At 52.1% G+C, this 143327-nt stretch overlaps 4 protein-coding genes across 4 annotated transcripts in view; 2 read left to right on the forward strand and 2 right to left on the reverse strand.

Moving 5' to 3' along the window:
- The first annotated feature begins 19626 nt into the window (after window positions 1-19626).
- shot (dystonin-like protein short stop) lies at window positions 19627-79002 on the forward strand. The gene is given in 30 exon segments (XM_029112823.1): window positions 19627-19756; window positions 29986-30047; window positions 33079-33246; window positions 33372-33464; window positions 42798-42964; window positions 43300-43860; window positions 44030-44287; window positions 44460-44664; window positions 44829-46435; window positions 46564-46893; window positions 47445-47601; window positions 47957-48040; window positions 48905-49131; window positions 51420-58616; window positions 58701-59853; window positions 61564-61710; window positions 61892-62116; window positions 62316-63782; window positions 63962-64256; window positions 65630-65790; window positions 65945-66281; window positions 66378-69239; window positions 69587-73630; window positions 73633-74433; window positions 74715-74827; window positions 75633-75746; window positions 75844-75961; window positions 77002-77153; window positions 78529-78655; window positions 78812-79002. Coding segments are annotated over 28 exon segments (23253 nt in total). The 5' UTR covers window positions 19627-19756; window positions 29986-30047; window positions 33079-33186.
- Window positions 79003-132664: 53662 nt separating this feature from the next.
- LOC100903959 (orphan steroid hormone receptor 2-like) lies at window positions 132665-135491 on the forward strand. Its single transcript, XM_003748214.1, has 7 exons — window positions 132665-132820; window positions 133077-133458; window positions 133684-133872; window positions 134110-134228; window positions 134437-134666; window positions 134815-135162; window positions 135311-135491. Exons 1-7 carry the CDS (start codon window positions 132665-132667, stop codon window positions 135489-135491), a joined length of 1605 nt encoding a protein of 534 aa, XP_003748262.1.
- A 2247-nt stretch (window positions 135492-137738) lies between these two features.
- On the reverse strand, window positions 137739-140392 carry Prx6a (Peroxiredoxin 6a). Its single transcript, XM_003748181.2, has 4 exons — window positions 140179-140392; window positions 138503-138659; window positions 138197-138414; window positions 137739-138040 (listed from the first exon to the last, which is right to left on the reverse strand). The coding sequence occupies exons 1-4, from the start codon at window positions 140268-140270 to the stop codon at window positions 137842-137844; spliced, it is 666 nt and encodes a 221-aa protein (XP_003748229.1). The 5' UTR covers window positions 140271-140392; the 3' UTR covers window positions 137739-137841.
- A 2810-nt stretch (window positions 140393-143202) lies between these two features.
- The window catches only part of LOC100904106 (ubiquitin carboxyl-terminal hydrolase MINDY-2), a 2915-nt gene continuing 2790 nt past the window's right edge, over window positions 143203-143327 (reverse strand). Inside the window, exons 6-7 of the mRNA XM_003748215.2 lie at window positions 143307-143327; window positions 143203-143211 (exon numbers count right to left, since the gene is read on the reverse strand). The exon at window positions 143307-143327 is cut by the window's right edge and continues 348 nt beyond it. Of these exons, the coding sequence (XP_003748263.1) occupies window positions 143203-143211; window positions 143307-143327 (30 nt within the window). The remainder of the gene's footprint in view (window positions 143212-143306) is intronic.

The raw sequence follows: 143327 nt of genomic DNA on the forward strand, positions 1-143327 counted from the left end.
AACATCGTGAGAAAGAGTCCGGTGACCTCCTCGCGTCCGGAATCCTTATTTGATTACAAGGGGAAACGGGGGTGGCTGACTGACTGTCGACTGGCCTGCCAGCCAGCCTGGCTCAATGTGCTCAGCCCTGAATGTGGCCAAGATGTGCTGCCGCTGCTACCGCCGCTGCAGCTTGTGTCGCGCAGTCAGGTGGTCGTCGAATGGCAGGAGCACACAAGGTGCAAGAGGCTAGACTGGAGCACGGGCCGATCGCGTGTTCGCCTCCGCTTCGAAGAAAGCACAGGTGTCATGAGTTTCTGTCTGTCTATTTTTTCGTTCATCGGCACGTCCAGCATCTCGCACACCTCGCCCGTGACCGCTCACAAATATGCGTACGCCAGCGGGCATTGTTCGCTCTTGCTGTATGAGAGAAAGTTTATCTTGAGAAAACATTGGCTCGTGAGGAACAGGTTGTTTGAGAACCGAAACTCCAGATTGAGGATACTCGGGGATCTTCTAAGATTTCACAGTGGATTCCCATCCAGAACAGAAGGCACGCGAGAGGTCTCACCTCGGATCCATCGGCAATGACGAGCTTGGTTTTCGATGACGCGGGACGCGCCTGGTATGTCGTTCCAGACGCAAGACATCTCGGGGCCGTCCCGAAAAAGGATGGGAAAATTTAGGAATTGGGGATGAACATGAAGGCAGAAAGTCGGCCCGAGGGGAATAATTGTACTGGATATCCCTCAGTCGACTCGAGGATCTGAGCGGCCCTCTGACCGGGATGCTTGAACGGGATGACTATGCGTAATATCAGAATAAGCAGAGAGAGTCGGCAGTCTGACGATGTAAGTATGCTCACCAATAGAATCGGGAAGATCCTGAGACTTGGTTTTCGCTTCTCGCAGAATCAGAGTCGCAAGCTATAGCAAGGATAGGCAGAGCTCTGTATTCGAGACGCTCTTCTACGATCTCTGCAAGAGGATGAAAATCATTGCTGGGGCTTCCCCCGTTCCTTACGTCATCTATCTATTGAATAAGGTCCGTCATAGCCCTGGTTGTCCCCTCGGTGGAGAACCTCGCAAGAATCTTCAATTTCGACACAAGGGGCTCCTTTGAGCTGAGCTGGTCGAATCCGTGCTTGACGGCTCACGCAGAGGCCGATTCCTCCCCAGCGTACTCTAAATCAATCGGAACCGCGCGACGAAGACCAGAATTGAACCTACCGAGCCGGTGATAAGAAACGGATTTTCTCTACTGATAAGAAACGGAAGATTCGACAGCGAGAGGGGGGCATGCGATTACCCTCGAGGTGTGCTGACAGTGCTCTTCGGGGAAGGACTCTCGCGCTAGATTCAAGCGGGAAACTCGAAGGTCTAGCTTCGAACAGTCGCATGTGTTTCATTTCGAAGTGCAAAACTAGCTCCATGTAGAGTTCAGGAGCCATAAAATTGGACGGAAGTTGACCGAATGTCACCCTACTCGACCACTGGTAGAAATCTTCGAACAAAAGTATCTGAAAATTAGTCTCAAGGACTTTCATGGATTGTACATGCTCATGTGGTCACTTTTTTCGAAAGTTGTAAATCCCTCCTCGTATCTCGATCGGAAAGTCCGCGAGCTCTGATCATCCCTCAAAGCCTCAACGTTCTGTCGGAAGTCGAGAACATCGATTCCGATATCGAGTCCGATGCCTTGCTTTCCGAATTGATCTATCTTCGTGCGTTATGCATTGCGATTTTATATGCGAGGTTTTCGAGCCCATGCCGAGCGAAATGTCCCGTTCCCACGGCTGCGGGGGTCGAGAGACCTGCAATTTTTTGCTATTTCGACTCCCCTACTTACCACCACCATCATGGTGCACCACCTAGAGGCGTCCTTGTACTTACAGCGACGATTGTAAAGCCCAAACGAAATTAGACCGCCCTAGGAACGAGTCATTTCTAATCAAATTTTCTCTCGGATTCGACAGCCGTCGAAATTGAATTACAGCACGTGCACAGCCGGATCTCAAACGAGCTGACGCACAAGAGTGGGCCGATGATCGAACCCGTGGTCGAGTTGTCGGGCCAGTGGTAAAGAAATGTGCAAATTTCAAATGGAGTCAACAGACGTTCTCTCGAAAGTTCTCGAAACGATCTGTGGTCACCAGCGTTCGAGAGCTCGCATTCCGCTTTCTATCGAGTCTAACCAGTTGTTTTTCCTTTCCGCCTTGCAGGTAAGTTTCTCGAACAGCATCCAGATGCTCAGGGTTAGTAAACTGCCTTGACATGGAGTTCAGGGCAGTTCAACTACCTTCATTCAGGTGGAGCAGGTTAGTTTAGAGAACGCGACCTAGTTACACAAAGAACTATCACTAGCACCGTGCTTGAATCGGAGCAAGCAGTCGGCTGCGCTCAGCATACTTCTGTCATTGCCATAAGGTGTCCTGGCTCGCTCCGCGTCCGACGACCTCTTCGTTTTCAGCATCTTAACCTAAATTGTGACCGGGTCATGCAAGCTTCCACACATTACACCTGGCAGCGCTCTGTAGGCCGCAGCCGATGTTGTTGTCGTCGTCGTCCGGGTTCCATTCTTTGAGGGCATTTAACCTGGCTGGTGAGAGGCTCGTGGGGGTCGCCAGCCAGCCGCTGAGCGCTTGCGCCTGACCTCACCTGGCGTCTCCAGAAAGGTCCTGCGCGCCGCAGAAGGCTTTGAACGCCCTCTTCCTCTCACTCAATCGGATTCGGAGCGGGAGCTCAGAGAAGAGACTTGACTTGAAAGTGAAACGACTCGAGCCTTAGCCCTCCCAGTTGCACCTGTGATTGTACAGCCGTTTTCGAGCGCCACCTGAGTATGATCAACTGCAGTAGAGACGGAATTTTGCAATTCCACAATTTACAACACCGAGAGCTAATCTGGAATCCGAAGTATTTCTCGGGTACCAAAGCCCCGAATCGACGTGACTAGGTATGAGGGAGGGAGAGGGGGATCAGCTCTTCGTGAATGTGCGAGAGGACACGTGCGAGGTAAATTAGCAGCGACATGCCGACGACAGAGCTCCGTCACTCGTTTCGGACACAGATGTGGGACGACGAATCTGTTCGAGTGAGCGCTCTGGAGGGACGGTCGAGAACTCGGAGAAACTCAAATACGACACAAGAAGAAACTTGCCAGTCCTACTGCAGCGTTTCCAATTCGGTCGCGGAAGCAATTCTCAGAAATGTTCACACCGGATGAACCTGCCCGTTGGTGACAATTGAAACCTACAATGGACCGGCTAGACACGGCACCAAACTACGAAGTGAGAGAAAAAAGAAACACACACAGCGCAACAAAAAATCTCCAAGCGAGCGAGAGAGCGAGCGATGGATTCAGAGCCCATCGTATGTTTTCAATTGTGCGGCTATTTCGGGGAATCCCTTCGACGATGCACTTGCGCTAAATACTGCGGCTGCCGCCGCAGCCAGCAGTGCATCGTACCTCGAAAGATCCTTTATTTTAGACTTTTTCCTTCCTGAGGGGTTCCGCCGGACGCACCAAAGAGGAGGTCTGTTGTTATGGACGATGAAGCAATCTGTCGCCTGTTCTTAGAACACCCAACGCTTGGAGAGATCCGGACTAGTAGCTTGTCGATGGATCATCCCATCGACGGTCAGTGAGCTAGCCAGCCAGCCTAGCCGTCCGTCCGTCGGTTCGTCCATCCGTCCGATCGTCAGGGCTCTTGACCTCGTCGTCGAACAAAGATCGCTGCTTTGCATAATTCCTGCTCCAGTGAGCTATTTGTTAGTCTACTTTATACTGGGGGACCTGCGACCAGGACCGATGATAGATGTCTACCTGAGCGTTTTCGTCGTCGTCGTCGTGAAACGGTCATCGCTTTCAACATGCGTGTCCCATCGGAACCCAGAGCACGGGTCCTGAGCCCACTGAGACCCGGCTCTTCTTCTTGTTTTAAGCTAAGCTCTTGGCTACGGACCGAGTCCGTGCCTGGGTCAAAACTCTGCTGTTGTCTTCGCGAGCTCTCGAGGATCGCTCTTTTCCACCAAGAGTCGACCATGTACCTAGAGACTGAGGATCGGGGAGTCGAAGTCAAACTTCTCTCTGGCTGCGATTTCGATTCAGGACAACGTCGGTTAGGGACGTTTCTTTCTCGGGGACTCTGCGAGATATACATAGTTGCGCTCTGGTTAGGTGATCGCGCAGATGTAAAATCGCGTCCGTTGATGACCAGAACAGACGTGAATGTAGTTCGCTGAGGAGATTTTACGAGTTCGAACACTTTTCGAAGAGAAATACTTCGAGTACCCTCATCGAGTGAGTGTAGTCGCGCCCACCTTAAAACTCCTACACAAATATCAACAGCCACGCTGTTTTGGACTTTCGACCTCAGTCAGCCAGCACGAGTCTGAAGACATTCGCCGGAGTCGTCGTCGTCGTCCGAGTCCCTCTTCTAGTGAGTGACACGAAAACCTCGTAAAATTTTTGTATCTCAAAGCAACGGTTTGCATCATGCTCCTACGAGTCTTCCGCTGGTCTCGTCCGGAACGATGCAACATATGGTCGAGCCTGAAGTCCACCGGCATGGCTCTCACAAAAAAAAGAACTTCACTCTCCGCCAGGCAGACCGGCTAGATGTTTTGCTCCGGTTCGGTCGCCGGCTCGCTCATTCGTTCCCTTGCTTGCTCGCTCGCTCACTCGCTCAGTCAGTCAGTAGTTGCATGCAAGAACAGATTGGGTAACTTGGAAGGCCAGAAGTTTGACCCCTTGAATTCCGGTTGGATTTAACGGAGTTAACCGGATGACAGATGTAGTGGGAGTACGAGCTTGTAATTGCCTTCTCATCACTCGAGGACTAGCCTATGATCGATGATGAAGATGACTCGTCGTGCAACAGATTGAAGCCTTTTTTTGCTCATTGCATTGATGCTTGTGTGGGCGAGCGTGCCAGCCTGCACCCATTCATCGTTGACGAGAGTGGTTATATCCCGGCCAAGATAGAGCGAGCGGGGGATGGGGTCGACATGCTTGCCGTGTAACGCAGTCAACTTTATCGAGATGCACGACAGGAGTGGGTCGTCGCCGACTGACTCGCTGACTGAGCGATATCTTCGCCATACCTGGTCGACGGCTTCGGATGCAACGAGTGGCTGAGACGAGCCGAACGGATAGCGCTCCATTCAATCAGAGAGGAAGTGGCTACTAAAATCTGTCATGTACTTTTTTCTACATGGCAGCGACGTTGATGATGTTATCATCATCGACGAATGAAGATCCCATTCAGGTTCGAGCAAGGCTCCGCTCCGAGATAGATGAGCCGCAGCGAGGACTGACGGGCCTGCGTCTGAGGTGATTCTCGGAGCAAGGTACGGATGAATAGCAGGAGCATGCAGATGGAATGAGCAAGGATATCTTTTGATTGAAATTTGAAAATCAAACCCAGCTCTCACTCGGAGCAGGATGTCGTCCTCCATAGTGCTGTAACAGACTGCCGCCTCGTCGGTTATGGCAAGTCAGCCGAATACGAACGACCATGTATGTATCTGAATAAAGGCTTGTCCGTAACGGTTCCCCCCTGTTCGTTGTTATATTTGCCTCTTGTCGAAATCAATGTTCCCTCTGACTCAGTCAGCGCGGTACCGTGGCTTCACGAAGAAACGCGGAAATCTGATGTAAGATCGATCGGTTCCTTGGCTGACTGGCTGGCTGGTCGGTTGATCGTCTCCGTGCATGAAGAGACCATATGTCTCATGAGGCTCATGTAATCCATTCCCGGCTTCATGGGGCTTCTATCTGAAGCCCAGTTAGTAGAAGCTCGGAGCAAAGCGAGCAGATGCAAAAGCGGACCAAGTCGGCAAGTCTCCTTCAGAGTTTTTTTTTTAATTATGCCTCATCATGATGGAGTACTACATTGAAAGTCCACGATCTGGGACCACCCTTTTGCTCATCATCAGGTACATTGATCGTTAGTTGTGAGCCTAACTGTCCGCCGTCGTTTGCCAGCCAGTCTGATCAAGGGTTCAATTATTCGATTTTTGTGTGAATGGCAAGCTGCCACTCGGGCTTTTTGTCCGCGCCGTGTTTTCTTGTTTACCGAGTATTTGTTCATCATGCGTGAGCCTCGAGAGGTTTAACCATCTTCGGTTCCGCTGAACTCTAAAAACAAACCCACAACGATAATAATTCGAGCCTGGTGCATTTCGAGCGTTGGAACGTTCAACGAACGCTCGTTCCTTTTTGAAAACTGAATCAGATCTGGCGAAGCGTTCCCGCATAGCCTGAGACTGTGGAACTTCTTCGATCCGAGCTCCTGGCTCCGTTCCTCTACAGCGATCGTGTAACGCCTAGGTGGCTGACTGAGTTACAGATGAATGGTTTCAGCAGTCATGCAGCAGCTCGGTCGAACGTCGGATGGACGTCTGACGGTCGGCAGGACGGACAGACGGACGCACAGTTAGGCAGCCAGCCTGGCAGTCAGTCAGTCGGACCTACACGTCGTTAATGAATTTTCGAGGGCACGACGTCTCAAACGCCTGCTCTGGATTCAGTTTTTCGACCGTTGGTGATGCGCTCAAACTGAACTTGATATGTCCGCGAACATCTGCCCGTTCGGATCTTCATCGCGTGAAGTCCGCAGTGATGGTTAAGGCGACGGGCGGTGACGGGCAGGCCGACATACACCGAGCAAAGCTCGATCGGCGCGAATATTCTTCTTACACAACAACAACAGATGGTTTCGGGTTGAACCGGTTAAGGTGGTTATTTATGGGCCACGGAAAATCATCGACACCCTCCCCGATCGATGAAGGCAGCTCCGACTCTGGCTCTGATCGGCGGCGGCCGCCGCGACGGCGGGCTCACACAGTCGGTCGGTCGCTCCATCACTCGGTGCACAGCTCTCCGCTACAACCGAGAGCGTTTACGAGTCTTATGTCACTTCCTCGTAACCCTACCTATTCACGGAGTTCGCTCGGCGGGCTGGCTCATCGACTGGCCGGTCTGTCGGATTCCCACCTTCCCGGAGAGCACCTTCACTAACTCTTTTCCGCACGGCTCACCCTCGGAGGAACGGATTCCCAAGTTTATTGCCCTTCTCCCTGAGAGAAAGAGTTTTTTTTTCTGCTCTCTTCCGTAGGCCGAGCCGTTAGACTCATGTCAGGAGTGACATTTCTTCAATGCAATAATCCGCCTTAATCTCACAGTACAAGAAGCCAAGTGAAAGGTTGTAAATAATGTCGTTTCGCTTTTCCGTTCGACAAATAACTATGTTCACATGGAGCTCGATCGCTCGCCCGTTCGGTGTATCATCCGATCGTTCGATTTGCCGACCTGCATGCGGCCGCGACAAAATGCTCGTCGTGTGTGTACACTCACAGCCCGGTCATGTGTTTGATGAGGGCGGCGCGGCGCAAGGCGGTCACCGTCTCGGTAACAGTCCCGATCAGTGGGAATCTGTTGTCAATTACAGCTCCTGCTGAGAGTGAGCATAACGGACAAGCATATCGTCTTAGAAGTGGCGTCCGAGAGCGGAAGGAAAAAATAACATCTAGGTATGTACATGACAAGTCGGGTGTGGGTGTGAAAATCTCAGCCATGAATGAATGAGGCTTGATCAATGAAGTCTCGGCGACTTCCTCCCCTACGGACCGAAACAGCCTGACCAGCGAGCAAATCGAGCTGCCTCTGGCGGGTGGGTGGTTGACCGCTGCCGCCGCGGCTGACGACGGCGACTTCGTCTAAGCTGACCATCTGATCGGAAGGAACTTGTGGTCATCCTCCGGAAAGAACCGTTAGCTGAGGTTCCGGTTTTGAGGCCGGTCCTCCGCCCCCGCTCGTCTCGCGCCCGGGGATTGCCGATCGTGGTTGACAGTGAGTGCCGGAGCGAGCTTCGCTTTGCTCCGAGTTCGTCTTGAGAGCTCTGCCCGAGACCTGCCCGATCGGAGACCCTCCGAGATGAAGACCAGAAAGAATTGTCGTCGTGATCGGCACGCGTGCCGACCTTGACTGACCGAAGGAGGAAGAGAGCGATCGATCGACCGACCAACCGAGCAGCCGAGTGACTGACTCGTGAGCGACGGCTTCACGCTGCTCATGATCTATTAGGTGGACATTAGGTAACGGAATTATCTCATGCAAATGCAACACCCAGAAGTGACCATATGGAAGGGGTGATTTTGAAGATTTATTTCCAAGCCTTTCGCTCGCCTACCATTGGGGGGAGAATACGACAACGCTATTTGTCGTCTGTCGGAGGCGCGAACGCTGCTGTCGTTTGTGCATAGACCGCGATCGCTGCTGCTTTCGGAATAGGTTGGGTGTGAGCAGCTGAAAGGTGATAGCTTCGATCAGTGTCGCAGTCATCGTCTTCGTCGTCGGAAGCCACTCATCTCAGGGGTCCCGGACTTGTAGATGAGGAGGAGAAGGACGACGACGGAGGTGCGGAGGAGGGGTTAAGGGGGTCATTTGGTCATCTGCTGGTCGATAGATCAGATTGGAAGGCTGACGGGCAGGCGCGAGCGTGTCTCGAAGCGCTAAGTGTGTGTGTTTTACGGCTGACATGAAGAATGGCTTCACGACGCGTGAGCCGGAATAAGTTCATGAGGAATAATACTCTCCAGCCCGCTAGGAATGCACGGCAGTGTCTGAAATTCGTATCGAGGGAGACGATCATGAATCATGATCCGCACTGAGTCTATGCAATATTTCTATGTCGGACTCGGCCCTCGGGACGGAACGATGGTTCCGGTATATTGAAGAAATATAGAAATGAGACCCCGAATCGTCTGACGGGGAATCACTTGCTAGCTTTTGCACCTCCATTGCATAACCAGCTGCATAGATTTGAGCGTTGTTGAAACGGAAGATTCGTGACCTGGATTCTGTCGGGTGCTCCCGAGCTCCTCTACTCGGTTCTGAGTCGTCATGTCCGAGAGCATGTCGATCAGTTCTCATGGCGCGAGTGGATATCGACTCTTTTGGCATTGTTCGGGAAAGTGATCTCGGAAGCGAGAATCCATCTGTGAGTGTGTGAAACTGTCCGGCAGCACCTCGCTGACCTCTTTCCTACGGTGTTAGTTTTTTCGGAGGTTATGTCGATCTCACCGCCGCCTACAATCGTGAGCGGCCAGTTCCGAACACCAGCTGTCCATCGACTTAATTAAGATCACCGTCAAGATACCTGCTGAGCTGGTGCTCGTGGTGTGAGGGCGCGGTTTCCTGGCTCAGAGTAAAGATGAGTAGCAGCGTTCCTCCCTCGAAAGACAAATGCAAACGTAGCGGAGTCCGGCCGCCACCGGAGGCGATGAAAAAATATTCGACACATATGTATACTGCATCAATGAGGCACCGTGGGCTGGGTCGACACGTCTCCACTCTACGCCGAGGATGCACAACGGCGCTCAGGACGTTCTCGATCTCTTTCGACAAAGGGAACGGAGGGAACAACTTCCCCGTTAGGGAAGAGGTGAAGACGGCGCTTCGCCGGTGCTTCTCGTGCCACAGAGATTCTCAAGTCTATCAGTCAGGATCAGGGGCTACTCAACGCAAGTAGGTCTGATGTGTAGGGTCTCGAACAAAGATTCTCCTGAACCGACAAAATTCAGGAGAATCATTCCAAAAGTATCGTACCGTCGTATCTCGGAGCTTCAGAGCTGCAGAACCCGGATCGAATGTTGATCTGGGAAGGTATGGGTATTCGGTTGGATGTTTTAAATGGGAGCGCAATTTGTCGACACCACCCCCACAATTGGTATTCTCGAATTGTCAGCCTGGTTGTTGTTGACGCAGCAATCGGCTCGTCGGTTGGTGGAGCCGCGCGAATTTCAGCTAAAAAAATTGTCGAAATCGATAGAAAAAGCTCTAAAATCATTAGTCACTCAATGTTTTCAGTCGTTAGGTAAGAATTTGTCGTTGACGACTCCCCCACAATAGTCGGGCGCTTCCTGGTTGCCGACTGGTTGACCTAAATCTCTACCGACTCAGTCGGTGTGGTTGATATAAGAGGGTGGTGGTGGCGGTGGGTGGTGGAGGAGGAGGAATACGAGGAGGTAGACGGCTACGAGGGGTTCTTCAAGCCCCAGCTGGCTAGAACCGGCTGACTAGGTAACCCAGAGAAGGACCTATTGCATAAGAGTTTCCGGTTTTCGCATCTGATGCCACTCGACCATGTAATCTTCTCCAGGTTTTAAAATCTCCCCCGCGCGCGCGCGCACGACGACTCCCTTCCTCAACTTGACCTGACTTCTTCAGAAACAGAAGGATTTTTTTTTGTATTTCACCTCCGGCCTGCTTCCGATGATGACGCAGCGCTCAGGATCTGGACCGGATCAAGGAATAGCCTCCTTATAGAATCACATGATCGAGGCATCATTTCGCCAGTTTTCGACACATCGGGACGGAAACTCAGGATCGCCGAGTATGGAGAACGAGTTCTCGCCAGCGGCATGCTCGGAAAAATGTGGGAACCTCAGCGAAATAGCAGCTGGTGCAAACGGGTGCATACAGTTGGATCGGTAGAAACCGCCCGGACTTCCGAAACTGTCCGGTGCGGCTCGTGACCCACTTGCAAAAGTGGGTTACACCGGCCCGGATCCTTTCACTGTGTGAACCAGGCACCATGTTATTGTTAGGACCCCATCCTCCGGCATCGGGGGTTCCGGCTCCATTGTCTCCTGTCGCTTGTCTCATCGCTCGATGGATCGCCTCGATTGCACAACTTCCGCAACAGTGCATCGCCGCCGGTTCTCCTCTCGCGGACTCGGTGTCGCAGCAATGTCAATGTCGACCCCGTTCCATAAGCGGATTGGACTCGAGGATCTCACCGAATCCTGGGAGACGGCTGCGGAGCAGCGGCGTTTCCGAACGAATCCAAATCCCAGCGATTTCGGTTCCCATAGAAAGCACATACACGCCCTGAAAATTAAAAAGTGATCAGAGCATGCCCCTGACCAGTCGATCTCATCATCGATCGTCGTTTAGACTTGGGAGTTTCCGCACAAGACGAAGCGACCTGGCTTCTTGGTCTCGTTCGTGAGACTCGGCCCGTGATGCGCGGCCGTTGGGAAGATCATCGCCTTCTGTCAGATGCATCCTTTGCTTCACGGATGCTTTTAAGGCGAGCGCCGAGGTCGACTCTCGAGTCTCACGAAAGTGAATCCAAATGATAGCGAGATCGTTCAACGAACAGCGTCCATGTTCACCCGGCGGCAGGCAGAATCCCGGAATATCTTGAGCATACCAAAAGAGGCAAGGCTGGCTATCACCCGGAAGGCAAACGATCGTATCGGATTTCAGAGACTCTCAATCTGAGCTGGGCTCTGGCGCCTGAGTAAATACTTGGTTGTCGCGTTCTCGAATTATTTGCGTTCTGGGTGATCTCCGAAGCCGAGGAGAATCGCGTTCCCTAAATATCGGGAATCGACTCCCCATCCAACAAACGGGAGATGCGGATATTCGATTATTCCGAGCACAGGCGGATGAATGGATAGGCCCTCGCTTCCTTAGAGGAGAAGTAGGAAACCGCTTGAGAATGGGAAGGAATATTGTTGGTACGTGGTCAACATATCGAGTGGTTGTCGAGAAGGCGACAGAGGAAACAACACTTCCATGCCAAGGATGACGTTGAGAGTTCGATGGTCTCTCCAGAATTTCCAGAGATGCCGGAGCCTCCCAAAATAAGGAGGGACTATTTACTCATGACGTTTCTCGAACTCAAACACGTCTGACCCAGATTAGGGTGTCTGGAGTGGATTTTTGCGGCTCGTCTATGCCTTTCCGGCTCCACCCAAACTTGACGTGTGGGATCTTAGCTCCAAAGTGGCTCTTGATAGTGACTCGTGAGTTATCCGGTCGACAAAATCAGTGACTTGTGAGTTCGATGACGTGACTAGGGAGACGAGCCACGTTCTCACGTCAGGATCGACGGTTTTTTCCGGTCCTCGAACATCATCGATTCGAGAGACGGAACAGTAGGTCGGGGACGAGACCCGAGCATCGACAGCGTCGGCGGAGACACGCGAGATTATCGTCTTTCGTCGGAATGGAATATATATGTATATTCCTGAAACAGTCCTGCTCGAGGCTCCAGCCCCGTCCCTTCGTCTTCTCATCCGCTCTTTCACGGAGGTCGCCGAGTCGTAGCTTTGAAATCCCAGTTCTTCACGCGATCCAAATATTTTTTCCGAGAGGCTTGGGAAGAGTTCCCGCGACCTTCTGAATGAAAACTGTCGCTCTGCATCGATCGCACCGTAGCTTCCGCGACCCTATAAATTTCGACCCTTTTTTAGAGCATTTCCTCTTTCTGAGCCTAGGCTTGTTGTCGCTGACAAGTCGGTGGCTTTATGGCGAAATAAATTCCAGCGGCTGACAGAATTAGCTAACCAGGAACTCTTTAGGATCAGCGTACAAGCTCCGGTGAGGTTTCTCCGCTTTGAAATTTACTGGCGGCTTGCATGTCACATAAATTGAGCGTTCTTTCTCCGGTTTTCTCTCTCTCCTTCTATCGCTGCGTCTCTCGCTCGCGAGCTCGAGCTGGTTGTCTGCTTCTGGGTCCAAACCGCAGCAGAGTTTAAGTCGGAGCCATCAAGGCTATCCGAACGGCTCCACAACCCGTAAGGTAAACATCGTGACAGTGTTAAACAAACATATAACTCGGCGGCATATGGCGGAGGATTCGACGGGGAGTGATCGCACAAGGCATTCATCTCTTCTTCTTGCAACAGCATATCTGGCGATTGCCTCGCTAAAGACCATCATCCTACGACAAATCGAGGCTAGCCAAGAATAACGGATACGACTCGCCACGAGAAAAAACAAATCAGATTGGAATTCCTTTCACGGGTCCAGAGTCGTGTCCGGCCTGATAGGCCACAAATCAAGTTTCCGCGGATATGATTCCTCGATCCGGATCAATCCATTGGCTGTAGGCTTCTCATGCACCGGGACCGAGCTCCGGATTGCAAGTCCCGAAGTAGGAGCGAGGGCTCTCGTAGACCCCATGCGTTCCGCGCTCTTCGATCTCGGGATACGATAGGCGAGGACGAGAAGTGTTCCAGCAGGAACTGACTCGGAAGTTTCGAGAAGCGTCTGCGCATTCCTGAAATCATGGGAGAATCCTCGACGCGCCAGGATTCTACCGCTGGATACAATCACTGAGGTCGCAAAGTCGCGCCGGTAGTCCTCTCTATTTCATCGAGGAACCGAAATGTGCAGGACAGTTTTTCGTCGTTTGACGGCAGCAATCTGGCGTCTCCGACAGAAGTTCGGTTCTGTTCGTCGTACATGCACACTCTTTTATGCATTGTTATCACTCGACCGCCGCCGTAGTTGTCAATGTGGTCTCGCTCAGGCCTCTTCTGAGTTCGGATTGAGAAGCGTTGAAAGCACGTCGGCTTTGTGCGGAGTCGTTTTTGTTAACAAACGGTAGCCGATGCAGTAGGCGTTGGCACTTGCTGCATGGTTTTCTGCTCGTACGTCTGTCAGTCCGTTGGACTGCCTGTCCGTGTCTTCGTTCGTTCGACCGCCCGCTCGACCGGCGACTGACGGCTCGACTGGCTGCAGGCCGTTTCTCGCGCCGGCTTCGCCTATCGGTCGTGACTTCTCTCCTCAGTTCCGATGGTGAGGTGCCGATTGAGCACTGGGAGCCATGAAATGTGATCGTGCACAGGGCAATTAGCCTCAGCACTCAGTCAGATGCTGAGCCCCTCGACAAACACGGCTCCACATGACTTAGCGCTCGTTAAACCCCCGGACCACGTACCTATGTCTCCACCAAGCATGATCATGATTTCTTTCGCCGGTGATCCTGTACTAACCTTGATGAGATTTTCGGCGGACCTATATCGTCGGTGTATCAGCGCTGCTCCTTGAAACTCGACCAAAGTTTCGATTCTCATCGAGAGAGCTTCTTTCAATTGGCCTAATGAAAAGAACACGTTCTCGAACATTATTATCTTCCATCAGAAACAATTACGGACGATTTTGGAATGGGAGCATCTTGAGCTGAATCTACAGACACAAGAGAAGGACGAGACCGGTCGAGTACTTCGAGCGGGCACTTGGATTTCGATGGATGCAGTAAGGTTCGAATTGTGCCATGTGAGCGATCATGTCGGCTTCCTGATGTAGAATTATGGCGTGTCACGTTGAGCGTGCCTTCTCATAAGCCTGTCTGCGATACAATGCACTCTGTTTGCCTACATTGTCAATCAAACGCGTATATGCGTAGCAAAGCGTGAAAGCATTCCTGTCGTTGTTGTCGCCGGCATCGTAAAGTAATCAAACACTCTGGACGGTCTCATTTATTCATAGTCGACAGCTATTCAGGGAAGCCGGATTTTTCGCGTCGTCATTGATATAATGGTCATGATTGTGATCCGGTCGAATCCTGCCTACTCATGCCGAGTTCCAGGTCTCCCAGAGCAGAAGAGCCTCTTTCCTTGTCGGTGCTTTCTTCTCGTCTGGATCCTTCTCTCATGGATAAGTTTTAGTGGAGGAGTCCGATAGACAAGTTTACAACAGACAGTAAGAGGCAGAGCGGCAAGTAAGTTGACCAACTGGGTAAAAAGTCTTGCTCGGCTGAAATTTCAGTCCGTATCTTTTCTGTGAGTCACTCGGCTGGCACGCAACATTAGATGCTCTCAGCTCAGAAAATCTGCTCCGACGCTCAGCCGCACCTTTTTCAACTGCAGTCGCCATTCCCATTGTTGCCTCGCTGAATGGCGATTGAACCATGTGGCTTATCTTACTACATATACGGTCCCCGTGAATTATTGCGACGACACGAGGCACGCTCCGGAGTGCCAAACGCGGGCGTCTCTCAAGAACACCGTGATTATCGAAACAGATACGGAACGATACCGAGCGACGCGACTCTCCCATCAAATGAAGACTTCTCACCAATGGGGAAAACCACGGTCGGTCATCAGACTTACCGTCGAGACTTCGATGGAATCTTTCCCACGAGAGAAGAACTCGCGAAAAGTTTACAGTTCTGTCGATAATGGAGGTGATATTTTGCGATTCGCTGACGTCATTGGAACAAATTTGTTCGAATTAAACATACCAGCATAATAAAAAATACGATACCGCAAGCGAACAACGGCAGCGGCATGAGCAATAATCATCATCAGTAGAGAAATAAATTTGTTGTCGGTGAAGAGTCGTGTGGAACTAATCAAACACCGTCGGTGGCCACGGTGAGCACCATTTCCGAAACGATGGTGTGCTTCGCCTTTGGCTTCTTCTGGTAGGAGGGAAGACCACTCACACTCTTATGATTGACTTGGAACCGATATTCGGTTGTCGTGGGAATACCACCTGTGTTCGCGATCCGGAATGCGTGAAGAGAACTCTGGAAGAGATCCCTTATCCGGGAAACTGAACCGCAGAGCGCAGAAAGTTGTCTCGCGCGCATGGGACTGAGCCGTGGACCGAGGGTAGCGGAGCACGATCTGTTCTAGCGGATAAGACGGATTTCAAAGCATAGAGAATAATTGCAATAATAATATAATAATTATAATAATAATAATAATAATAATAATAATAATAATAATAATAATAATAATAATAATAAATTGCGGCCTCGCAGGTTCAGAGTTATTGCTCGTGTGCATAAACACGCTTTACACGATAAGGCTTTTCGAAATTAATATTCACAATGGTAATAATAATCATAATAATAGACTAGATCCGGATCCTCAAGAAACCGGAGCGCTTCATATACACACACTGGAAGTATGGCTCCATATATGTATCAATGCGGAGTCTTCTATATCTCGTGATTATTCGAAGCCGACCTAGAGCACGGATTCTGGTCGCGAGTTCAACGGACCCGATCGTATCATATACGAGTTCCGACACCCCAGCTTGCGGTTTTTAGAGTTCCTGTCCACCTTCCGGACGCGTCTCGTAACCCGTTCTAACGAGTGGAGTTCCGTTAAGTCGTCAGTATCCGCTAAATGAACTCCTAACCCTTCTCGAGTTCAGCGACCTAGCCCGAGATACCCATAGACGTCCACAAGTTAGACACGCAGCCTTAGGCAGCCAATGGAGCGGGCCAGATGCGTCTAATCTCTTGATGTCTCCGTTGTAGTAGGTGTGTGTTGTAGGTCGACTATCTTAAAAGTGGATACAAACTCGAATAGGTGGGCGGGCTACAGTATTCGGGTTTGAATCTTTTCTTCTTCTAAAAGCCTACCACCCGAATGAAGTTCGTCGACGTCACAATACGAGCATTCATGGAGAAAGTTCCTCTGTCTTTGCTAGAAGCCTCTCTCGAAGTTTCGGCTCATACCGACGACCTACGGACAGAGGATTCAGACAGCCGCGGCAGCTGAAGTCTCGAGATGAGGCTCGATGAAGTCTCGGTAGTGCGCGCGTGCCGCACCCTTCGCTTATCAAGAAGAGCTCGGCGATAATCAATCATGTTAACCAGTTTGCGTGTTTGATGTGAGCGGTGTGTTTGAGCCAGCTGTGTTAGAGTAAACCCTTTTTGACATGCTCGTCGTCGTCCTGGTGAAGATGATGAGAAGAACTTCATCAGTGTCACTGGGTGAAAGTCAGAAGTCCCACCGCCGGATGGAGGCGCCTGCCTGCTGACCGAGAGAGACATTGACCTCAAGCAACGGGACCGGACTCGTTCTTCATCGCCAACGCGAACCGCTCTCGCTCGATCGGACGACCTCGATCCTCCTGCAGAACCTCCAGCTAGTCATGCATTGTGACTTCGTGTGCGAGGGCGGTCTCTGGGTCTCTAGGTAGAGGTTTTTCGGACAGTGGATCACTCGGATGTCTGATGAGTCCCTCCGGAACCTCGTCGAGGACGCCGTCGTCGTGCTGGACGCGTGTTTCTCATGACAGGTCAACGCTCGCGAAAAGTTTTGAATCCGAACACCCAAACGTTCGTGTCATCTCACTCTCACTGACCGTTGCCTCGGAAGCCGAGATCGCCCAGGCTCTCCCACGGAACTCGTCAAAAACTCGTGGGAGATTCAAATCGATTCGGTTTTTTTGGACCTATTTTTTTTTACGAAATTGTTTCCGATTTGTGGCGGTGAGAATTGACCCCGGGTCAGCAGGTTGACTCCGCCGAACCGAACTGGCACAGGATATTGCATACATTTTCGAGTACAGGCCACTCGCATGCTCTGAATGAAAACGAAAGAAGGAGGGACTATACCCGAACTCCCACGAGAGGACCACTCCTCGACGGTCGGGAGTCCCTTGTTTCTCTGACTGACCGTCACGATCTTCTTCATGCGACCGTGAATTTAGCGAAACTCTTTCAATTCCTCAGCGCATCCCGCCGACTGACAGCTTCGAACGTGAAGCCTTCAGGCACGACACCTCAGTGACCGCGACAAACGCTAAAGTGAAGAGCGTGTCTCCGTGAACGTCGCGTTCGTCAACGTCGTTTTGAGATGCCATGATTATGACGAGAAACTTTCTTCTGGGCGCTGAGCAACATCGACGGGGGCTCGAGGCTCTTCCCACAGAGAAAAGATTGAACTTTTTTTTGCTGAAAAATTCTCATCGGTGAGGAATGTGCCCGCAGCCGCTGCCGAGATGTCACGCTAGCTGTTTTCTTTCCTGTCCAAAATCGTGATGATACAGTCCAAGAATATCCTGGATCCCACAGTCCCATCGCTATCGAAAGCCGGAGCCGATGACCCGACCTCGTCGATCGGAAGTCGCCAAACTGGACTGAACTCTCGCTTTCACAAGCCCGAGCTGCGCTTCAGAGGGAGTTTTTGTGATTCGTACTGGGATTGAGAAAACACCGGATCGTGAAAACAACTCAGCAAGACTCCGTGCTGCGCTCCGTTGGAATGCAAATGCGTTTCATGATCATTCCGGCTGACGGGGCAGCTTCCGTTCGAATAAAATCGGAGAAGAAGCAAATTCACAAAGCTCGTCGGAAAGTGTCAGAGAGCCCTGCGTACGATCTTTCTTTGAGGTGGAGACCGGAAAGAAATTCCTCCTTGGAGGAACGCGGGCTCCGGAGATCGCCTGAAAATCGAATCTCCGAGTCATAGTTTTTACGCTCTCGGGCTAGGGACAGTGGATCTCACGAGGTGTTGGCGGTAGTCGCCCTCAGTTGCATTAACGAGGAGCATGTACAATACGATTCGAATGGTAAAGATGATAGCCGCACGGATCTTGTACCGAAGAACGTTGAAGGGTCCACCGACCTTGAACTCGGGTGCGTTCCGCTGATTTTGATGCAATTTCCTCGTCGACTCCATCTTGAAGACGACCGTCACACTGAAATGAATCAAACGTCTCTTCAATTATTATGCGCTCGAAGCTTCATTCTTCGTGCGGGTTCCGTCACTTACACGCTGTACGATTAAGTGATCGCGGGGATTCATTTGGTTTCGTGAGGATGGACTGATCGACGCGATGGTCAAGACACGAGTAGATGTAAATGCCGACAAATTTTCGCAAACGCAATTCGAGGAATTTGCAAAATGTTGAACTGATCGACGAGCTATGCAGTCCTCGCGATTCGAGAGTCCGATTCATGCGCGAGCCCTGGGGAAAGTCGATTCCTCGGAGCACCGCGGACTGCCTGAAAGTATTCGCGGGAAAAATCACTTATTGGAAAGGGACTCCTCAGAAATACCGAGTTTTGGCGAATCGTGGAATTCCTTGTTGGATCGTGGGACTCCCCGGTTGATCGATCGTTCTCGATTAAGCTCTCGACAATTCTACGGGAAACCGAGCCGGTGAGCCAGTGCCGTTCTGTTTGAACAGGGCGCGGTACAGTGGACTTTTCCACGTTTCACGTCGGAGGGCGCCACAAGGGCTTGCAGAAGCAGCAGTGCGGCAGAACGTTGACGTCCGGTGTCTGCGGCGTCGACGGCAGCTCGACGTAAACCTTCTTTCCGTCCGGCGTCGTCTGCATTGGTACAAAGCCACTAGGAGTGAGAAGAGGCTGTTTTGGTTCTTGTGGTGGCTCCACTGCTGCATCTAGGTGACAAGACAGTCTCCTCAGACCGGGTGCGAACCGGTAGGCTGAGGAAATGCGAGCCTCGAACTGTCTCCATCGTCGATCGAAACACTAGTTGACGTCGTGTGGACGTCGTCGTACGCTCGACTGAATACGAGCATTACATCGGCCCGTTAAGGTAGAACTGGTGTAGGAGGCTCAACCCACTCGACGACGACCGACGGCAAGAGAAAGGGGAAAAGTTGTGAGGGATCCTGAAACTTGCGAGGCTCATGAAGATTCCGTATTCCGAACACTTGTTCTGTCCCTTGTTGTTGTTAACACTGCCACCGTAGCAAATCGTTGCTGTCACTGTTTACTGTTATTGTTGATCGATCCATTTTTCTATCAATCCCTCCATCAGTCAGTCAGACAGTCTGTCGGACCGTCTGACGACCGACTCTCCATTCTCGAATTCGGTTCTCTCAAAGAATAATTCATTATCGACCTGCGGGTGCAGCAACCCTCGCAACCCCCTCCCCCTGCCAAAATCTCTTGCAAGTGAGCTCTTCGGTGTGCCTCCCGCGACGTCCGAAACGGCCGGGAACTGTGCGTGGAGAGACAACAAACTGTGACAACCCCCGTATCTGACGTGTGTTCATCGAGTGTCTCTGTCGACGTCGCCGCTGCCAGTGGTCTTCCTCCGAGGCGGCCCGCGGGGCTAGAACATCAGGATGTATCGTTTCGAAGAGTACAAACAAGGTGGACGATACACTGTAGTACAAGAGACCACGTCCGCTTCGACAATTGATGAAACGAACGGTCCAAAACTACAACAGTACGAAAACTCGCTCAACAAATTCAAAGGTAGGAACATAGTCGAGCTCTGAGTTCGATTTCTCTCGGACTGAGCTCCATGGCTCGTTGGGTCCACCGCGTGCTTTCCGTAGCTCTCTCACAATTCCGTACATGATCTGGGCGCTCTTTGAGCTGTCGAGCGATTCTTCAAGCCATCCGCTTGATTGAATAGTTGTCGAGTTTCCAGCCGGGAGCTCCTTTCGGTCCCGTTACCGATCATGAGACTCTTTCGCCTTTTCAAAACGTCAAAGCACGCTCTGACTGTCGGACTGACTGCTGCCTAAACAGCTGGAGCTGTCGTCGGGAGCCGCTATGCGCACAAGTCGCATTGTAAAATCCCAAACTAGTGAAAGCCCTATCTCAGCCTTTAGCGTTTGCTCTCTGCCGCGAGACTGCATCGGCCAATAGTCACCTGAGGAAGACTACCTTCCGGCGAAGACTGACCGTGTCATATCGATGCATGCCGCCGGATTGAGAGAATTCGAAAAGGACACTGAGACTCTCGGGTGGGTCGAGATGCTTCTCTAGCCGTTACGGCAAGAGCATTTTTCTGTCGGGCTCTCATCTGGCGCCTCCAAGGGGCGTGCGTGCTTTACAGCCGCGAACAGGTTGAGATTTGTGGCGCGACCAGTATTCACGCGGGTATCATAGAAGCACTTTGTCTCGTTCTCGTTTTTGTTCTATTTGTTTTCCGTCTTGGACGCTTTTCCGCTTAGGATATCCCACTTGGCTCCCCGCAGCTGCGTCGAGCATGGCAGCGGGATCCAGCACCGGGGAATTCCTCAGAAATCTCACGGATCGGAGGAAAATCTCTCGATTGTCGGAACACTCAAATGTTCGAACTCAGCCAGAGCTACTACGACGGATTTGACGACGTGACAGCTCTTAGACATTGGTTCACTCAGTGTGAGATTTTGGCTCCATTAGCTCAGCAGGGCCCTTTCAAGTTTCCTCAACTGAGCGGATAGCTAAGCGATCGGCTCGGCAAGCGAGAGCGGGATCGGTTAACTCTTTCGTCGACCTTCTGCCACGACCGCTACTTTCTTTCTCGAATTATTATCGAGCATTCGGAGGGCGACGCATGCTGCATACATTGATGTACAATGCTGTCGTCACTTAAGCGGAGTTGAGTAGCAGGCTCGTAGATGAGCATTGAATTTGGATTCTTCATCTCTCACGGAATGTTGATTGAATTCTCGCTCGATTCCCTATGTCGATTGATGAGTACGCTCATCGAGGAGCGGCTCGGAACGATATGAGTTTACAAGACGATTATTCTGGATAAGCTTGTTCTATCACGAAGGTTCAGATCGATAATTTGCATCTTAAGCGATCCGCGCGTCATCTCAACTTGAAACGGTGCATGACCGACGTCTTCAAGACAAACAGAATTTGCATAAGAACCGTTACAACGGTCACCGTTGACTACTTTCACGGGAACAATTCGTAGGGACCCGTTGAGACCGGCGACTCCGTAATGACGAAGATCTGAGGGACCGGACGGGGAATTCGGAAATTTCCGCTGTTTCGACCAGAGATCCATGGAGCACCAGGAGAAGGCGGTACGACCAGACTCGATGGCCTCATTGAAGAAATTCGATCGTTCCGGATGATCATCCCCGTAGTCTACGGATTCGGCTCCACTGCATGACCTATCGAATTACATGAACGGTTTCCAGAGATGGATACGAATCCGGAAAAACAGTGGAGCCCCACCATTCATGGTCTCTCGGAGCGGAATGGAGTGACCGTCCGGTGATCTCGTGAAGGCTAGTTTGTACCCTGTCTGTAAGCACCGAATAGTCATATTGACGTAAGCCGAGCGAACAAATGAGTCGCTGACTGCCGAACACGCAAGTATTATTATAGATGTGTTCATTGTTGTCGTCGCGGCGGAATATTTATCCCGGGACTTCTACATATAAGGTCGTATCCATTTTGGAAAGTCCCTTTGGCGTATCAACCAAAGAAAAAGCGACGAAATCCAGCGCGGAATTCGAGGACGAATTCCGGATCCACCACAGGATCTAGAAACCACGGCGCTGTTCGACCAGCGCGGCATATCCATAGAGCTCGATCCGGTTGCGCACCGTTGAGCCCGATGGTATTTTCCGTCGCCATCATTATAGCTGTTGTTGCTCTTGTCGACGGCAGCTCTATCGCCGAGTCGTCCATCTGTTGATTCCTCGGTTGATTCGTCGGTTGTAGTACTACCATTGATGCCAGCTGCGTGGGAGAGCCCGTTACCAAATTGGAAATTCACACAGAACACTGTCGGCGTTCGGTGAAAGCAGTTTCTGTCCCGAATTCCTTCATCTCCTGTTCTGGAATTTTCCTTCTCTGGAATGACTCTGCGCATCGATAAAATTATGTCGGCAACAGCCCAGGCTTCGATATCGCTCTTCGCCTAAAGCATGGCGTGTCACGTGCCGCTATGTGATTCCGCTGGATCCGTCGAGCAGAGATGGCAAAACAGGGAGGTACGGAATCCGTGTGTATCTGGATGTTCCGGCGTGTGATTCTATGAATGGAGATCGGATGCTCTTGGTACCGCAGTTGGAAAGGTTCAACGAAAACCCGGCCGAACGGAGCGGATCAGAGGCGTCGTTTCTGCCCTGGTTTGGTCACGCAGAGAGTCATGCTTTCGCGCTAACAATGAGTGCCGCCGAAGGTTATCGAAACTATCGTTTTCGTCAACCAAACAGCAGCCGTCATCGGCCCGTCCGTCGGAAATTCGCTGTATAGAGAGGGAGAATCCGACTTGCGGACTAGGTTCCCGCTCTCTCATCAACGTGCCGAATTCGGTTGCGTCTCTGCACGATCGTGAGCGACTTCTCCGGAGCTCATGGCTTCCATTGACGTCGCGTCGCTGTCGTCGCAAATGACGTCTACACCGTACCCGTAGACCCAGTCGTAGTAGTTTCATGCAGTAGCTACGGGAAGCGATTATCAACTTTCCCGAGAGTGGCAAGCCTCTGGCGGGAAAAATTCAAAACAATCCATTACGGCTGATTCATCGACGCTCGCCAGCACTGGCTCACTCACTCGCTCGCTCAATGGCTCGCTTGGGTTTCGCTTTCGTCGGTGGCGAGAGGTCCGCCGTTGCCACATTACACGTTAACAATTATTGGTATCTCAGACTTCCCACACGTTCGAATCGTACTTCTTCACTCAAGGTTACCGCAACGCCCGACTGAAACACTCTTCACTTTGCTTCTTTTTCGTTAATTACGTCTCAGAATTTGGTCATCCCCGTTCCTCTGAAGCGCTGAGAGAATAATCGCCGAGTCTCGATTGAGTGATACGGCGATCAATTTTTTGCGCATCTCGATGCTCGCCCATTCCCCATGAGAACAGGGTCCTACCTCCATGGCGAGGAACAGAGAATTTCACTACCTCTGGGCCTTCCGCGCGATGTCCCTGCTCACACCCGAGGCAGAGCCAGCCGGGTTTTACCTTATATCATATCATCATATGATTTTGTCAATTCTCTCGCGGCGGCTGGCGCGGCGGCAGAATCACTGAGTCTGACAATTCTGGGGTTGCAACGGTTCTATTCCGTGTGTCGCGTGGCATTAGGACCAGGAAGCCGCATTTACAATTCTGCTACGAATGCCTAAAATGCGTTGGGATAGACCCGCTCCGTACGAAATCTAGCATGGTCACATCGTCACATGGCTGGCTGACTGGCGGGATGGTTGGCTTGCGGGCCCGCAATGGCTGCGTATGTCCATCAATCTGACGTAGGCTTTCGATTTGGACCGAGCATGTAGGAAGTCCGCAAGGTCACGTGAAGTCAACGTGCACTTGAAGCCGAGAGTGACACTTCGCTCGTTACCGTGTCCCTGTCGGCGGGCTCGAATCGACTCAATCAAGTTCTCGACAATTATGGATTAGCATGCCGATAACGAGCGTCTGATAATGCCGTCGGGGATAAGAGACAATGGGTATTGGAAGTGAACTGATATTCCGGATAGCGAACACTGTCGCGGTCACGTAATGCGAAACTTCTTGTTCGGAGGAGTGCTCGGCAGCTCCTGAGCGACGACGTTGTGACGGGTGTCTCACGCTTGGATCAAACACACGAGAGAAATCCTAATTGGAGCGCGCATTATTCGAAGTCATGGCGTGCCGAAGACAGCTGTTTTATTTTCCGTTGAGAGAGAACAGAAGAGCAGAAAAAAATCCAGCTCATGCTGACGTCGTCATCGTCGCTCACACTGAGTGTCTACGGGGCGACAAGGTCGGCAAATCGTTGGCGATGCGGCGTATGCGGCGAAACGGGTCCTCAACGATTTCTTGCTTTGGTCCGGACGGAAAAGCTCTGGTGGGTCGTCCAGTGGATTTCGAGAGACACGGAAAAACTGCCCGGAAAGCCGAGATCTCTGATCTTCGTATACGTTAGTTTCAATCAGACCGGATCCCCTATTATATAGGTTAGATCTCATCTACCTCACACCCGCTCTCGCGAATTTTATAAGAATTCGAGCGGTCGAGTGTCCCGAAGCGGCTCATTGGGGAAACGGGGTAGGTTGGGGAGGGTGGGGGGGGAGATTTTAGAGCTCTTCCTCGCGGTTCATGAAGTGACCAGAGGCATAGGGTGAAACCTCAAGCATGGAGACAGAGGCCAGCTAATTCCCGGCTCTGATGAGATCGTAAAGTATCGAAAGTTCGCGACCGCGTCGGATGTGTACGGTTTTGTAGGGCTGTAAAATTGTAGAGCACGGCACTTCATCGAAGAGCTCTCTCGGTGCGAAAAAGAAGCGGTCATCTCTTGTTGCGTGCCATAAACACGTTATTCAAAGTCAGATTCGGTGCATGGGTCCAGCGACGGATCCATGCACCTCCAGTCACCTTCTCGAAGGGTGACTGGCCGAAACCCGGTCAACCTCCAGGGTGCTCGTCGAGCGCCATATTGTTCAACATACGGACCCTTCAAGGCCGCGAGTCCGCCAGCCTAGGCTCACCCGAGAAGTATTGCGACAAATTGATGATGAAACCTACTGGATGGACATCATCTCCGCCCAATAGCGTTGCTCAGTGACCGGCAAAACGAGGCACGACATCGCTCGGATGCAAACGAGGAGAAAAAAACCGTTTCAAAATATCAAAACACTCAAATTTATCACAGACAGCCACAAATGGTCGTGAATGAAATGAAGACGATCAGTATTTCGACGAAAAAAAAACAGAAATGTTACCGCGGAGAGGCTTCTCAATTCTGAATGAGGACATCCGCATGGAGCTCGCCGGGCCAGGGAGCTCGGTTTCTTTCTACCTCCCGGTCGATGGTTAGACGAAGTGCTGTTCAAATATCGATGCTCGTTCTGCTTTCCCCCCACAATCACCCGAAACTATTTTGAGTTATTCTGACGGACAGTTGCTCGCTTCCGTTTTATTTTCAACTTCGTTTTCCGCCTGTATCGTCGGCTGACGGGCTCCCTCGGAAAGCTCCGGTCAAGGAGCCCGTTCAAGTGCCGTCGCCCAGGATGGAGCGGGTCTGTCGAAGATGCTGAAAAAAGAATCACTTCAGACGACACCCCAGACTTGTTCCGGCAACGTATCTCCATTCTTCCTTGAACAACGATCGGCCAGATCGAATGTCAGATGCCGTTGTAGCTCAAAGAAAAAGAGGAGCTCCGTCGAAAATTCATGATGGAAAATTACGGACGATCCCCCGTCGATAATCGAGTCGGAAGGGAGTCGTAGAGCTTCGCACTCTCATAAACAATAAGTGGTCAAAACATCTTAAGTTGGGAGTGCTCTTCCCCGGTACGACTTATCGACTCAATGGAGATCTCGTATGATTGGACCGATGAACGCACTGATAGTGAGCTGGGTTCTAGTCATCACCGCCGTTGATCCCGCGCTCGTCTTTCTCTCTGAAGTCACAGCGGATCGAGCGCTGGTCCTCAAGGGACTCATCGGAGCGTGTGATTTCATAAAACTCCACATCTGCCCAGCGGTCAGCGATGCACTAATTTCGCTTCCGGTCGAGGAAGAAACAAAAAATAAGGGAAGAAACCCGCAATCTGTCATCAGTATCGTCGCTAGAGGAATCCAGGCGGCGAAACCCAAGCAGCGCCAATCTCAGAGGACATCGACGAACTCGTCTCCCGCGAAGAGTAGGTACCAGAAGAGTACTGAGTGAGTCGGATTCCGTTGAATGAGTCCTCGCGGAGCGCTGAACTCGAACGCCCGTCTCTGCAACGTAATTCCCGCGGATCATGCGTCAGGAATTTCTGGCAACTGCCTCTCGGTCGTGATGCACTCCATTCATGGTTCGCCGCGATCGACACGGGTTTTTGTCGGAACCGGAACATCCGAGAATCCGCGCTTCCGTTCAAAGGGCGGAGATTTTTCGAGAGCAGGTTTCCAAGGAAAGATTTTTTCGTCCCGAGAGGTTCACCGGCCGCACGCGAACAACAGGAGAACTTTCGCTGGCCCGTGTCGACACCGTCGTTGAGTACCTGAGTACCTGAATCCCTCCGGTTAGGAGCACGTGAATCATAGGGTGGACGTTATTGGCCGAATGACTCCTTCAAGAGAGCGAGAATGGAGAATTCGCGCTTAGACACTATGTAAACACTGAGTGAGACACAGCAACGGCGGACATCACAAGGCCATGGATCACTTCTATTTTTGGTCGTCCCAGCGAGCACGTGATCGCCGTACGGCTAGTATACGGAGCCGTTCTTGTATTCATTTTTCTCGAAAGTTACACATCGGAGGACGATTTCATGGTCGCTCTCAGGGGTTTCGTGCAAACTAATTGCGAATGTGATTTCCGAATTCGATTTCCGAAAAAATGAGGATTAGGAAGCCGCGAAATCAGTGGTTGGTTCTGATCGTGCGAGCATCGTGTGGGATGCTTCATCTGCGACGTCGGCGGTCAGGAATGACCAACCTCGTCGCACCGACGATATCGACTCGTCTAAACGCCGAAACAATGGGTACAGAGTCAAGACTCGCTTCTTGAAAAAGCACTTGACGTCGGTGACGAGCGACGTGATGACCAGAAAGCGAATCCATCCTACGAAAATCGTTCGCTACCTTGCCCGTTTCATTTTGGAACGTTTCGCTTCGACCATTCGGAAAGCGAAATGGGACTCACGAAGGGGACCGATGTATACTCACCGTTGAGCGGAATAAACAGTCCCCGACGCAGCGAAGAGCGCAATGGACTCATCTATCTTTCTGACAATTAAAAGCCAGTCAGTTGGACCTTTTATTTCGTCTCACCGCTTGATTGAGTAGAGCTTTGATGAATGAATTGTGAACGCCTTCGAAAGTTCGCTCGGTTTTCGTGAGTCATGCCCCAGCCTACATTGACATAGGAGAAAACATCGACGGTGCCTCAAATCGGGAGGAGCACCGATGGACGATTTCTTGACGACTTCAGGAGGTATTCGACGAATAAATTCCATGAATCAGAGAATCCGAATTAGACGGCGAGGGATTGAGTCAAAAATCGGTCTTGCGACGGAAAGCGAGATCACCATCGACTCTCAGCCGTCATGAATTAGAATCTGGCTCGAGATATTTGATCTCTCAGGGGGAATATGAGAATGTTCAATGCTACGATTTGTATCGAAGTTGTCTCCATTGAGTCACACGAATCGACCGCAAGCGGAAACCAGCAAACCACAGTCTCTTTTCCGTCTCGTGCCGTCTCCGATCGATGTGTCCATCCATCTCACATCATAGTTAGCGAGTCGCACATGCCGAATGAGCCAGGATCTGTTTCATATCGCAGACGAATCTTTTCAGACAATATCGAATTCATAACAATGGTTACGCAAGCGACATATTCCGCCTGAGCGAGCGACGCGGGTTGGCTTGAGCCGCTAGTCTCTGCCGAGCGTGAACTTCCGTCGCGCTGCTCCTGCGTTGGATTAGCTGACAACAGATGAATCCGCAGAAAAAGCTCTACTTATTCTGGAGCGACGGGGAATCAGTGAAAAAGCGATGCCTAGACGCTAAACGGAAGGAGGAACCGCGCACATTGCGGGGTGTGGTCTTTCGCGGTGACTTCGTTGAGCGCGAGAAACCTCACGGACGTAGACAGAGACCTCTTGCTACGCAGCTAGGAGGGAATTCATTTTCTCAACACATTCGCGGAGTCAGGCGAAAGAGGTATCGATGAATTTACGGGCAACGAATGCCGTAGAATATTCGGGGAGAATAGCAGAGTGCATTTTTACGAGACGTTGCTGTTTGTCCAGGGTCGACTACGATCGCGACACCGGCCCGGCCGGCGCCGTGCGTCGCTGAGCCGAACAGAAGGTGTTGAAGTGAAGCAAGGCATCGGTCCGACTTTAGAGCGCGATCCGATTCAGACCTGGAGTTGCAGCGAGTGGACGCACAATGAAGCTGGAAGTCGACGTCTCGACGTCGCGTCGTCGTTGCAGTGGCCACAAGGAGCGCTCAGAATCTTCTAATCGCCGTGGTCAACCGGTAGCGAAGATTTTGGCCACGAATGCGTCTTCTTCCTCGTGCGCTTCTCTTTGAATGTACTACGGAGCTTCTGGTGCTGGCTAGGACCGTCTCTGTTTTCTCCTCGTCGGTCGTAGTCTTGCCGCTCTTTCACGTCGACGTCAGTACAGGCACTTGAATTAACGCCGCCGTGAACCGGCTACCTAGGTGAGGGACTGCCTCACGAATCAAGTGGCCAAGGTTGAGAGCACTGTTCTGGCCGCTGCTCGAATGCGCAACAGCTACCGAAGCCAGATTTGGAAAATTCGCCGTCCGTAGGCATCTGATTCGGGCAAACGTCATGTCTTGTCCGGTCCGCGCGGATTTCCGGATTTGACCCCAGTGCTTCGACCAGTTCGTCGTCATCCTCACTATGTGTGCATAGACCTCCCGTACTACGTACTCACTGCATCGGGGTTCCACACGGACGCGATTCCGGTCACTTCAGAGACCCGCAGGTTCCCCGAAAAACGAGCCAGAGGGTGACGACGTTCTTCTCGGAAAGAGCACCTTGCAAGTGAATGTCGAAAGACGCGACTGCGGTCAGGTGTCGAATTCGAAACCAGTCCAGTTCGAAAGTGGTGTTGGACTCGTCTTATCGTCGTCTCTCCATCTCCAGCGTCCAGTGTGTCGATCGGAAGGGAGCCGCGAGTAGTGCATTGCAGTAGCCGCGGCAGATGTAAACACGTTTTGTCGACCGACCGTAAAGGCTGCGGTTTCCGCCGCCCGCGACTGACGAATTGTACAGTTAGTGTAGAATATGCCGCCGCACCTAAGATGGCTTTATGGCACAACTCCATCGCTCGATGCGCGATCTACTCCATGGTTCTGCTCAGGAACGGGCTCCGTGAGGACACGTCGATCCAGGCCGAGATGCGGGAAAAAGTTTTCCGCCAGTCGATCGATCCCCTCATCAACGAAACGTGCTACTACCGCTGGAACGTGTTGTTGGAGTTGGATCTCATTTTGTTTCTGTGCGCTCTCTTGTTCGTCGCAGTGGCGTTCAAACTGTGCCGGAGGCTTTCGAAACGCTCAACGCGGAGAAAACGTCTCGCCATCGTCGCTCCGCAACGGGCTCCGGCGGAATTGTCCGCTAGTGTGGAAACCGCAACGGAAGAGATCGCACCGGCAATCCTTCCACTCGGCGCGGTCGTGGAAGACTCTCCCTCGAAAACGGCGAGGACCCGAAAACCGCGAAGGCCGAGTTCCGCTCCGGTCGCTGTGAATCCTCCGGACAGTTCCGAAGTCGCGGTTCAGGAAGGAGACGGAGAGTGGCATACCGTGGGCCGCCGAAAGAGAAACAAATCGAAGAAGCTCGTGCCTCAATACGAGGTCGGAGCTTCGGGGATCCCAATCTGCGGCAACGGCTACGGCAATCACTCGGAGGTCGGATCGTCTTCCAACGCCGGATCATCTCCCCGTGCGGATCGATTGATTGATTCCGGAGCCGAGCAGCTCGAGCAAAATCAATCAGACTTGCGAAGTTCGTTCTCCTCCTCACATGGCTGAGACAGATCCAAATTTTCTTGCTCCTAGTACTCCAGCTCATGAGCATCTAGGTCTTGATTAGGCTGAGTAGGCAATAGCGTAGACTAGTCATAGGAAGACGAGCAACGTGACTCAAGAACTAGGTGCTCTCGGCACTCCCGAGCCGTCACTGAGCTATGACGAGCGCCTCCTGTCGCAAGCAGCATCGAATACCGCTCGCGGAAAGCTCCGACTGACTACAGCATCCCTCTGATCCTACACTCTTTCATTTGCAGATGAGCGAGACGCTATCCAGAAGAAAACCTTCACCAAGTGGGTCAACAAGCATCTTGTCAAGGTGAGCTGGGGGAATCCTCGTCGTGGTGGTCTCCGTCAACTTTCTCGATTAGAGTCTGGAACTCTCTCATCTGTGAATGCATTCTACGCTTATTGGAGTCCATCGGTGGATCCATCCTGATGTGGCATAAGCTCGACCGACCTGACCACATCATGCGCAACACAATGACGAAACCCGACTTCTGGTTTCGTCTAGCCTACTAGGTTTCGAAATGGTGAATTCGATAGTTGGAGCGTGGTGGAGTTGCCGTGCTTGACTGCAGCGAGTCCGTTATCTCATCAATTGCCTCCATCGAGACAGTATGGAACAGTTTGATCCGTTCTTTTCTCTCCCGAAACGGTTCGAACATTGCTCGAAGCAGATGCTCAGCCCTCTGAGTTGGGAACAACCTCTCAATCCCCGGATGGGAGGAACGTCCGACTCATTTTGGGTTTATCCAGAGCTAAAGGCAGGAGCGGTTGCCCCTATGATGCTGATCTGACCTTTTTGCAAACTTGAACGAATTACGTTGTCGTCATCAATTCCAGGCTGAAAGGATGAGTTTCATGTCTGACTCGGCTGTCGAGGCCGATAAAGATGGGGGAATCACAGGTCAATCAGCATTTTCTTCAAAATTATAGGCCATGTGCGGGACAAATGCTCGTGGAGGGGGTAGCTCAAATCACTCTCCGGGAACCGTCCAAGCTATTCTTCAGTCACTCCCTGTCAACGAATTGGTTACCGTAGTTCTGAGACGGAGAGCCCGACTATTAGCCATTGTCTCGGTTTTAAGAGCTGTCATAAACATCGGATCGAATACTTTTCGCTCCAGACGATCTATGGATCCAATCCTCTCACTTTCGACAGCTTCATGCTCCGGAAGGCTGCGTGAAGACTGACGAATCGAACCATGTTACTATTCAGATAGTATTGTTCCCACCGAGCTTCGGAGTCAGCCTTCTTGAAAAATCAGGCAGCTCGAGGGACAATGACTCGTAAACTGAAATTCCTCGCATTTTCTCGGCTTTTTCAATCACGACTCTCGACCGTACGTATCCATGATGGATACGCGGCGGTTTCTGGGAAAATCCGGTTCTGGAAGTCATTCCCATCGCCGGAGAGGGGAATTCTTATTCAATGAAGCGACAGAGTCCTGAGAGTTTGCGTCTGTGGAGTTTTGGTGGGGACATCCCCTTTCGATCCAGCTCATGAACGGGGCACTTGCCAATGGCAGGTTTTAGGTGCTCCTTAGGTAGCTCGACCTATTTCGGACTTAGCGACTAGCTCCAGGCCTAGTGTATGATAGGAAATTGGAGTATTGGAGCTCAGGGAAGGGATATCATTAGAATTAACGCTCTCCTTCCCTAACGCATGCAGCATCTCAAAGTGGCCCTGCAGGTGGGTAGCTGGCGGTCGAGTTTTCCAATGCTATAGCTTGCTCAATGTACCAGACGATAAGTTGTGGTGGTACTGACGGAGTCGCCCAGGCTGATTCGTTCGATCCTCGCTCAGCAAGAAATAATCCTCGAGTACGAGTCCTCCTCAACTACCTTGAAATTCAGATCTCGTCATTTCATCGGAATTGTTCTTTGGCTGACTGATTTGCACGAATCGTGGCGCCGAACTCTATACGGGTCGGAGGCAGAAAAGTTCTTCGGTGTCTCCCGAGGTGAAGTCGACGCGGATATCTGGGCGAACCGTGAGCTTACCGATACCAGCAGACAGGCGGTATCTAACGGTGACGCAAAAATATTTCTTGTATTTCAATCTCTCACGGAATTCCATCAGGCCTACACTTGTCTTCACGTGTGTAGTGATGTTTGCTGCTCACCCACCGTAAGTTTCGGAGGTTTAGAGTTCATCGCGTGGTTCTGTCCTGGATTATGTTTCCCTTCAATCAGCTACTTCGTTGAATTCAAATCATGGATAATACTCTGTAAACCTATTTGTACAGAATTGTACTGAATTCATTTCGTCGAACCTTTCTGTTGAATTCTCGAAGAAGTCGACCAGATAAGCTCTTGATTTCTCGTTCAAGGAGTTCTAGTCAGGGTTCTTTCCTTTAGACTGCGTCAGGGCTTCAATTTTTGCTTTATTTCGCTGAATATACGGATGAGAGTGGAAGTCGTTCTGCATGCGAACTCGTGTGAAGATGGGCTGCAGAGCGAGTGTCGGCGGGTGAGAGTTGATATCGAGGCAGAAAGCGCATGTAGGGCGCATAATACGCGCCGATCTACTCGACGGCAGAAATCGAATCGAAAGATTCCGACATTGCCGTCCAACGAGTCGATCGTGTAAACATGCGCACGTAGGGAAACTGATCTCTGCCCAGTGTTTTCGATCCTCCGAGACGAATACCTGGATCGAATCTATTACAACCATGTCAATTTTCTCATCCATGCCGATGCCAGACATTACGTCGACGCAAGGAAGCGGACTCCGTAAGTTGTTCCCTCATTCAAAAGGTGTCGACGAATCGCACTCATCTGCTGCGCAACTTCACGCCAAATGAAATGTTCAGTAGAGGACGCAGCACGCTTAAGAAGCGTTCCTCACGTCGATCGGGCCTGAAGCGAAGCTCCCTAACAGTCATACCGGACGATCTTGGTGTCGTCCTTGACGAACAACGACAAGAGGTAGACCTATGACGCTACCGGATTTTCTTGAGTTTGAAAGCACCGCTTGGCTCTGGCGCACTGGATTCCGTAGTCATGAAGAGGAGATCCGTTCATATACTTGTCCGAGACGTTTATCGATCTCTCCGAAAAATCCCTGAGAATCTACGGATTTGATTCCGGCACCGACAGAAATCGCACCATTCGAGCCACAGTGTTGGATAATCACCGACACGAACTCACGTCTGTGATTCGAAAAACGTTCCGAGACCATGAAAACTGGAGGTCCGATCAGGAATGAGCTCGAAAAGGCACTCGAAGCTCTTTTGAAGAGCGTAGCTTGAACTTGAGGCACTCGCGACGCTCCTCACGACGAAGCATTTTGGCAGTAGGATCGAAGCTTGAATAGATTCGAACACTTCTCATTCAATTCACAGGCGGGTCGTCGGGTGGACGATCTTTTCGAAGACCTCAAGGATGGCCACAGCCTGCTATCTCTCTTGGAAGTACTTTCCGGAGAATTCCTCTCGAGGGAAAAGGGTCGTATGCGGTTTCATCAGTTGCAGAATGTCGAGTCGGTGCTGAACTTCCTGCGTTCGAAAAATGTAAGTGACGCCACAGTTCGACTCGACCCATTTCTGGATGGGCCGCCCGAAATTTTATATGCCCCGCTAGTCCTGGGCTCAACAAAAGTCTCACGGTTTTCTCTTTTTTGACTCCGATTCTCTAGGTGAAGACAGTCAACATTCGACCGGAGGACATCGTCGATGGTAACCCAAAACTCACACTCGGACTGATCTGGACGATCATCCTGCATTTCCAGGTGAGTTTACCCCTCCAGGTGTCCCCAGCATCCAGGTGGTTCCTCCACGATCAGCATGCGAAAACCGGCCCGTGCCGTGGTTGTCGCAGAGACGTGAATAAGGAATCATTCCCTGTGCCGTTCACGGAACTATTCGAAGGTTGGCGCTCGGGGTACAGTACGCTTGTCGGCAGACAGAGGGCGCTACCGGGTACTTCGGTGATGGCATGTCATATTTGTTCTAACGGGCCTATGCGGTCCCAGAGCCTGCTGTCTGTGCCCTGTGTCAGTCACATATGCCGACGGCTCTGCGGGAGCTCGCTGTCAATGTTGACGCGGCAAACCGTGTTGAAATGTATTGTTGAAGCCCGCCAACTCAGGAATTTCGCAATTGACAAATTCACTGTTACAACTGGAGTTATCTGTTTGTTTCGGAAGTCGAACGAGCGCAGAAGTCCGACGAACACTGTGCCCGTCCGTCTCTCAAAGTCGGAAACTCATGTCGCCTGAATCGGTGGTCTCGTTTGGAAATCGAGAAGAGCTATCGGGCGGAATTCCTTTCCGGCGTCCGTAAGCGCGGAAATTCGCCCACCGGCGGCTTTTGTCTCTGGCATACTGAGACTTGGCCATGCAGAAGTGGGATGTCGCCGCTGCCGTAGACCGACGCAACACTGTCCACTGGTTTCTTGTCTACGGTGTTTGTCGTGGGAGCGGAACTCCATCGACATGTGGACGATGCCGTTCCATGTCGTCAATCTTCTTGGTTAAGCGCCGGCACCGAGCCGTTTCGTGAATCCGAACCTCTCCCAATATCGATGCAGCACCGGTGACCTCCGACCGACTCTGGGGTCCGCTCGCGGATGTTCCGCGCGTGGGACTTCGTCCTCCCAAGGAGCCCATTCGGGAGCATCCGGGGGACTTTGATCTTCTGTGATCTTTTACTCCACTTCATTCAATCTACAACAAGCAAAATACTCCGCGGCGAAGCACTCCCTCGTTCTGTCGCTGCCTTCAATGCCGGAGTTGACGCAGCGAAGAGGCGGCCGGCGGCTTGAATATGCATGAGAACTAGAAAAGTTTGCCGACAGGATGCACTAGAATACTCGCGACGAGCATCCCCAGTCCCGATTTCATACATTCGTGAATGCTTGGCGGAGAAGGGTGAGGGCTGAGTCAGCCTAACGCAAGACGACTGAATGGAGACTTTGCGCTCCCGAGCTCGGAACGTCGAAGAGTTCTCCCCGAATCCGTTCTCGCGAGCGAAGTATGGAGGATCGAGGCTATTCATTCCCCGCAACATAGGAAGTTGGTTCAAACAACCAAGGAGAGCTCGATTACCCCACCAAGAGAAACTCATTCCGGAGGCTCGATGAAGGAGAAGGCCGCAGCGATCTCTCGTCTGATCGTTGGCACCAGGTTTCGAATTGACCTCCCTGCGGTACCGGCGAGCGAGGTCTTCCACGTTCTCTATTTGTATTTGGGATATAATGGCAATCACTAAGGGAGCATGAATCGAGGAGCGGAATCGACGAAGAATGTAACAGCTCCGATCATACAGCCGTACATCGGGTATCCGAGAGGAGAAGATATATCTCGTTCCGAGAAAAACAAGTGAATTTCTCCGTCCCAGACAGCAAAATCCGTAGCCAATCGCAAATCACGCGTCCAAGATACGTTCCGGCTTCGGCAGCATGTAATTCGTCGCTGTTTCTCACTCGTCTTCGTTGTAATAAGCTCAACTTTTTCAATTTTACGCTTTAACGGGCTCCGAGTTGTCAGTAGATACGCGAGTATACGCTTTCTGAGTAGCGATACCTTCATTTGTTGGAATTGTCTTGCGCGTGTTTCCGGATTGATCGATTCGCAGGGGGGTCGTAGGTAGTCACACCGGACCGACCGCCGTCCCTCCTTCGGCGAGCCAGCCAGCCAGCTAGCGAGCGGGACCGAATATACGTTCACGCTTAATTGATTGAGCATTCCTGATGGGGACGACGAAGAGAAAACAAAAACTTCGGATCGAGGGTCGTCGATTGTTGTTCTTCGGTTGGTGTCCGAACGGGTGGCTGCTGTCTTCACCTGATCGTAAGCTAGTGCACTGTTTCACGCTGGTAAGGTTCAGGCCAGGCGAGGGTTGGTCACGAACCTCGTCCTCACGAAGACCTACGCCCAACCAGCCGTTACTACAGATGTCTGAACCTCAAACGGATAGATACGTGCCGCGATGCCACATCTCAACAGCCGCCATCATATCCGCTGGTGTTGTATGATGTGCTACTGCTGCCGAAAAGCGAGCTCGTAGGCCGCGTACACTGGCTCGGACTAGGATGGGAAATGGCTCAAGCAAAGTCCGCTGCCTCAACTCGCGATGCCTCGAAGGTGGAGGAGCTCTTCGGAGTCCCTGTCTGGACGATTGTAGACCGAAGTGTGCCGATGCAGTGAGCTCGTGTTCTTGTATACCATCGAGAAGGGTTTGTGTTCTTAATTCTTTCGTTTCTCCTCGACGCAACGTCTCCCCGCCGAAAAACCTCAAGTCGACTTGCGGGGTATTCCTCCTACTAATAATTGAATACGTTCCTCCGGAGCGGACGCCCCCTACCGGGGAGAATCTGGAGAAAATCATTCCTCGTCGCTCCTTCTGAGATAGGATTCTGGCAAGAGAGGGACATGTCTCGCATCATGTAGAGAGTGATCTGCGGATTACGCCTGGCAAGATCTGTGGTGAAGTCCGAATCAGTCCTTTTCTGAACTCGATGAGCATCGCGCAACGCATTCCAAGGTCCCGGAGGCTCTTTCCACTATTTAGTTCCTCCGACCCGTCGACCGTTTCCGAAGCTGTCGGATCGAGCATGATTGAGCGATGGGTTCGCCGGCACACAATAATTTGCATAAAATGAATTCTGAAAAATCACTGATTCGATGCGCTTGGGCTCGACTTCGCATTTGTCATTCCTCGAGCCGAGTGAATCTGAACTCAGTGAGGTTTTTCGATTTCTCGAAACTCGATATCGCTCTTCCGGAGCCCTGAGATTCCCGGAAGGATTGTGACAGATTGTGTTTGAAATATTGCCCTCCGTACCCTCTAGATACTCCTCTGAAGCACTCTCCATTCTCCGCTTCTATCGGGTTTGTGATCAAATTCTGTCATAGTGATGGCGCCCGAATTTCCGACTCGAGAAAGCCCGAAAGCACCATTCGTATTTTGGCTTCTGACTGAATACGGCAACAATCTGCCGTCGACACCGTAGTAGAACAACAACAACGTGAGACTTTTTTGGAAGTGAAAGCCTATCCCACTCGTTGGGACAGTTCACGTAGGCGTCCTTCGATGCGTATTGCTTATTTGGCTCTATATACAACAACGAACTTCTTCGGTACGGTCACACAAATCATTTTTGAGCGCGTTTGAAGTCACGTTACGAGATCCTGTCGATTTCATTCATTCATGCTTCCGAATACTGAAACCGACGGTTCGAGCGCGCCCATTTTTCTTGTTGTTCAACGTTCCCGCGGAAGCGACCGTAAGAGTGCGCGATGTCGACGGCCGGAACAAGTGTCAATCCCGCCGGATTTGTCGCTTCGGTAGCTGCTGTGCTGACAATTCAATCGACATTCATTCATTCATTTGTTCCATCGAAAGTGACCAAAGTATATTTTTTTGCTATCCCGCCGGCGCGGCGACGAAATTGGCCTTTCGCTTGGATTCCACAAGCATCAGTACGAAAACGCTTTGATAGGGCGTGACAATGCGATTCTCGCATTCTTTCGCATTTTCTGGAGACCTCACTTCTCCCACGCGAGTTGTCTGTCATTGACTAAATCGGAAGTGCGTCCGAAAATGCAGACAGAAAACTCCTCGGCGGCAGCAGCGATGTCTGAAAAAGAAATAGATTATGTAAATTCACCGTGACGGAGCCTGAATGGGGGCAGATACAAATCGGGACATCCTTCAATAATTTTAAAAGATGCGATCCTCATGAGTTCACGCAGGCTCTCGTCATTTGTCACAAGTAAAAACTCCGCGCGGAGCTACAATTCCTTGGATGTCGACGAGAAATTAAATTATTCATCGGTGTTCCGAGGAATAACGGAGGCATTATGGATTTCCGAACCCTCGAGTATGAGAAAGCTCTTGAGACGGTCTGTCATCAGAGCTCCTGAAATTGAACGAAGGGAGACTTGAACATCCCGGACGCTGAGCATGCATGACTCCGATTGAATCGGTCGACAAGTAGTCTGGTAGTCTGCGAGCCGGAGACGCGAAGGAAGTTCCAAGGATTCTCGATCGACATGGATCGACAAGGATTCCGGTCGGAGTTCGAGGTCCTAGAGAAGTCCCCGGACCTTGGGTCAGGAGCATCGAGATCGTACTGTCTCGCGAGTTTCTCCGAAAGGGAACAAGGCGCAAGTTCGCACGCGATATTCCGACGCATTCGAATCTCATGTTTGTTGAAGCTTGTCTTGCAAATGAACGCCGACTGGACTTTCTGTTGCAAGTGGTTGTACCTGTACCAAATTTGGAGTTCGTCTCCATCCCACTCTGACGAACACGGCGACGACGACAACAACGACCGTGGCGGCGGGCGGGCGACCGGCAGACCGGCCGGTCGGTTCTTGGGTATGCCATCGGTGGATTCGTCGGTGGCGGTGCCGCCGCCGCGGCGTCGGTGCTGCGGTTGCTGCTGGTTATGAGGGTGAGGATCAGGATTTCCTTTCCCAACGCCAACGTCGCTTTTACCAAACTGATTGAGGCAGCCAGCGATGTAGTGCGCCCGACAACTGTTGTATATACTTCACTGGACGGGATCAGCCGGTTAACCAACCCCCCGTCTCGTAGTGTTTTTTTCCCCGTCGCTTCCTTTTTGTTTTTGTTGTGCCCCGAGTGAGATTCATTCCGTTACTGTTGGGATAAAGTGTCGCTCAAGGATCGCCGGTTTTCGCGCGAACAGAAACCAGTGCAGTGCCAAACAGTGACCCTGTGCCAAACTCGCATTTCCGCCTGCGCGGATCCGTCGGTCGCGGAGGATGTACTCCTTCGTGAAGGGAGGTTCTCGACTCTACGTGAAGGGTCGACGCGAGGACGATGAGGAAGAGGAAAGACCGTCGTCCTCTTCGAGGCAGCTGATGGTGCGCGACGAGCCCCGTCAGCAGATGGCCTCGGCCTCGCAAGAGTCTCGAGAGTCGTTCCGGACGCAGCAGATGCGCTCCGGTATCAAGACCGTTCATACGTCACGTGTCGTTCGCAAAACGACCACTGTCACTGCCGGGGAAGAACAGACTACAGCTGTTGCGGAACACCGATCCGAGCTCCGAGCCATTCGCTCCTCGGACTCCGACATCAAACGGCAGAGGGTAAGCGATTGCGGGAGTGAAAAACGTTTTATCGCAAGCCAGCGTTCGATGGAAAAAATCATAATCTCGTTCTCGCGGCCGCCGCCGTTAAACGAGAAACGGAGAAAAAAAACAGCTGATCGTTGTTGAATCTAAACATCAGTGCAGCGAGCGGGCAGCACCTGTCGTCCGAAGGAAGCCGCTCACAGCGGGCTCATGGATCACCCTCGGAAGGGGTCTCAATACTAAGAAAGAGAAATGGCGGGCTGATAATTATTCAATACGAGAAGTCTTGCTTCTGGAAATTTCAATAACAACAAATCGGGTTGGATGCGGGAACGCTTGCGTAGCCTTTGCTCGGTCATTGTAGAACGGTTCCTTCACGGTACCGTATCAACGGGGGATCCCTGTGGAAAGCTCTCTGTGTGGGAAACGGTTCGGATTCGAGCACTGAATTTCGAACCACCGTTGGGATTTTCCCTAGAATATCAATTCCATCGTTCGCGACGGTTGGCAGAAGACGATTTCTGACAGTGTGCTCAAGAGGCGTCGCGTCGTAAGCAGAAAACGGAGAAAAATAAACACTTGACAGGCGGGAAAATCGCGCTGGTAGCTGCGCGTTCGTAGGTTTAGGGTCTCCTGCATCCAGCGATGTATGTATTCGAGCGTTTCGACCCGCTTCGTCATCTCCACATTGTGAGCCCGACGTGCCGATGACGAATGTGAGCTTTTGGCTCAATCCGTTGCGATGCTCGGGGGACTCTATCAGCCGAGTCTCCGGTTCCAAGAAACGGAGCTCACGGATGGAAATCGGGGATGAATGATTTCGGAACAATGTTTATCGAATGAGTTGAGGTCTCTCCCTTCCCGTGCGCGGTACGCTCAGACTCTCATGCTATGGTCGAGCCTGACGCTCAGGGTCCGAGTCGACCCAGTCCCATGCGGCGACATTTACTCTTTGTGCTCCGCAAAACGCGTTCCAAGGCCGAATACGAGTCGTCGTAGCTTCGACAGGCGGCGTCGATGAGTGCGAAGCTCGGCGTTCTCTTTCTCTCATCAATGGAGTCGAAGGAATGGGTCCTGATCGAAGTCGGAACCGACACGACGGCCTTGTCAGCGGCGAAGTCCCTTCTTGAGTCCTAATTATCGTAATGATCCCTACCACCGGACGCTCGCCGATCCCTGAGAATAGTTAGCAGTGTAAAACAAAGCCGTTGCGTTACCAAGGCCACCCTAGACAAACGACCAGAAAGTCCATTTTGCCACTCACAATCCGATGACGTTCAGAACATCAGAAGAAGCGACTATACGCTGTTTTTACGAGGGAGCGGCTGCGGCGAATGTTGTGGTGGTTGACCCCTGAAAGTGCTCCGTTAGCGCACGATCCGTACCGAAGTCTTCAATGGGACTGATCTTCGAATGTATCTACCGATATCGTCTGTCTGATCGATGCTGAAGCCCATGCGAAATGGTCGGAGTACACGGCTCGGCAGTTCCGATTTTGCCGGGAAAACGCTGGAAATTTTGCGCCTGCTCGGAAGAAAACTGAAAATGGGAAGGAATGAGATTCTGATCCCAATATCACAGTACCAACGAATGAGCAGCAACACTGCAGAGGCAAGCGATGCCAAGCGAGCAGGTAGTAGTCGATCGATCTTCTTGCAGCGGACTTCGTGGGTGTCAGCTCCTCGGTTTGATTCTTTTATTAACGCTGATACGACGTCTCATTTTCGGGACGCCTCCCCCCTTTCGATCATGGAATTCATGTCGAATTTTCCTCGCATTCCTGAAACTGCACGAAGACGCGCAGCTTAATTCGGACGAATTTCGAAGAGCGAGAGGACAAAAAGTCAGAACTCGGGAAAAATCACTATTCGGATCTGTCGCGCGGGAGGAGGAGAAGTAACGTTGGCTGAATTGATTCTTTTTTTGGATCGATCCGACAATTGCTCCTGTCGTCGCGACTCTCATTTCCTCAGTCAAAGAGGACCGCGCGGCCGGAGCGCCGTCGCGCGGGAGCCGAGCTCGGCGGGGGAAGTGTCGCCTGATTGTTTTTCGTCTAGCTGAGGGATTCACTTATGCCAAGGGGATATTGAGGCGATAAATATTTGCGCGAGCGATGCGTTGAGTTGCACAGCGGCGAGGAGGGCCTCCAGGGAGTCGTGCCGAGGCATAAGTCTCGTGTTTCCATAAGGGATCATTGCCGCATCCTAGTCCGAATTCCTGAGCCCTGAAAGTATGTCAATGACAGAATGCGAATCCAACCTAGCTCTACTCTACGCCTGACAAGACACAAGGCTGTTGGGTACCCAATGAACGAAGCAATCGGCGACAATCTAACAGCTCCCCAACGTCGGAGCGATGAGCACCCTATCTGTCGACCTCAGGAACCATTGGCGTTGAGCGGCAGTGCCGTCGTCAACCCTTCATTGATGAGTCGGGATAAGGACCACCAACTGATGGGAAACGAATCCTCCCCTAATCGGAGCAGCTGAAGCAAACTACTCCGGTCCGGGTGGAAAATCTGGATGAGTAGGCATCTGATCACGCCTGGCCTAATTGATCCCGGTCGCAGCTGTTGCTCCGCGGTGGAAACGTTTCCGCGGTGTCATTCGAACGCGCCATTGTTTCGCTTGTTTGTTCATTTATGCTCGGGCATGCTGCCCATGATGGTCCGTCATCGATTTCAAAGTCGATTTCGGCCACTATTGAATCACCGACGGGGCAAGCTCTCACTGACGGTCCACCGCCGCCGCCGACGTCGCCGCCGCCGGCACTGAAGCTTCGCCTGAACATAGTCTAGCAACCTTGCGTCTGTGCACCTGTCTCTCTTCCCTGTCTATCGCCGCCAATGGAGCGGCTACTACTGTTGCCGCTGCCGCGGATGCGATTCTTAACGCGGTTCTTGATCATCAGTGATTCGCTCAGCTAGCCAGCGAACGAGCCTGCCTGCCTACCTACCGTAGTCGATGACTAACCATTGTAAAATGCCGTCGTCGACGGCAACCTGGGCGCTGCTGGCATCGCCCATCGACAGGAGGAGCGGCAGTGCCACCGAAATCCGCGGCGACAACGCCGATGAGGCTTCGAGCATGCGTTACTCTCCAAAGCGCCGTTTCTCCGCATCCGAAGCGCCGATTTGGTCAGCTGCTAGCACGGAGGAAATAATCCTCTCGAACTTTCGTGAAGTCGATATATGTACGTCGGTACAGCATAGATATGAAATGGCGGACGTAAGTGTGATTTGCACAGCCGAACGTGTTAGGCCGATTCACGAATTGGCAAGGTTGGTCAAGCGAGAAAGAGTAAGACAACAATACGCCTCGGCGAGCAGGTGCGATAGTGAAGAAGATTCATCGACCGAAGTTTTCTATTGACTTTTCTATCGGGTCAAAACGGAGCCGAAGGTTGACTCAGCGCATTTAGGACTCTCCGCGTGCGAAGGGTGATCGAACGAAGGAGCCCGGCAAGAAACTCCTATCGCCGACTGATAGGAGTTTCGAGTAACGCATCATCTCGACTCGTTTCGAGGAGAATCGGAAAATTCGGGGAAAAACGAAAATTAGTCCTGGCTTTCGAATGTCGAGTCCGGCCTTTCGGTCGGGAGGTCTCCATCACCGGGGAGAAGAGGTAGAGAAAAGAATAATGAAGAGGAATCGACCAAAACTTCCAACCCGAAATACGAACAAGCAAGTCACGAGCCGTTGGTCCATTGGTCGGAATGACCTTTTAGTTAACCCGTGACGTAACAAGTTTTTTAATTGAGATTTATTGTAATCAAATTCGTATGAACACACACACGCATACATGCGATTTCTAATCGTTGTGGTGACTATCATGATGGTGGTGTGCTTACGTTTGGCCCAGCCCGAAGCGATTAGCGGAAAAACCGGGGAGCGATGGAACAAACTAAAAGTGAACCGAGGGAAAAATTCACAGAATCTCGTCCACGGGACTGGGCGCGGAAGACCGAGCATGCGTTGACGCGATAACCTCCAAAAATGACTCCGAGTTCCTCTTCCACAGATTTCCGACATAACTTTCAACCAGAACAATGAGGTACTAACGAGCCGCGAGGCTCTCCTTCGATGGGCTCAACGGACGACCCAGGGATACCCAGGCGTCAAAGTTCGGGACTTCACGTCTTCCTGGAGAGACGGTCTCGCCTTCAACGCCATCATCCACAGAAATCGGTGAGTTGATTCCACTGCCTAGCAGAAGATTTCCGTGTGCTTCGTTCGCGGACAGGAAACGCGTCGGTAGTTCGACGTGCTTCGGCCGCAAACGACCTTGGTAAGGTCGGTCTAATTGAATCGTGCTCCAGAATCCGCCTTGCATTTTCCGTAACATCGTAGGCGTTCGGAGTCACGCGCATGCGACGCGAATATTCAGGAGCTCAGGCGTCGGCCGGTCGTAATGAAAAACGAATGGAGACATCTCTCTAATTAACACATTACGCGCATGTTTCTTCGATTCCCAAGGCGGGCGCATGAAGCCAATGAATTTCATTTTAATTCCCTCTCCTCAGTCCCGACCTCATCGATTGGCACTCCCTGTCCCGACACGAAGTACGTGAAAACCTGGAGAACGTATTCAACGTGTCCGAACGGGAGCTCGGTGTCACTCGTCTACTGGACCCCGAGGATGTCGATACGCCTCATCCCGACGAGAAATCTCTCATCACCTACCTGTCATCGCTGTACAACGTTTTCCCCGAGCCGGCTACGCGCAATCCTTTCGAAGACGAGAAGCAACGTGTCATCGACGAGTATCGTGATCTCTCGTCGTCGCTGCTATTGTGGCTGAAGCAGAACGTTCCCCGTCTCCAGAACCGAAGCTTCCCCGACCGGATCGAAGAGGTTAAGCAATTGTACCAAGACAATGCCACCTTCAGATCCATTGAGATCCCACCCCGTCTCAGCGAGAAACAACGCCTGCAGAGCCTTTGGAAAGATATGCAGAAGATGATGCGCGAGAATCGCGTACAGATGGATGACCAGCTCCGTTATGATTACCTGGACACCCAGTGGAAGAAAATGCTTCACGCCCACGAGGACCGTGATCGCGCACTACAGGATGAAATCACCAGGTGAGTGAGTCACACAAAAGCCGTTAGCGCACATGGCCGAGTCATTGAACCAACGGACGGACGGCGGGTCGGGGAAAAAACACAGCCCAGATCTTCTCGAACAGCGATGGCTGCGTCTCGTGGGTCCCATCTCTTTATTGGTCTTCGGAACAGATTTTCTCCCCTCCAGACTCGAGAAACTCGAACGGCTCGCCGAAAAGGTCCAGCGTGAAGTTCGAACCACTGATGGGAAATTGGACGATATCGAGGCCAGAATCAGGGAAGTCGAAAAAGATCTTCCTCGACTCCGGCCCGAAGAAGCGAAGAGAACGTGCGAGGTTTTCGAACGAGACCTCAGAAGGATCGAAGAAACCATTCGCATGCTCTTCAAAGACGTCCAGGTGCTCATGGACGGCAGATACTACCGTTCAAGAGAACTGCACAGGCTGTAAGTGACGCAAGTTTTCTCGCCCTTGGCGCCCACCATAAGCTCGAAATTTTAATCGAATGTCTTCGCTGAACAATTGTGACCGAGCCTCGGGTCGATGGAGTCAAACGATACGAGTCCCTATCTTTTTGTAAGTCTCGCTTAGCCGGTATGTGATTGATTTCGTTCCCAGGGTTCAAAACCTGCAACAGAAATGGGACAACGTACGAATCTCATACGAACGACGTCTCATCGATGCTCTCAACAATCGACAGTACAAGGTCGAAGAGAAGAAGGTCGTCAAGGAACGACAAGTGTTCTCCGAAGCTCGACTCTTGGAAACTAACGATGCTTTCAAGTTCCTACAACAATGCATCGAGTGGGTCAAGGAGAAATTGGTGAGTCTCGCACACGGTGTCAGGGAACTCAGTCATTCATTCATGAACACACACTGGCGACGGGTGGGAGGATTCTCGCGGGCTCGAGCTCCCCACGCGCCCGAACATCACAATGCGGGAGCGATTTCTGTGCGAATAACGTGCGTTCTATTTTTCTTGCGCAGAAATATCTCGAGGAGGCCGAATACGGAAACGACCTCCCCTCAATCCAATCGCTCGTCTCCGAGCACAGGACCGAACAGAAGCTCATCGACCAGTTCCAGAAGAACATCGATACGTGCGTCTCGCGCAAGAAGCACTTCCAGGGCCAAGAGCTCGATTTCTATTCGAGATTGCTGGCTCAGCTCGAGCGAGGCTACTCCGACGTCGTCGTGCAATCGAACAAACGCATGTCCGATCTCGACACGTTGCTCGAGTTCGTGAAACGAGTTCACGAGGAGATGATGTGGCTCAACGAACGCGAAGATATCGAAATCAGTCGGGATTGGGCCGCGGCCAACATCAATCTCGTTGAGGTCGAAGCTCACCAGACATCGCTCTGCCACCAGATGGAAGGCCGCGAGTCGCAGTTCAACTCGGTCCTCGACCAGGGTAACAGTCTGATCCGTCAACGCCATCCGGCTCATAAGACCATCGATCATTTCCTTTCGGCGATGCACTCGAGCTGGAGCTGGATGGTTGAGCTGATCCACGCGCTCCAAATCCATTTGCGTCACACCCAGGACCACCAGCGCTTCTTCCGCGAGGCCAAGGAGTGCGAGCAGTGGATGCAGACGATCGAGGAGCGTCTGAACTCGACGTTCTCGCGAACGGTGTTCTCAATCGACGAGGGCGAGCGTCTTCTGAAGCAAATGAACGACATGCGAGAGGACGTTTCGCGTTATTCGTCGATTGTCAACTCTCTGATCGATCGCTCGAAGGACATTTATCCTCTCAAGCAACGACGCCAGCCCCTTCCGAGACCTCTGCGCGTCAACGCCGTCTGCAACTACAACCAAGGCAACATGCAGATCTACAAGAACGAGCAGTGCTGGCTGCACGACAACAGTCAGAGACAGAGGTGGAAGATCATCAACCAGAAAGGCGCCGAAGGTCTCGTGCCCGGCGTCGTTTTCGCCATTCCGCCGCCGAACCCCGAGGCGATCGACCTCGCAGAGAGTCTCAAGCGCAAGTACGAGGCGCTCATCAAACTCTGGACGAAGAAGCAACACAAACTCCGTCTGAACATGATCTTCGCCACAATCAACATCGTCAAGGGCTGGGACCTGAAGACGTTCAAGGCGATGGAACCCTCGCAGAGGGAAAGCATCATTAGGGCGCTCAACGACGATGCCGATAAACTCCTCGCCGAGGGAGACAAGAACGATCCTGACATGAAACGTCTGCGAGATGAAATCAAGTACATCAACAAACTCTATCAGGATCTTCTGCGTCAGCTCAAAGAAGAAGAGGCCGAGAACTCGCCGAACTCACCGGCGAGGCGCTTCCAGGAGACGTCGAACAACCTCGACCAGGTTCTCCGGGAAAAGGAGCGAATCCTCACCCAGCGACTCAATGATCCGATCCCGCGCGACCTCGACGCCCTGGACGAGCTTCACTCCCAGCACAAGGACTTCGAACGCGACCTCGGCAGCTACGAGGGAATGATCGCCGAAATGAAGGTCGCCTTCAAGCAGATGACCAAGAAAACTCCCACTCACCAGGACAAACACGACCGTATCGTCGCGCTCTGGGACAAACTCTGGACTCTCTGCAGGGCCTACGCCGAAAGGTGAGCATTCAATGATAAATCTTCGTCTCTCCCCCTCCCCTCTCCAGCCCCTCCCGGGGGGCGCTGGGAATGAGCGTTTCCGAACCGGGCGAAAACGGATTTCCAGAGATTCTCTTCTCACCCCACAGGTTCAAGGCCGTAGAGCTCGCCATTACCTCTCTGAAGGAAGCGACTCAAGCCGTGTCCAACGTTGAGATCTCTCTGGCTTCTTACGAAAACCTGCCTCAGGATGAAGAAGCTCTCAGAAAGATTCACGAGGATTTGCTCGCCATCCAACTTGAAATGCAACAACAGCAGCCCCTCTTCGACCAATTGGTCACCAACGTGACCCTCGCGAAGAAAGTCACCGAAAAATCTCGGCAGAACGTCTACACGCACCCCGATCTGCGGAAACTCGACGACGATACCAAGAGGGTGTTGAAACGCTGGAGCGACGCGTTGAATCAGATCGCTGAGAGGTGAGCTTCCCCCCTCTACCCTTCATTTCCAAAAGCGAACGCTGGGAGGTCCTGTCCTCAATTTCTGCGGCCCGTCCTGCAGAATACGGCCGTTCCGCACAGCGGAAGCTAGGGTCGACGGAGAACGCAGGAATGCACAATTTAGATCTCCTTTGGTCGTATTCTCTGGAACTCGCAGCAGGCCAAGAGCCCATACCGCACCGTCGTTCCAACTCCCCCTTCTGTCTCACGTCGGAGGAGGACGGGGGGGGTCCAAAATCGTTGGCCCCAGATCTGCATGGTCGGGTGCCTTAGAGATCCGGCGCTTGCACAGGTCCATCACATGTCAGTCTCTCTTTGTATACGTGTTCCGGACGTATATCTTCCATTCCGTCCATGAATCGCGAGACCGCAATATGCTGCTGCCGAATCGAAATGAACGACGCGGGTCGTGACGAATATTTTGCTGAGTCTCTTAGGGCGGATCCACGAGTGAACACTGGCTAGACCACTGGCGAGTGTTTTTGAAATATTCTGTCCGTAGGTTCTAATTTCCTTGCTTCAATTTACAGGCTTCGTAGCTGCGAAGCTGCCTCAGAGATGCTGAGGGCCTACAGGAATAAGATGGATGACGAGAAGCAATGGGCAAACCAAATGACAATTAAGGTGAACACCATCAAAGAAGTGAAAAGCTCTCGCGACGCGGAGCGCGAGTATCAGCTAGCCTTGGTGAGCTCGCTCTGTCTTTCTGTTCTAAGATGATACGTCAATTTCAAATTTCTGACCCGTTCGAAATTTGAGGTTTAACAAGCAAGGAAGAGGGTGTAGGCATATTCCTATCTTAGAACATTTCGTCGAAGAATATTCAGCGAAAACACACAATCGGAAGATGGAGTCGCAGCTCAGAATTATCGAGCTATTTTTTTCCACCCCTAATGATTCAATTTACCATCCGATTTTTTTTCATCGCGTATTCATACAGCCTACGATCGATTAACCCGTGTACTACCTGAGGAAAAATCGTGGCAGAAGCTGCGATCCTACGGAGTGCCGAAAAAACCAAACCAACTGCTTTCCTTTCTAGTCGCTATTTACAACCCTCACGGAAAGGAAGCCTATCCTTGAGGATCTTAACCTCGTGGGCGGCCGCTACATTCGTGAGGCGAAGGTGTGTCATTCTTTTTCCGACGATCCTCTCTACTCGCGTTCTTCAGGACGACTCCTCGAGGACTCTTGGTATATCTCCTCCACCCGCACCGTTCCCACCCCTTTCGTTGTACCACCATCCCTACTGTCCCCACTCCCACCAATCCCTCGACCCTGCACGAATCATTAGAAAAAAATCGATGATCCCCATAGCCTAAACGTACCCTACTCTCTCCAAATTTCTCCGTCATACCCCGATTCCCTTTCTCACCTGAAATCTTCGAGATCTAAAGTCCAATTCCCCTGATGTAGCCTAAACCTCACGAATTCTGCATGCGTATCCTAACCTGTATCACTGCTTCATAGTAACTCAAGCGCGGCAGTTTCTTCTCGGAGCCGGTAAATTCGTCCCAAGACAGAGGAGTCGTTGGCCGAAAAACGGCGCCCACTCAGAAGTCTGACAAAGTCGTTGTAGACTTCATGTAGTAGTTGTTGTTGTTGTTGGTGTCGTTATCGTCGACGTCGTTGTTGTGGTGTTCATTCTGTATGTGGACGTAGTTCGGCGAATATGTTAATTTGAGCTCCTTTTTGGGTAGCATAGTTTAGCCATCATCGACTCAAACGGCATGATCACTGCATGTTTCTGCACCGAAACACCGATTGCACCGGTCGACCAGAACTGTCGACCCCTAGTTTCCGTCGTTCCTTCATTCCCCACCCCATAAACCCACGCACGAATCCTGCACGCTGCAAGCCACAGGAGACCGAGAGAGTCGTCGAGGAGCCCCGGGAGCGTTCCCTTCAACATCTGTGTCCATGATGGTGATGATGAGATCACTTCGATTCGTACTGACGTGTTCCCCGTTCCATGAATTGCTGCGCACAGATCTACGATCTCAGAAACAAAAACTACCGGGAAAGTCTTGAGGACGCCCATCCTAGTCTAGATGCTAGTCTCAAACAAAGAAGAGGATTGCCAGGAGCGAACGGAGCCGACGTGGTCGAGACAGAGCTCGACCAAGCCAACGCTGAGTACCGACAAACCGGAGAAAAATTGAGTTCGCTTCTGCATAGCATGCAGAAGTACTTCACCAGTGAGGAAAGGCACAAGGTGTGTGGGTTAAGATCGCGTAACGTTCAGGTTCATGTAGCTCAGATGTTTCCGATATTTCACGTGGGTCACGTACCTCTCAACATAGGATCGACGTAGGCTCCTATCAATTGTGCAATATGATTCGATTATGATTAGTATCGGTTAGATCGAGGTCGGGTCGAACCGACGTCCTGCCTCAGGGGACTCATTGCTCGTAGATAGCGTCGATCCTCCAGCCCGTATCACTGACCGACAAGCAGAAGAAAACGAACAGACAAAGGTTAGGGAGTGTCCGTACCGCTCGGCACAAGGCGGCCTGACCTATTGTCCGCAAAAGGATAGACGTCTGACGGAACGGCGGAATGAGTAAGCCAGCAATCCTTCATGAGGGCCGCCAACGCGGGCAAATATTCGCTTGTATATTCTCCTCGGTCTGTCTGTTATTCGTTCGCTCGCTCGTTCCTTCGTCGGAACGCTCGGCCTGCCGACTGTTCCGTATAAGGAGCCGGATTTCATTTTTTTCGACTCCCAGCGACTTTCCTCCGCGGAGCCTTCAGGAGGTGACGTACACGCGATCAGCGGTGGATGGACGGCGGAGACGTTTTCGCGTATGCTTGACGTTCGCTGTGACTTGCTCGGCCGTAAAGCATTGCTGTCGCACTTGATCGGAGTAGGCGTTGCAACAGAAGATTTCGTCTGGGCTGTCGTTCGACTCCCTGAGCTCCTTTTACGGAACTCTATTCGGAGAATCGAAAACAAACAACCAGAACCAACACGGGAGGTTTTTTCTTGCGACCAACAGTTCAAATTAGGAATTTCGTTTCCTCGATTTCCTCCCGGATCACGCTCCTCTTTTGCGTCCGCCAACCTCCTCGCTGTGTTTTTTCCCTTGGAAAGCGCATTAGAGATTAGGCCGGTTCGGCGCGGCCGGTAAGAAAAAATGAAAAACGACCGATAAGCCATATGATGAATTTTAACAGTGGGCGCCCAGGCTCCAATGATTTGAAAAGAGGCCCTTTTGGGGAGAAACTGTACACTTGGACACGGCACGTACCGTACGGCGTTTTGGCAGATGGATTTCGATACGGTCATGGCATCAGTGTCGGCAGCGACGGCGGCAAACTCCACCGGATGAGCGACGGACGAAAAGAAGTCGCCCCGGTGGACGGTCGACGATGTGAAATTAGTTTCTCCAGCGCGCGAACTCCTCCCACGCCTGAGATGTCTCTTGTTTTCTTTTCACTCGGGGTGGATTTTCACTGGACTTCTTTACTTTTGCCGTTTCGAGCACCCGTACCATGAAACGTCACGAAACCCTTTCCGGGACTCCAGCAATATGTTTCATCTTCAACCACCATCATCTTGATGGCAGACGAATTTAAATTCTCCGTCATCACAGGCCGGCCGGCCGTCGCCTCGCGTCGTAGTCGCTCTTGTTCTCGCCGTGGTAGTCGGCGCCGCATCGCTGTGGTCGGCGATCGTGAACGCCATGCAAGGCACGTAGTCGCCGCCAATAGGGCATCATCAGCGGGAGTGGCAGCAGTAGTGGTCAATGAAATCGCGAGCACACTTCAGACATCGCATTCTGTGTATTCTACATGTTCTCGTTCTCTGTGAACTTTGGTTTTTCTCCCCGGCTTGACATCAGAGGGCGCCGCAATCGGGTAGGCCCACGCAATTTAAGTCCGTCTGTGCGGCCACGGAGCGATATAGCCTACCAGAGATGGAGTTAGTTCCCTTACCACTCACAACAGACAGTGCTGCTGCTGCTTCCCATGATGCTTGTGGCTGGTTGTTCCTCGTCGCGTTGCAGTGGACGATAGAGGCGACTTCCACAAAACGAGCAAGTCCGCCGCGTTATTAACCGCGCGGCCCTGCCTACGTCGTGACTACCGCCGTAGAGTAGTCTCGCTGTTGTTACATTGACTCAACGAAAGGATCAGTCAGATACCCACGGAACGATCCGAGGGACGCACGGGCGGACGAACGAGCAAGCGAGCGATCAGAAAAAAAAATAAACAAACCAATGAGCGGACGAGTTTTCATAAAGTGTCAGTGTGTTTGCGGTCTCTCATGATGAGTGTGCTGTGTCGTCATCAGTGATACCATCATCGACGTCGTCGGATGATCGGGAGGAGCAGCGGGATCATCTGCTGGATATACCCAAGTGCCAAACGGAAGATTATCGTCGTCGAAGAAGTGATCTTCTTCTGAAGTGTCGTGTTGTGAACCTAGTAGAAACTGTGATCCCTATGTAGAGAGATTCTAATCTTTTGTTCAATCGCGATGTACAGCAGAAATCCGAGAGAGACTCCGAACAACTACTGAGAGGTACCCCCGACGTACCACCGGTTCCTAGCATTGTGACCTATCAGCAGCTCCAACAACAAAAGTGGCAATCGCCCCAGGAGCCCACGGCTCCGGTTCCGTCGTCGTCCTCAGCGACGACGACGACGACAACCTCTGCCTCTGAAAAGTCGACGTCGCCTTCCGAAATGGAATTGGGAGACTCGACCCTAAGAGGGTCGTCACTGACGATTACCGAAGTCAAGTCGACGAAGCTCATTAAAACTCACGAAGACAATCCCAACGCGGACTTCCTCGCTAGGACCGCCCTCAAGGACACTCGCAGTGACCAGAGGGTTCCTCTTTGCGTGGCGTTGCGTTGCGGGATCATCGATGCCAAATCAGGTAAATTCGTTGACACCAAAACCGGCAAACTGCTGAGCGCAGAAGACGCTCTCGCAAGCGGTCTGGTGAATCAGCAGTACCTGGACGTGTTGCAAGCGCCTTGCGGTCTCGTCGATACGAAGACGCGGCAGGAGCTCACGTTGTTCGATGCGATTCGTTTCAATTTCTACGATCCGCATAAACAGACTCTACTCGACTCGAAGGGCAATCCGATCTCGGTTCAGAAAGCCGTCCAGAGCGGCCTTCTCCGCGATCCAGAATTGATGGTTAAGAAATTGAAGCTCATCCGGGTGACACGACTCAGCATCACGGAAGCGTTCGACGCCGGTCTATTAAACCCCAAGGACAGTCGGGTAACAGACCCGATGACTGGCGAAAGCTACAGCATCGATGAGGCGTTCGATAGGAAACTGATCGAGCCGAAACGAGAGAACGACGAAGGCTTGACGCTAACGTACGCCCTCGATCGAGGCATGGTCGACGACAAGGGACGTCTCACGGACAACTGTTCCGGCGGTGTGTACGACCTCAACGAGGCGTTGACCCGCGGCGTTCTGTGCTCGGAGACGCGCGAGGTCGTCAACAAAAAGTCCGGGAAAGTTGTCAGTGTACCAACCGCTATTCGGGAAGGCGTCATCAACGTCCGTAATGGCCAGTACGTCGACGAGCAGACCCGAGAACGGCTCTCGCTCGGCGGAGCGCGGAAACGCGGTCTCATTTCGCCGTCACTGACGTTGAAGGACGCCGAGTCCCAGGACCTCCTGGACGAGTCCGGGACCATTCTGAACCCCTATTCGAACAAGAGGATCAGTCTGCTCGAAGCGGTCTCCCTCGGTTTGTTGGACGCTAACATCAAATGCATTCTCCATCCGATCAGTCAGGAAGCGATGTCGTTGAGCGAAGCCATGCACCAGGGCATCATAACCCCCGACGGGAAATTTGTAAACCCGCGAACTCACGAAACCATGAGCATTGTCGAAGCCGTTCACCGAGGCCTGATCTCGTCGGTGAGCCAGAAGATGATCTTCGAGGTCGAGGGTTTCCAGGACACCAAGACCGGGGACAACATCAGTTTCAATCAGGCTGTTCACCAGGGTATCATCAACTTGAAGAACAGGACCTTCAAGGACACCAAAACCAATCGGACGATGCCGCTCCGAGAAGCTCTGAATAAAAAGCTCATCCTCGATCAAGTTTACGAAATGCTCACGAAACCGATCGGTCTCAAGGACGACAACGGACAGGAAATCACCCTGCTCGAAGCCGTTTTCACCCGTCGCGTAGACCACAAAACCGGTCAGCTGCGTCATCCCAAGACCTTGATGCCGATCTCGTTGCGGGACGGTGTCAAGGAGGGCATCATAAGCCCTGAGGGCGCCGCTCTCCTCCGAGGTCTGCTCCGGATAACGGTCAGCACGGCGACCGTGACGAAAACGATCACGCGTTACGTCACCGTTCAGTCGAAGGCCGGATCCGCCGAAGTCGGAATCTCGTTCCAGGAAGCCGTTCGGAAGGGACTGATCAACGAAAACAACGCGACGTTCAAGCACCCGAAGAGCGGCAAAGTCGTCAGTCTCGAAGAGGCCATCAACGACGGACTTCTGGTTCTCTCCGCCGAAGGCACTCGCGACCTCAAGGCTGTCCAGGCCATTCTCAACACCAAGACCAAAACGCGGGTGGTGACGACGGAACGCGAGATGAGAGAAGTGATTGAGAAATCGAGGTCGAGGAGTAGCTCACCGACAAAGCCTCAGCACCAGCTGAAGGCGGAGTCCAAAATCGAAGTCAGCCCTTCGGGGAGCTCAGTCAGAACTAGTCTTGGCGGGACCGGTACGTCCAAAGAGATGTCGTACGAGTGTTTCTATGAGGAAAGTCGGGTTGGGACCACCGACAGCCAGAGCAAGCAAGCGAGGGACGATGAAGCCGTTTCGAGGAAGATTTCCGTCAAGGTCGACACCAAGGATTCGAAGACCGACGGGAAGTCATCTCCGGAGAAGAGGTCCCCCAGCCCTTCGAAGCCGGGCAGTCCCGAGCACAAGAAGAGCAAGCGAACCGAGAGCGAAACCTCAAAGAAGGTCGAGACAGTCAAGTCGGAGTTCCGGTCGAGTCACACCCGGGAGAGTTCTTCATCGACGTCATCGGTGAAGTCGTCTCCGACATCGAGATCGGGAAGTCCTCTGAAAACGACCGAAACTCAAAAAACTGTGATTACGTCCTCGAGCGTTTCTTCGCCCACCCCTGCCAAACCGAAAACGAAAGAAACGCCCTCCTCCGTCCAGGGATCCCGTGAATCGAGCCCCTCCAAGTCGGGCACCAGCATCTCCACGCGCGCGGAGTCCAATCGAGAGCGGGAGTCCAAGACGCGGAGCACCAGTCCCTCGAAGAAGGCCGCGAGCTCGGCGAGCTCTCGACCGACGAGTCTTCCGGACACGACGTCGACCATCGTCTGCGACATTCCATCGAAGGGTTGGAATTTGAAGGAAGTTCTCCATCGAGACATGCTCGACGCTGGCAGCGGTCTTCTGACCCTGCCCGGCACGGACCGGATGGTCACCCTCGAGGAAACCGTCAAGCTCCAGCTCATCAATCCCGATTCGGCTCAGGTGACCGACACCCGCACCGGGAAGACCTACAACCTGCTCGAGGCTTTCCAGAGAGGTCTTCTGGACTCCACGGGCTCCACGAAGACGATGGTGAATAACGTCTCGTTAAAGGAAGCCTTGGATTCGGAAATCATCAGACTGCTCGAGCCGGCCGTGCCCGAAAGCGAACCCAGAAAACAACTTCATATCGCCCGACCTGTTCACGAGGAGCTGGGCAGAGCTTTGGAGACGCTGAAACCATTCACGACACCCACGCCTCTCACTATCGTGAGGCATCCCGAAACCGGCCTGGACATCGATCTGGGAACAGCTGTCGAAGCGGGCGTCGTATCGACGAGCGACGTTGTGATCAGTGATCTTCGCTCGGGCCAGAGCTTCACTCTTGAACAAGCCGCTAAACAAGGGATCGTCGACGAAGATAGTCTCGTGTTCACCGATCAGCAGACTCAGAAGAAAATGGGTCTGTCCGACGCTATCAAGCTCGGGCTTATCGCGGTTTCGGCTCCCGCGGCTCTGGGTGTCGAAGCGATTAAGGACATCTCCCAGTTGAAAAAAGCACGCGATGAGAGATTACAACAGACCGTCACTTGCACCGAGCCGGTGCGCGCCACCACCGAAACAACGAAAATCGTTCGGAAGGCCGAGCTCGTCATCCGGGACGCGCAGTCCGGACGAGAGATCCCGGTGGACGAAGCCCTGCAGATGGGCATCATCGATTCGGGACTCGCGAAGGAGCTGCGGGACTCGGCCAAAACCACCGAGCACACGGTCCACACCACGACCACCGTCCTGGTGACGGACCCGAAAACCGGACAGGCCATGACGCTCGCAGACGCGCTCGAGAAAGGCGTTCTCACCAAAGACGCCGTCGAGAAACTCCAACGGGGTAACGTCTCCGGGGTTCTGACCTCAGTCCAGACAGCGTTCGTGGGTGAGGACAAGGGCGCGACGGTTTCGTATCAGGAGTTCATGACGCGACCGATGTCGGAATTGACGAAAACCGCCGGCGAAACAAAACTCACCATCAAGCCGTCCGAGGCTCTGTCGAAGTCCATCACGCGCACCGAGGAGTCGATAACGATCGGTCGACCACCCGTTCTCCTGCAGCGAATTCGACGGATTCTCTATCCGGCCAACGTGGCGTTCCAACGCGGCTACATCGATGCGGCCACGAGGGACGTGCTCGAGGAGGTCGTTCAGAAGAAAGATCAACTCGGACCGATGAGCCTATCAGAAGCTATTCGCAAAGGACTCGTCCAGGACTCCGAGATCACGGATCCTCTGAGCGGTCAGAAGTTCCGGCTGTCAGAGTGTACGGAGAAGAAAATCGTCGACGACCGCTCCGGTCTGCTGGCGATTCCCGTGGGAAGACCGCTGGCGCTGGGAGAAGCCCTTCAACAGGGGGTTATCGACACGAACAAAGACGAGATAGTCCACCCCGAAACTGGAGCCAACCTTAGTCTTCAGGAGGGAATACTCTGTGATATAGTCGACTATAACTCAGCTGTGTTGCATCCGGATGACTCGAGCAAACAGCTGTCGATCGACGAGGCCATCTCTCAAGGCGTTCTTGACAAGGTCACCGGTGAGTTTTCCGGCGCGGGAGGTAACCTACCACTCCACAAGGGTGCCGAGAAGTTCGTTCCGACCATACTGAGCGAGAAGACCACGCCGAGCACCGCGAAGAAAATGCCGAAGTTGGCGTTGACGTTCCCGGTGGCGCTGGAGCGCGGTCTGATCGATACTCGGAAAAAGGAATTCACGCATCCGGCCACCGGCTCGAAGATGTCGGTCAAGGAAGCCATTAGGAAAGGTCTCCTGCTCGATCAACAGATCGCTGTAGCTGAAGATAGCTTCGATGTCGTGCAGGCGCTCGACAGCCAACTCATCGACTCGACGATGCTGAGCGTGAAACATCCGAAAACCGGCTCGACGACCCCGGTGCGAGACGCGATGGAGTCGGGCTCGTTGCAGCTGAAGCCCGTGCCCGCGAAACCGCTCATGGAATCCTCAAGCAAGGTGACGTCATCGAAAATCACGGCTAAGGTGACGACGATCAAGAAAACACTTTCCATCTCGCCCGGTTACGAAATGGCGTCGAAAGATAGCGTGCGCGAACGAGCTACCGGTAGAGTCCACCCACTCGATGAGGCCATCGCGCTCGGATTCGTCAAGGTGGAGGCGGAAAGTAAGGACACCAAGCAGACCCTCTCCGATGCGGTAGCGTGCGGCGCCGTGGATTTGGAGAAGGGTGTGTTCACTGACCAACTGACCGGACAGTCCATGCCACTGCGCGAAGCCCTGGCCAAAGAAGTGCTCGTTCTGGATCGACAGCCGAAAGGCAGCACGAAATACGGTCTCCCGGATCTTTTCGAGTACTACGATCAGGAGTCGAAACAATTCCAACTGCCCAACGAACCCCGCCCGCTTAGTCTCGAAGAAGTCACCCGACGAGGCCTTCTGGACGCAACCGCCGTCGTGTACCTGCCGGAGAGCGGGTCGAAGGTCTCCGTCGGAGAGTTCGTCGAGGACCCTGAAAACTTCAAGCTGCTGGAAAAAGGAAAACTGAACGTTGCCGGACGGACAATCGACGTGCAACAGGCGCTCAAGAAGGGTCTCCTGGCCACGGTTGCGGCACCCGCGGTGGCCGCGTACGAGATCGCTCGAAGCACTTCGTCGGCCATCCGAAAAGGAATACCAACAGAACGGAGCCCATCGCCAACTAAGGCATCCACCCACATGTCGAAGCGGGAAGAATCATCGGCTTCGAGCAAGAGTGTCATTTCCAGCAAGTCATCCCGTTCCGCGAGCCCAGAAAAACGAGCGCTCTCCGCGCATGAAGTGACCGAAGTGACAACCGTCGTGAAGAGCGGTTCTCCGAAACACCAGATAATCGAAGTCACCCGAACCGTGGGTCCAACGAGTCGCGTACCGCCCAAGGAGGGACAGGGTTCTCCAGTATCGAGGGCAACCGTTTCGACAACGGTCACGAGCCCCAAGAGAGCGGCGAAGTCGACGGTTCACGAAGTTTCCGAGGAGGAGGTGACCTTCCGGAAAGATCCGACGCCTCCAGCGGAAATGACGAAAACCCCGCGGACTCCGAGTCCTCCGAAGTCAACGAGGGAAAGGGTCGCTACGGTTCCCGCGCAGGAACGCTCTCCGAGTCCGAAGAAAACAGGTGATGTGAAGGTTACATCCTCAACGACTTCTTCCTCGTCCTCATCTGAAGTTCAGAAATCTTCGGCTTCGACAGCGGTAGAAAGCGGCAGTGTCATGCGCTCAAGATCATCGTCACCGGTGAAGAAAGAGTTCAGCTCAAGGACGGTGGAGATCTCCCACGAATCGTATAGCTCAGTTTTGCCATCGAAATCTGAAACTTCCAAGAAATCCTCATCGTCTTCGGTGAGCAGCTCATCGCGTAGCGAACAGAAATCCACGAGCAGATCGAGCTCGCCGAAGAAGTCCTTTGCCGAAGTGCGCGAACAGAAGTCGGAAGTGGTCGGTGAGACTTCGGTGAAATCATCTGAGGAGGTTCAGAGCAGCTCATCTTATTCGGAGGTCAGCTCCTCGCGGAGCCGGTCGTCTTCGCCTTCGAAACGAGTCACTTACGAGGAGCACGTCACAGAAATCGAAACGACGATTCCTTCCGTGCCCAAGACCTCTTCGGAGTCCAAGACCCAACGAAAATCTAGTTCTTCGTCTTCGGTTTCGCCTCTGAGGAAGCAATCTTCGGAGAGGAAGAGCGAGGCCACGTCCGATGTGTCGAGTCGATCGTCTTCGAGAGTGGTCAGCGAGGAACGCTTTTCAGAAGTCGTTTCCCAACGCTCGACTTCGCCATCGAAACGAGCGCCGGAGCAGAAGCCCTCACCTACGAGGCAGGTCGAGCTTGAAGAACGCACGGAAACGAAGACGAGATCCCCCTCCCCCACCAAGAGGGTTGTCAAGTCGCAAGTCTCCGAAACGAGAACTTCAGAGATCACTGGATCGCGCTCGCCGCCGGAAGAGCAGGCAACAGAAATACGTTCGAAAGAAACCTTCTCGGCCACGAGCAGTCGATCGGCTTCGCCTCTGAAGCGAACGGCGGAAGAGAAAGTTGAGACGGTCACGTCGAAGACGTCCCCTTCTAGGAAATCGGTCGATCGCGAGAGCGTTTTCGAGAGGCTCAGCAAGAGCTCTGAGAAACAAGCCCCCGCCACCAAGAAGCTCCACTCGCCGGAGAGCGAGCGAATCGAGGAACGGAAGACGGAAACGATCGAGAGACTCAGCAGCCCATCGAGGTCTTCGGCCGCCGCCAGAGTCGTCGAAAGCTCAAAGTCCTCGTTCTCGGAGTCCAAGACGTCTTCCAGCCGGTCCGAGTCGCCTTCAAAGCGAGTCGTCGAGGAGAAATCGTTCGAGTCGGTTCTTGAAACGAAACAACGTTCTCCGTCGCCTTCGAAACGGTCCACTGAGCGATCTTCGTCCTACGCGAGGAGTTCCGCTCAGGAGACGTCGAGCTCGACTTACGTATCAGAAGTGCGTCAATCGTCATCATCGAGCTCCAAAACCAGCAGCCGGTCGGTTTCGCCGTCGAAAGCAATCAGCGAGATAACGAGCAGCACGGTCGAGACTTCGTCGAGAACTTCGTCTCCTTCGAGGACGAAGGTGAAGGTCAAGGAGAGCTCTCGGCAAAGTTCGCCTCTGAGGCAGGTGGCGCTTGCCAGCGCGAGTGAACTCGACAGTCCCGAATGGCAGAATGTCAGGGAATCCTCGAGCTTTACCGACACCGAAGTCGTTGTCAAGCAGATGTTCACCGAATACGAAAAACATTTCGAAGGAGAAATGGTCGTCGGTTCGAAAACGAGCGTTGATAAGATCATCGCCAGCGATGTGCTGGCCGCCAAGCACTTCATGGTGCACATCCCCTCGACGGGCGTCACGATGAAACTGGAGGACGCTCTAATGCTCAACAAGGTCTCAAGCAAGAGCAAAATTCTGGTACGCTCTCTCAACGAACTGGTGCTCATCGAAGAGGACGAGGAGTCCGCGGACAACGCGTACCGGTCCGCCCTGATGGAGCAGGAAAGTCGGCTGGAGTCCTCTTCGAAACTCAAACGCGAATTCTACGATTCCCATAAGCATATTTTCGTGAAAGCAGGCGGCAGCCAGCAGATTAATTTCGAACAGTTCGTCGAAACGTCCAATCTCAACAACATCCGCGTGAAAGACATGAAGTCGAACGAGTTTGTGAGTCTTCGCGAGGCTTTCGACAGAGGTATAATCGATCGAGCTACCGGTGAGTTTTTCGATCACTCATCCGGAGCGTCGATGTCGTTTTTCGATGCGGCAGATCTGTCGTTCGTCACATGGTCCACCGCTAGCAGCGAACAGCGTTCGAGTACGCAGGGGGTAACCTCGGAATTCCAGTCTCTCTCAGAAGCCATCCGAGGGTTGTCGTTTGACCAGGAAAAGGTAAACAGCTGGGCGAGCGAACCAGACGAATGGTGTGCAGCTTGGAATGTAGTAACACCAAACACAACCTACCTAAAGCTACGGCGCCTTCCGTCTCGATCAGCTGCCAGCTGGAGCAGCTGCACCTAAAGCGAATAGTTGAAACACTGAATCGAGCGAGCAAGCGAAAATGCAACCCATCATGCAAAAGCAGCCATTCAGTGTGCAATCTGAGAAAAGCTAGAGAAGCTAGAGATGTCACCATCCATGTCATGGCAGTCGTTGTAATTGTTGGTAATGTTCTAGTTGTCAATGTCGTTTCTAGACCACGAAGTAGTCAATGTTTAGTTGTGAGCACCGCCAGGCACCACTGTGAGACAATTTCCCGGAAGAGGATTCCGAGCCTCGCCACTTGAGCTTCGAGCCTGAAACATAACTCTCGCTTCTGCTTGTACATATTTTTTGAACGCTCATCTTTTTTCGATTGTCTAGAGCCGCTGCCGCAATAGCATCATCTCTTGCAGGCGTAGATTCTCTCTAACGTAGGTGCAGAAATGCTGCGAATTCTCAACCGCTGTACCACCTGAATTTTTTGAGTCGTGCGTTGCACGATCAGCCCCGACGCGAACCAATGAAAAATCAGGGTTAGGAAGCTCGAGGCTCAGGAGCACTCAAAAATCTTCAGATTCCTATCGACTTTGACAGTTCTCTCAGACGGGGCGAAATCATGAAATGCGATTCAGACCAGAGAACCTGGGACGTGGACTTCGATGTTTTACTCCAGCAATCAGAAGATCACCGATCTTCGTCATTGTCATCCCGTTTCCTTTAACGAATCACGTCGATTTGTGAGTCATTTACCTTGCAAGACGAAAGAACGGGAGCCAGAAAGCAGACTTCTCGCTCGTCGCGTTCGCAAACATGGAAGTTCCACCGTGGGACGCGTTGCGGCCATTACTCATGCCGTCATTCTGTACAGTCCGCGAGTCCCATTCTGCTTTTGGGATTTCGTCCGCTTTGTTTTCGCCTCGATGGATTCGCTTCGGAATCATTTCTGTGGTTTTCTTCGCCTCTCTCCCTTCCCTGGTCGAGTCGTTTGTCAATTTTTGCCAATCGTATTGGTTCGGGTCGGGGTTTGGAATCCGTTGCTTGCTTGAGGTGAAATCGCCTTGAGAAGAAACAACTAATCTTTCGTCGAAGGAGTCGAACGACCTCGTCTCGGTCACCTAACCAGAGACCTTGTAGAATTAGTTTCACTCACAATTAGCTGCTACGAGACAAATACCGACCAGTATCGGTAACTACCCTAAAACCAAACGTATGAATACGATCCACAGAGATCAGAAAACTCCTCAACTCCGTTCAAAAACGAGAGAGCATAAAGTTCACTTTAAATTTTATCTATTGATCTAAAGTTGACTAATGAGTTCTTGAATCCCGCTACGAGAGTGAGTCTGCAGTTCCATTAACAAGTTTCGTTCGAAGAAAATTTTCTATCGAGAACATCGCACGACAAACAAACGAACTCACATCGAGAATGCGAATCGAACTCTTTGCCCTTCCGAGTCTAAAGTGAACTGCGATGCGAAAGTTTCTCCCGATAGGTCGCGACCATCTCTCGACAAAGAGTAGTTGTGACCTCAAACCGTCCGTGGGAATGCTGTGTGGGAATGCTAAAGGTCCCAATCGATATGCGATCAATCCGCTAACTTCACTCTCGACTGTGTTTAGGCTGCCATGCAAGAGAGGTACCGTGTCGCAGACGAGTCACTCACCAACCTCGCTTCGTGGCTTAGCGAAGTTGAGACCAGAATCGCGAGCCTCGGAGCGCTCCACGAAGAGGTCAACCGACTCTCGCACCAACAGGCAGTAGCCAAGGTGAGTCAAGTCGAGGACTTCCGGGACCGAGTAAATCAGAACTCAGCATTACCAGTCTGGGTTTCCCGGGACCCGGAATCCCGAACTCGTATCTGGATTTTTCGTTTTGTGTTCTCTTGTACCGACTCTTTCGTTTTCTTGAACTCCTGATCTAACCGAGTCGGGTTTCTCTGGAATTCAGACTGTCAAGGAAGAGCTCGAAATCAATCGCAAGGTCGTCAACCAGACCTTGGATCAGGTCCGTCAGATTTCGAAGGAGGGCTCCGACATGCTGTCTAGCTCGGAGATTTCCAACCTCCAGCGATCGGCTGAGACGGTGAAATCCCGCTACGACAGCTGCAACATCAACGCCGATAAACTCCTGCGCAGGATCGACACCGCGCTAGAGGAGCTCCAGAAATTCTCGGTGAGTCCGCGTTACACTACAAGGGTTGTCAACGGGAACGGGAACGAAAGTCATACCTTGCGGCACGACATTGCCCGTGACCAGTAGCTACCGGAGTCTCGAGTTGAGACCCAGGGTGCAGAAGTAGCTTCAGGAACAAAAGAACTGTTTTTGAGAAGAAAGTCTTTTTTTGCTAAACCTCTGTTTCTGCTCATCGCAGAGCGAGACGAGGACCTTTGTCGAGTGGCTGAAATCCGCACAACGTACTCTCCTCGAATTCGAGAAATACTTGGCGAACGTGAGCAATCTCAAGGACAACATGGACCAGTTCAAGCAGTTCTCCACCGACGTGATATCTCATCAGGCCGATCTGCGTTTCCTCACGATGGCTGCCCAGAAGTTTATGGACGAGTCCAAAACTTATCTGCGGCAGCTGAACGAGATCCGTACCGCGCATCCCGACCGTCTGGGTCACATCGAGGCGCACGAGAGCGAAGTCAAGAGCCAGGTGAACGAAATCACCAGCGAATACCAGACCCTGCTGAACCGGGTCAACAAGCTCAGCGAGCAACTCGGCGGTCTCGGCGAACGTAAACGGAACTACCGCGAAGCCGTGGAGAAGGCTACGGTGTGGCTCAACGATGCCCAGAAACAAGCCAAGAAGCTACTCGAGGAGCCGACAGGCGCCGAACCTCGTCAGATTCAGGATCAGTTGGACCGTGTCAGAGCTTTCAACATGGACATCATCCAACAAGGCCGATTGATCGACAACGCCCGTCACGCCGGTGAAGCCCTCATCGACATGCTCCCCGCCGGATCTAGCGAGAAAGTACAGATCCAGGACACGATCAAGAACCTCCAGGACGTCTACCAGCAGATGGTCACTCTGATCAGCGACAAAACCAACGAGCTGCAGATGGCGCTCGTGCACTCGCAGGACATCGAAGACGGCCTCAATCGTCTCCTCAAGTGGATGGACGACGTCGAGTCTCAGATCAAGATCCAGTCCCGACCTGCATCTCTAATCCGAGAACGACTCGACGAGCAGATCCACGAGCACCGCGTGCTCACGCAGGAGATCGAGAGCCAACGGTCCGTACTCGAGGCCATGACCAAAACCGCTCAGCAGGCGAGACTCGCGAAGAAGGTTGAGCAGAAATTGCGCGATATGCACTCTCGCTACGAGAAAGTGCTCGACAAACTCCGCAAGAATGGTCAAGTTCTTGACGAAGTCTCTCACCAGCTGGATCAATTCAACAGCCAATGCGGACGCTTCGAGGACTGGCTCTCGCAGCTGGTCGACGCCATCGAAGAGGCCGGAGCCGCGCGTTCTGCTGAAGAGGTTCAAGCCCGACTGGAGGATGTCATTCGAAGGAAGAATCAGAAGAAGGGAGATTTCGAGGATGTCATGAGGGCCGGAAGGGAACTCACCGGTCGACGAGACGTCACCGATACCTCGATCATAAAGGATCGCCTCCGTCAACTCGAGCAGCTTTGGAAGGAGATGGACATTCGTCTCACCGAGCAGGAGAGAGCCAACCGCCAGAGGATGGAACAACTCAACGCCTACGAAACACTTCGAGTCAAAGTGTTCGAGTGGCTTGCCTCGATGGAAGCCAAAATCGACCGACTCGAGCCAGTTTCGCTCGACAAGGACGCCATCAGGAGACAGGCTATGGAGATCAAGGTGGGCCGATTTTTTCTTTCCCTTCCTCTCTCTCTTCTCAGAACCAGGCATTGAATTCGTAGCCGGAGCTTCGTGAGTCCGGAGCTCTCTTTTCTGGGCGACTGTTTCCGGACGTCAATCCGGTCGGATATCTCAGTTCTCGGAAACATTCGAAATCGATTTTTTCCTCTTGTCCGCAGCCTTTGGTCAAGGAACACGCTGACTACAGACCAACGATCGATAAGGTGAATGAGTTGGGCCGAATCTACGAATCGCTCATCTCCGAAGAGAGGGCCGGTAGCCGAATGTCGCTAAAGAGCAGCCCCACAAGGAGTGAGTACAACAACGGGGGTCACCAGAATGGCCACAGCAATGGCCATCACGGTCCCCAGAGTGACGCTACTTCGGACGATACTGTCGACGCTGCCTCGATCGCGCTAACAAACCCCAAGCACTCCGCTAAGCAAGCAGTGCACGCCAGTTTAAACAAAGCAGGTAGACTAGATTAATTGCTATGCCTTCTACTACTCAATCGACCTTGCGTTATATGTATATAAAATTATATTCAATTTAAAAGTTGATCCATCGAAAACATCATCATCATCATCATGGTGATAATCGCGATATTCGAATCGATGCCGATGTTCATGAGACTAGCTCCGGCGCTCATCGAGACTCGGTTCGCCTTGAAATCCTCGTAGAAATCGTATAAATCCTCTCATAGAATACTCGCTGAGTCTCAGAACACGCCTAAGACCTGGAAAAAATCATCCTGGATCGAGAGTCAGGACTAGGCTCGGGATGATTTGAAGTTCGACGCACGATGACAGGCTCTAATATTTCCCTCGTCGAATCTCCACTCATTTGTGGTCGACGGCGAGCACCGATGTCCTTAGCATAGATTTCTAGTAGTCGTTTCCGTTTCTGTGACTTCTCTCACCTCATTGGCACTTCCATCGAGCATTCCTCTCGGCTCTCTCAAGCTTATCCCCTCGAGATCTCATCTCCCTCAGTCGACTCGGGGGCTAGGTCTTGTCGCGCGTTCCGAAATTCTATCGCAGATTTTTCTTCAGCTTGAGCGCCCCCGTACGATACTGAGTTTTTTCCCTAACGTGCGCCACGCGAGCCGAGTCGAAGACGGATGCCGTCGAAGTGCCAAATGTCTTTTTTGTTCATCGTTGCGTTTGGCTGACAAGGAAGTGTGTCAATAACTTTAAAGATGAGCTTGCCTTACTAAGATTCTAATCAAACGTACTCTTTCTCTCTCTCCTCTTTTCCCTAAACCCGCTCACTAGAAACTGCAATGCCTGAGGTGCGAAGTCCCTTAGCGGAAACTAGCGGTTCTACAAGCGGATTTAGCAGTCGACAAAGTTCTGTTGATCAGTTCGCGTCAATCGAACTCGGTGAGTCTTGCCTGGCTTTTCGATCGGAACTCGTTCGATTCGGTGTTGTTTGTCTTGGGCTGTGTCTTTTTTCTGTCTGTTGGGTCAAAATCGGAGCTTCTTTGTGGCCTGTCCGGAAGGTCCGAGGTTACAGGCCCGATGTGGTCTTTATTGGGCTTCGCTGGCCCCAACGTGTTTCGATGAAGGGTTCGACATCATCACAAAAGTTTAGGGGTCCAGGATTTGAAGCAACCCTCTAAATATTCGAAATTGGAGAATTTTCCGACAGTCGCCGACTCTGTCCGGTCGCCGAAACGATCGGGTTGATGAGGAACAACGAGAGATGGACGCTCATCCTCTCGGCTCGTAATCGCTCTCCGCACTAAAGCTTCAACTGTGCAAAGCATTTCACAAAAAAAAATCGAAATCCTGCTTGAGAAGAATGATAGCTAACATGAGTCTCTTTCCACCTGCTCGTACCTTCAGATGTCAGTCCAGTTCAACAGCAACTCAGCGAGATCAACCATCGCTACCAGATCATCGGAGTGAAACTCTCTGACAGGCAGAGAGACCTCGATGGCCTCGCCGATGAAGTGAAGCGACATCACGACACCATCAAGTCGTTGTTGACTTTCGTTCAGACCAAGGTGAGCCTCGATTCACCTAGCTTCCTGACCATCTGCGAGAAATTCCGGGAGTATACGCAATCAAACAAAATCGACCGTCCGAGTGGGGGATGTCAAACGGAAAACGCATTCGGAATTATGAAGAGAAGCTCACCCTTTCGTATTCGCCTCTCAGGAACGCCAAATGCCGAAGGAGGTCTCACCTGCTTCTAAAGAGCTCGCCGACAAACAATACGCATCCCTGAAAGAGATCCAAGCCGATCTCGCCGACCGTCAGAACGAAATGGACAGGGTCAAGATCGAAGTCACCGACTTGCTCCGCAGGAAACCGAATGCCATCGGAGCCGACAGCCTCCAACAATCCCTTCAGGAGCTCGTTCAGAAATGGTCGGCTCTTCAGGCTCTCATCCGAGACCAGATGTCTCTTCTGAACGATTTCAGAGACTTCCAAGACACGCACAGACTGCTCGACAACTGGCTCAGCCAGAAGGACAAGATGTTCCAAGTGCTCGGTACGTCAGCTTTCGACAAGCGACCGATAAATTCATTAATTTCGTTCGCTCAGTCGCGTATTCTGAAAACGTCCCGAATCACGGAATTCCTTTCAGGTCCTATCGCTCACGAGCCGCGCATGATCACGGCCCAGATGCAGCAAGTCCACGTCATGCGAGATGAATTCACCTCCCAGGAACCTCTCCTGCGCAGGATGAACCAGTCGGGCAATGAGATCTGCTCGAAACTCGGACCTTCCAATCCTGCTGCAAGAAAGGTCAAGGACGGCATGGAAGACATCCGCAAACGATGGGACGAACTGCTCGGTCGTCTCCAGGATCGCGAACGGAACTTGGACGCCGCGACCGGTGCCACGCAAGAGTTCCACAACGCCATCAACAAGCTCCAGGACGCTCTCCAGAACATCAGCGACAATTTCGACCGATTGGCCGACGACGCCGACATCCAGGAACAGCTGAGGCGGTTAACGGGTCTCGAGGACGACCTGGAACGCCAGAGACCTCTGTTGGCCGAAGTCGAAAGCATGTGCGACCATCTCTGCGACATTCTCAGCGATCCGGCCTCGAAGAGCGAGATCAAGAGCAAGTACGCGGCGGCCGACCGTCTGTACAACAACCTCAACAGGAAGATGAGCAACCGTCGTGCCGAGCTGGAGAATTCTCTGAAAGAGGACCGGGACTTCCTGCAGACCGTCAAGGACGTCCAGGACTGGTTCGACGAGATCGACCACAAACTCTCGTCCGATTTCAGAATCTCAGCCGACGAGCACATTCTGCGCCAGCAGATCGAGCGCTACGAGCCGGTTTACCGCGAAGTTCTCGACAAGGAACACGAGGTGCACATTCTCCTTTCCAAGGGTAACGAGATCATCCAGAAAATGGGCAGGAACAAACCCGAAGCCCAACAGGTTCGGGCCAAGATGGACAGCATGAAAAAGAGCTGGGAGAAGATCAAGCGTGAGTGCACAGAACGTCACACACGTCTCCAGACCGCCATGGAAAACTGCAAGCGATTCTATTCGGCTCTCAACAAGTTCGGACCGTGGCTCCAGGGCACCGAGGCCAGGTTCAACGAGCTCAAGGCCCCGTCCTATCTGAAATCCGAGCTTGATAAGCAAATGCGCGAGATCCAGACTTTCAAAAACGAAATGTCCAGGCACGCTATCGACTTCGATAACGTCCGTTCGACCGGGGACAGTTTCCTCGCGTGTACCGATGTCGACAAGGAGAAGGTTCGTGAGGAGCTCGACAACCTCCAACGTCGCTGGGAGATCCTCAGCCAGGCCATCATGAACCGAGCTCAGGATCTCGACGAGATCGCCGCTCGCATCGGCGAATTCAACGACAAGGCCCGCGACGTCGCTCACACCCTGCAGAGAATGGAGGATCGCGCCGCGTCCCACGACGACGGAGCGAGGGACGCTCGCACCCTCGAGAAGATAAAGGCTTTGCTCCGCGAAGCCCACGAATTCCACAAGGATCTTGACCGTCTACGTGCATACGGTGATTCCCTGGTGAACGCTGCGCCCATCGGGTGCGACACGCGCCCGATCTCTGACGCCATGGACGAGCTGGAGCGCCGACACCGAGAGCTGACCAACAAGCTCGAGGACAAGTGCCACGAACTCGACGCGGCCGCTGGAGTTCTTGCGCAGTTCAACAACAGGCTCAAGAGCATCCAGACGAACTTCGGTCATCTCGAGGACGAGTACAACGAGTTCGCGCCGATCGGTCGCGATCTCCGCACGCTCAACGTTCAGAAGTCAGAGATCAGGTCGTTCAAAGACAAACTGCACAGAGCCGCCGAAGAACTCGAACAAGCGGAACGCGAAGCCCGCGAAATCGTCGCCCAGGGATACACCCAAGACGCAAAGGGTCTAAGAACCCAGTTGGACAATCTCAGGAAACAGCTGCTTCGTCTGACGGAAAAGGCCAACAAGCGCGAGGCCGGCATCGATGCCATGATCGAGAAACTGCAGAAGTTCTACGACGATCTGGGAGACGTTTCGCGCAGCCTCAACGAGGCGGCGACCGAAGAACGAAACTTCCGACCCGTGGCTGCCGATGTCGAGACGATCCGTCAACAGCAGGAGGAGTTCAAACACTTCCGCCGAAATTTCGTCGAACCTCTGGGTAAAGCAATCGAGGAAATGAACCGACAGGGCCAGGGTCTGATCCAGTCCGCGCCGGCCGGAGTCAACACCGCTCAGCTCGAGAACGACATCGAGAAGCTCAACAGCGAATGGAATCAACTCAAGGAGAAGGTCAACGAGAGAGAAAGAACTCTGGACGCTGCTCTCCTGCATTCCGGGAAGTTCCAGGAAGCGCTCGCCAGTGTCGAAAAATGGCTCCAGGAGACCGAGGAGATGGTCGCCAATCAGAAGCCGCCGTCGGCCGATTACAAGGTCGTCAAGGCTCAGCTTCAGGAGCAGAAATTCCTCATTCGACTCATTCAGGACCGACAGAGCAACATCGTCTCGCTCATGCGCATGGGTGAGGACGTCATGAAGAACGTTGCGCCGGCTGAGCGTGCGAATATCCAACACACGCTAGAGGATATTCGAGAACGTTACGATAAACTCCAGTCCGGTGCGAAACAAAGAATGGACGATTTGGAGAGGGCCCTTCCCGTGGCCAAGGCGTTCCAGGACAAGATGGCGCCTCTGGTCGACTGGCTCGATCACGCCGAGAAGAAGTTGTCCGCCATGCAGACCATCCCGACGGACGCCAACCGCGCGGCCCAGAGAGCACAGGACCATAAGAACTTGCACCGGGACATTCTCGATCACAAGAGAGACTTCGAAGAGCTCACGGAGATTGCCCAAACCCTCATGGGTCTGGTCGGAGACGAAGAAGCCCAGACGGTGGTGGACAGTCTCCGAGAACTCACGGATCGTTACGCACGACTCGTCGAGGAATCCGAAAGGCTGGAGGACATGCTCCAGAACGTCAAGGAAGGTGAGCGTGCTTTCTTTCTCGTTTTTCCATTTTCATACAATTACCTGAAATACATTGTCGTTATGATTGAGATGATTAAGATTTATTCAATCGATTTCCAATGCTTGATCATGGCATTTCCAGTACTTTTTATGAACTATCTATCATCTATTGCTCATCCGTATTTTCTTTTAAATTCCTTTTCATCATTCAATTTAGGTATTCCCTTCGATGTGCATCGACTCCGTTTGCTCATCGTCAAAATTATTTTCGCTCGATTCCCGTTCAGATTCTCGGGGTTTGAACGTGGGGTGGGCGGCTCTGACGGACTCAGAAGTAATTTCCCTCTCTCGTTCTCTCCTCTCCAGGTATCAAAGTGTTCTCGGAGAACTACGAAGATCTGCTCACGTGGATGAGCGAGATGGAACGTCGACTCCAACGCTACCAGATTCTGAGCGTCTATCCGGAGAAGCTGCAGCAGCAACTCGAAGAGCTTACTGAGCTTGGTGAGGATATCGCCGACCACCAACGGCAAGTCGATGAAGTCGTTTCGGCCGGCCAGAGTCTGATGCGATACGCCACCGGGGACGACGCCTTCAACTTGAAGGATCGTCTCGACAACCTCCAGGCGCGCTACAACGATCTGGCCAGCAAGGCCGCCGAGCGAGTCCGTCAAGCTCAGGAGGCTCTGCCGCTCGCGCAGAACTTCCATCAGAACCACGAGAAGGTTTCCGGCTGGATCGACGAGGCCGATGCCGTTCTGAAGTCGATCGAGAACGCCGGCCTTAACGCCCAAGAGACCGCCATCCACCGTCTCGAGCAGGACATTCCCCAAGTGCGAAACATTCTCGAGGTGGTCAACCACCTCGGACCGCAGCTGTGCCAACTCTCGCCCGGCGAGGGAGCGAACGCCATCGAATCGATGATGACTCGGCTCAACCGACGATTCGACGCCATCTGCGAGCAGATCCAACGCAAGGCCGAACGTATCGAGCTGTCGAAACAACGGAACAGCGAAGTGATCGGCGATCTCGACGAGCTCAACGACTGGTTCCGAGATCTCGAGAAGCAGCTCCAGCACGCGGAACCGATCGTCCCCGACAGGGATGCGCTCCGAGCGATGCTCAAGGAGCACAAGGTCATCTGCGAGGAGGTCAGCAGCCAGAAAGGTCGCGTGAGGGATCTTCTGGCGGCCGCCAAAAAGGTCATGCGCGAATCGACGGGCGAAGACCAATCCCTGATCCGAGACAAGGCCGAGAACCTCAAGGACATCTCAAACCGCGTCTCGCAGCTCTGCGCCGACCGCCTCAGCGCACTGGAGCAGGCCCTGCCGCTCGCCGAGCACTTCTTCGACACCCACGAGGAACTGGTGCAATGGCTCGAGGTGATGGAGACCGAGGCGGAGTTGCTCGGAGCTCCCGCCCTCAACCCGGCCCAGATCAAGAAGCAGCAGGACAAGAACAAGGCGCTGCTCCAATCGATGAACGACCACAAGCCCCTTCTGGACAAGCTGAACAAGACCGGCGCGGCCCTCATCAAACTCGTGCCGATGGAGGAAGGCCGCACGGTGCAGTACATCATGAACCAGGACAACCAGCGCTACAACGACCTCCGCAACCTGCTCAAAACTCAACAGCAGGCCCTTGAAGAAGCGATGCAATCGACGGCCCAGTTCGCCGACAAACTCGATGGCATGTTGAACGCACTCGCGAACACTGCCGACCAGTTGAACAACGCTGAACCGATTTCCGCCCACGTCGAGAAGATCCAGGAGCAGATTTCCGACAACAACGCCATCGTCGACGACCTCGAAAAGAAATCCTCCGCTCTCGACGCGGTGCGCAAGGCGGCCAAGGACGTAATCTCGAAGGCCGACGGGGACGAGCCCGCAGTTCGCGACATCAAAAAGAAACTCTCCAAGCTCAACGATCTCTGGGACGAGATCCAGGGACTGGCGAGCAAGCGCGGCCGTTCGCTGAACGACGCGCTCGCGGCGGCTGAACGCTTCTGGGACGAGCTGAACGCCGTCATGCGAGCCCTGAAAGAACTGCAGGACAACATCAACGCCCAAGAGCCGCCGGGAGTCGAGCCCAGCGCTATTCAACAGCAGCAGGACGTGCTCCAGGAAATCCGCGAGGAAATGGACAACACCAAGCCCGAAGTGGATCAATGCAAGCAGGCCGGCACCGACCTGATGAGGTTATGCGGCGAGCCAGATAAGCCCGAAGTGAAGAAACACATCGAAGACCTAGACCAAGCCTGGCAGAACGTGATGACCCTCTACGCGAAACGTGAACAGAGTCTCGCGGACGCACTTTCGAAAGCGATGGGTTTCCACAACACCCTCCAAGATTTGCTCGAGTTCCTCGACTCGGCCGAGGACAGATTCAGCAAATTGGGTCCGATCGCTTCTGAAATCGGCACTGTAAAGCACCAAATTGCCGATCTCAAGGACTTCAAGGCCATTGTGGATCCGCACATGGTCCAGGTGGAGGCCCTGAATCGGCAAGCCAAAGAACTCACCGAACGCACCACACCCGACCAGGCTCGGCCTATACGTGAGGCCCTCAAAGAGATCAACAAACGATGGGCCGCTCTCAACAAAGGCATAGTGGATCGCCAGAAAGAGCTCGAGAACGCTCTTCTAAGGCTGGGACAATTCCAGCACGCCCTAAACGAGCTTCTCACATGGATCAGCAAGACCGACCGACAGCTGGACGACGTAAAAATCGTCGTCGGAGACCCTCAGGTCATCGAGGTCGAGCTGGCCAAGCACAAGGTGCTCATGAACGACATCCAGGCCCACCAGTCGACCGTCGACTCGATCAACAAGGCGGGCCACCAGCTCATCGAGCTGGACCGCAGCAGCCGGGACGCCGGCGAAACGCAATCGAAACTCGCCAACCTCAACGCTAGGTGGCAGTCGCTTCAGGATAAAGCCAACGATAAGCAGAGGCAGTTGGAGGCCGCTTTACGCGAAGCACAGCTGTTTAGCCAGGAGATCCAGGATCTCCTCATGTGGTTGAGCGACGTCGATCAGCAGCTGGCCTCATCGAAACCGGTGGGCGGGCTGCCCGAGACCGCGCGCGAACAACTCAACCGATTCATGGAGCTCTACAACGAAATCGACGGCAACCGACACAAGGTCGAGAACACGCTGTCGCAAGGACAGGATTTCATCCGTCGGTCGGACGGCTCCGCCACCAACTTGCAGCATAGCCTGAAAACGCTGAAATCTAGATGGGACTCCGTGCTCCAGAAAGCCAACGACAGAAAGATCAAATTGGAGATCGCTCTCAGAGAAGCGACCGAGTTCCACGAGGCGCTCCAACAGTTTGTCGACTGGCTCACCGACAGCGAGAAGTACCTCAGCAATCTGAAGCCCGTTTCGCGGCTCTTGCCTAGCGTACTGGAACAGATCGAGGAACACAAGAACTTCCAGAAGGACGTTTCGGCCCACCGCGAGGTGATGCTCAACCTCGACAAGAAGGGCACCCATCTGAAATACTTCAGCCAGAAGCAGGACGTCATCCTCATCAAGAACCTTCTGGTCAGCGTTCAACACCGCTGGGAACGCGTCGTGTCGAAGGCGGCCGAGCGCACGCGCGCTCTCGATCACGGCTACAAAGAGGCCAAGGAGTTCCACGACTCCTACGAGGCCCTCGACAAGTGGCTTGGCGAGGCCGAGCAGACGATCGAGGACCTCGCAAACGTCGGGAACGACCCGGAGAGAATCAAGCGAACGCTTTCCAAACACAAAGAATTCCAACGCGCTCTCGCCGGAAAGCAGGCCACCTACGACGCCACAATGCGATCGGGCCGACTCCTCAAGGACAAGGCCCCGAAGCAGGACGTTCCCACCCTCCAGAAAATGCTCGACGACCTCAAGGAGAAATGGAACCGCGTCTGCGCCAAGGCCGTCGACAAACAGCGCAAGCTCGAAGAGGCTCTTCTGTTCTCCGGACAGTTCAAGGACGCCGTTCAAGCGCTCATCGACTGGCTGGACAAATCCGTTCCGACTCTCGACCCGAACGAGAAGGTCCACGGCGACCTCGACACGGTCAACAATCTCATCGAGCAGCACAAGCAGTTCCAGGCTGATCTCAAGAATCGACAAGCCAACCTCGAATCGGTTCGAAAGACCTCACGGGAATTGCTCCGAACTGCATCGGCTGAAGACGCTGCCAACATCCGCCACCAGATGTCCGACCTCGAGTCGAAATGGGAGAACGTCATGGGACTCTCGAACCAGAAACAACGTCGCCTCGACGACGCCTTACGTCAGGCGGAGCAGCTGCACAAGTCCGTGCACATGCTTCTGGAATGGCTTAGCGACGCAGAGATGAAGCTCCGCTTCGCCGGACCCCTGCCGGACGACGAAGCCACCTGCAGGCAACAGATAGCTGAACACCAGCGCTCATGAAGGAGATGGAGCAGCAGGAGCACAACAAGGAGAAAACGATCGCGCTCGCGCACGAGATTCTCCAGAAGTGCCATCCAGATGCCGTCAGCGTCATCCGTCACTGGATTACGATCATCCAATCACGTTGGGACGAGGTATCGCAGTGGGCTCGGCAACGCCTACAGAAGCTCGAGGACCATCTTCGCGGTCTGCGTGATATCCTCGACCTTCTGGATGAACTCATGAGATGGCTATTGGGAGCCGAAGCGACCCTCACAGCGCTCGAAGCTCAACCGTTGCCGGACGATATCCCGACGACCGAGCAGCTCATCGACGATCACAAGATCTTCATGGACGACATGTCCCGAAAACAACCGGACGTCGACAGAATCGCCAAGGCTTTCACCACCAAGACGACTCCGCAGACCGCCGCCGCCAAGACGGCCGCCGGCAGGAGCTCGCGAAGTGGACCTGCAGGACGCTCGGGAACTCCCGGAAGAGCCGGAACTCCCACGAAAGGAGCTCCCGATGCTCCCGGGACGATCACCAACCCCCGTGCCCGTGAGCTCATGGACAAATGGCAATCCGTTTGGCTGATGGCTCTCGAAAGACAGAAGCGTTTGCAGGATCACCTGAAGTATCTGAGAGAACTCGAAGGTATCAGGAACTTCGACTTTGACGAATGGAGACGCAGGTTCCTCGGTTGGCTCAATTCCAAGAAGATGCGCGCCATGGACGCCTTCAGGAAGATTGACAGGGATAATGACGGCAAGGTCACCAAGCAAGACTTTATCGATGGCATTATCGACTCAAGTGAGTTCTGTCTTCCACATGTTCATCTCGCGACGATCACCTCATCGATCTCACTCCGGCATTTCCTTCTCTCTCTTGGTCGCGCTCTCTCTCCTCTTCTCGCTCTCCCCTCCTCTCTCACTCCACATTTCTACCCCGTGCCTCTCTCCAACTGCCCCTTCCCCTCCCCCCGTTCCTCGTTTTCCCCCCGATCGCTCATGTCTCCGTGGAGCGGAATTTTCCCTTGCTGCCGATACACCGAAATCCATTGATGGATAATCTGAGGTGTCGTCTGTTTCCAGGATTCCCCACCACTCGGCTGGAGATGGAGCGCGTGGCCGACATTTTCGACAGGAACGGCGACGGTTACGTAGATCACAAAGAGTACATCGACACACTCAGACCGGACCGTGATGTAAGTACTCGTTGCGTAGTTCTGGGACGGTCTTATTTCCTCCTCCGAAGCAGCTCCGACAAGTCCAACCGATTCCTAATTTTATGGTTTTCGATAAGCGACAAACACAAGGATGTTCAAGGTGTATGGTCGGTTCCTGGTTGTGGTGTCTAACAGTGTTTTTATTTGGTTAAGATTTGTGCGGTGCATGGTCCTCGAACGGTAAGTGAGAGAAACTCGGACCACCTTTGCACCTGCCAAACGCGAAGCACTCCTAAGCACAATCCTTTTTCTCCTCCTCTCCTACACTGTTGTTTGCTCTCTCTCTCCATGTCTCCTGGTTGCGGAGGTACAGCGCTCGATTGAGCTCCTTCCCATTTTCACCCGAGAATGCAAATTCACTCCATCGACTCGACTACTGCACGTCGAGCCCTCCCTCCCTCCACCCGTGTATCGAGAGCGAAAATAAATACAAATCCTCGGGGTTCACGGGGAGGGAAGGCTCCCTTTACGCCAACGAGGATCTCCCCTCAACTTGGGATCTATTATAGAGAGTATTATTAATGAAATGCTCTCGGGACTTCGTCTGGAAGTTACTGACGCGCGGGAAATTCTGAGGCACGATATCTTACACTGGCGGGAGACTTCCGTCTTCTACGTGATATCTCGAGGACTCCTCGAGGCTTCATATGATCTACCTCTTTTCTCGTGTGTTCGTCCAACCCTAAATCATTATTTTCGTTGCCTAAAGAAATGACTGGAACCCCGGTCGAAGACCCAGTTTCCCTTTTCTAACGAACCATTCGTCTCTCCTTCTCTCCTCTAGAACCGACCACTTACGGAAGCCGAAAAGATTCAGGACGAAGTCCAACGTCAAGTGGCCAAATGTACCTGCGTCCACCGCTTCAAAGTCTTCCAAGTTGGAGAAGGCAAATACAGAGTGAGTATCCGAGACCGTCGGTGGGCGCCTCTTCCTGGTATCTGCCGATGTCAGACAACCCCTAACCCTGTTCCCGCTGTCTTATCCCTCTCCTTAGTTCGGAGAATCTCAGAAACTTCGCCTGGTGCGTATTCTTCGTTCCACCGTCATGGTGCGAGTCGGAGGAGGTTGGGTCGCTCTCGATGAATTCCTCGTGAAGAACGATCCTTGCAGAGGTGAGTTTCGTGGGCATGGTCATTTCAGGAATCTCGAATATACGGATAGGTATCTATACAATATCTGTATCAGTCAAGGCGAGAAAAGAAAGACAGTCGAGAGAGAGAGAGATCGCTCGGAACGATCGGAACCAGGGACACGCACTTCGGGTTACGGTTCGTCTTACGGATGATCTCTTTTCTCCTCCCCCTCCGTAATTCCTTTTTGCCGTGTTTTGATCTAACTCGACACAGGCAGTCGTGAAGACGCCCTACGTCTAACCAAACTCATTGTCGAGAGGTATCATTACGACACCAGACCTTTTGCGATATGCCTCCCGCCGTATAGTGAATTTCCCCCAAAGTTCCAAACACCGTCGACGTCGAAGAAATAATGAAGACTCGCTGCAAACATACTCGATCTTCCGCGACGAATTGCCATCAGACGTCCATTAGTCGAGCCCGGGTTCGCAAACGTCCCAATTGTGAGAAAACCAGCGGTTAAAACACGACGAAAATCACAGCATTCATATCACAACCAGACTGGAAAACATGAACACCAATCCCTCTTTTGTGGACCGTTTTCTGCTCTGGCCGCCGACGGGCGAATAGATTCGCCTCGCAGAAATTCCGTCCTGACTCAATGATGATTTCCGTTTGTTTGACCACGACAATTCAATGCAACTTTGGTTACTTCTTTTCTCTGAGTTATCCCATCTGCATCGGAACGAGTTTGTGCACCTTTTATCGTATTATGTTGCAACGAGTACGCTTCCCGCGTGATTGGGGAAGCGTAGAACGTCGGTGTTCCTCTTACGTCTCTGATAGACTCGATGGATCGACTGCGAGCAGCTAGTCATCAATCAGAAAGTCTGATTTATGGCTGGCGCGTACGAGAAAAAATCGTGAACGTCGCGACGATCCTAGTTCTAATTTAGTTTCCCAGTAACATCTGGATGCGGCTCGATGTACGCAAGCTTCCAAGATGTTACATGATTGATTGATTGCATGCCTGCGTGTGTCTGCACGATCTAAGTTCCCTCCTTCCTCTGCACGTCTAGCTAAGGGCCGCACCAATGTGGAGCTGAGAGAACAGTTCATTCTGGCTGACGGCGTCAGTCAATCTATGGCTGCATTTAAGAGCAAAGGTCCCGGTGCCTCATCGTTCGGAAAAGGACCCGGTGGTCTTCCGACTCAAGGTCCGATCACTAAGGTGGGTACTTCACATTCGGTTCTCGAGCAAACCCTCACGCTTCGCATGCAGCATGTCGCGCACGGTCCGAGTCCGATCGCTCGCTCGCTCGGCGTCGAAACGAAAAGCCACTGACAGACTGGCTAGCTTAAGAGAAAGTGAAACCGCTCGGCTACGATTGAGACTGCTTTAGTTCGCTAACCGAGAGTTGCTTCTAGACCAACTGTCTAGATTACCGCTGAGTCCGGCATATTTCCGTTCGGTAAGTGGCCCTACCCCTCAGATGGGTTTTGGGGGCGGGCGGTGAATTGATAGACTTGCGCACGGACTCATTTCACGCACCGGTTATTGATTTTATTCACGACGACAGACGAAGGAAACCTCAGAACAATCACGCAAACAACAATATCTTAACAGCTCGGGGATATAGACGGATTCCGGGAAAATCGGAGCTATTCTCCACATCGGTGGTCGGTCTTCGATCCGACTCGACTGACCGATCTCTGAAATACTAACTTCAGGCGCGCTAGGCCTCTCACGTTGCCTCCCCGTACGCACCACGATTCAGCTGGTCGACATCGATGAGCAAGGAGGGAGTCGAGCTCAATCCCTTCCTAGGCCAGAGTCGGCGCCCAGTGTCCACTCGGACAGCTCGGCAAGCTCTTCGCAGTCCCAGCCCGGCTTGCAGGGACGGCAGGTCCTGCAATGGGCCAGGACGATGCACGAGCAAAATAACGCTGCAACGGGCAGCACCGCTTCAAAGTCCAGGATACCCGTCCCATTGAGTATGGTATGGATAAACAATTGACTTCGTACGGAATGCGGAAAAAGAACGACTGCAACGTTCGTTCCTCCGCCTCACGTTTTGATGCGGAGTTTTTGTTCCGTAAGACTTTCGTTCCCTCATCGAATGTGAGAAATTTTCTCAATCTGAGTTCCGCCGACCGTTTTAGTTCCTGTCGCCTTGACGACCATTATGCTGTTGTGTTTGACGCTGCTCCTGAGTTTGTCATTTCGCGTGCCGACTCCGGCCGAGCTCGTTCGAGGCCTTCGCATTCCATCTTCCGCCGCCGGATTTGTACTCTAGCGGCAGGGTGCCTCGTTTATTGACTGAAACGCTTCCCCTATATTCCCGAAACATTGCCACGGGGAAATGTCTCACCTGCTAAGAAATTCTCGCAGCTCGATTAGCACGTTCGTGAACCCCGTAGAGGACTCTCAGTATTACTGATCGCTTTCTTATTGACACAATGACTAACCCATCGCTTCACTCCATGGCATGAACGCACCAATGACGATTTCTTGCTTGGATTGTTTGCTCCACGAAGCATGACATCGTTTTACGCAGTATGCCCAATGACTTCTCCGAGCTAATTGAAGATTGTCCCGTCTAAAGGTTCGTGAAAAGACCGAGAAAAGCATCCCGTTCAGCACCCAGCGAAAACTCGCGGCAGAAAGCGAGTCCGAGAGGTCAACTCCTCTTGGATCTAGACCGAGAACTTCACAATCGCGTTTGACGCCAAGTAAGCCCCAAACTGTGCAATATGGATGTCACTATTCATTCGCCATCTTCCCACCCCGATCGCTTGGCCGCTTTCGAGGATCCGGCTGAGCGACCGAAAAATAATATGTTTCCCCGCTTCATTCATGGCTGATTTTTTTTCTCTCCGTACTTTCAGGCCTTGGCGGCAGTCGTCCTTCGTCGCGCCCTGCCAGCAGGGCCAACAGTGACCTGTCTACCGAGAGCCTGGAAGGATTCAGACGCCGTACGCCCAGCGCCTCTTCGGGAACCCGCATCCCGACACGTAGAACACCTTCGATGACTCGGCAGAAGAGTGATCTGCAAGCTCGCGAAAAAGGGTGGCGTTAAGTAGCTCGCCCGTCTGCTCACTCGTCCCTTCACTCGAGTCACAGCGCTGCCCATACGTAGCCATCTGCAGACAACAGCTGTCTGTGACAACACCTACACAACCTGCCGCAAACGCCTTTATCGATGACCATGAGCGATGAGGAAAAAGCGTCGAATTGAAGGACGAGAACGACATCTACTGCGACCACGGACTCCGGGACAAAACTCCCGGACGACGTGTCTTTCCAATATCAACAACAATCCGCCCGCGAAGGATTCGTCCGATCGCTACAGAAGAATTTTCGATTTAGCTTTAATAATGTAGATGGTAGTTTGATGGAGACTGCATGTTCCGAACGATCGTGCACGACTGCCGTGATGACTGCGTGTGACCCAGATCGATCCTGTCGGGCGTTCGCCGAGATCCGACTCGCTGCCGGTCTTCTCCAGGGACCGGTTCCGACTTGGATCTCCCGCAAAATGGAGGATTAGAGCCGTTCTGGAAAGTATCTCTCCGAAGAGCTTTCTCCAGGAGCTTCTCGGAGATTGGACTTTCTTCGAAGACGCCGGGAGCGAAATCGAAACCATCAGCTGAACAGCGAACAGTCTGACGGGAGCAATGTAAACTAACGGATTGCTCATCCCCTCCGATGATCATCTTAATTTTGATTATTAACTTGATTATTAATAATTGAGACCTCTCGACCCCGAATTATTTATTAACGACCTCATGAATGATGACTGATAACTGACCGACAATTCATTTAGACACTGACTCCGCGATGTAACGCTAGTCGAGAAGACCACAACAGTTCTTGGCCCTCTACCTTAAGACATTCCCTATGTTCAAGAATGAAACGGAAACACAAAGGGGAAGAAGAGAACAACATCTACATTTGCATTGAGGACGATAGAAAAATATGACTGAAAGAAAGAGAGAGAGAGAGAGGATAATAGACAGACAATTGAATAAGAGCGTTAATCGAATTCTGCAAGTGGCCGCTTCGAGTCCACAGCCTTCTTGAGCGAGTGACGAAGCCTCGCAAAACAGATGTGTATTTTTGTGCCATCTCAGACCGCCCTCTTTTCCTTCGATCCATCCCTTCCCTACATTCTCACTCTACATTTCCGGAACGCTGAGAACGATCGATCGACATGACGATCAGATGTGTGCACCGGCAACGTTGTAACATGTATTATACATACAACTTCCACGAGCGAGTTTTCACATCATTTCCGGATCTGCCGTATGCAGAAGGACGATGATCAATTCTCCACTTGTTGATGAAGCGATTCGACAAGGAGGATATTCATCGAACCGATGTATAAGAGCTGTAGGCAGCAAGAAACATCAATCAAGGGTCCGTTTTCCCACCGCACTGTACAACCAGCTTGGCCGAGAGACGGCTTGCAATGACGATGCTTAATAAAGAAATGAATTTATATTAACAATTTATCCGGTATCCTCTTGAATGCGACACTCTGTCCATTGGGGAAGATCTGAAAAGAAGGCGGTTCTCGTACTTCGAGTCGGGGTCTTTGTTTTTCTGTGCTCACGTCCAGCACTCTCATATCGACTTGCGGGTATGTTTGTCCACCGTTCGCGCCTTCGAGCTTGTTTGCTGCTCGGGCGGCAACGGCTACATCGGGGATTCTATGGAACATGCTCACAATCTCCCAGCCAATACGGAATCTGGACCTCTCATCGCATTTTTGGCACTTCAAAGTTTCATTTTTTCATTAACCACACTCCGACCAGGAAGGAGTTGTTCGATCGCGAAAGAGATATTTATTCCTTATTCCGCTGCCACAATTCGGACGGTCGTATTATGGAGATTGCGTTTCGTCAACGATGGTGAACGACTGCCGATGCCGAGTTGCGTACGTGGAATGCCGGTCAATCCTCTCAGATGTTCGCCCGAGCTCGACTTGCTGCCGGACTCCTATGACGACCAATACCGATTTGTAATCTTCTCCGAAAGGGAGTCTTTGGGCATTCGCAAGGAGTATTCTCCTGAGGAGCTTTCTCGAGAGCCTCCCACAGCTCAAACTTCAATCGATAAGAAAGAGAGCGGACTCGTGTTATGGATCCCCCTGTGCCGTTACGGACCCCTCTGAGTTCGGAAAAGAATTCTAGTCCGATCGCACAATGTCACAATTTATTGGTTATCTTACTCACGGAGATCGCCCGCCTCGTGCGCGGCGTCTCTTCTACGCACTAACTCTTCCGTAGATGCACATGTTGGTCTGACTGAATCTATGTGCGCGCGACGTTTTGCGACGTGCGCGCAACCCTACAAGCGGCCCGAAGCCGGAGACCCGAAATACCTACTGCCTTCCCTAACACTCGGGATCATAAATCATCAGCTTGGCTAAACCAGCGAACATTCTGCCCAGGATAGTGTCGACAAGGGAACCAACTGTCCATTCCTTCCAGCGATCATCTTTATTATCATCGAGTCTATGAGAGTTATTCGAGTATTTCATTGTCGCTATTTTAAAACATCCATCCAACTCCCTTGGAAGTTGCAGCCTGTCTCCGATGGTCCTTTTCATTCCAAGCCGAGACGGTCAGAGTTTCGGGAAACTGTCGCAGCTCGGATCCTCTTCTTTCCGTGCAGGATTTCAAGCATGAGGATTGAAAAACCCATGATTGCCAAGAGAGCGTACATTCCAAACGTGATCGCATAGCTGTTGTAGTCACTAGTCTGACTACGTTCAGCTCCCGGTCGGAGGTCATCTAAGGAGAAACATCTGCCAGCTGCCTGCCCCGAGTAAGGCTTGCAGGTTTTCTTGTGATACTCCGCCGCAATCGGGTATCGCAGGTATCTCTGGAACTCTCGCTCGGCATTTCGATGGTCAACATCCCAATGTCCTTCGCTATAAACTCGCTTCAACAAACCGTGTCTGAGAGCCAAATTGGCGATTCGGAAACAGCAGTAGCCCGCAATGGATTGTAAATCGGCGTGACTGACGACTGGCCGATTGGCTGAATTAGCGTGAGTAAGGTGATTCCGCTCAGACCAAGGTGCATGGCGCTTCCGCACAAGCATCTCATCGATTACCAAGGACTCGAATGCTTCTTCTCTCGCTCCCAACCTATACATTTGGACATCCTTCATCAACCTTTCGCGAAAGGGACCGAACCCTTCCGTATTCTTGCAGATCACGTTCCCTCGTACGATGGCTGCGATGCCAAGAAACAAGAATTCGCGCAGATCTGAATCGATCACGTAACCATAAGTATTGTTCATTTCTGTCGAATAATCCAGTGATAGGCAACCGCGAATGGATCTAATGCGTTTATCTGGCAAACGCTGCATGGCGGTAACGAAGTCCCCCTGGAAGCCAGTCCTGATGATCTGTAACAAGACAATCCACGTGCCCAGGACTAGGAGAACTTTTTTGCTTTTCCCGTGGAAATGCATAGATACGGGGGAAATTACGCAGAAAATCAATTGGAAGAGCACCGCTCCGAAGTCCTCCTTCATGTACCATAGCAGGACGCTAGCTGCCAATGAGCTGGAAAGTATCGGCAGCAGAATGTCCACTCGCAGAAGAGACTCGATCATTTGTGGTATTCTGCTTGCAGATGGCACTCTAGCCACCGCGATCAGGGATACGTACGATGAAACCCGCGCCAGGTCTAGGACATTCGAACGGGATGTCGGAAACGAGTTGCGCAGATGGAGTTCGAAGGAAAGGTTCGCCTGTTGCTTGTCACGCAGATCGAGGCGGAATCCCCAGGACGGTCTCGCTGAAAACCCAATCAGTGTCTCGAGTTTGATTCTACGAAGCTCGAGTTTTCGGATCGATGATGGGTTGAAGCTGAAGCCAGTGAGCTCTTTTCGGTTTTCGTGCTCAAGGATGCTCAAACCTAGAATTTCGCTGTACCAATGGCGGATTGCGCCATGAGAACAGTCAATGCTTATTTCATTGGTTTGATCGTCCCAAAAAGCGTATAAGTGCACCTTATCCTGGCTGAAGGAGCTCCAGCGGCATTTCGAAGCCCATCGGTCTCTAGCAATCCACAACAAGACAAAACGGTCCGAAGGGACGACCACATTGACGAGCATGGCTCGCAGCCGGATCATAAATGAGAAGGGAGGCTGAGATTTGGTGGGCTGAGGCTGACAAAATAAGCCCAAGTTGAAGCGATAGTTCTTAGTTGAGAGAACTTTTGAGAAGGATGCCATGGTATCGGCAGAGACTACGACCATCAGACCGGTGCCGAGTGAGAGTTCCAGGTGGGAAGCGATGAGTTCGCCCATGAAATCTGGCGCCAGATCACAATTAATATTGATGAGCACCGGTGGCTGGGGGACACTGTTGGATGAGAGCATTTCGCTGACTCTACTCTGGACGTTCCGCTCGAATTTATTCTCGAGGATCGATATCGACACTCCATCCACTGCGCAGAGGAACGCAAACCGATGCAGCGTTCGCAGAACTCTCCGGATCATCATGGTGGAGTAATTTTTTTCTAGTCCTGCTACCTTATTACATTATCCGGGGATCACGGGCTCCGACAGTGGATGCGGCTCCACGATGCGGCGGTTGGGTTCAACTACTTCGCACGAGTAGATGTTCGCTTTCCGATGCTTAAGATCGAAACTTCTTCGCGTATGGTTGACGGCTTTGTGGGATATCGAGTAAAGTCGAGTAGCAGCGAGTGTTGTCGCGACGAGCTCCATCGATTCAGCTGATGACATCATTGATTTTCCCATTCGTGAGGAGGATTCGAAGTCTCACTCGGTGCGGGAATCGAGTCAAGACATCAATAGCTAGAGCAGTCTTTGTGTAAAATACTCAGGAATCGAGATATCAGCCCACGTCATAACTCATTACAACACGCAGATGAGCAATGTGATCTCCACCTCAGGGTAGCGATTCAAGGACGCCGCGCATTCAGAGGCATTGCCCAACACTGCCGGGAGTTCTGCTCAGAAATGGACTCGGCAAGTTTTCCATCGATTCATCGGCCCTCATAGTATCAAGCGAGCGGCGAATCAGGTCAATTCAGGGAGTCAGGTCATGCATCGCTCTCTTAGCTGTGAGAAGCAACAGTACAGACGGGGGAACAGCTGAAATGAGCGAGCGAAAATCTCACTTTACTTAGTTTCCGAAGAAGAACGAGAAAGTCGAGCGAAAACCCTTACAGTACTAGAGTCGGCGCTCTGTGCTATTCCGGAGCGCTCAACAAGGTCTCCATCGCAGTCCCAGTCCGAGCGTCGGGAAAGATTCCTACTGATGTCGTCCCTCTCGTCGATGGAGTTTCCTACTGTATCAAGTACGGTCCTGCGCAAGGAGCGGGGGCGCCCTCTATACAATTTCTTTCCGATTTCTAATTATCTGGACTCATCGTATCCCGATATAGTCACCTCATCTTCTAATATGCACTTTGGAGAAGAGCGTGGAATCGATCGACGAATTCAGGAAATCATCAAAATGGGAGAACAAGCGAGGAATTCACACTTTCGGACAGAGTCGGAACTACCCCAATAACTCTGGAATACCCAGCTTGGTGTCTTTCGATTGTCTGGGAGAAGGGATACGTTCTCCACAAACGACGTGAATTAAGGTAGTCAAGGCTTCTGTTAGGCATTTTCCAGTATAGAGCTTCGGTGACGGTGCGGATCCAGTCTGTGATCGAGTTGAGGAACGCCGTCAGGAACGAGTTCTAGAGTAAATCCGTAGTCGCGGTAACAAGTGCACTGGAACTAGCACTTCCGCAAATTTTAGGAACGATTCTCCTCGAGATAGAGACACCTTTTTTATCCACAAGTGATCGCATCATCTCATGGCATGCGAGCCTCAATCGCACTCGTACTATTGTTCAACGACTTTTGGGCTGCTATGCATGATGCCATTCGACCATAACATGGAGAACAGCGTCCCGTTGAGCCTCGTGGACCTCGCGATCGCGGGAGTCAGGTATTCCCAGCATTCCCCTACTCTGACTCCCAGCCTCGTCCAGGGGTTCGATCAGTGATCCCGGAATCGCCGGAATCCCGCCTAATGAATTCCTGATGTCAGTGGCAGACGGTGACCTTCTACCAGAGAGCTGGGAGGATCAAGACGCTGTACTCTGAGCTTTTCTTTCAGGGATCCCAACCCGACACGCGGGACAGCTTCGAGGACTCGCTAGGAAAGCGATTAACGTGGTCCAGAAGCACGGTGGCCAATGTCAGTCAGCTGCTGCGTGTGATAACCTGGGCCGCAGATGACATCGAGATAAGGGAGTCAATTTGCGAACATAAGTACGCAGACGACAATATTCACGGACTCTGAGAACGAGCGAAAGGCTTTGGATCGTATTTCCTGAGGATTTCCGAGTGGCCAGGCTTTGCTAAATTAGTCGAAAGATCAATGAATAGCCTTCTCGGACTCTCTGCGCGCGTAGATCGGACAAGTTGAGAGACATGTATGCATATCATTCAACTCTGACGCTAAGGCGTCTCGATGTGTGAAGTTATGTTTGGCGCATCTGGGTACGGGAGTGGTCTATTGATCACGGCACTGCTGAGTAAGTCGCGCCGTCGTCCATCTTCGCGGATGCGTCGTCCGATGCTCCATCTAGTCTCCTGGATTCTCATATATCGAGAGGAGCACGAGGACACATAAAATTGTCATGCGCCGCCGCCGTTCGTTGAAACTTACATCTTCATGCCACAGTAGATTGCCGACCCTTCTACGAATCGTGGCTCCGCTCACCGTTGTGGAGAACATCCCGGTGGGAACACTTGGTCCAATCTGCAGCATCCCCTCTGATGTGTTTGTCCTGTTGTTGTTTGTCCTTTCCAGTTTCCTCGTGATTTGACTCGTGCTGAGACTCCACCACTTCCCATGCGTATGGCTCAATTTGCAGTGCCACCGGCACCAGGGACTTCCACGTAACGTGGCTCGATCCATTATCTAGGAGATTAGGAGGGGTGAATCAGGATCGTATGCCTTCGGGTTCCGCCGTTAGACATGTCGTTGGTGCCGGTGTCGGTGCTGGCGCCGGTCCTGCTTCCGGGTCGTCGGCTACTGAGAGCTCTGCCAGCTTTCCTGCAATCTTCATCATCCGCAGATGAATGGGACTGCACTCACGCCAGCAGAAACACCTTCTTGCTCTCTGAAGGCTCATGCTGATAACGATTTCGGGGTGCTTCGGTGAAGGCTCGGCTCTGCTGTTTCTGCCGGAGGACAAGGTGAAGTACAGAGTCAGGAATTCGGCATGACGGAGACGCGTCCTATGATCACACAGCGAAGGGAGTGATACCTCTGATATGTTCAGCCTCAATTTATACACAGAGAGAATAAGGATATCTTGATCGAGTTCTCGCTGACAGGTGTTCTGTCTAGGCTGCATCCTGACCCGACTCGAAATTAGAGGCATCAGAAACTCATTATGAAAGAGATAGCTCTCCGTATAGGGACAGAGTCAAATTTAGAGCTCAGCGCAGATGGTCCCCTTGATTGAGTTCCGGAAGTTCCGTGACAAACAAGGTAGAGCTACCCGAACTCAATGTCCCAAGAAATTCCGAGAGCGAAACCTGCGCTCCACTGCAGCGTTGACGGAGTCACACACATGCGATACAAATGTGTGTTTTTTCTGGCCATGTCATGCGCTCAATCCTCCGTCCCTGCACTCCCACACTAAATCTCTGGCATGCCGGAGAATGCCAGGGAAGACAGCCCTCGTTGAATCGATCGAAGTTGGCAAGCTCGTAGCATGCAATCCGGGTATCAAATCCATGCTACGATTGAGCGACAAAGCGAAAAACGCTCGCTTCAGTGCCCGCTCCTTCCCAGGACGACAAGAGGTTCATGAGCTGAAAGCCATACCAAACATCCATCGAGTATCGCTCCCCTCCCTCAGAGCCGTATCACCAGCTTCACGGGCATGCGGCTCGTTTTTCCGTCAATCGATTGAGGGATCAACTTATGCTCACAACTTATCTGAGTCATGCTCCGTTGTCGGTTATGGTTTATGATTATATCCAATTTGAAGGAGGACGACGCTGCTCTGATACGCCGGAGCTCCAGTCGGGAACAATCCGATCGAGACGACGCGACGCACGTCGGAGGCGTCGGCGGATGGGATCTTTATTCGGAGGCTATTTAGAGGGAGGAGCCCGGGCTGGGGCGCGTTCTCGAAGAACCACATTGCCGCCGCCAGTAGTCATGAGATTCTGTAGGTTCTAATATCGGCATTTGTCGGCATCATTGCTTTTCGGACTCAGCGCCGGGGGAGACCGCTGAGCTCGCTCAAAAAAAACCGCCCCGAAGACCTCCTCCAGAACGGTGCAGAATATCCGTCTTCAGAAACGACGAAATAATCCGCGGAGTTCTGCTTTCACATGAAGCTGAAAAGAATTGTTCGAGAAATCTGTTTCGCTGATATTAATGCGAAATTTCCAAGACAATTCGTTCGGAAGCTTCATTGACTCGATCCCGACTCTGCGAGTTTCGAGTCCTCGGATGTTATATTGATTGAGCCTTATTCCAAACTCAGCAGACTGGTTCCCTTGTCCTGCTTGGAGATCTTCGAACCGAGACCAATGTTGGGTGGCGCCATCAGAGCGGTCAATGCTTATTCCATCGGTTCGATCCTTCTGATGAGCGTATGAGCGCACCTTATCATTCCTGCGGGAGACCGAGCGCAGCCTCTTGATTAACATGGGTCTTTAGCAATCTTTAAGGAGACCAAAGTTTAAGAGACCGATCGGGCAGCCACATTGCCGAACACAGCTTTGAGCCGGATCAGAGGTGAGAAAGAAGATTGCGATTCCGTTCTTCGTCTTCCCAACGGTCCTTTGTCGAGGAAACTCCGCGAAGGATGCCATGGTGTCGAAGGAGATCTCTGCGTGGGAGACTATGGGGGGCTATGAGATCCATGAATTCTCGCGCGAGATCAAAATTAAGATCAATGACTATGCGCGGCTGGGGGAACTTTTTGTGGAGAAGATTCCGTTGACTCCTTTCTGCACGCTCCGCTCGAATCCGTTCTCTAGTTCACGGTTTGGAAATAGAAACTTCATCCGAGAAGAACCAATCGAAGCAGCAGGGCTAGAAGGAGACTTCACGATGGAGGGGCTGGCTCTTCAGCAGTTGAATCATATCATCAGGAAGAACTAAAGTACAGCGATAGCTCGGTGGAGTAGCCCTCAGTTGAATGTTCGAAAACCAGAGGTTTTTGGAAGTGGCGACACGGCGCCGCATCGTTCGATATTGGGAGTGGATTCTGAGAGCGAGAAATAATCGTAGTGTCGACCTCTATCGATTGAGCAAACTAGTTTATACAAGCATTTGTGAGAGTGATGAGGAGCCTGCCGTGGATTCAATAATCTAATCCATCCGTCGATTCCTGAGGGAGCTTTGTGCATATGCGATGATGATGATACGAGGAATCGAGGCTTGAGAACGCATGCGTAGAGTACGCAAATGAGCAACGGAGTTCCCTGAGTACAGAGCTCATTCCATATGACGCTTCCCGAGTTGATGAATGTCAAGCGAAGGGTCCGTTTAAGGCAGAGGATACGATAATCGAACGCGTGGTTCAGCCGTCCGCAAGAATAGCGCTGATTGACATCGGTCAGCGAGGGGAAGTCGAGCTGGAGCTTTTCCGGAGCCGAAGTTAGCGCCTGGGACGACTCGGACAGTTCGGCAAGCTAAACATTTTGAATCCCCTGCGCTGCTCCGCCGCCGTATGAAGCAAAACTACGCCATCTCACGGCTCGAAACTCCATCTATCCGAAGAGCACACTCCTGATTCCGCCACTCAGCATCCCTGACTCCGACCGGTTTGATCCCGCCGCTAGCAGAGGTCCTCTTATGTATAAGAGAAGCCTCATTCGCTGATCCGGCCATACTTCGAGGAGAGCATCCCTTCTCTCCGGGGACTGTGGCGGTCCGAGCGCCAGGTCCGCGAGCCGCGAGCACGATATTTCCCCTAGGATACATTGCGATTCAATTCACATCTCAGCTCTTACCGCTCCATCTGATGACATCACAGCATTGATGACCCTCAACTGCTCCAATCCGACCCTTCCTCTCCTCCATGTACGCCACCGTCATGTTTACGTGATTTTTCTCGGTGATTTCTCTTCTCCGAAACTTATTTCCCCTTTGTGATAAGATCCGTGACTACTAAAATGGCATCCCCTTGAGCACCTAGCGGGAGCTCGCGACAGGAAGCCGGGCTGAGAGATCCATCCTCTCGAATCTGAGCCTAGGACCTCGCCATTGCATTCGAAATGCGTTTAAGGTGTAAGTCAATTACCAGTTTCGTTTGCTCCCTCGATCATTCTGATCAGGGATCACAATCTCCCTCGAGGGCGCGGTAGGGAATTTCGAAACCGAACGGAAATGACGGCCGACATATCTCAGCGTATTTTTTTAGCCCCCTCCTTGATTCCCAGAGGAAGGCTCTCTTTTCCCTTCTTTCGACTTGAGGGAATGATATTGAGGGAATGATCCTACCGCTAGACCCCTTGTTTTCATATCGATGAAACAAGTCCGCCTTTTGATTCGTAATCGTCGCTTCGCGTCCTAAACTTCTGCCCGTTTAGGATATGTGCCGAGGAAGCAACCATGAGCGATCTGAGGACAGTTCAAATCCCAATGGAGGGACCTGGATGAGTCTAGGTGCGGTTGCTCGCTCGATCCGGAAACTCATCACTCATCACGAGAGTCAATATGAGAACACGCGCGAAGTCGTGTTCAGTTTCGAGTCGCTCCTAGGGAGCCGATGTGGACCAAACCTTGTACCTCCGGTTCCCTCATCATCGGCATATCAGGATTCGGGAACGGAACAAATGACCGTATCGCTTTCAAAAATGCTGAATATATATCAGGGGGGAGACCTCGCGGCTCATTCCGAAGAGAAGGAATGTCTCCCCAAAGCTTTCCGTCCCGAGGGCCACGGCCGCGAAGAATGCTTCCGGCAGCATAGGTTGGTCGTGAGCGCCCATTCCATCAATGAAACTCCATTGGAAATGAATTCCAGTTCTGATCGTCTGGGCGGAAGTGTTCCCCGAGGAAGATATTACACAGAGCGCCATTCCTTGGGCTTATTGAGTGCGTCTCCAGGAAGCGCGCTGCGCTCGAATCGAAGGACTTTTTCCCTGTCGGAATTAAGACTGAAATCTCTACAAAGAAAATGCAATGCATGGGAATGAGTTTCGGATTTCTCGAACTATCCAGTCAAAGTCGACTAAGCGCGTTTTATAGCAACGCCCAGCGATTGCCCAAGCAGTTCATCAGGACCCTGCGGAACGTCTTTCATGACGAACTTTCCGTATAAGGAGTCCTGGTCCCCCTTTCTGTCATACTGGCGCCATCGATTCCGCCGTGGTGGCGAACGATCTCCCCGGACGAGTCCTTGCGGATAATTTCTCGCGAGTGGGGCGCGGGAGAATCAGCCATCGTAGCTCGGGGACGCCAGAACTCAACCGAATTCTACGGGAGACACGTGCTGCATCGTTTTTGGAGGGACCGGCATTCTGAACCCTCACTTCCAGATCTCGGACCCCTACCAGCGCCAGAGGAGCGGAGCAAGTTTCAGCATATGATGAAGCAAAGTCGGTAAGAATCCCACGCGATATCGGCCTCAATGCTCCACGTAAGAGGAGTGATCGGTAGGAGGTTCCTCGGAAACATTCATGAATTGATGACGGTGTACTCATGAATTGGATGGTTCCCAGGAGTTTCCCACAACCCTCATCTCCAGTGACTCGCTCTGAGGGTTGTGGAGTTGTCCCGATCCATGGGTTGAGATCCGAAGTTTGTAAGCGAGGTCCATGTCTCTGCTTACCATGCTTCATTTTCATGAACCATGTATGACCTCCGGAGACCCCCTACGCTCATGATTGCTTGTTCAACGCCCCGATTCTCGAAAATTGGAGACGGTCTGCTAAAGGAGCCTCCTTTGCTTCATCAGCCCGATCAGACAGCTCTCTGTCCCGGTTGGATGTACTTAAAAATTATTTTATGAATTTTAGATTATGAATCGAGATATCGAGTCGAAGCTCCAAAGAGGGTTCCGGAGGTCAAAAAGATCATGAGCGGCTTCCTGCTCCGTAGCGCGCTCCTCAGGAGGGACGTCTCTCGAAGTTCGATTCAGTGAATGGCTCAGGAATTGTGTGACAAGGCGAACACTGTAGCGGAACGATGGAAGCCGCCCTTCCTACTCGGGCATGTCAATTCTTGAAGGAAAGTGCGAGCAGAAGTATCCGCGGATGTCACTACGAAGGGCGCTGACCCTTGTGACCTTTCGACATCTGGCGGCCAGTCCATGTGAGACAGAAAGAATATCCACACAAATAAGGAACTCAATAACGTGAAACAGAAGCCGCACAAATATCCTAGAGAACGAACAAATTTCGACTCTCGCGATCCCGCAGAGACGATGGATGAGTAATTTGCGTACGTATGCAGAGAAATGTGAGAAATTCATAGGTTGTACTCACGGCGGAACCCCGCTCTCGGCCACGAGCATCGAGGAATCCCGCTCAGCTTCACGACCATACCATCTACGAGCACGATGCTTACCGAAATCCCGTCAGCGTTTCGGAATCGATTCCTGGCTCTTGAAATTGCCGTAGCAGAATCTGGACCGCGACAGAAATGTTTGATTCAGTTTCTTCAAACAAAACGTCTCGAGAGAATATTGAAATGAGCGGCTTGAAGGCTCGCCCGGTAACAACTGATGGAGTACCTGATCCAGATGAGAAGCGGTCAAAGCGGATCCAGCGAACTCCGCAGAAGTCCCGACCGTGAAGCACAATAATTGTTGAACTGTGCTTTTAGCCTGCACATTTTTTTCGGCACACTTGCTCGAATGGGGTTCCTGCCATTTCCAGGGTAGGACCACAAAATGTCAGCAGCTTTCGGCTGGAAACGAACCATCGGTGACTTCTGATATCCGAAAGTCGTTTCCACCGTCCGACGTCGGACTGCGGAGACTCTCCGGGAAGTCATCGTTTATGAACCGGGAGTCTTCACGGAACTCCTCCAGGCAAACTTCCGGGACGGATTCCGGAACCGGAAAAACACGGTAGGTTCCGCCAGACGAGATGAGCTCTTTTCACGGGGTCGAGATCGATCGCAATAATTCCCACAACGCGCTCCTTCGAAGCTCTCCGCATTTAGTTCTCTGTGCCGACAGTTCGACGAGACAATATTTGAGAGGCGATTCCGCCCCGGCTCGACTGAAAGGGGGAATGAAGATGGAGGAAAGAAGCAGAAAAAAAATCCTCAGCACTGGCGAAAGAAGTCATCGAGATCATCTTCTCCAGGAATAAGCACGGATAATCCCGTGAGCATCTGGGGCTCGATGAAGCCCCATGGATTTCCTTGCCGAACTTCCCAGAACCCACCTGTGGAACGAGAATCGCGCGGGCTTCACGATATCCTCGGGAGATCCAGTCCAGTCAGGTTGTGTCGATACAGCTCTGGGGCTTCTCTGCCAGAAGGATAGATTTGAGCTCTGAGTGTGAGCATCTTCCACACTTCAAGCCGAAACCGAGACGAAAATGACGGGGACGATATCGAAAGTGAAGAATGGACGATATGTTTGTACTCTTGTCAATCTTAGTAGTTTTGCTTGTCACTCAACGGGGTGTCATGCCGTGCGTCTCGCGCACCGCCCGACAACGCGTCGGCGAAGCGGTCCTTGTCTTCGCCTTTGAGCCCTTGCTACTCGGATTTGCAATGAACGAACTTTCGTCGTCAGCCCAGGAGGAATTCGAATTGACGGTAATGCGACTGCCCGATCTCTGAATTGAGAGCGCGTCGCGGCCGCCTTCTCCACTCGTCGGGTCCTGGAACGAGTCTGACCCACCAAGGGCCACGGCATCAGCACCTGGAATTCGCATTCGAGAGAGACGACAATCATACCTTGCATGCCGTTGTGGATCAGAAAGGAAGAATCCGTGAACGGCCTACATATACTCCTATTCCGCAAACTTGGCCGATTCGAGTATTGGTGAAATTACAAAGAGAATAGCTCTCTGAAGCCGCTGCCTGCCGGTAGGACACCGGCCACGAGCTGCGCGTTGCCTCGTAGAACTTCTAGCGCGATCCTCTGCCTGAAAAATTCCGTGAACGGAGCTTCATTGAAAATGGTCGGAGAGGCCACGAATAAGTCAACGGGCTCGTTCCGCTGACACAAGCTTCCTATACATTGCTCAGGGTTCATGCTTTCATCGATCCTTACGATCCTGCGATACTATATACTTTATCACAGAACCATATCCCTTGCATCTCAGGCGTGATTTCTAAGCAGGTCAGTTCGGTCTCCTCCCATCGCTCCAACTGGTCCCTTGGTGTTTCGCGGTTCGAGCACGCTCCAAGAGCTCTAGGAGCCTCGATTTTCGACGGGGATCCTCCTCATTGGACTTACATTGGGTTCACTCTACTAGCACAAAGATCGGGAATCTACATACTTCCGTGGTGAAGAAAAAGGCTTTGAGATCATCAGGTACAATACGCGACAAGGAGTCTGAGACTTTTCCGTGGAGCTCCCTCGTTTTCAGACTTCGGAGTTGCGGGGTAAATGCAAGAGACCACGATAGGGAAGATTCTTCATTCTTCTAACTTACTCTGCAGAGCTCGTCGCTTTGTGCATGAGACATATCATGGTTTAGTAGTCGGGTCCAGGAGCTCCTTCGTGCTCCATGGAATCATTGTGGCGGAAATGACCATATTTCAGCGAAACGAAGGCGGACCAGATCAGAAATCACCTGGAAAGAAATAATAAGTTTTGTAATTTTCTTGTTTCTGGGAAACCGGCACGAACATCCGCGAGTGTTCTCAACGGCATCAGCGAGAACGTCCACGCGAAGCCCAAGAATGTTTCCCTGCGACATCATTAGATCAAAAATCGAAAGATAACCTAACCGCTCGTCACGCTCCACTGCATCTGTTCGACAGTGGACGATGATTTCAATCCTCGCCCCCTAAGTTGCCGGAGGATGGACGAAGTTGTTCGAAAAAAATCAAATAATATATGACCGGACGGTAAGAGATCTGAAACGAAATCTTTGTTCCATCCGTAAATTCGAACCCCTTCGTGAAGCTCCGGCGAAGACTCGTGGAAAGAGACTCGGCTCCCGCAAGGCATTCGCGCAGAGAACTCTGAAAGATTTTTTGCTCGATGCTCATCCCCGCGATATCCGGGAATCTGGAATATGCCCAGAATTGGCCGAGGGATCGACCCGTCAACCGGCCGAAGAAGCGACGGACGGGCCCGAGAGCCCTGAAGTGGCTTTGGGCGGTGGATATACTTCCATGGCTTACGTGATCACGCGGAAGCTTCGGCTGACGTTTTGCGTGCTCGCCAATTGGTCATTGGTCGACATTTTCGATATTGGGCCTCGTTTAAGTTTTTTTTGTTGGGGACGCTCAGCGCCACGTTTTCCTGGCGTCAAGTAGCGTAACGAAAGTGGCTTTTCTTCGACCCGAGCGTCAATGGTCATCTTTCGTTCTTGGCGCTCTTTTTGGTTCCCAGTCAGTTAGCCAGCGAGCTACCCAGCCGGACCGGGCGGTCGTTCGGTCGAGCAGCCAGTCCTCTGTCAAGAACTCCGCTTTATTGTTATTTTGATTCCTCTCATTTATTTCCAGTTCACACAAGATAGCTCCGAAGCCCGTTTTTTTCCCCCAAGCAATGGCAGCATCGACTCGATCACTATGAGCGTGTCACTCGCCTCACTTTGATATGTTCTGCTTCCATCGGTTCTGCTCAGCTCCGAAGATGCTCCGGGACGGCTCAGAGAACGGAGCACCGCAAGAGCACTCCCCCGGAAGCGCGGCGACACTCACACTCAAGCTCTGTTCATATTCGACGGAAAATCTCCCCGGCGCCAATGACAACAATCGCGCTTACCTCTCGGCTCGTATTTTCCGTGTTCACGCCAATGAAAGCTCTATCAAAATACCATAAAGTTCTATGAACAATCGCGCGAGATCCGATCGCGCGGATCGCACCGCAGTGTATCGGAGCTCAGTGTGCGCTACCGACCAACCGTAAACGCATGATAACTCGCGGAGCAATTTGGAAACGAGTGAATAGCTCAGGGGACGGGTGAGAAATGAATGCCAGACGCGTTTCTCTAAATGTATGAGTAAATAAACGTCACCGATAACAGGACAGTGCGACGGGCGGTTTCACATTATTCGCGTGTCCGTTCCGAGGCTCAGCTGGACGGTGAGCGGGCGGGTGACTGCGGCTGATCTGGTCAGCGAGAGAAAGAAAAAATCCACAACTGGTAAATTTAGAATGCCGTCTTGTTCAGGGCTCCAGAAATTTCTTAAACAACTTAAAATGCGATTCCGTTCTTTTTCCTCTCGTTTTTTCTCCTCTCGTCAAGGTTCCCGCCCCTCGCGATTGGCGAATCAATTCGTTACTTCGTATTGCGCGCTTAATCGTCTACTTGACAAAGATCACGAGAAAACTTCTGGATGAATTCCGTCTTTAAACAATTGTTCCAATGACTCCATCGAGGCAGTAGCGCCATACATCGGGCCTGATGTAGCTGGCAGTGTGATTTTTCACGAAACGAGCTCATGATTCGATATCAGACTGGAATCCGAGGCAACTCTCCGTGGAATGTCGAGCGGGATCCTATGAGAACCATCTCAAGGGATGTTTCCATGAAGGGAGGGAGTCCGTTGTTTTCCTACTGGGGAGCTTTGAACTTTGTTTTGATATCTTGCAATCCATCTCGACTTTCACACCGCTCAGCCGCGTCACTCATCCAAGCGACACGAGAGCCGACTCAAGCTCCACCGGTAGCTGTCGATTTGTCCCACACTGATTGTGAGCTCCGATCACAGAAATCTACAACTTCGCGCGACTTCACCTCTTCGGGTAGACTTCGATGCTCAGAGCTTTTTCTATTCCAACACTTGACCTTTTCATCGAGGAAAATCCGCATGAGTTGAAGGTTCTCCTCGTCGCCGGGTATTCCATGCTAGGTAAAGGCCATGCCTCACTTTTTTCAGCCGAATTACCTTTTGAGACAGTGTCCTAAAATGGGAGAAAAGCGTCAACCAAAGCAACCTATGATTCCGTTTCCAGATTTCAAGCATCCTGTTGGAGGCCCGGACATCGATCTCGAAATTCGATCGTTCACAAAGGAAAACGGAGGAAAGCAACAATCTAGAAGGGGACCTCCTTTGAGCGGAGCTTCCCTGATGAAGATCTCTACAATATTCGCCGAAGTGAAAAATTCTCACCATGATCTTGAAGCGCTTGCTCCGTCGGAGTCGTACATCGTTAGAGAACAGAGAAGTGAAGGGTGGGGACGCGTTTAGCTAGTCGCACGCTTTTTTTCTGTGTCTATGGAATTTGGTTTGACAAGGTAAAACCCAACGGAACGCATCGCGGCTGCGAACGACATTCCACCCTGTCTCTAAAATGATTTCACAGAATTCTAGAATTCGTTTCCACGTAATCCGATTGGACTCGAGTCAGACCAATTCGATATTGTGTGAGAGAGACAATGACTCATACATGCGGAGATGAATAGATGCCGCGAGAAGTGGATCAGAATTTAAAAAACGAAAAGGATAAGCGATCGGATCCTTCGCTACCTGGTCGAGCTCATTATTCTTCCGCGAACTATGTGTACGTGATCAACGTCGGCGTCGCGGTCAGAATTGTCAAGACGGCCGCCACCGGATTAGTTTCATGGTAGCCATGCCACAACGATCCGACGATCATTCGAACTTTAGCTCGGGAAATGGGTAAGGATCTCTGCACTCAAAGTAGCCATCCCAATCTCTGACCCACACTCTGAGGCTCCGAGGGCGATCGACCCTGTGCCCTTGACTGACTGCTGATGAACGACATCGGTGCTCCGGCGAGAAGAGAACGTATTTTGTCCCGAGACATATTGACAGCGGAAGCGCTTGCTCGGAAATCTGCACCGTAAGAGCTAGAGGCCGTCTTCACGACCGTGCATGCGCGTGAATGACCACGAGTGAGAGAGTCTATTAGGCCGAGTGAGACAATGACGATCAGCGTGATGTTGTTGTGTTGCTTCCCGCCAGTCGACGGCAAGAAGGATCGGGGAGGGCCCGCGATTCACTTTCCTACGGCCACGCGCGTCCGCATGCTCAGTCGAAGAGACAGCAGAGAAACTTGGCCGGGCGCTCCGTGAATCGCGCACGCTAGTCGACACGCTGACAGCCAGGCACGCTCGTTCAGTCGTTATCATTCCGAAGAAGTGTGAAGCTCATCTCACCGGTAGTGGACTCGGTTGGTCAATCAACAGCTGCTTGTGTGGATGATTTCGATCCAGACGAACACGTCGTGGGTCACTTGAAGTACAGGACGGAAGTTTGTGTCTTATAGTGTGACTCGAACTCGGATTACGTTGGAGTCACTGAGTGCTGCAACACAGGATACAGCCGACCGGATAAAGTGCGTGAGTCCGATCTCTCGAATGCGAAATAATAGCTGTGCTTAAATTATTATCGACCCCGTTCCTAGTTCGTGGGCTCAGAACTCGTTCACTCCGATCCTCCGGAGTTCCGGGAGGGCCTCGAGATCGGAGCGAGTCATGCATGGGTGTCTCGAGAGCGACTCGAGTAGTTGGGCGCAAGAAGTTCAACGCCAGGGGAGCGAGAAAAAATAAAGAAGAAAACCGACTCGGGTACACTCGATTGTTGCTCGGAACTGTGACTGACGTGAGATGCTTTGTTCTTCACATGAAGTGTAGGCGGGTTGGTAGCGTTCGTGACGTATTGTCCGCTCAACTCTGCACTCTTAAGTTGGAGCCAGCGCGCTCATCCGCGAAGAGCACGCGATGTTTTTCTGGCTCCTTCGCGATTTTCTGTCCATTGCTATCTTTCCTCAAGCGTCAACTTGTGGGCGGTCAAGAAGTTCAGCACTCACTTCTGCGGCAGGATAGATAGTGGCCGCCGACGCCGCAGAAAACGTTGCACAAGTTTCTACCGACTCCACAACAACGATCTGCTCGTGCTAGAAATAAAGACCGGAGAATTCATCGTCATACATGGCTCATGACGAGCGAATGTCGAACTCGGAGGATCGATATTCCCGAGCTCGATATCCCGAGACCATTGCCGGCTTGGCCAGCAACGGGCGTCGATCTACAGAATAAACTGAACGACATCGACGACGTCAGCGGCTATGGCGAAGAAATGACGGCGAGAACTGACCCTCACTGACCCCTGTAGCTCCACCTACGTGGATCTGACGCCCATGTACGCCTCGCCTGAAGTCCGGCGCGATTAGATTCAGTGGCACCAATACATACGACCCACGACGCCCAACGAAACGCACAGAGATCCCTTCGCATCTGAATATACGTAGTTGCTTGCCTGATTGACTTAAAGAGAGAACATTTCATCTTGGTAGCCTCCCTGTGAGGAGTGGAATCCACCAGAGGAGAAAAATCTCCAGATCGTGGATTTGCCTCTGAGCCACTCGATCTGTCGAGACGACTGTCATCGCCTTTCCGTCGCTTCCTTGCTTAAACCACCGGATTCCATGATTCGAAATTCTAAAATTCGGCATAACATTTCTCAGTCCAGAGTTTCCGAGTTCCTCTCCGGTGACGTTCGACGACAGCCTGTTACGTTTCTACCCGTTCCTATGTAATCACCTTCGCCGTGGTGGATACCACTGGTTCCGCGTCGCGCTGGTATCCTAATGATTTTGCGAAAATTCTTCCTGAAACAAGCGGAGTAATGGGTGTCACTGTCTGTGAGAGCGTATCGGACGTGGACACTCGAGGCTCTGACCCGTGCAAGAAGGACCTACGGCGGCGGCGCCGCCAAGAGCTCGTACGACGCGGACCGCATAAGCTTTCGCATGAACTTCATAAATGAGCGTAATGAAGCGTCGGTCGAAGACTACGGTACAGATATGGGGACGGTCTTCTTTCGGGTCCAATGAGTTGATCGGTTTGCCGGTCGGTCGACCGATGGCCCATCCGACCGCTCGAGCGTCCGTCTGTCCGTCCGTCGAAGTGGGCCTTACAAAGCGTCCGGAGTCTAATCGAGCAGCTACGACGACGAAGAGTCAATCGTTCGCGTCCTTCCATCATCATGGATTTTTATCTCGGTTGCATCTATAGTTTTTCAATGAGCCCGATGACGGCGGGCGGGATCATCGCCTTGATACACGTCGATTGGAGCTCACCAAAAAAAAAAGAATCTTCCAAAATCTTTTGAAGACTCTGATGGAGGAGCCGGGATTCATCGTTAACCGAAAACCGTCCGATTTAATGGGAGACGCCGCCCCAGCATTGTTATTGCAACGAACTGGTGGTACCTGGAAGTGCTTGTTGCTGGTCGAGGAGGAGCGATTGTACGCATGTCCGTCGACTGCCAGTTCAATAGACTCCGCTGCTCTACGGAGAGTAAAGGTAAATGGGCAAAGGCCACAAGCTTAACCTTTCAGACAGGCGCCCCATAGCGAGAAAGAAGTTTCATTGGAGTGCAACGGCTGCTTTATCCAGGCTCGCTCACTCATCCAGACTCGCTCGTTCGCGCTCTAGTCTGCTTGGAAATAATTTCCGCCTCGAGAGGACATTTTCCGCACTGCCTCTTTTCCCGGCTGTGTCGGTATCGTTCCATGGCTGAGGTTATGCCTGCCCGAGGCATCCCTCGATCGGTTCTCACTCTTGGAAACTGTCGAAGTCGAATCTTGCTGAGCTCACGGTTGTCATGAGAGATTCAGAGAGTTCCCTCAGACCGATGCGGAACGTTCATAGCGAAAATGGAAGAATCCCAGATCTCGAGCCCTAACCGCCTCGTTCAACTCGAATCTCGTTCCGAGTCCAGCTGAGTCGATCGAATACGGCAGAGATTTGTAAGAAAAACTAAGTTATCGCATTGGGCCACTCGATCACTGACCAACTCATTTCTCGAAGCAACGTCAAGATCTCAAACGCTCGGAAAGTCATGGATACGATACGGCTACAGGTCGGAGACACGTCGACGGCCTGGCAGCTGATCTCTAATGCCAGGGATACCTGTCTCGGAACCTCCGGACTTCTTCGCTGGAATATTTGCTCTCGAACTCTACCGGAGCTTCGGGGAAATGGATCTCTGATCAGAGGCGGCAACCTTTACCACCGAAACTAACAAATACACACAATCAGTGAGCTAATCCGAATAAAGTTCGACTGATTTATGGCTGAACGCGGTCATGGCGATTCCGGGTATCGATGTTTCTACCACCGAACGGAAATCAGTCCATTGCTAATTGCCGCTCCCACTGCTCCCGATCTCGTTGTCGAACTCGTATTCTGCGAGTCCGAGCGGACAAGAACTTTTATATTTCGGAAAGCGTACGGCCGGACTTTCCGATTCGGAGCCAGCCGGTCAGGGCCCGATGGAGAGCGTCTTGATTCGGAAAGAGTACTCGTTTCTACATCATGTTTTCGCCCGCGGAGCTCAGCTGTTCCACCGGAGATTCCGTGAAACAGGTCGTCGCGAACCGGGCTCACCGTATCGGCGAGTCGCGTTTGCCGTAGCATTCTGCTTTCAATCGACGCCGACGGTGCCGGAAATGAATTCGGTGTTCTAAACAGCCTCGAACGCTTCCGAAACCCGAGTCCAGCAAAGAGTTGAACACTTGCGGGCCCCGTATAGAGGTCAGCGCGCAATGGCCTAGTGTCCAGTCAGTCACTTAGTCAGTCGGTCCGTCCATTTCTGAGACACGCTGGCAGCAGTCAGCGAGATCTTCATGCAGCGTACAGGTACGCTGCAAACGTTTGACCCGAATCCTCCTAGATCTCCGCGCACTCGAAATCTCACCTCGGCCGTACGATAATCGAGAGCAGCCGGTCGATTCAGTATCTCAGTCAGCTCCGACTTGATCCACGAATTGCACAGCCCGGGATGCTTCCGCCGCGAAAGTTCCGGGAATGCACTCGAAAATTTCCATAGCGAGCACAATAAGATTCATTCTTTCGCACGCCACCTAGAACAGAGATCTTCGGGCTGGGATTTGTCAATTATGTAATCCGCGGTGCGATCTTTGTGAGAACTTTCACTTGCAGGGTCAGGGGTCAACCGGTTGCTTGAGTGGCACATCCAGCTACAACCACTTGACCCCTGGCTGACCTCTTGTCGTCGCGGTCGTCGTCTTCTCGTTTTCTGATACCTCCGCTACCGTCCGTGGGAATTTGACGCCGTTTGTTAAAATCGACAGAACTCTCCCTGCGAATTCCGCGAGAGCCAATGGCCAAGCCCGCGAGATCGCGGAGAACGCGCTGGTGGAGTTGGAAAAAAAATCTGCCGATGTGATCTCACGGGAAACGAACCTTGGAGCGAGCTTTGCGAATACTGCGCTGTCATAACCACAGATCGTCAAACAAACGTTCGTACCGCGCTTGTGGTCGCCTTACAATTCTCAGTAACAACAAATGATTTGAAATTCGCTCCGTTCGGGATCGCAGCCGAATCATCTCACACGGCAGCGTGCAGGTGTTCGGAGCTTGGCTCCAGGTTCCGAAGGTCTGTAGCGGCTTCACTGCGCGTTTTCCCGTAAGCGGCGCCCACGGGTTCGAGGAGAGGGTGCCGTCGTGGATGGAGTCGTGGAGGAACGTGTCGTATACGGAACCAGATGTACGTTCGCTGGAATTATTGGAGGGATGTTCTGAATAGCAGGTTCGAGGCAGATCCCTCCGGCACGGTTCACGGGCGATAGCAGCGTCCAGTGAGCGAAAGACATAGCGAGCAAGACAGCAGCTATGTGACACCCGGATACGAACGGACGGACGATTGACGGCCGCCACTGACGGATTCGAGCGACATTCTGAGGCAGATTGTGTGAGAAAATAACATTTTCATTTTCATCACAACGCTACGGCTGCGACCAACTTGAACACGACCAGGGCGTGTTCATGCTAATCTTTATTTACGAGGTGATTTTTTGCGCGTTCGTTCGTGCCCTGGCTGGTTGGCTCGTCCCAGCTTTTACAAAATGCAGAAGTCGCCAACCAGGTAGACAGACCTTCGGCCAACGCCAGGAATTTTCTGCACATTTCCACCAGCGCGCGTTCGGTGTGCTGCTCGACTTTTCTCCGTACGTTCGTCCAGGCGATCGTTCGTTTGGCCGACGTTTGTCCATCTGCTTGTCCGTATCCGCGCCCGAAACTTATTTAACCCACGGAAAAAAATCCAGGTAATAGTCAGCGACAGCTTTTGATGCTAATCATCAGCGGACACAAATCCTCTGTCAAGCGGCTGTACGCTGCCGTGATCGGTGTGGTTTCTCAAGGAGGAGGTTTTTTTCGTCAAAGGAAAAAAGTCGTTCAGAATGCTCAAATGCGATAATCGTTCAATTGTGGACCTTAAAATCTGGGCCTTTCCGACGGACGGTGGGACAGGGGGGCGGGGGTCGAGTGGAGACGGAAGCGCCGTAAAATGACATAGGTTTGGATGGAGGCAGATCTTGTGTATTGGCTCAATTGTCACGGTTGAGTCGGTGGTGTTCCTCCACCGAAAATATTTGATGCAAGACTTGGTGCGCGTTCTATGTTGACCTTCCATACGAGTGGGGGCCTTGATCGAGTTCATGCATAAACATTCATTCAGAGCCTCAAACTGAATTCCGAATTCCAAAAATCGAATTCTCACCTATGTCGTCATAACGAGGACGCAGTCTACTAGAAGAAGGATGCTGAGACCGATTGCATCACACAGAATCGCAATCATCGTTTCGTCCGAGCCGCTCATGCATCGATAGTATCTCACGAGCTTTGTGCGTAGTGAGAACACTCCGGACGTTCAGCGCGAAACTGATCTTATACAGCGTGTCCTCTCGGAAGGGAGGAGTGATCAATAAACATAAGCATATGTGTCTCGGAGTCTGTGCAGGGGTGTCGATGGTAATCTGACTCGGAGCCCGAGCTGATCTGGGGAACGCTATCCCACAGATTCACGATGGGGTTTCCAGAATATCGAATCGATTCGCCGATAGCAGTCGCAAGCGAGCAGCGCTAGACGTGCAAGAGAGATGTCAGCCCGTGAAGCAGCATAGGCGTCCGCAAAACGATATTCGTCTAGCTCATCTATAAGTGAGTGGCGAAAGCTGACTGCTTGGACGGCGCCCGTTCATTCGGCTACCTTTAACCTTTAGCCCCGGGGACTCCTGGTATCAGTGTTGACAAGCGGCTCCTCCGCGAATTCCATCCGGGCTAAATCGAGAGAGAACCCATTTAGACGCGGCTGGGAGAGATATATTTGGAAACGTTGCGTACTGGAATTAGCCTCGGCACTGAGCTCTACGACGGCCACGATCACCTCGATCACAAACACACACACGGTGTGGACGAATCGATTCCCGGATTTTTCCCAAGGACTACCGGGGACCAAGATGGTCGATTAGGTTTCTCCCATGGTCTGTTAGTCATGGCGACAATTGGCATTGAATTCCGCCTGATCGAGCGATGAGCCATCGTGAGTGGGTAATTGCCTCTCGCGGATTCCAGCGCGTGAGAAACAGACTGTAGTCCGGAGAACTAGTGGGCCTATCTCTGGATTTATATTTTCCGTTCCGGAGTGGCTCGAATTCGTACGTGCGGCTGGGCGTGGATTGGGGAGGGCCCGATGGGAGTAATGCCATAGGTCATCCTCTGTTCCGTCAACTGGTACCGACTGGTTTTTCTCTTTTCCGAAGTTGCACCTTTCGCCCTTACTCTTCCAGAACGTCACGACGCTCCGCCTGCTCAAGGACAAATGTTTACCTCCCGGTGCATAATTGTGAATCTCCGGCGGTCGACCGCCACAATCGACGTTCGCCTACAATATTAAAATGAGTCCCTTTCTCAACTCGGCCGCTCTCGACCGGCGACGGTCGCGTCGCGAGCATCGGAATTCCGATTGCGCCTCGATTCGGAAAACAGCCTCCGATGACATACGTTATTGACGTGACGAAAGAACAAAAAACACACGAGATAACTAGGGGACGACAGCCTGCATTGAGAGCTGTAGAGGGCGATATCGGGCGGAGGGGGTCCGGCCGGCGAGCGCATCTTCACAAATGGGGCCGACACGGCCGTTTATTAAACGACAATCGTCGTCCACGGCGGCGGTGGCGGCGTTGATGGCATCGTTGTAAGTGATGAAATCCTAAAGAAAAGTTCCCATAGCTCTTCGCAGTGTTGACTCGACCGGTGTGATGCTTGTTGGGACACCACTCCCGGAACGGTGACAAACGAAGGAGTGGTCCGTGGACAAAGTGTCGTCTGACACTGCATTGTATCGATCGTTTTCGTCGTTTCATTGCTCGTGGGATGCTCTTGCTGTTATTCTGTCTGGTCAGGGTGTCTGGGTATCCCTCTGACGGCCGAAGTTCGTATCATCGCCCTGTGTCAATCAGCTGTTCCGATTAGGAGCCGTAGTCGACCCCGAGGCTCAGACGTACCGGCTCTCAGAGGGATCCGGGAGCTCCATGAACCACGGGATCCAGCATCGAAACCTTTCCGGAACCGGAGCCAATTCCAATTAGTCGGTGATTGGAATAAGCTGCACCGACTCTGCCCTCGGCCCAGACTTCGCTGGCTGGTTCTCGCTCCCGGGACGATTACCGCCGTGCCGCTGCTCGGAGTGAGTCGAAACAGCTGTACGATGCAGTTTCTGATCAACATCTGCAGATCCGTTCTTGAACTCCGACGACGAATTAGTCGGCTTTCGGGACGGAGCGGACAGCGTCGAACTCGGTCGGAATGTGAGATTTTCCCCTCGCATCAACCTGCAGGCTTGAAATCGGTGCAGGGTCATCGGTTGCTGTTTCTTGAGTTGCATTCGGGATCTGATCGCGGATGGTTCGCTGGCTCATTGGTTGTTCTCCTCACCACGCCCTGGGCAAGCAAGCGAGCGTCGGAGCGAGCGAGCAACACGGGTCACCGGAACACCGCGGCAGGCAGATGCAGCAGCAGCTACAGAAAACGAAGACGAAGTCAGAGCAGAAGAAGTGCAGAAAAATGAACAGCGCTCTGTCGAAATGGCCACAATCTCCCGCCAATGGAATCTTGGTCGGTCGGTCGGGCAGCCGACAGACCGACCGGCCGGCCGGCCGGCCGGGAGCGGGATGGTCATCGGCACTTGAGAGAAATACCATCATCTCTCTCTTGACTGACTGACTGCTGGCCGGCCGGCCGGCCGGCCGACCAATCGACTGGCTGGTTGGGTCTTTTCTGCTCCGGTTTTTCGCTATACAGACAGCTGTTCGGACGAGCTGATCTTCTTGTTACGATATTGTTAACAACACGACTTCCTCGTGGCTTGCCGGCGAGCTGACTGAATTGTTGGCGATAGTCGCCGTCGAATCGTCACTCTACGGAATGTCGTGCTTCCTCACGATCGCCGTTTTCTTCCGTTTCGGCGTGACGACAATGATGATGGCTAATTATTATCGGACGCTACCGACCGAAGATCCCGGCCGTTGGCAACGAGTCGTTGTCGCGTAGGTGAAGTTTCCACCGGAGCGACTGAGCGCGCAACCGTGGCCGGACCGAAAACCGACCTTGCCCACAGAACTTCTTCCAGTCGCCCTAACGGGTCACTCCGTCTCCCGCGAATGCGCAACCGATTATCGAATGGGGCGATGGCGGTGATTTCGCCAAAAACTCGTTTGATCGATTCCCCGGATCGAGATCGCGACCGGCGTCCGTTCCAAGGACGTCTGTTCAGGCGAGGTCACGATTTGGTTTCGGTTCTGCCCTTGAGGATTTCCTCTCGCTTGCTCTCAAATCGGAAAACAAGCTTATCGACGACCGATACATAAACCTGTACTTCGCAATTGTGTATAAAGCCATCCAGTGCGAGAACGCGAGAAATCCGGGGAAGAAAGAATGAGAGCTGGCCATCGAAAGACCATCCAGGGAGTCGACCGAGAAAGAAACAACCATGCAGAAGATAAGATAATTTAATCTTGTCCGTTTCTGTCCACCGACTACGGAAGGTTCGAAATTATTATTATGCACACCGAACTTGTGATTATCCGTTCCCCGCATGATCCGCCGCCGCTGGAACGACCCTTGGGCCCCGCTCTCCAGGAGCGCCCGAAAGTTAGGGTTCAGAAGGTCCAGGATCTGGGCGATTTCTCCCGACGGCCGACGGATACTTAGAAGATAGACGTAGATCGGATCACGGAAAATTCGGACGATGCGGGCGGTGGCGTTGGTGGTGTCCGTTGGCCGAAATGAGTAAAAATAAAACGCCAAGGATCCGCGACGGCGTTGACCACGCCAAAATCGACGCCAAAAAGATATCCAAAAGTCGAAACGACTATGACCGTCTGCCTGATCGCGTTTCTTCAAATCAGAGCTGCGTCTGCTGACGGTAGCAGGTGCCAAGTAGGATGGATATATCATACGTTGAGCTTCCCGAAGGCAGCGAAAAAAAAGAAGAATAAAAAAACATGTCACTTCGGTCGGATCGGTCGGTGGCTGCGGCTACGATTCCTGCTCCGACTGCTCCCGAAGCTTCTTGGTTTCCGACAAACCCGATAAAATTACCATTTAGCGGTGACGGCGACCGCGGCCACAACCGCGCTTTGCTTGCTCCGCTAAAAGATGCGACGGAGCGATGTTCGGCGATCCGACAAGATGGACATTGTCTTCTCACACATGATTTCGGTGTTTCTCGTTGCGCCGATTCCTTCGTCTCAGAGCTATCAGCTGACGAGAGCGAACGAACCTCTTCTTTCTCTGTTTCCATCGATCGGCGACGAGACAACCACGTCATTTTTGGCATTCGTTCTCGCAAGCGTCTCTCCGATCGCCCCCAGTCCTTAGCTCGAAGGGAATCGCCAAATTCGCTCGCCTATGATCCGTTTTCCCATTCGAAGTCTCCCAGCCCCCTCCTCAACCTCCTTTCCCCCGAATGGCGTTCTTGGGGGTCGTTTCGGGCAAGAATTCGTGTCTTCTCCATGGAACGTTTTTTTCTCGCTCCAATGTCGCTTCTCGCCGGTTTTCTGGAGCTTTTGCATATGCGATCAGCCGGCACGCGGTGTTTTCCGCGTTGCATAAACATTCTCATCATCAAGGGTGCCCAGGACGAACAGACCAACATTCAGTCTGTGCATCTGTCCGTCTCGCGAGTCTGGAAGCCAGAGATTCCTGACCAGACTGAGTTGCCCCAACTGCGGACTGAAACCGAGTCAAGAGTCAAAGTGAACAGACAACGGACCGACTATGGCGAAGAGCTGCAGGGAAAAAATATTTGTGAGCCCGCGCGCGCGAAAATCGCTTTTTTTTGTTGCTGCCGCCAGCAGCAATGGTGTCTATCAGAAGCAGACAACGACAACGACAACGAAAAAGGAGACGAGCACGGGGGGAGTTGAGACAACGGAGAGGCAAGGCAACGCCTTTTGCCATCTGAATGTCTGTCCGACTGACTGTGGCTGTTCGTCAGAAAATCGCCTGTTCGGAGGGCTGGTGGACCGGACGGACAGACTCACGGAGCCAAGCCGCTAGTCGAAGATGATAATGCTCATCCACCGAGTTGTAGTCGTCGACGACTGCGTTCGAGCGATTTCTGAACAAAATGTGACATCGATGCCACAGAAGCACTGGACCGAAGACCAGGTCATCCTATCGTCGGCAAATGTGTTACATACACTCAGTCGGACGCAATCTTTTCATCCCTTAAAGGCCGGCAAGACAATCTTCCTCGAACTAACAGGAGCGTTGTATATCTTTGATCCGACTTCTTCGCGGTTTCTAATGCTGCGGTCCCCACCTCTTCCGCTTACGTACCGAAGAGAAAAAATGTGTAATGCTCTCCCTGGCACGAATGGGCTTAAGAACCGAACAGAATCCTCCCGAGAAACTCCAGACTCACGACAGAAGTGTACCAGGCTGTCTGTTCTCCGCTGAACTCCCGTTGTGCCGGACAGCCTCGCTGTCTGTCAAGCTCCTGCCGTAAAGTCCGTCATCGTTCTCCCTCCCATATTACGTAATAAACATGCAGCTTCGGGCAGAACTTTCTTCAGACAGAATTGTTTTGCAATTATCACCGCTCCACCCTCCAGAAAAAGGAGAATTTGCGTACGACCCACTTATCTCGCACCAATCGTACGCCGTGCTCCTACGAAGTCGGCTTTTCGATTCCACATCATCCGGAGACTGCTCAGATATCGTGGCAACGCTCACGGTAATAATAATTAGAGATGAAGCTCTCAGCCGTCGCTCCCTTTCTGGAAGCGGGAGCGCGTCAGGGGCGATTCCTGCCGAGCGTTTAACTTTCGGCGCGAGTCGTGCACGCGCTGAAGTTTCGTTTTTCGTCCCGATTCGAGTCCCGCTGGGTACCTACTTCCGAACACTGCTGGGTAGGGTGGCGCGTCGACGGGTGAATGGGGAGAATTCGATTGGCGCAAAATTGAAACTACGCCGGCCCTATATATAAATAATCACCAGCCAGAGAAGCATTGACAGCGGAGATGGGGATCATAGACCGACGACAGGTTGAACGAAAGCTGTATTGTGGGTTTGTAGCGTCGTCATCGTCGCCGTCGCCACCGTTCTTCCTTTTTTTCTCCTCTTCCAAGCGATTGATATGTGGACGAGCCGGAGACTCGCTTCGCCCGATTCGATCAACTTCGAACGCCAGCCGTCATCGCTTCGCCGCCGCCGCGGCATCGCTCGCGATCTTTGCCGAGAATGGTGTAAAATGGAACTATGTTGATGATTGATTATATGGATATGTTTTCAGCTGAATACACAATCTGGGCTCAGTTCGATACTCTGTTGCCACCGTGGCATTCGGCGCGAATCGCACGAGGTCGCTCCGAGCGACTCGACGACCTCGTAGAAACTTCTTTAGGAAAACCTACCCGAAGAGGGGCATAAGGGGAAGATGACCGCGCAGAACTGCGCGAGAACTCATCCACTATATGGACACAGACGTTATCAGCCTCTGAGCGGATCGTCGGGAGTCGCGATAGTGACCACTGGAACGTTTACTCCGTGAGTCGGACGTCTTCTGCGACTCGGCGGAAAGTTGAAAGTTCTTCATCGATCGGAGGTCGAGACTCAGTTGCTGGACGTCCAGGTGAGATTTCACGTCAGAGATTCGAGTTGTCTCTCGACATCGGAGGAATCGCTGCGAGAACTTATTTTTACGTATGACCAAGAACCCGGCGGTAGCACCGACACCGACACTGCCCCGTTCCCGCCGGTGCGGCGCCCCCCTCGACGGCAGCCCTTGAATCGCCCTCGGCGGTCAGAATCGCTCGAGGACTATCTCGCTGACATTTCCGAGCTGACCGTCATTTCGGTCTCCTCGAGCCGATAATCCTGCACTGCGAGATCTTCGAGTAGGTTCAAGCGATTTGTCAAGACAAGAGCGTTTGTCGAGAGACCCGGTTAGCGTGTCTCCAGATGAGGGTATTGTGCGATTTGTCTCACAAGTCTGTTTTAATCACGGGGTCGACTCGACGACGCTCGGCCAGACAGAGTTGAAAGCTCGTTTGCAACGTTGCCTACGCAGCAACGGCGGTTACAGGTCAATGTTCGATTCGAGGAAGTACTGGAGCTGTTGAGTGCAGTTACCCTAAAATGCGCAAAACGATTCACAGATCGCACAGCTGTGAGTCCAGCCAGCGTATGGACTCCCCTAGCAGCAGCGGTAACAGCTCAAGTCGAAGGTGGTTTGTCAACCTCGCGAGCTGTATTCCGTCGGGTCGTTCCTCCAGACCGCCGACCCGGTAACCCGAGTCTCGAGGGGAATCGCTCCCAGAAGTCCCCAATAGCGGAGGATTCCACTCCGGAGAGTTCCTGGAGGAGAGCGCTGTACGGTGTTTGTAATTACTGGAAAGTGGGTCGTGTCTCTCGCAACGGGTCGGCAGGCCGAGTGGCCGGCCGGCCTCTTGACCTGAGACACTCGCGGCGGCGTTTCGTGCTGCTGGTCACCGTACTCTTCGTACTCTTGCCGCCCATTCGCCGCGAGAGATGAGCGCGATACAGTACAGCGGGCATCGGCGAAGCCTTCGCAGTAGCCCAGTTGGCAGGCATACGAGATTGGTAGATCAGGGAGATGAGGACCAAGGAAAATGGAGATTCCGCTCTCTCGGAGGCCTCGTCGGACGTGAGATCGATTGCGGTCCTTGCGAAAGATCGATACGGACCGAGTTAGGATCGAAGTTCCCCCCTGAAGCCGACAGAAAGTGGAAGAGATTAGAAATTATGAGGACATTACCTAATCGCTTGCATATCTTTACCTTTATTATTCGATGGGATCAATCTATTCATTATGAATAGAATGAATTAGTTGCCAATTTGGTTAGCTAATCAATGTAAGAGAGAGAGAAAGAGTCTTATCATTAGACAGACACCTTGCGTGTCGTGATGTGTCACAACATAATATGAACCGAGTCCGGGGAGTTCTTCTGTCTTTGGGTGGGTTTCCGGACAAGAGAGACGGCGGGATCGACTTTTTGCGAAACGAGTACAGAATAAATGTTCTCGCGAGCTGGGGGAATGTTATCTTCTCGCAGTGGTTCCTGTGATTGAGTTGAAGAGAAAATTACGAGTTTCTGCTTCCATCAGACGACATCCGATGCTGAAGGCGAACGAATGGATGTGCGAACGCGTCGGCGGCATCATCCCGCAACTTTTGATCTACAACATGTGTAGTCGCTGATGTAAGCCGACACGCTTTTGAGTTGTAAATAATTTTTTTTCGACAACTTTCCTTAACTCGCGCCGGAGTCGCGTGGTGTCAGTATTGTGGCTGTTTCCGCTTGTGAGAGATATGAGATTCGCCGGTGCCGCTGCTTTTGAAATGAGATCGCCGAAATCCAAGTGTCAAAGATTCGAGACCGATACAAAGATCGAATTGCGTTCGAGTTCCGGTCCGACAACAGTAGCAGCAACATCAACAACAACAACGACGACGACGATATCGATGGTGGCAACACTGACGATATCGATGCCGGCGGTGGCGGTCGCGCCAGTAACAAAACAATCCGGTGATCTGATCGTTTTCGAGCGGCCTTCGAATGTGACGCCTATTATGCTGTGGTATTGCGGGTTTAAAGGCGGCGCGGAAGCGCTGGACAGATCGCATCGAATCGCCCTCGTCGCTCACGATGAGACGACGACGGCGGCAAGTGAGGTCGTTGCAAGTCTTCCGACCCAGTTTCGAGCGCACCGAATACGAGCCGAGCGCCCGTTACCAAGAATGAGCATCAGCCACGAGGAAGAGTTCTAACTCTTTGCGAGTTCAATCTCACGCCGGCACGCTCTCTCTCTCTCTCGGTTCTGATCTCCCTTCAGACTGACCGCGCGCGCAGAGCTCACGAGACACCTCTACCTGTGTGACCCGTGAGCGACTTCACCTATCGCTCTCTGTCAGAGTTTGAGGTGCGCGATCTAAATACGCGCGATAGGCCGTCGCTTGAGGCCGGCTCGAGTTCCGCCGGTGCTGGTGATCCCGCAAGCGGTCAGCTTCCTCGTTCGTTTGACCAGGCGACGGCTCGTCAGGAGACTCACTCGGCCCGTCGGATCTCAGTCACCGGCTCAATCTGCCATCAAGCGGAAGATGTAGTAATTAGTGATGGCTTCAAACAGTACTCACGAGAAGGAGTGAGCTGTATGCGTATTTCGTTTGTTCGTCTCTTTGTTCGTCGTTCTGTTCGTGTGTCCGACTTACACAGACCCCCGAACAATGTTAGTTGTTAACGGGCGCGTCCTTGTCCAAGGCCGTAGACAAGCGCGAGGACGGACGCACGGACGGATCGACGGACAGACAGACGGATGGACACAGCGAATAGACAAGCTGGCGGGACAGACTGAAGTGGTGCCGGCGGTGACGACGGCAGCGGCTTTCCTCGAGCTAGGCGGAAGCCGAAGGCGCACCCTTCACACTTCGCCGGCAACCCTCGAAAAAGGAATTCATCCGGCGAATACGTTAACGCCAGAAGCAGCGCCGCATTTGAACTTCCTACGCGACGTGGCGCCCGTCTCGCTTCTAACATATCGCTACGGCTTCCACCACCTTCACTGCCATTACCACTTGCGAAGAGCTCTGGGCCTCTCTAAATCACAGTGAAACAAAGCGATTTTTATCGATTTTGAGCCTCATTTATCACATCACCGAACGTCGCCAGTTGATGTTCTTGGACGGATAGATGGATGGATGGATGGAAAGACCGGTGGTCGGACATGCGAACGTTCGGTCGCTCGGTGTGTTGGCAAGTCGGTGACATTTTTCCGGGGTTTCGAACGACTCTTCAATTATTGCTTGCCCTGACGAAACAAGACTATGTGATAGATCGCGAATGTCGCCCGCAGAAGAAAAATTCCGCGAAGGTATCTGGAAGCAGCTCTCGGAAACGTATCATACAAAAACTGCTACATGTAGGTATTCTTGCCCGGCCAGAAACGAAATTCGTCCGTTTGTTGGCATATTGCTGAACCAGCCGCATGGATCACTATTATTAGGGCGATTTTTTCTCATTATTAATATTTTTTTGTAGATATTTATTGTCCTCGGCGTAATCATTGAGCGAGTTCGCCTCTTTTTGTTCGTCGAGGTGGAACGATCCCATTTATTCGTACGATAGCGACAGAATACTTATTTCTCTGGGTGGACGAATTCGTTAATGTGTCCGTTCGAAAACCTCGAATCCTCCCCCGACTCCGGTCGCATCAAGCTTCCGGAAGTCTTGGCGTCCAAAGGCGGCACTGCCTATTTTGAAAAGTCTTCAGATGTCTGGCGATCTTCTCCGAGCAAAAAAAAAGCGGCACATCTCCTTCACAGTACACACTGATGGTGTCGGTAATGAGAGGAGAGCTTTTGTCTCCGCACACACCACGTAAAACAGGCTGCGTGCATCGTCAGAGAGGAAACGGGAGGGAAGAGAGATAGTGGGACATGAAGTAGGGCAGATGGCACGCGTCTTTGAAGTCCGTCTGGTACTCACCTGCGTCGATGCCCTAATTGGGTCTCGGCTCAAGACTGGCTAGCCTTGATTCGATGGCGCGTTCGCGTCTTGCCGTCTCTTATTCGGGAGGAAGTGTATCTTCACCCGTCTGCAGCTCTTCTCATGTGCATGGCACCGGCATGCCATTCGAGCCCTCGTCCGAGCGGGAATCCGAAAGGTTCCGATTCGGGAATCCGATGGTCTGGGAGGGTTCCCATCCGGTTTGCGGGAATCGATTATTCTCGAAGCACCCAGGTCGACCCGACATGCGACTGATTCCTCGACTGATTCCAGGAATGGGGTCGATGGAAGTACATTGCGTATTTTTTCGTAACCGGCGGAACTGGGCTGGAACGAGCGAGAAAAAACGATCGAGAGCGGACTCGAACGATTTCGCTTCGTTCATTGATAATTCGGAGTTACACATCTGTCCGCTCCGAGCAGACGTTCAGAGTACAATGCCGGCTCGTCAGAAATAAAAAGTCATGTATAATTGTGGACGGAGCAGCTGAAGTTTCAGTCGGGGTCCACCCGGACGGCGATGACGACCACGACGCCTGACCGGAGGGAGAGCTTTTGAGAGAGGAAGGTTTAGACGGTGAGAAGGAACGAAAGCTCGTGAGAGCCAACAGCGCTGCATGATTGGGGAAGGTGTACGGACAGGCGGGCGGGCGGTCGGTCGCATAGGTTGCTAGCTAGGTCGAATGGGTTTATGGGTAGGTGTTTGAAGTCTGTAACAAAAACTAAAAAGTTCGCAAAAAAGCGTCTCGTGCTTTAGGTCGCCTCTCGGTCCCACTAGACACCCCCAGAACGCTGAACTCCATCTGTGCATCGGAACCCTTCACTTTTTTTCCCGCACAGCTTCGCTCCCTCGGCGACTCACTGACCTCGATCCGGACTCAGTCAGTCGCCGGAGAGATCATGTGATATTCCGAATCGCTGGAATCCGTATGTTCTCGCGGAGTTCGAACTTCAGTCATGATGAGACTCGTCTCTGCTGAAGGCGTAGATTATTACGAGTGTACGCTTGGTTCCGCGTTTTCAAGAGAACCCCCGTTCGCTTCTCTGTCGGGGTCTGCTTACCCAGAACGCCCGGGGATCTTCGATAAATTTCTTGGTCTCGGCCATTTGGTCAGACGTCCTGTCCCATCCTTCATCGGTCCATCGAGCGATCGATCCCACCGGACCAGGAACTTACCGCTGTAGATATGTTCGGCGACTATCCCTATATAATTATCATGTGAGCCGAGCACCTTGGTCAATGTCAAGGCAGAAGTTTGACAAGATGCGAGACGAATGAAATTTGAATACTTCCTCGAAGCACGCGGCTGCGAATTTTTCGGAACGTCTTACGATACGTTCCACTCGGAGTTTTGCATTCAGTGCATCAAGGTTGTACGTCGCGAGGAAATATGCGCGTTTTGAGCCACCGACTGAGTGATGACTGTGCCTTGCGATGTGGTCGGCAACCCGCGAAAATCCAGGGCCCGGAGATCCCATTGCAGAGACGAGGGATCGCCGCAACCTTCAGCCGGGATCAGTTTTCGCACGGAGCACGAGATTACCGGAATATCCGTTGATGGCGAATCCATGAGACAGATTTACGATTCTAATTCGAGTAATCTAAATTATGCGAGACCTGTACAGCTGGGACAGTTCCGCGCCGAATTTTCAGCGTACGATTAAGGAATTGGAGCAGAATTCGGACAGAAAACCAATCTGGTCATCGGTCAATTAGGGATACGGATAATACCAAGCGGCAAGCGAGGAGGAAAACGGCAGCAGCAAACGTTTCGCCCACCGCTGAAATTAGAACCGTCCAGCCCGACGGAATGTCATAAAAGAGCCGGAAGACTCAATTCGCCAGGCCCGCACGGAATATTATCGGAAAAGGAGGAAAGAAAATCAACACATCGTGATTTTGGGGTAGAACTTTCTCGGATCAACAATTTAGCGAGATTAGCTGGCCTTCGCCGATCGGTGTCGCGGTCCTCGCTAACAGCAGCTTTTGACTTCGTCGTTCGACGAAATTATCGCAATAACGTCAGTGTTCCGATCTCTGCGGAAGCGAAAGCCAGGAACCGTCTCCTTCGACCGGGGATGAAATTTTCTTGCGCGCATGAATGCGCGAACCTGGTCGGATCATTCGATGATACTCGAAAGTCCGAACGAGATATCGAATCCAGAAGCTCGGATTGGAGTTCCGTGATGAATTCCGACCATCTGGGACTCGGCGGCTCTCCTGTGAAACTCGTGCGCGAACCATCTGGAATTCGGCGCCACTCGCTCCCGGAGAGCACAAATAAAAACAATCCAGGGATTAGTGACCTGGACCCGAGTATTCGAATCGAAGAGTTGACGTTCGTTCGGGATCCAGTGTAATTCTCGGGCGATTCGGGAGGAAGAACGGATAGCTCAGAGCAGCTCTAACTAACCTTAGATTTTCTGCTCGAGTGTACGTCCGCGTTCTATTCAGAGAGATCGGAGGATGAATATCGATTATAATTTTGCTTAAGGCAACCCCCGTCGACCAGGTAGTGCGATAAGGGGGTCAGGGGCCGGGGATTTCAAAACTCGCCATTTGGCTCTGCAGACTCCATCACCATCTGGACAGAGTGAGGGTTTGAGTTCGCGTCCGTCGCTTTGCGCTCAGAAGAGTTTTTAGAGCGCAGACCACGGCGACCCCTTTCTCTGCGGCGGCTGCTGCTGCTGCTAGCCATGATGTTGTCTCCTACACTTTTTTGGCGCGAGACAACAATTCCTACCGCCTACCCCGCGCGGACCGCCGCCGGTCTACCCAGCCTTTTGAATTTCAACCGAGTGAGCTATTTGGATGCGGACGCGACGACGAATCAAAAGAGGTGAAAAAGGATTCACCGTTGTTTCGAATTTTTAAACAAGGAACCGATGGCGAGTTTGTTCTGTCTTGCTTTCCAAAACGAAAACCAAGGAGGCAACCAAAAAGAAAACACGCGCACGGCGGCATTGTACGAGTTGAGGAGTTTTTCTCTCCGAAATCGAGTCTCATTCTTTGAGTTGCACCTTGCGCTTCTCGTTTTTCATGTTTGCTTCTTCTCCTCGTGTTGTCTCCGTGTTGGGAGCGTCCCGCTGTCTCTCTCCTCGACTGTCTTATATGAATTCCTCGAGTGATATCGTCTTCGTGCGGCTCGCAGAAGGCCCTCTTGTCCTCGGACGCCTCTCTAAAAACTTGCAAGTTTTTTTTCCGCTCTTCTGCATAGGGAACACAGAAACTCAAAGTTACAATTTTCGTGTTCGGCTCATTCCGTGCCAAGATCGGAATCGCAACGTTCAAAATTCTATTTTCGAAGAATCTGAAGGTCGTACCTCCAGTGTGTTCATGGATGTCGGCCGTCTGCGTGCTTTTTGCCTCTATCGGCGTCGCAGCCACCGTCCGGTCTGACTATCTGTCTGTCCCTCGGATCGTCGATTCGTCGTTGCGTCGAGCGGGCGGGCGATTGTGAGTGCAGAAATTTTGCTTCTCGCGTGTCGCGTACTTGTGCGTGGCTCTGAGGGCCGCCGAGCGCGCGTTTTGAATGCATGCGTGCGCCACGCACTTGCCATCATGGGCATCGACTACCGATGCTGTTTGCCACTGACTAGCAGATTGCTCGTTTGATGCGGTCTCCATTGTGGCCGCCGACCCGTAGCCGTGGCTCTTGAGCCAACAGGATGTCCAGTCGAATATATCTATCCTTCCTCCCTTCCTTCCTAGCTTGTTGGTCGCCGGTCAGCCAGCGGTCCGGTTGCCAGCTTCCGATCCATTGTTGCGTCGACGTTGCCCATGGGCATTTTTAAATTCAATCAAGGACGAATGATCAGTGTTCGAGTCCTCGTCGACGCCGTCAAAAGTGGGTTGGCTACTCCCATCAAGCAACGGTGGCTGGGACATCTCGGTGCAGCGGTTCGGCCGCCTGCCTGTCCGTCCGTCCGTCTGTCGGTTGGTCCAATCTATGAAATGCGAAAACTGCTCGATCCGAAGGGGAAGTATATAAATTCCCCTACCGCTCAGTCGGTCAGTCATTCTATCCGAAAGTCGGTCCTTCCTTCGGTCCGTCTGTCTTTGCGTCCGTCCTTCCGTCCATCCGTGTGTTTATAAGGGGGGAGGTATTCGAGTGGGTATCAAGTCAAAATGTAGTGTCCTTCCATCATTCGACGTCCGCGACGGCGGTCGGAAAAGCAGCCACTGAAGTAGCCGGCTCAAAATAGCTAAGAGGCTCGAGCATAAGTCTAACGCGAGTCGCAATCGCCCTGACGAGGTGGAGCATTAGGAACAACTTCGGAACTTCTTGAACTTTACTTTGCCGGAGCTTTCTCGCGTCGCGTCTCCCTAATTGCTCCACTTCTTCTGAGCGGCAGCAGCAGCGGTGGCGGCGGCGGCGGCAACTGCTACAGCAAACGCAACAGCACCGGCGGAGTAAGAGAAGAAGATCTGGGAGACGCCACGGCATCTTGAGTGGGAGGTTGGCGGTGGTCACGGGTCGCTTAACGCTCTGGACTGGACCAAACTGCAGGAACGGTGGCGGCGGCAGCAGCAGCAGCGGCGACAGCGGCTCTGCACCAAGATCTCTTTGGCCCTTTTCTACAGCATCTTGTCGTTGTTGCTGTTGTTGTTGCGGATGTTTCCTTGTGCTTCTTACGCGATCCCTCTTCTCTGATTCGGCCGCCACCGCTGCTGCCGGCCGACGACGGACGACGACGCACGGACGGACGGAGTTACAGACCGTCGGCCAGGTAGCGAATCGGACGAACGAAGAGATTTTCCCAAACCAGTAAACTGTTTTCAGATGCTCTATATTTCTGGGTGCGCCGCCGAGTTCACCCGAACAAAATAATAGACGGCGGCGGAATAATCTTCTTCCCTACGGCCGCCGATTTCGACGGGAGAAGGACGATGCCGACAACCGCTACTGCTGGGAGCGGCGTTTCGGGATGGGAACTTTAGAAGAAAATTCTGTGCTTCTGTTTCCGTTCGCTTGTTCTTTATTCCCAATTGCGTTTCCACAATGCTCACGAAATCCACGACGTCCCCAATGAATGGCCGGGTACGAGCCGGCTTGCGAGCGAGCAATATGTATCATGATGATGATCGTCTCCGGGGAGCCATCTCCATCATCAGAAACGCTCCTTTTTGGAATTCCATGGGATTCGCTCCCTCGTAGAATCATGTTATCTGCGACATTTCTGATGGACGATTGCTTGTCCCGCATTCTCCCTTCGGATGATTCCACGAGCCTCCGATTCTATCGTTTAGCGCATTCTGAATGAGAATAATTTCGAATTGTAGCTCCTCGTCTCAATTCAATTTGAGCATCATTCCGCTTCGTCCCGCTCCCCTCCAGCTATCCGTTGAACACTATTTCAATCGATTGTAGTTTTCCCGACGGTTGCGAACGATCTAGTCTATCTTCCCCGCCCTATCCGGAAAGAAGGGAACAATGAGTCTAACCGACTGACTGACTGACTGAGCATCGAAGTTCGAAATATATTTTCTGAACGTTTGGGTCCATATCTTCAGCTGACCACAAGACGGAGGGAATCAATTCATCGATCAATAGAAATAGCGACCGGCGTGGAGAACCCTTGTTTGAACAAAATGAAACGATACGATATGATTTGAGTAAGTGAATGGCGGAGGGGAGCGCTCGGTCAAACGGAAAAGTAAACTGAAAAAAATAATCGAATGAAAAATGATTTTTACGAAGTCATTCTGGTGCTGCTGCCGCCGCGAAGATCGTCGTCGCTCCCTCGGTCACCCTGAGAAAAAAAAGGAGACCGGTCGCATTCGCTCGCGTTCGGTTGAATCGGAAATTCGAAAGGAACCGCTCCAGATTCGTTCCGTGGTCTCTTGAAGAAGCAGTCTACATCTTGTTGTTGAGCAGAAAATCATTCGTAAGAATACCACTTGCAGCGGTTTTTGAAGGAAGCACTACAAAGTCACTACGATTTGAGAACAACGTCAGTTTGTTGGTTGGCGATGCAGAAAATCGTTGCCGCCGTCGCTACCACTGCTGACCACGGGTACTGTGATGACGACCAAGTCTACGATGTGTAGCCCACGCTCCAAGAAGAGCATCGTTACGAGTTTATGGGGTTCGTGGAGGGAAAAAAATCGCTTCAAAAAGCGCTCTGACCACGGTAACTTCCTAGCACTCGGCCGCAGGTTGAACCCGACTATTCGCTCCTGGGATCAGTAGCTCGGCGGTACTTAAAATCAGTTCGCTCGGTCTACAAATTGACTCGGGCGGCGAACCCGAGCTCAGCATGGCGAAGTCCAACGTCTCGTGGAGGTTACTCCAAGGTGAACGATGGCGAGAGCTCTCAGTGTTCGCATGGCCCGTTCCCTCGGAGACCGTCGCGCGCGCCGAGTCAGAATTCTTGTAGAGTGTGCCTCCGATGAATCGACAGATTTCTCGTGGGTCGGAGTTCACCTGCTTGGCTGGGGATTTAAATCTCTTCGAAGAATGACACCAAGTCGACGGAAGCGTGCGAGAGAAGAGTCAGAATGAGCGGCAGAACGAGCGAATGGAATGGCATAGCGTAAATAAATTGAATTCCGGGCATACGATAACCGAAGCATCTCCGAGGATTCGAAGATCAAGATCTAGGAAACCTCGAATCCTCCTCCATTATTAATATTATTATTATTATCATTCGTTCATGAGAATTATCATTGGAGCTTAGTAATTGAAGTTCACTCAATTTTATTGCACCGAGTCCCGCAATCCAGCGGGAGCGTCCCGAGATCGCGAAACACTCGACTTTTAGAGAGTACATAAAATTAATCCGGACTCGATCCTAATTCCGGTCTCTGGTTGACGTCAGTCTGAACTTTCTGACTTCGATCCGAACCGTATTCCGAGGACGATTCAGTATCGCTCTCAAACGGCGCGTGAATCTATCGAGGATCGAATCCGATATGGGTGCATCCTGAAATTGGGCGCGAGCCTCGGTCACGAACTCTCGAAGAGGCCGTGAACAGATCTCGCTGATCGAGAGCCCGGGATTCGCGACTTCCTTGCTCTGTGACGAGTGTTGTTGCGCTCGATAGATTGCTATTGATTTTTGACCGCCGGCGTCGTCGACGTCACACCGATGCCGGGTCCATCGCAGCGGCGGCAAACGTAGCTGCTGCTGCCGCCGCCGCCATCGAGGAAGGGTCGATTGATGGTCACAGGTTGTTCTCACGGAGCGAGGACGACATCGGAATGCCGAGTGATGCATACGAGTGATTTTGCAAAAACAAGGAGCGCGCCAACCACCGCGCGAGGCTAGGGTTGAGAGTGAGAGAGCGAGCTCGTTGTCGTCGTCGTCGACTGCCTAGAGGACCGCTTGCCCAGAGATGCATGCGACTACCCCTACTCTCTGCCTACCCGGCTAACTCCTGCCTACCAGCCAGCCAGCCAACCTACCTACCCTTGTGCAGCTCAGAGTTCATTCGCGCCCAAACTCTGGTCAAGTTGTGAGCTCCGCTGCTGATGGATGTCTCCGAACAGAACTCTTCCACGAAGTCGTCCGAGGGACCGTCCCCCGTAGATTACGTGAGTAACTTTTCTTCATCTGCTGTGTTTCGTCAGCGAGGTTGTCACGTTGAAGGAAGACCTCAACCTCGATGACTCGGAGAAATCAAAGGGTTCGAGTGGACACTCTCTCTGCTGGAGAATGACCCGCCAAAACTCGTTGTGTGTCCGGATGGTTTTCCGTGGCCTGCCGGAGCAGTTCCGTTTCTGGAAAGCACTCGGGGAACCGATGACATCCGTGCGTCGTACGTTACGGGAGGAAAATCTTGCACGTTGATCCGCGATGAGTGAGCGCGTTCCGGACGGAAGTCCGCAATGACACAAAGAGTGAGCGAGCCTCACCACGCGATCATCAAGTGGTCGGTGATGCTGGAATTTCCTGGATTTTCCTCCGCTGTCCTCTGGCGACGACGGTGCAGATGATTCCATGCTCCCAGACATTGGAGAAAAATACTCCCTGGGACAATGCCTGATGTTCGTGGACTCTCCGATCGAGGTCGTCCCGCGCTCGGTATGGGCTGAATTCCGTTGATTGGTTCGATAATGCGTTCGGCTTCGATGGCCCGGTCAGATCTACTGCCATCTACTTGCATCACGGTGCAAGTGACGTAGTCGTTGCTGTTACTAGCTAGAGAAACACCCTCCGGCGGAAGGGAGTGTGGAGCTTCTGAAGGAGCTGCGCGGATCCCGTCAATCGGGCGGCCGCTAGTCGTGACTCTTTCAGACAGACAGACGGACGAACGAAGAACCGCACAGGAAAGCGGACAACAGAGGCAGCTTCAATAAGCTGCTGCTGACAAGGGTGTCTTCTTCACTCTTCACTTGAGGTTTGCTTCTCTTCATCCGCGTTGTCGTTGACTCTTATTTCGGAGTGATCGCACACTGAGTCGCGCCATACGAGATGCTATCGTTGGCAAATTGCTCGTTATGGCTTCTTCCAGCAGAAACGACGGTGGCGACAATAATGCGAGGCATGGATGAAGAGGGTCGGACAGATGGGCATCGGTCGCGGACTATGTGTGTTTGTACCGATAAATTCGGGGAAGCGGACGCGCGGCACAAATCTGGAATTCTTTCGCGATGCCATTGGATTTATTTATTTGCGGCATCATGCTCTTATCTGTGTTTAGGTATCGTTGCGCGTCCGTTTTGTTTACCTGTATGTATTATTATCATACGGACGAATCCGGTAATGCGACTGTCCGGCTCGGCGATTCCCGGTCGGCCTACAGCAGTGTTATATTCGGTCAATTTTCTCTCAAGTCATTGCTGCTGTTGTTTTCTAATGCTGGTCTCCCACATTTCTTCTACAGTGTTTCCTAGCTGCGTTCTAGATCGGTTTACTTTTTTTTTTCTTTCTCTCTGTGGTGACCGCGAGGAGTTTGCATACGCGTATCACGCGCACACCGCAGTTTAATGTGCTCTGGTACCAGAACACTTGATCCCGTGCATTGTATGCAAATCCGGAGCGCCCGATATTTCGATTATTTCCCCTCACTTCCCGATCTCGGAGAGAGAGGGAGCAAAGAGACGGAGTCGCGCCCGGAGCTGTGATGAGCGGCCCGATGTTTCCTGCCGGAGCGCGTCCCCCTCAGTGGGTCCTCAGGAGGACGCTTTCGGGAACTCTCAGCGTTTCCGACGAACACGATGAGTGAATGAAGTGTTTCGGATCGGACAAACAACACAACGGTGTTTACCTGCGATCCGTAGCCCATATTGGACGAACATCGACCGACGAGCGCCCGGACAATAGAGCATGAACGAGTGGAGCGATGAAGATCTTCGAAAGTTCCGACCGAGATCCCGGGTCGATTTTTTCGGCTTTTTCTTCTCTCGACGTCATTGTTACCGAACGATTCAACTAGCCAGCCAACAAGCTAGTCAGGCAGCCGCAGAGGCAAGGGACGTGTTTGTTGGCTCGGCTTGGATCGGAGCTGCAGACGGACGGACGGACCGACCCACCGACCGACGGACAGACAGCGGGTACTACTATGCGACGCGATATTCTCGTCGCCGTCGTCGTTGATCGCCGGGTCTCCTCCCTTCATGGACGATGCTCCGCTGAAGAATCTTCGCCGACGTCCGATGTTCGTTTTCTTCGACTGCTGGTCAGCAAAGATAATGTCGACCTGGTTGTTGACGAACTTTTTCGCGGCCGCTCCATCCGCGCCGACCGTCGCTGCTGCTACTCGATCGCATCGTTGTCGTACAACGGAGTCTTCCTATTTTGGATATTTTTTTCCTTTCCTTTTCGTTTTCAATTTTTACATCAATCGCAGACTTCATTCCGGCTGTGTCTGTCCATCAGTCCGACCGACCGACCGACTGCCCGTCCCCTCCTTCCTTCAATCGATCTGTCCCCGTCTGAGTTTCCAGAGTTCGTCAACTAAAGTCCTTTTGGCGACGTTGTGGGAAGGAATTCGGCAGCCATTGTTTTTCTGCGCCGCGAGAAGTCGCGAGGCAAGCAGCCAACCAGAGAAGCGATGAGTTTTTATTCGACCGTTAATTACGTCGATACACGACCGAAAATAAAATGGAGGAAAAGTGGAAATTCTGACGTATGCTCAATGTCATCGGGCCGCAAGTGGTGGGCACCCGCCTCTTCAAATCACGCCTCTATGAACGACTCTTCGATGTCGTCGGTCGCCGGAGGCCCGGACGGACGGACGGATGGATGGATGGACGAGAGAGGGTCGCTCCAAATACAGAATATTAACTCGAACTTCACGATTATTCGTCCGGCCTGTCGGTCGGTGGTCGCGCCGTCGTTGATGAGGTATTCGAATTACGTCGATTACATTCACCTACCGCCGCGGGCAGCCAATGTCTCTTTCAAATCCAATCACTACTACCGGTAATGCACACCGGAAAGCGACGATATTTCTGGCGGATCGAACTGGATTTCTTTTTCCCCGGCTGGGAGAAGGAGTTCCCCATGACCGTCGATCCGCTTGCGTGAACTACACCGACTTCGCTCGATCCGCGAAGACTGTGAGGAAGTTGAGTCAGTCGAATTTGGACGGAGCAAGACCCTAACCCTGTCAGGTTCGATGTGCCGCCACAATGTGGTAAAGGCCCTTGACAAATATCCAGGTGCGAGAAAACGCATCGCGACGCCTCGGGTTCGACGAGCGTTCGGCAGAAACACCGCCTCGCAGGTTTGTCGTCCCTCCCTTAGATTGGTCGTTCGCAATCCCGGAAGGGAAGGGTCATGTGGCTTACATAAGCCTTCCTGCAGTATTTTCTTCTGTTGCGATACAGAAAACACGGACTAATAATAGCGAGCCACGAATCCGGACTAGTCCGGCCCGGCCCTGCTCGATTCGGCCCTGTGGGAACAACTGCCCCTGAAGAAGTCTGGGCGAAGGGTTGAAGGACGAGTGGCTCCGTCGCCGAAGTCGTCGCCAACGCCACCGCAATCCGGACATCGCTTCTGGATGTGTGTGTGTGTCCAAGCATCGCGAGACGACAGAAAAGAGAAAAACCGATGGGACATTCTTCACTTATCAAACGTGCCGATCTCTCTTGTAGTCTGTGTGCGCTCCTAGATGAAATTGGCCTGGACGCTTTGAATGGTCATCCAGTCGAAAGAGGGAGCGAGGGAGCAGGGAAAGAAAAAAATCCTCAGCCGATGCGGCCTTGTCTCGCCGAGCCTCGTGGCACGTACCGTCGGAGGCTGTTGCGTGTCCGCCTTTATCCCGGCGGCGGCGAAGTTCCCGTCGGTCGTCGAATCTTCGTAGACGACGGACCGAGTCCGGACGGAGAAACGGACGGATGGACATCACCGAGAAAACGGTGCCCTTGTAGGCGGTGGCGGCGACCGTGGCTACAGCTGAAGTATTATCGCTGTAGAAGTACCACCGCTGATCCTGCGCGACCAGAAGTAGTTTCAGAAGCTGCCGTGCACGCCGCCGCCGGTCCAACTCGGTTCCGCTACTTGCCCGGTTTGCTCGGGTGCCCATCCGCCGGTCCAGCCGCCCGCCTGCCTTCCTGAACTTCTCACTCGAACGGCTTGGCTGCTTGTCGGATACGGCGTATAGTCACCACGGCCGCCCTCACCGTAGCAGTCGTTCCTCAAGTTGACGGACTGAGCTTTGCTTTTGAATCCTACGCCACCGCCGTCGGTGATTCAAGAGAGACAAAAGGATGGTTAAAAAAAACGCCTCGAAACTACCGGAAGTTTTCTGTGTGCTCAGAACGTGCCCTAATCAGTATTTAGGCGAGTGTCTGGGTGGACCGAGCGGTCGACCAAGCGAAAGAAGAAACGAGTGACTGGTCGCTTGGCTGCTTGCTTTCGGTGGCATTGGTTCCGCTTCGAGGGCTGGTCCAATTTTGGATCGTTCGATGGAGGAAAAATTAATTTCCGACCAAAAGTTCAACCCAGTTTATTTTCGAAGGGGTCGAAATGACGAGCAGAAAAAAAAAGAATGGAAAAGTGTAACCGAAAAAGAAAATTACCTTTGCTCTCGCCTCGTCCTGCGTGCCAGTGATTTCCCCGCCCGCGGATCCGTCAAGCTAATGTATCGAGCTTTCGCTCATATCTATCGGCTCGTCCCTTCGTCCGATGGTCCGTCTGTTCGTCGGCGCTTCGCCCGATCATTCGTTCGTTACTTCGTTCATTCATCCATCCATCCATCCATCCATCCATCGACTGGACCGTTCTACGGACCCTCCGTCCGTACATCCGCCCGTCTTCCCGTCCGTTGGGACGTCCGCCTGTTTATCACCTATCACCAAAGTATCCATCTCTTTATTTATGATGATGATCGAAACCGAATGGAGATGAATTTCAATTGCGGTTGTCTGCGGTTGTGCGTGTTCAATCACGCTTCCAAAATCTGGTGGATGTCCCGCTGCGGACGGAGTGACACGCGGATCCGAGCGATGACTGGTGGCTGAGGGGACACCGAGCACTGTTGTTTGTTCCGAACGCTTCCATTTCACAGTTGTGAAATGATCAAACGACCCCGCGTCAGTCCGATCGCTCGCCGGCTACCAACCAGTCCGCCATCCGGCCAGCCAGCCGAACCGAGCTCTCGGCCGCCGCCATCGACCAGTCTCTCAGCGCAGGGTCAGTGAAGACAGCGTCAAAGCGAACGACATTTCGGCGTGAAATGAAAATTGCCGAAGCTAGCGACCGGAGAAGCGTCGGTTGTCCGAGGGGAAAATAGAAGAGGAAAATTAAAATACTTCGTTCCGTCTTCTGTAAAAGAACGGCTGACTCGAGAAAGCGGGCAGCCGACGAGCAGGCGGAGGCAGACGGGCGGGCGAGCGGGCGGGGTCAGAAAGCAATTGAACGAGCCGGTAACGAAAAAAAACGGGTCCGATCACTCAAACGATGTTGTTGTTCGTTGCTTCGTAGGTAGGGGAGGAAAAATCTGGACCAGTTTGGAGTATGGCGTTGAACTCGCTACGCGAGCTCGGCTCGGGAAGCGACCGAATGGAATAAATGAGAAGCAAATTCGCTCGGGGGAATTTCTCCGTAGGAATCTCACCGGTAGAAAGAGGTTCTCAGGAGAGCCTAGGTGTGTATTGGGTTCGATGCCGATGGGGCGTTCTCGCGGCTCGTTGGGGAGCGTATTTTTCTCGCTTTGATTCTTCGTTCTTTTCCTCCGGTTTCGGTTCTTCTGTTTCCGCGGCTGTCGGATTGGGGGTTCACATTTTTAAGCGATGCGTGAACTACTTTCCTGTATCTGCTTCTCGTCTCACCTCGGCGAAAAAAAACCGCCTTGAGTATTGTTGATGGCGGTCGACGGAATCACGTCCGTATGCCGAGGGCTGAATCCGTGTATTCGAACGCTGCTCCCCCGACCGACATTGTGAGTCTTGGAATTGTGCCCACAAAAGGGGAACTACTAGAGGAGAAATTCGGAGCTCGAGTCCCGTGTTGTGGTGCTCATTTTCTATAATTGGCGAACATGAACTCTTAAGCTAAACTGCTGCGTCAAACTTGATCGACAGCGGAGCATGAGCCACCGGCAGCGTAATGAACGAGTGAGAAGTGCCCAAGTCCAACGAGACAGACCTGGAGCCCCTTTGACCGGAAATGCGTTGATTTCTTCTCAGTCAGTGAACGCGGTCGTAGTGGGTTCTGGGGCGGATTTTGAGCTAGTGGTGTATTCTGTGTGCACCTGTGTCTTTTCCGCCTCCTCTTTGGCGTCGTAGCAGCCGATTTGAAGCGATTCAACTTTGGTCGCTCCGTCCGTCGGTCCGGCTGTCCGTCTTGACGTCCATTCTATCGTAACCGGTCGTAGATACGTCCGTACCCCACAAACCAACCCCGAATCCGGCTGGCCGTTAGACCTCTCCAGGATCTTGGCCGCATCCTCGTCTTCTTCTCCGTCTTCGTCGTCGTCGTTCAAATCTTCTTCTTCCTCGCCACCACCCCCTCCACCTCCTCCTCCTCGTTTCCCTGCTACAATGTGAGACACCTTCAGCTTACGCCGCTTATCCTCAAAGTACGGCTTGACGTGACGGCCGATGAAACTGTTGTTCTCGTTCCCGTCGACATGAATGTGATGTAAAATGAATAGCCACCGCCGACGACGACGACGTCGATGATGATTACGGTGATGATGACGGTGCTCCCGGTGGTAACGTTGACCTTCCGGATAGTGTCTCTGGGTGAGTGAGTCTGACAGGAGCGTTGTGTAAGAAAATAACCCAAAGACTCGGTAGTCAAATGCGTGGAGCGAGTTAATTTCGTTTCTGAAGAAGAGAAGGAAACGATTGTTGTCATCCGCTTGTCAAGCACTTGCCATCCCGGCTGGCGGGCTCTTTGACTGACTGACTGACTGACTAAGCGACCAAGCGACTGGCTGGCTGTTTGGCAAGCGGTCGGCTCCGCCGTCGAACTGTTACTGACGAGAGGAAGAGAACGAGTCCAGGGATAAGTGAATGAGACTCTTCTGGGGACAAACATCCAAGGTCGTGTGAGGAACGCCTGCGCAACTCCCACTTTGGTGAAGATCTAGTCGCTTCCTTTCTGCTTCCTTCTTCGCTGGCGGAATCTCCCGTTCCGGCGATGGATGGTAGGAGCGGAGTTGCGCGAACGCTCTCATCGGAACGAGTGGAACCGATGATTAAAATTGGCGACGGCATCGGTGGTAGAGCGACCGAAATGACGTGAGTGTCAAGCCGGCGGAAATGCTTCACACTCGGAAGTGTCGCAGTGGGCGACCGGGTGAGAGATTCTCCAGACGGATGATTCACATCGTCGTGCTGAAATGCACTTCAAGTTCTGCTACATAGACTTCGCTCCGAAGATTCTCATTTTGAGCGGGGGAGATGAAAGCTTCGAAGATACCGTCGTCGAGGTCTCAGGGGAGATCCAGCTTCGAGTGAATCGATTATCCTCGCGTATTCTGTTCCTTGTCGCTCACGACTCGGAGCCCGAACGCTCGGGTGATAACTCGACGTTCAACAGCGTGAATTCGTCGAGCGGCCGGGCATTCCAGGTTGTAGTTCACCGAATTTCGTCTCCGGAACGACCCTAAGACCCGAAGACAACGACAACAACAACAACATCTTCTCGAAAACGATAGAATGGCGCTCGGGAACATCTTCTGCAGGCGAGAATGAAGATCACATCGCCTGCGAAGAGACAGAAATAAAAGAGCTGAAAAAAGAAACGGGAAATCATTTTGAGCGGCTCAAGACGAACTATGGAAACCGTTTTATGTTTATGTCCCGGCGGTTCAAACACATCTAGCAGAACTAAGAGAGCAACAACGACGATCGCGTTCCCCAAGCGGGACAGAGTGGACTGGCCACGGAGCGGGTCTTCCGATCTGGCATGATGTTCTCAAGCTCCGCGATGCATGTTCGTTTCTTGTGTCGGCCCCATATTCGGCGCTTTCTTCTCGGACCGATATGATTTCCGCCGATGTCCAATTGAACAGATGCTTTTGGACAGAGAAACGTTCGCCGGCTGGACCTTCCGTCGGAGTTTCCAAGTCGAGCCTTATCTCGAAATGTGAACGTATTCCGCTCCCGATAATGCCGACAGAGCTCATCAGCTGATGAGATTCCTCTCTCCATCATGAATCGAATACCTCATGGCCTCATGGACTATGTGCAACGATCTCGGTCCGAATCATGACTCCTCATCCTCCCTTATAATTATTGAGACGGATTCTTCGCGAATCTCTGAGACCCTAGTTGAACTTCTGTGCGGTTTTGTCGATATTGAGCGAAGTGAGCGTGTTTTAGCGAAAGCTCCGGAAGCGATTCCTGGTTCCGCCGCGCCACCGTCATTGGGTTCAGAGTTCAGTAATGAGCTGCAGGAAGTATGTTTAACAGCATTACGTAATGGAGTTGCGTCGCGCGGATGTAAACGGCAGACCGACGACAAAAGGAACAACGCGCATGCAACCGAACGATGGCCTTGGCTTGACCCTCAGCCCCGCCCGTGCTACACTTCTGCCCCTTCGGACTTCTGTTCACTTCTCCGGGCTGTTCTGGGATTGGTCCAGAATCCGCTGACGCGAGGCTCTGAAGGACTCCGCTGAAGGTTGAGGTTGTTCGTCACTGTTGCCACTGCGGCTGCTTCTGGAGCCACTGCTGTTGGATAATCGGAATAAAAATCCGTTGGCGCGCTTCTGGAACGGACCAAATAAAAGCACTCGACGCCCTTTAGGGCAAGCGTTGCCAACGAACTTCTCGATGAGTCCATCCGAACGCCTCTAATAACCCGCTCCCCGGGTTATTAGAGCGTCCCTCCCCCAGTGAGTGACTTATCCATTGGCGGACCGGCTGATTGGGAGCCAAGAATAGGAATTCATGTCGACTTGTCCGAATACAGATCCGGGCTCGCTTGTTACCTAAAGGTGTCGCGCGGAACTCTGGGGACATTCGAAACGTCAGACAATCAGTCCGTCCGTCAGTCAGTCATCCGCCAGTCCGTCGGCTGGACTGACGGCTAGATGGATGTCTTCTCTTCAACTGAACATGCGTAAAATGATCCCATTTTGTCGACCGGCAGGAGCAACGCGAGCGGGAAGAAAAAGAAAACGATTTGACCACCTCTCGCCTTCCCTCTGACTCTTTGGCGTCGTTTCGTCGGTGTCGATGCCGATAAGTACTTGAAGTACTTTTGGGCGGTCCACGGGCTGCCTGACCAGCGCTGACCGAGCGATGGGTCGCTCGATAAACAAAACTCTTCGCGGAGGACTCACTGGTTTGCTCGATCAGCGATCGTCCACTCAGTCAGACGACCGCTTGCGACTTCTGATGATCCTGAGTCGGAACAACGTCGACATCCTAAGAGCATTGCCACTCCGGGGACACCGTCGAATCCATTCCTGCGAATTGGAGCATTGCACCTCAGGAATCGTAGTCACTTCCCTAATTACGAGGCTCCTCGTACCGAGTTGACCCTAGAAATATAGAGATGCTGGAAATCTGCATTGCCATCGATCGCCATCCCGTCGAGGAGCTGCATCTCGAGGGCAGCGCGTTCCTCGCTTGAGAAGGACCGAAATACGCAATGAATTGAGATCGGATACTTGAAAATCTCAGACTCTATCCGTGGTAGCATTGACAACTCAACGCGTACGTCCAAGGACACTCGATTCGAAGCCTCGTGAACTGTCAGCACATATTTTGTTAGCACCGTTGTTTCCGGCTGAGATTTATTAACCTTTGGATGCGAGTCTCTGGATTTTTTCTTCTGAAGCGACGAGTCTTTCGACAGAAGATTTGTGTTTGTTTGAAAGTCAGTGTGGTTGTTGGCTGCGAACGAATAATAGAAGCCAAGAGCACAGGAGAAGCAGGAGAAACAGTACTTCATTGACGCTCTCCTTAAAAAGACGGCGTGGCGAACCGATTAGCGAGGTAACCAAAAGCCAAAAACGGCGCTCGCTTGGCTCCTTCACATGTGCTTTTTCTCTCGCCGACTACGGTCGAATACAAGTTTTGAATAGAGAATTGTTCCGTTTCCTCGCAATCTATTTGTGGCGATTATGTGCGAGCGACCGGTAGTGATGCCTATTGACTCGTTCCGAGAGGAAGCCACGGCTGCGGCTAGTGGTCGGAGCCGGTCACCCAATGGGGAAGACTCAGCCGTCTCCGCGGTTCTTTGCCGTGTTGACCCAAGTTCCGCGACAGGGACTTCGATTCAATGGGTCGCCAACCCCAGAAACGAGACGTAAGCTCAAATTGGATCTCCTTGACTCGATCCCCGGCTGTTCTCCGCTCTTCCGCTGATGAACATCTAAATTGCTCGAGGAAAGAGGTAAGGATCCGTACAGCGTATTGTCACTGGAAGCGAAAGCAAAGCCCCGCAGCCACCTCCATGCGAAGTGCAAAGCCGAGACGTGCAAACGTCGTGTCGGCGAGTTACAGCTCTATTTCAATGTCAAGGGTCTGTGATCGGGAAGCCGAATACGATGACGACAACCACGTTTTCTGAACGACGGCGATAGCACAGTGGGAAACGCCAATCGAAGGCGAAATACTTACTATCTTACTCCGGTCTCTTTTGGCAGAACATCAGATGACATTCAAACGCGAATGTACTTCGACTGAATTCATTCAATGATAGACAAAAAACTCCCACGAGTATTGTCCCACACATCGTCGTCTTCTTCGGCCAACAACGACGACATCGTTGTGGAGATAACGAGTCGGGATTATCGAGCGATTATATCCGCGGCTTCGGATTGTTCAGCTTCCAGATTAATGCTAAACTCGCTAGAACTCGGGCGCGCAAGGGTCTTCTGGTTGGTGACTTCGCCGGTCGGTGTCGTCCGAATGAACGGAAAAGAAAAACACCGAGTCGATATTCACATTGTTGTCGACGGTTTCGCGGAACGTTTTCGCGGTTCGCGGTCAGGTACGACGCCGTAAATTCTGCTGTAAACCGTTCCGGGTCGGAATCTTCACTTTCGGAGTCGTCGTCATACTCGCAGTCGGACGACTTTGTTGCTCGATGCAAGTGTTCTGTGAGAAACATGCATTGATTCCGTTAGCAGCGGAAAATGCGAGATCTGCCGCTAAAGTAAAAGTTTCTTCTTATTCGATCGTTGTTGTTGACGATGCAGCCGCCACTCGGCCGACCGTCGTAGACGGCGAGGCTGTCTGTGAATCAACTTGAAGAACTACTACAGCGAACACGTGTGGGCGAAATGTCCGAGAAAGAAGTTATTTGCTCTTCGGCCGCCAGAAAAAGAAAGAAATTCCCCATTTCTCTCTGCTTCTATTATTTTAGTGCCGGATTCCTCTTCTTCTGAAATCCACCTCGCTGCCTCGTTGAACGCATCATGGGCGCGGCGCTCACCTCGATCACGCGGCCCCGTCTCGGCAGATTTTCCGATCGATGGATCCACTACGTTGGATCGGCTCGTCAAACAATTCGCAAATCAGTTCATCTACTCCGTCGACTCACGGAAATATCATCGATAGAGGAACGCTCCGCGCGAAAACACTCGAGATCTGTTCTCGTGACCCCGTTGAGTATGAAAGGTCACATCCGAGACGGACTCATAAAAATGAACGGCGCGAAAAAGAAGAACAGAAAGGAATATCCTGAGAACCTCTACCCTTAGCAATGGGATGCGAGAATGAGAAAAACTCTTCGCCTCTTCTGCTCTTCCGCCGTGAAATAAATAACGCGTTTTTTCAGATTTCCTTTCTTCTCCCTCTGACGAACGTAAGCTACGAGATTGTACGGCTCCCCTCAGTTTCTCGTGAGCCGGATCAATGTGGCGTTAAGCTCTGTCTGTCTGTGTATGAGAAGGAACGGCGCGGCGTCTGTTGAATAGCCCAGCGATCGCGTACAGAAACGATCGATCTCTCTCCGAAAGCCAATATGACACTATTGAAGAGGAAAAATAACGAGCTGACTATTTGATCATTCCACGATGTGAACGGAACGTCCAGAAATAATGGGGGGAACAGCAAGCGATAACATGGACCTTGGGCCCAACTTTTTTGCGTCCGGGAATTCCAGAGAGTTCCGGTGCGGAAGCTTCGGTGCGGGCATGGCGCGATTTGCGTACGGTCGCTCGCCCGAATCTACCTTCCATCATTAGGTGGTTTCCCCGCATTCCAATTCCGATCCGAGCCGCGCGTCCTCGATTGGCGAAATTCTAGCCCAGAGCTTTCCCGGAATGCTTCTGTTTTAGCGTTATCAGCGTGAAATTTCCGCCGCATCTGGATGAAGTCCAGAACGGGAATTCATCAAGTCTAAAGCAACACCTTTTTTCGATTGCAGTTACCATATGACTTGTCGGTGCGTTGCCCCATGAGGATGATCTCAGATAGCGAACTCACAACTGAGGTAGACTCACTCGGAGACGAGGCACATTCCCCTGCGGGTTCCGGGGACACGATCAACACCTCGGATCACGAACCCAGCTCAAAGAATCCCAAAGCTGCCGCGGCGTCATCTCTGAACGCGGTAAGTTCCCCATCATATCGTCGAGCTCTCTTTTCTTCTTCGGACGGACCTCGTAAATCAATGGAGTCTCTTTGGAATGGGTGCGGGTGTTTTGTGGTCGGTATCAGGGATACTGACGCAATCCGCGACCGAAGAGTTGGGATCGCGTTATTATGTCTATTCAGACATCATCACCTCCGTTATCGTGCTCTAGCGCCGTCGTCGGACGAAGCACACCGGAGCCTCTGAATAACGAGCAGCTTTTTCTCATTGGCAGCTCGTCTCGCATCCAGGATTCGGCCTGTCCGCTTTATCTATGGCAAACTTCTATCCCGAACAAATCAGCCTAGCTCTCAAAGCTGCCGAATATCAAGGTGCCGAAGGACTTATACGATTGGGCTCGTTCGACGCTCGACGAGGAGTCAATGGAAGAACGTCGCCCAGCGAATCGTGCGTGGTGTGCGGTGACAGGGCTTCCGGGAGGCACTACGGAGCCATAAGTTGCGAAGGGTGCAAAGGATTCTTCAAACGAAGCATTCGCAAACAACTGGGCTATGCCTGCCGAGGAGACCGAAACTGTGAAGTCACCAAACACCACCGAAATCGCTGTCAGCACTGTCGGCTTCAAAAATGTCTTCAGATGGGAATGCGCGCCGACGGTGAGCATCAACTGCGGGCATTAAGAGACCTGTAGAGAAGATATCGGAGATGCAATACACAGATCAAAACTTATGGGGAAATCGAATAAGTCGGAACCCACAGTGTTTTCTCCCGAATCCACGCGGCTTTACCGCTTCGGCTGGCCGAAGAGCCGCGGACCCCGATCCGCAGCTAGTTGGCCTGAAGATGTGTGATTTAACGCGTTGTGCATTCTACCGTTTCAGCTGTTCAGTCCGAACGGAAGCCGGCCACCATGAGCTCGTCGGCAAACGAAAATCGCTTTGAGAAAAACGTTTCCCCGTCTTCTGGGGCCTCCCCGAGCTCCAACTTGCTCTTGCCGTCAATGGCCGCTCATCGAGCTTTGGCAGCCGGCCTGCACTCTTTTACCGAGAAAGATCTTCACAGCGCACTCAGTGAGTTCACGTCAGAAGTTGGAAAATTAGGGCAACGGGGTGATATTTTTGGATTTTTCGATCTCTCGAAAAATCTTCTCCCGTTGAGTATCGTCGCAGGCTTCGACCATCTGGGTGCCTGAGCGACCAAACTAGAATCCCTCAAGATCTGCCGGCAGTGAGCTCGAGCTGATCCGATCGTCCCAGGGCCGGAACTCTGGATGGCGGAATCTAAATTCGTTCCTTTCCCTTGAACAGAATCACCCGCCTCCATCGAATCCTTAGGTACCTTGGCGAGCGTGGTTACGACGTTAGCCAACATCCGTAAGGTCCAAGAAGGAAACGAGATTCAGGATCTTCACAACGGCCAGAGATCGGTACGATTACGTTAACACCTTAATGACCACATCGACCTGCACGTCTCCCCTACGTATGGTCACCCCTGGCAGCAAACTAGAGGGGGAACCGGCCGCCGAAATGATCGAGTGGCTGGCGAGTCCCACGGTCCGGGTGCGGATGGTGATTGTCGCGCTCGAGCTGACACGACGACATATTTTCTTATCGGCCCATCATTTTAATTTGCAGTCACCCTCGATCAAAGCCGAACCTCTCGAGAAAGAACCTTTCCGAAGCGAGTTTGTTCGACACGATCAACTCGAATTCCGTTTGACACCCTTCACCGACAACAACAATGAGGATCCGCTCGTCACGGAAAACGGCGAACTCAACGCTCATTTCGTTTCTGAATCCGCTTCGAGACTCCTCTTCATGTCCATACACTGGGCTAAGGGACTGGAGCCCTTCCAACACTTGCAGTGAGTGAGATCGAATCAAGGGAAATGCTGATGGATACTGTTGAAAAGCGCCGGCTCCATACGTGCGAATGGGGCGATCAATCAATGGCCTTTTAGTCGGAATACCTGCTCGATATGTCCCAATAACCTTCCGTTGAATCGTTCACAGTTCCGAGATCCAGACCTTACTTATCAAAAACTGTTGGGCTGAACTCTTCTGCTTGGGGCTCGCGCAGTGCTCGAAGCAGATGTCGGTAGCGGCCATCCTCAAGGCGCTCAAAAAACAACTCCAACGGCATCCTCACGAAGATCCCAACAGAAACAGACAGGTTGAAAGTCATCTGCAGCGGTTGACCTCGTTCATCGAGACGGTTGGCGCGCTGGGACTTTGCGATCTCGAGCTCGCCTTGCTGAAGGCGGTGGTTTTGTTTTCACCGGATTGGCTCGTTGCATCAGTCGGTAAATGGAAATCGCAAGTCGAGCTGTACCAGTTTCGCGCCGTGAACGAGCTGAAAAGGTAGGTCTAAGTTTCTTGTGGAGTTTGGGCCGTGCCTTCTTTCGCTAACTCACTCCTTCCATAGATTAAATGAATGTACTCATGTCATCACATGAATCAAAATTTTCCGACATGAGACTGTGAGTAAGACGAATTTCCTCCGTCGCAGGTTCATTTCTAACGACGATCGCTTCAACCGGCTGTTGTTGAGGCTCCCGTCGCTGCGTTCGCTAGATGCCGATATCACCGAGGAACTGTTCTTCGCTGGACTCATCGGATCGGTCCAAATCGATGCTATTATACCCTACATTCTCAAGATGGACGTTCAAGACGGTGTTGTGACTCACTGAAACCGTCATTGTTGTGATAAACGCAGAACACATTTGTGACGGATCCTTGCACCCGATCGAATGAATCGAGGACGGTCTCTCGCGATCGCCGGATCCGTTGATATTGCTGGCGCGCTCGACCCAGGCCCGTGGAAGCGGATGATCGGAGTCTGCCGGACCACGGGCTCGCCGCTTGCCTGACTTACTAAGCCGAATCACCATAGATCAATGCAGGCAAATGGTCGCAAGTGTGTATTTGGAGCAGCAGCGGCAAGCTGCCCAAGCTCATCTTAAGCCTTTGCGTACAAAATCCGAGGCGAATAGTAGGTTTTCGAATTTCCTCGTGGATAGGACGCTGTTTCCATCCGGTCCCGATGGATTCGTGGGAGGTTGAATGCCCAAACGAAAAAAAACTCATTGTGTTTACCCTAGAATTCGATAATTAGTAGATAAATGTGATGGAGATCTGAGCTTATGCGCAATCTCCGACACTATCAGAGCAGAATACGCGCTCGATTGTGATGCAGCAGCGAAGCAGATCGGAGGAGTCTCACTCCAAGGATCATCTGGATTTCGCCAGCGTACTTCGCGAAGGGGATGCGTTTGGATGCTCTTCGACCACCAAAAAATACTTGAATGTACAAAGATTCATCACCTAGGCCTGGATCATGATGATTCCGATGTCCAGTTTTATCTATTCTAGATGTCAGAGTACTCAACGGCGCTGCGGCGGGCGACCGCTCCGAGGTGCTACTCTGGATTATAATGATTTTCATCAGGATCTTGTTTCTCCCTTGAGTGTTAACGCATGCCTGTGAACGGTACCTCCAAACTCATTCTGTTTTCTCAGACTGTGTACCTCAAATGATTTTGAGTTAAGGTTCAGATCCATGTTCTCTTCGCGGCCCAACCCTCGTTCGACGATCAAGTCGAGAGCTGATCTTCGAGGCGATTATTCCAGCAAACGCCACCCACGGAAATATGCAGTATTGTCTCCGAGCATTTCTATCAGGATACGATTCGTAGCGATCTTCTCTTGCATTTCGAGTCTCGGAGTTCTTCGGGCGTGAATCTGACGAAGTAAACGAGGTGAGAGGTATCGAAGACGGTCAAATGAGAAATCATTGAAGATTTCGCATTCGATCCCAGTCAATGTTATGCCCGTTAACCTGTAGCGGTCGGTAACCGGTCGTCGGATTGATTTGCACTGTAATTAGCAGGCACGGAGGATTGTTATTCGTGGCATTCGGAAGCTCCCCTGTTCTCAAAGAGCGATGCTGAGTCCTGATTCCCCTCAAAGCCGTCCTGATTCTCTCTCTGGGAATGTTTTTCTCACTTCTGTCTTTCAGCATCGAAAGCGCGACTCGACTGTGTAGTTCGGGATCACGTCTCGAGGCACGCCTAGTGCTCCCGGGATGTTCTGAGCATCTCTGACTATGTGTGATAAGGGTTTCCGGAACGGATTCATTTTGCCTGTTGTTATTCCTGCCCCTCGAACACAAGTAGCACCTTGACCACGTTCACCATCATCATAATCATCATGGATTCGGCGAGCGCTCCAGTCGCTTGTATTCGGGACTGCGCTTAGTCACGAATTTTATTGAATTCACCCCTGTATCTACATCAGCAACGAGTGCGATCGACCAATTGATCACTGCAGCCATCACTCCATCACCATTATCACCATCGATTATCTCTAACTTTTAGAATGTAAAATGTTAGTCATCTGATGAGCTTCGTGAGTGTCCCACAATTGAAATGTTGTACATGGTGATCATTGTTTGGAACAAATCCTTTGCTATTTCTTGAGAAATGATCACGTCCCGTACGAAGTCCTGGCAGGGTCACTCTAATTTATTTCTTTGACAGAGAGAGAAAGCTCTCCTATTTTCGGACTGCGAGTCTGAAGCGATAGACGTTCACTACACCTAATCTTAGACCTATGGTTAACTCGAGTCGAATATTTGCATCGATCTGCGGGTCTGCTGGACTCGGTGCGGATCACGTTTTGTAAATCGCTTAGTTATGATCTTAATTATTATCATTACCATCATCATTGGAAATATTGTAGCTGATGATGAAGCTAATTGAGACTACAAACTTTCGAGGTATCTATAAATCGCGCATCAGGAACGAACTCCATCGAGAGAGGAAGATACCCAGGAAGATAATAATATGGTAATAAAGTATTTTTGTGACCGAGCCGGTCGATCCCTTTTCCCTCTGCATGCCAACGATCGAAATACGCTTGAAGGATCGCTCCGCGGATTTGGAAAAAAAGTTTTTTATTCAGTCTCGGAGCCTCAAGCTCCATCTGTCGGTGAAATGAAGTCTGCAGCTGGATGAAGCTGTCAGTTCTCGAGGGAGCACCTCAGTCCATTGTTGTTCGCATGTAGTTCTTTCCAGAGGGGACTTCTATTTTCTTGATGCCCGTGGGGAAGAGTTTCGGGATTTCATCCTCGGTGACCGTCGGCAGCACCATGCACGGAGTTCCTTTCTTCCAGTTGGCGGGGGTAGCGACTTTCCGGGTTTCGGTGACGATCAGCGAGTCCATAGCGCGGAGAACCTCACTGAGAATTAATAGAATAATCAGCTCAAAGTTGGAGGAGGAGAGGGACTCAATGTCAGTCGGACAGAATGAAGCAACGCTATTCCGAGAATGATTTACACCCGTCTGGGACGAAATCCATTCTCATGTCGAATCGTGGCATGCAGCGAAAACTTACTCAAAGTTCCGGCCGGTGGTCGCCGGGTACAGCATCGAGAGTTTCATTTTACGATCTTTCCCTATCATGAAAACAGCTCGACAGGTCAAAGGAATCCCTTCCGCGTCTTTTTCCTCGGGATCCAGCATTCCGAGCAGAGTTGCGATCTCCCGTTTCTCGTCGGCGATTATGGGGTAAGGGAACGGACCTTCCGGCAATTCGCCGAAGGCTTCGATATCCTGAAAAACATGAAAAATAATTTGATTCCTCGAAGAGTTGCTTCGTCGGAAGTTATGGTCTTGACTCCCTCGGGCGGCGCTTTCTCACCTTGATCCATCCGCGATGGTTTTCGACGGAGTCGCAGGATAAGGCGATTAGTTTCACGCCCTTGCTCGCAAAGGTCGGATGCAGCTGCGCGGCTCTCGCTAATTCGGTCGTACAGACCGGAGTATAGTCGGCGGGGTGCGAGAACAGGATTGCGTAACTGCAACGAACACGATCTGTGTTTCTGTACTCAGATGAAGATATTTCTCCGAAAACGTCCAGAGAGGTTCGCCAGATTTTTCCCCGTGCGCAATAGTTCCGACGTACTCAACTCGCGAAGAGAGATGATTGTGTCAATTGGAGCGCCTCCCATGAGGATTGTGAAAAAAATACTTTCGGAATTGACTATGCGTGAGTGATGGCCACTGGCCGGAGGGAGCGAGATGAGCTTCCGTATTCGAGATCCAAGAATTCCGAATCCATTTGCGAAAGACATATGAGAACAGGCGGTGCTTTTGAAGGGAAGCATCATCGCGGCTGCACTGGCTCGCTTCGAGTACTGATATCGAAGCTAGGACATTGGCATGCTCGGCGTTTCCAAAAAGCGCCGGGAGAATCGCGCGATCTGAGTGAGTGAGCCAATCGATCGCGACGCGTCGAGACGGTAGCGGCAGTGATACTGAGAGTCGACCTTTTGGTCCGAGCGACCTCCCCGAATGACTCATCCATTGAGAGATGTAACCAACTCTTATTGAGTTAGATTCGGATGCGAGTACTAGTCTGATCGCACGACCGGTACGGTACGTGCCGACTTTCGAAGTCGTGACTCTCTCCGTCAAGGCCGCGCGTCTGGTACTTGATGTTTGAATGATGCTGATTCGCCGGCGGCTGTGAAGTGTCGGCATATCTCAAGGAGCCGATTCATTCGAAAACGGCTAGGGGAAAGTCTCCCTGTGGAGTCACGTTCGGATCCGCGCATGCAATCTCATCAAGTATACACCTGTTCCACGGGGAATCCTACGGGGAGGTTTGGGATACGAGACGATTGAGTCGAAAGCGATCTCCGATGCTGCAAAATTATGCTCTAGGGCAACGCGTAACGCGCTCATGATCCATGGAACCTGTCCTGAACGGAGCATCTGTCTCCCAGGATGTCCGCAAGGCACTTCCATTCCATTCTTTTATGCTTCGTTGACTCGATGAAAAAGCATCCCTCCGGAATCCCGGATCTCGTTCCCGAGTACATGGAATATTATTCAACCCTCGGGTGTCGGGTGGTACCCTAACTCATGAAGAAATCAGTTCCAGCGAACATCATCGAGTTCTGGGGTGGCTGTGGAATTATATTATTCAACGACGCGACGTCGGTAAGAATTGTTTCGGAGTCTGCCACATCAGGCTTCGTCAGATATATATCCGAGCGGAGTCGAGCAGAGGCGACGGGCGGTGCCCCAAAAACCATCGAGAGGAATTCTGTCTGTTTCTCTCTGCGAGGGTACCATTCTGACGAGCCGCGTAAGCGGGCCGGATGACCAAAGGGAGCGCGCTCCATAGAAAATTGAAGCGAGCGGTTCTGTTTGTCAGAGGGAGACGATCTCGGAACGCTCCTCCATGAGACATGATTTCACCATATGTATACTAAGTGAGACTCGGCGATCAGGAATATTGTGGTGGCAACGCGATCGGCCCACTCCGTCCTCACGAAGTACACGATGACGTCGAGCTCACTCGGTACTCACCTTCCGTCTAACCAATCGTGGAACATGAAGTCACCCTCTGTCGTGTGACACTTGAAGTTGGGAAAGTCGTCGCCGAGATTCAGAGGTCCCATCGCGGAGCGTGACTTGACTGGTCCCGAAGTCAAACAAAGAGTCTGCCGTTCACGTTTACGGCGACCGGCGAAGCTGCAGACGCTTATAGCGCGCAGACAGCTCCTCTCCACTGAAAGGGTCTCGCGTCAGTCTCTGAAAGAGGGATGGATGAATGCTCCTGTATATTCATTCGGAATGGGACGTTCCTTTTCATCGAACGAAAATATTGTCCGGGATCTCTTTCACGTGTGCAAGGGTGAAAATTACTGAAATCGAGAATTGAAGAGAGGTAGTCTCGAGTCTCGAGTACGACCAACCGCATACCCCGTCGGGTGCTAGAGCTGCTCCCCGCGACGCCACGGAGAACGAGCCGAGCTCTCATCGTCGCTCCGCGACTCCAAGAGGACCGGCACTTGTCTCCTCTCTTATTTGAATACTGCCCCTGGAGCCGCGGTTGAGTGAGGATCGTTCCCGGGATGCATTATTTGACAACACAAAGAACAACGCCGCGCTGCCGGAAAACAAAGACCTGTGCCATCCTTCTTCTGAACAGATTGACGTTTCAGAATGCTTTTTCTGATGCTTTCGTTCGTATGTAGTCGCCCAACGAGGGTGCAGCCGCATGAGAAGCCTCACTGGTTCGCTGTACTCACCCGACCTTGAACGAGTCAAACCTTTATTGGGCTCGGCTACCTTTGGAATATTTCTCGTATCGAACACTATGCTGAGTAAGCCATGAATTGAAAGAGGTGAAGGATTGGTGAGATTGGGTTGTGGGAAAACTGATGAGAGAAACCTCCTCAGAACACGTGGCGGAAGCGAGGGCGCGAGAAGGTCCGCTCTTTCGCTCGACTTCTTCGTCGCCGTGGATCGCAGACTCTCCAGCTGCTTATACGAGATCAGGCTCTCAGATCGCTGCTGGAATAATTCAGGAACCAAAACCTCGAGCACAGTCCGATCGAGGACGGGCCCCGCCTTTCTCAATGGAACAATTTTTCCCCACGCTCGTGGGGGTAAGGAGAGTGGATTCATTCCTCCAGAGAAGTAAAACTCCGTGATTTATTTAAAAACTTGAATGACATGGGTTCGCTCTTGAATGGAGTTCGATTCGGAGCTCAGAGCAGCCGATAGCAACTATATCTTCCGCGAGCGTGCTCCACGCAGAACTAGCAACTCTCGTAACGGAGTGTTCGAGCTTCTTAGGAAGCAGCAGATAGAGTGATGAGGTTGCTGGCTCTGGGAGATTCTTTACCCCTCGATGAATATTTAGTAACAATGGGTTCGCTTGATAGCGTGCCTCCCTGTGAATACTGACTCAATACATGTCAGCCTTTTCCTTACATTTAGCATGTACTTGTGTAAGTCATATAATCATCTGTCTTCGTCGTCTTGTACATCCTTATTCGATAGAATATTTCAACGGTATTTTGTAGCTGTCCGATAATCGTATCCTTCCACACGGTTTCAGTCACTCCACACCACGACAATGCATAAAATCTGGGTATTCCATCGGTGACATATTCTCGTTTGCTGACGAGTCCCGCAAGACGGAATTTCGATTCTGACCTGTCATCACAAATGATCACGAGCCCCCCCTCCCCACCGCTCCGGGAGACCCAGCAGCACATGATGTACCCGCGCGCTTATAACTGACGGAACTGATTTTTTTAAGCAATCAATCGCGAATATATCTCCGAGAGTCCAATGAATAAATCAAACGAATAATAGTTTAATTACCGAGCAGCGAAACCGGTCATTCATATTCTCAGGGAATTAGCTAACAGACCGCTAAAAAGAATTAACGCTCGTGAGGTGTGGGGAACGATCTGCTGTCAATACTATAACAGCATGGATTGTATTTACACGAAGAGACCACCAACGAGAAGCCAGTCAGTCAGTCTGTCAGACCAAGCGGAACAAGTATCAGATGGCAGGCAGAGCTGCCTGATTGCTAGCATATTTTCTCTCGGTAACAACTTCGAATAAGATGACACCAACGAGGTTTAAATGCGACCACGCATAAATGGCGTGATCAAACGATAGCGGATAACTAAATCAACAAGAGACGCAGCAGGTGTAGTGAAGCTCTCCCTCTGAGATAGGAACAACAAATGTTTCCCGGGACCGTTTCAGATCCTTGCTCGGAGGTTTAAGGCGCTGTACTTTTCTATCACAGTACTTCTCTGATAATAATAAACCCAGCGCGGGAGAAACAGGATAGGCCATTCAGCGCTGGGTATCACTCCAAACAGGTCTTCGCGATTCGACCATAGCGGGTTAACCTTCGTCCGAGGCTCCCTGGTTGGCATTGTACTACATGACAGAGCAGTTCTGTAAATAAAAAAGAAATGAAATAATTCAGTTGAAGTCATCCCTCACCTCCCTCACATGAATTTAGAGTTTGGAAGCATGGGAATTCCCGCATGAAAGTTGAAAGTTTTGTCAACGCTCAAGTATATGAGCATAAGTGTTTCAGATGTGAAAATGCGGAGCGGACGTCACTCGAGTCCTCGACGAATAGGGGAACACGTCCGAGCGGGGGAGAATAAAGGCGGGAATTCATTTTGGAAAAGCTTCGATGGGGAAAATCCCGGAGAGCGACCGGGGAAGGTCTTCGAGTGCAAATACCCAAGGTCGGCGCCTAACATGCAGAATCAGAATTTCAACAAAAAAAAGTTAATTACAGCTCAAGCTGAGAGATTGCGGAATACAGTCGAATCAGTTAACATTGTCCGAATTCAAGCAATCCCAAAGTCGTTCCGGCAGGAGGCAAGAGGCTCTCGAGTTCATTACGTTCATCTCGAAGAAGCGGATCAGTCGGACGGAGCCGATCGTGGCCTCAGGAGGTTATTTTTCTCCACTCAGAGTTGAGAGTAAATTCAAGCGAGTCTACCCGATAATATTCTGTCCTTAAAGATGACACTTTGCCTCTGGGATTTGTTTGCCTTTCTCTCAGAGAAACTGCAACGTTCGATAAAGAGTCATGACAATGTTAAGAAACAAACAAACCGTCTGCGCACAAGAATATCTAGTCCCCGGAAAACCTAAAGACTAACCGATTTTTTCGAGTTCGACGC

The sequence above is a fragment of the Galendromus occidentalis genome, unplaced genomic scaffold, assembly GCF_000255335.2.
Source record: "Galendromus occidentalis unplaced genomic scaffold, Mocc_1.1 scf7180000077529, whole genome shotgun sequence".
NCBI classification, from domain to species: Eukaryota; Metazoa; Arthropoda; class Arachnida; order Mesostigmata; family Phytoseiidae; genus Galendromus; species Galendromus occidentalis.

Bases quoted from the DNA above. Each gene is read 5' to 3' on its own strand.
- LOC100903959 (XM_003748214.1), top strand. From the start codon at position 132,665: ATGAGGATGATCTCAGATAGCGAACTCACAACTGAGGTAGACTCACTC. The intron at 133,873-134,109 runs GTGAGTTCACGT...TCCCTTGAACAG, and splicing joins AGATCTTCACAGCGCACTCA to AATCACCCGCCTCCATCGAA. The intron at 134,667-134,814 runs GTGAGTGAGATC...AATCGTTCACAG, and splicing joins GAGCCCTTCCAACACTTGCA to TTCCGAGATCCAGACCTTAC.
- Prx6a (XM_003748181.2), bottom strand. From the start codon at position 140,270: ATGGGACCTCTGAATCTCGGCGACGACTTTCCCAACTTCAAGTGTCAC. The intron at 138,660-140,178 runs GTGAGTACCGAG...TGTTCGTTGCAG, and splicing joins CACGATTGGTTAGACGGAAG to TTACGCAATCCTGTTCTCGC. The intron at 138,041-138,196 runs GTAAGTTTTCGC...ATTAATTCTCAG, and splicing joins ACCACCGGCCGGAACTTTGA to TGAGGTTCTCCGCGCTATGG.